The 129082-nt window shown below is 42.4% G+C and overlaps 12 protein-coding genes across 15 annotated transcripts; 11 read left to right on the top strand and 1 right to left on the bottom strand.

The window, feature by feature from the left end:
* The first annotated feature begins 3806 nt into the window (after positions 1 to 3806).
* Positions 3807 to 6701, top strand: LOC146702942 (uncharacterized). The gene is made up of 2 exons (XM_085466010.1): positions 3807 to 3906; positions 5120 to 6701. Exon 2 carries the CDS (start codon positions 5226 to 5228, stop codon positions 6063 to 6065), a length of 840 nt encoding a protein of 279 aa, XP_085322136.1. The 5' UTR covers positions 3807 to 3906; positions 5120 to 5225; the 3' UTR covers positions 6066 to 6701.
* Positions 6702 to 20317: 13616 nt separating this feature from the next.
* LOC146702941 (uncharacterized) lies at positions 20318 to 23535 on the top strand. The gene is made up of 3 exons (XM_085466008.1): positions 20318 to 20794; positions 22008 to 22052; positions 22145 to 23535. Exons 2-3 carry the CDS (start codon positions 22013 to 22015, stop codon positions 22897 to 22899), a joined length of 795 nt encoding a protein of 264 aa, XP_085322134.1. The 5' UTR covers positions 20318 to 20794; positions 22008 to 22012; the 3' UTR covers positions 22900 to 23535.
* Positions 23536 to 33557: 10022 nt separating this feature from the next.
* On the top strand, positions 33558 to 36396 carry LOC146702940 (uncharacterized). 2 transcript variants are annotated; one of them, XM_085466006.1, is made up of 3 exons: positions 33558 to 33740; positions 34955 to 34999; positions 35092 to 36396. In XM_085466006.1, exons 2-3 carry the CDS (start codon positions 34960 to 34962, stop codon positions 35760 to 35762), a joined length of 711 nt encoding a protein of 236 aa, XP_085322132.1. In that variant the 5' UTR covers positions 33558 to 33740; positions 34955 to 34959; the 3' UTR covers positions 35763 to 36396. The 2 variants fall into 2 exon arrangements, with proteins under 2 accessions (XP_085322132.1, XP_085322133.1); XM_085466007.1 differs by lacking the exon at positions 33558 to 33740 and having other exon boundaries at positions 34860 to 34999.
* A 6168-nt stretch (positions 36397 to 42564) lies between these two features.
* LOC146702939 (uncharacterized) lies at positions 42565 to 45433 on the top strand. Its single transcript, XM_085466005.1, has 2 exons — positions 42565 to 42701; positions 43915 to 45433. Exon 2 carries the CDS (start codon positions 44021 to 44023, stop codon positions 44795 to 44797), a length of 777 nt encoding a protein of 258 aa, XP_085322131.1. The 5' UTR covers positions 42565 to 42701; positions 43915 to 44020; the 3' UTR covers positions 44798 to 45433.
* A 7435-nt stretch (positions 45434 to 52868) lies between these two features.
* LOC146702938 (uncharacterized) lies at positions 52869 to 54230 on the top strand. Its single transcript, XM_085466004.1, has 2 exons — positions 52869 to 52887; positions 52980 to 54230. Exon 2 carries the CDS (start codon positions 52992 to 52994, stop codon positions 53592 to 53594), a length of 603 nt encoding a protein of 200 aa, XP_085322130.1. The 5' UTR covers positions 52869 to 52887; positions 52980 to 52991; the 3' UTR covers positions 53595 to 54230.
* A 7419-nt stretch (positions 54231 to 61649) lies between these two features.
* On the top strand, positions 61650 to 63011 carry LOC146702937 (uncharacterized). The gene is made up of 2 exons (XM_085466003.1): positions 61650 to 61668; positions 61761 to 63011. The coding sequence occupies exon 2, from the start codon at positions 61773 to 61775 to the stop codon at positions 62373 to 62375; it is 603 nt and encodes a 200-aa protein (XP_085322129.1). The 5' UTR covers positions 61650 to 61668; positions 61761 to 61772; the 3' UTR covers positions 62376 to 63011.
* A 6778-nt stretch (positions 63012 to 69789) lies between these two features.
* On the top strand, positions 69790 to 72661 carry LOC146702936 (uncharacterized). 2 transcript variants are annotated; one of them, XM_085466002.1, is made up of 3 exons: positions 69791 to 69929; positions 71143 to 71187; positions 71280 to 72661. In XM_085466002.1, exons 2-3 carry the CDS (start codon positions 71148 to 71150, stop codon positions 72023 to 72025), a joined length of 786 nt encoding a protein of 261 aa, XP_085322128.1. In that variant the 5' UTR covers positions 69791 to 69929; positions 71143 to 71147; the 3' UTR covers positions 72026 to 72661. The 2 variants fall into 2 exon arrangements, with proteins under 2 accessions (XP_085322127.1, XP_085322128.1); XM_085466001.1 differs by having other exon boundaries at positions 69790 to 71187.
* A 5156-nt stretch (positions 72662 to 77817) lies between these two features.
* Positions 77818 to 81054, top strand: LOC146702935 (uncharacterized). The gene is made up of 2 exons (XM_085465999.1): positions 77818 to 78292; positions 79506 to 81054. The coding sequence occupies exon 2, from the start codon at positions 79612 to 79614 to the stop codon at positions 80416 to 80418; it is 807 nt and encodes a 268-aa protein (XP_085322125.1). The 5' UTR covers positions 77818 to 78292; positions 79506 to 79611; the 3' UTR covers positions 80419 to 81054.
* A 5148-nt stretch (positions 81055 to 86202) lies between these two features.
* On the top strand, positions 86203 to 89426 carry LOC146702934 (uncharacterized). Its single transcript, XM_085465998.1, has 2 exons — positions 86203 to 86689; positions 87905 to 89426. Exon 2 carries the CDS (start codon positions 88011 to 88013, stop codon positions 88788 to 88790), a length of 780 nt encoding a protein of 259 aa, XP_085322124.1. The 5' UTR covers positions 86203 to 86689; positions 87905 to 88010; the 3' UTR covers positions 88791 to 89426.
* Positions 89427 to 93412: 3986 nt separating this feature from the next.
* Positions 93413 to 121114, top strand: ift140 (intraflagellar transport 140 homolog (Chlamydomonas)). Of its 2 annotated transcripts, XM_085465996.1 has the most exons (30): positions 93413 to 93547; positions 93963 to 94126; positions 94210 to 94431; positions 95249 to 95370; positions 95454 to 95584; positions 96079 to 96254; positions 96423 to 96514; positions 96591 to 96697; positions 96821 to 96963; positions 97229 to 97432; positions 97537 to 97609; positions 97705 to 97796; positions 97914 to 98041; positions 98143 to 98260; positions 98379 to 98500; positions 98599 to 98725; positions 98805 to 98936; positions 99468 to 99700; positions 116626 to 116803; positions 117169 to 117359; positions 117471 to 117566; positions 117646 to 117778; positions 117973 to 118113; positions 118236 to 118364; positions 118514 to 118696; positions 118788 to 118991; positions 119175 to 119387; positions 119563 to 119729; positions 119875 to 120016; positions 120177 to 121114. In XM_085465996.1, the coding sequence occupies exons 2-30, from the start codon at positions 93980 to 93982 to the stop codon at positions 120354 to 120356; spliced, it is 4326 nt and encodes a 1441-aa protein (XP_085322122.1). In that variant the 5' UTR covers positions 93413 to 93547; positions 93963 to 93979; the 3' UTR covers positions 120357 to 121114. The 2 variants fall into 2 exon arrangements, with proteins under 2 accessions (XP_085322122.1, XP_085322123.1); XM_085465997.1 differs by lacking the exon at positions 94210 to 94431 and having other exon boundaries at positions 93963 to 94144.
* On the bottom strand, positions 104997 to 115604 carry tmem204 (transmembrane protein 204). The gene is made up of 3 exons (XM_085465995.1): positions 114376 to 115604; positions 112170 to 112325; positions 104997 to 106537 (listed from the first exon to the last, which is right to left on the bottom strand). Exons 1-3 carry the CDS (start codon positions 114653 to 114655, stop codon positions 106293 to 106295), a joined length of 681 nt encoding a protein of 226 aa, XP_085322121.1. The 5' UTR covers positions 114656 to 115604; the 3' UTR covers positions 104997 to 106292.
* A 468-nt stretch (positions 121115 to 121582) lies between the features above and the next one.
* ccdc78 (coiled-coil domain containing 78) lies at positions 121583 to 126588 on the top strand. Its single transcript, XM_085467223.1, has 14 exons — positions 121583 to 121875; positions 122645 to 122776; positions 122865 to 122951; positions 123050 to 123406; positions 123527 to 123577; positions 123668 to 123756; positions 124005 to 124083; positions 124228 to 124353; positions 124433 to 124629; positions 124950 to 125124; positions 125949 to 125992; positions 126098 to 126179; positions 126285 to 126385; positions 126467 to 126588. The coding sequence occupies exons 1-14, from the start codon at positions 121810 to 121812 to the stop codon at positions 126555 to 126557; spliced, it is 1677 nt and encodes a 558-aa protein (XP_085323349.1). The 5' UTR covers positions 121583 to 121809; the 3' UTR covers positions 126558 to 126588.
* Positions 126589 to 129082: the final 2494 nt, after the last annotated feature.

Genomic DNA, 129082 nt, shown 5'->3' with positions numbered 1-129082 from the left:
CTTACATAAAACATGAAAAGGCGGCGCAGCGATGCCCATCTCAGCCAGTGTATGATGGTGGGGCAAGATGGCAGCTTCCACAACATGACGCCAGCTCCTATGTATTTTTAGTAGATAAATGATACGTTTATGTATCAATTTGTTGGAAGATGTAATTACACCTTAATTATGTAATTAGAAGCAAAAATGATTTTTTTTTAATCAAATCACCTCAAAAAATTACTGTACTTACTTTCTAAATCATTCTTTACCTCTGAAAGGGGTGGCTGTGGCTCAGGAGGTGGAGCAGGTCATCTACTAATCAGATGGTTTTTGGGTCGATCCCTGGCTGCTCCAGACTGCATGCTAACTGTCCTTGGGCAAGACATTAACCCCAAGTCACTCTCTGATGCATTCATCAGAGTATGAATGTGTGTGAATGTTAGGTAGAAAGCACAGAAAAAGGGCTTCTATGAACAGGTGTGAATGAGGCAACCTGTATAGAGCGCTTTGAATGTTCAGGTAGAGTAGAAAAGCACTGTAAAAATTTCTCTGTGTTGATTTCTTTTGGACCTCAAACATTACTCACCTTGTTGCAGGTTTCTTTATTAATGCTGAAAACCCAGAATGGAAACTGACCTTACTGCTTCCTTCCTTTCCAAACTATTGCGGCTCCTCCAACCAACGGCCGCGGCAGGCTAAACATGAGGACACAGATGACGTGCAACAGTAAATGGTAAATGGCCTGTATTTGTATAGCGCTTTTCTAGTCCCTAAGGACCCCAAAGCGCTTTACACAACCTGTCATCCACCCATTCACACACACATTCACACACTGGTGATGGCAAGCTACAATGTAGCCACAGCCACCCTGGGGCGCACTGACAGAGGCGAGGCTGCCGGACACTGGCACCACCGGGCCCTCTGACCACCACCAGGCGGCAACGGGTGAAGTGTCTTGCCCAAGGACACAACGACCGAGACTGTCCAAGCCGGGGCTCGAACCGGCAACCTTCCGATTACAAGGCGAACTCCCAACTCTTGAGCCACGATCGCCCCATGAGATACACCTCTGTACTATTTGCTACTTTTATTCCACATACAACTGTCCACTGTACAAATCGGCACACGGCCTCAAACCATTAAACAAATGCACAGACTGCACAAATAACTGCACCATTTACTATGCCAAATTTCAACATTGGCCTATTGCATAACTTAGTGCAGAAGTATACATAAACCAAAAGATGCATCAAAATGATTCAAGCTGCGCTCAAGCTGCAGTCAACAGAAGGTTTCGCCTCATGCTCACCCTACCTTTCTGCTCATTAACATCAGGTGCCGTGAACAGGTGAGTGCAACCACATTTATCACACCCATTAAATCCTTTTATCTCATTGTGTTTGAATAATTGTAATTCCTTCTACTGGGATCTCAGCCAGAAGTCCATCTTTCACCTCCAGCTCATTTAAATCTCAGCTGCCAGACTTATAACAAATTCAAAGAAATAAATCATCATTCTCCTCCTCACAACCTTTTGGGTATACGATACATGGGTACAAGCCTTGTTACAGATTTGGTCACTTTTTATGAACCAAGTCACTGCCTGCATTCTGCACATCAGACACTCTTAGCTGTCCGTGCAGCCTGGCTCAATGCAAAAAGAAAACAAACCGTTTCATGTTTTAACTCTTTGAACTTTTCTTTTGAGTTTTTAACTAAGATTTTATTGTGTTCTTTAACACACTTTGTAACTGTTTTGAAAGTGCTAGGCAAATTAACTGTTAACTATTACTGTTATTATTGTTATTGACAGTCTGGAGCTTTGGCAGTATGGAAGGTGGATGCGAGAGGGAGACTTCATGGAAACCACCTTTTTCTTTCCCATCACCATATTCCTGAATGTTTCCAAATGCATAGGTTAAAAAAAACAAAACTCGTTGCTTTTTTAAAAATTCTGCAACACTCAGAAATCCTAGCAGCTGGCACCACCAATGGACGCATAGCAATGTGGAGGATGGTGGTGCAGTCGGGTAGCAGTAGACACTAAGCCCCAGTGGAAACTGCAGACACCAACAGAAATTGGAGGAAATGTCACTCAGCTACAGGTAATGTCTTGACCAGCATTAGTACATTACTTTCGTTTGGTTTAATTACACTTTTATTTTAACTGGAGATTGACAGTAACAACACTGTTTTTCTTTGAGCCAAAATTTCATTGAAGGAAATTTCAATGCAGCTTTGATGCTGGATGGAGACAGCAACGCATTTTAAAACCCTGACTTGGACTGTGGGAATCAAGTCTTTACAATACGCACACAAACACACACACACACACACACACACACACACACACACACACACACACACACACACACACACACACACACACACACACACACACACACCAGCCTGACCAATAAGAGCCAAGAGTTGCAGTGATAGGCAGGCTGAACCAGCAAATAGCCAGAAACAACTGGTCAGTGCAGCACCGCCTCAGGTACCACATACAGATTTTAACTGGCTTCTGACTTTGTGTGGTGTGGAGTATGCTAGATTTTATATAAATATGGATGAGATTAGCTGGGGATGAACAAAATCTCCTTCAGCAACTATTAAATAGCCAGAAGGGGCCAGACAGTCAATATATTAATTCAGCGTTCCTACAGAACAGACCGTAAAGCATTCCCAAAAAGTCAAAACAATTATTTTAGCAGCTGATTTCTGTACTTAAAAAAACCCCAAACAAACATTTATTATAGCTCTATTATGTAGGTAATGTAGGAGACGTGGACACAAATACACAGAGGGTTAACGAGGGAAGTGGGAGCACACGGGGAACACAGGCGACACTGATAATCATAACGAGACACAGCAGGAGTAACACAACACTGACGGGAGACTATCAAAGTAAAACAGGAAGCACACAGAGACGCAGACCAGATTGGAAGAGAACACAGACATAGCGGGCTGGGAAAACATGGAATAAAACACAAGGAGGAGAAACGAGGCATGGGGGCTGGCAGATACACAGAGGGGGCACACAGGGGGTAAAGTCACGAGGGGAAATCAAATAAGCAACATCTTAACAGAACAACCGAGGGACCCTAAAGCTGACATCAAACAACAACAATACAAGACACACAAAAAACCAGGTAGAAGTCCCAGGACCATGACATGCAGGTGGTTACATATGGTTAAAATGATTCAAATGCACTAAGTATGCATGTTTTTCATATCAATATAGTCCATAACTTGATTACTGTCTGTAGCCCACATGATTAAACACTTTAGTTACATAAAACATGTGAGTTTAGATTTTATCTACTGTATAGCCTGTATAGTAAATTGATATGTAGCCCAATAAGTATAAAATCCAGAAAGCTACACAACATGGGGCGGTTCATTTACAAACACAGTTCTAACTTGAGTTTCACACAGTTTTTATTAGAAAACAATCAAATTGTTAAATGCTTCAAGTACACAAAATGTCAGAAATCTGCACCGTCATGAACAGAAATTTAAACCTAATTTTTCGTGATTTGTTGATTAACCCTCCGAGGTCTAAATCCCACGTTGTGCACATCAACATCACAGATTTGTACAAATAAAATTTATAACAAAGACATGTTAAATATTAAGCACTGGAAACAGCTTGTTGTTTTGTTGCCATAGCGTTTTGTTTTGTCTCCATTTAAAAGATATCAAAATCTGAGCAAACAACTTGATGTCAAAAGAATCTCTGCACATTCCGCAGTCTTTGCTGTTAAAGTGACATCACAGCATTTAAACATGTTTGAATGAAAACATCAGCATATAAACACAAAACTGAAGAGACACTGCAACCGAATGAAAGCAGACCACTATTTAGTGACATTTGGACGTTTCCCTGAGGATTAACTGCTGTGTAATCTACCAAGAACTAAAGTAAGCTCAAATTTCAGTTTATAAACTCAAGATCATTTACTTAAATATATAAAGCCTGATTTCCCTGCTTGCCAGGACAGTATTTATGTACTTTACATTGTGCAAGACTAGACTATATTTTCCATCATAGAGAGGATGATGTGGATCTATTATTCAGGAAAACAAATGAAGACTTAACTATTTGTCAGCTGATGTAATATTTGACAAATGATACATAAATTAGAAAATGTTCTTAATCATATCTTAGAGTGACAGAAGCTCTTTTTAACACGATTATTTCTCAGATTATTTTGTTCATTTAGGAAAATAGAGAAGACGTAAGTTTTGTTCTCAAACAAACTATTAGAATTTCTGAGAAACTGAGCCTACGTGCACATGTACACGGCTATTTTTGAAAGCGCAGCTTTGTCTCTGCATTTGGGCCTTTCGTCCACACCTAAACAGCAGATTGAGTCACTGAAAGGTGAGATTTTTAAAAAGCACGTTTTTGTGTTCAGGTGTGGACGAGGAAAACGGACATTTACTCAGGCAATGTCAAAAGTGTGCGCCGCTGTTGAAGTCACGCTGTGGCCACGTTATTGTTTACGTGAGATCAATTTCTACAATGGCAGATGTAGACAACATACTGTGTCTGTTAATCTTAGTATCTGCAGTTTTTACACGCTTACATCAGACGTGGATTCTACATTCAACACAGACGCTCTCCCAACCCAAATCCTGACGTCGGTTTGGAAGAAATGTAATTTAAAAAAATGACATTTATGTATGCTGTATGCATTTAGTCCATTCCAAAGTTGTGAGTCTGTCTTTAGTTATTAACATTTGAAATGATGAAGGCACGTGAAAGTAACACAAAATTAGCTGCTTTTCCAGAAAAAGACAAAAACTTCTCAGAAGTACGTAAGGTTTTATGAGGTTTTCCCACCCAGGCTTCTAGACTTCTGATTGGCCAACATTTCTACACGGTTAAGATTTGGCGTGTTCTTGACAGCGTTTCACTTTGTTTTTAGTGTTTAGATGTGGAAGGAGATATTTTTTCAAAACTGCACATGTGGACTGGATTATTTTTTTTTAAACGAAAAAGGAAAATTGTCCGTTTTCAAACATAGCCGTGTACGTTTGGACGCAGCCTAAAGTCATCACAAAAAAAGCAAATTCTCTGAACATTCTGGGTTGAGGTTTAGTGATCATTGTTGTTTTGTGTTCCTTGTAGTCAAAATGAGTGCAAGTGGAGACGGACCACAAAATAACCAAAACGGTAAGCACATGTACTCAGTCTTGAAATTGATGAAAAACAGATTTTCAGCAGATAGTTATGGATGTTAATTAAAAGATTTAATGATCTTGCAGGCCAACAGGTTAACCCACGAATGTTGGCAAATGGAGATCAGGAACCTGCTAATGGCTTCCTGAACAGACTGTATCGCGCTCTCCATGAATATTGTTGCTATCTAGATGAGCTAATAGCTTCAGTACTGGCACAATATGACAATTACCTTTACGGGGACGAAGACGATGACGATGACGATGACGACGATGACGACGACGACGATGACGACGATGACGACGACGACGACGACAACGACGATGACGACGACGACGACAACGACAACGACGATGACGACAACGATGACGACAATGACGACGACGACGATGACGACGACGACGACAACGACGATGACGACAACGATGACGACAATGACGGCGGCGACGGCGACGGCAACGATGACGATGACGATGACGACGACGACGATGTTCAAAATATTCATGTGAGGGACAATAATGCCAATGGTGACAACGATGAACAGCACGGGGATGCTGTGGTTGTGATCATTTTCAATGTTGGTGGCATTGAAAATGAGGAGGCATTTGAAGGCCGCATGGATGTTCGCCAGTACATCCCAGAAGAGGACCCTCAGCCAGGTGTTTCCAGGAAGAGGTCTAGAGAGAGGGATGAAGAAGATTTAGGAGCAAACAAAAGAATGAGATGGAGCGATGATGACTCTGAAGTATTTGAAGATGCGCACGAAGAGCTTGAACACGAAACTGGAGGCTCGAGGAAGCGTTCCCGAGAGGATTTTGAGCAAGAAGAGGAATACTTGCCTGTGTGCAAACTTCAGAGGTGTTCAATTGAGTCGACCAGCAGCAATGAAGACTAAGACTACTTCGACGGGTTTTTTCAGTATCCTTTCAGTAATCTGATGGCCTACTCAGGTGATCCTGAATCCTCTATGCTGCAATAAGCTGGGCATACACTGTGCTGCGATTTTTCAGTCGCGTTATTCGGCTCCTGATCAAACTGTAGGATTGACTCGCAGGGGTGAGAAGTTTGATCAAGGCCAAACTCGGGACGATCCCCAAAACGATCGCACGACTGAAAAATCGGCTCAAAATGGGCCAAAAATCGCACAGTGTATGCCCAGCATTAGGCTGCCGGGGGATTCCCATGATGCACTGGGTGTTTCTTCTTCACCCACTATGTTTAATAGACCTCTCTGCACTGAATGGTACTTGTTATTAACCTCTGTCTCTGTTCCATGTCTTTATACTATTTTCCTTGCCCCTCCCCAACCGGTCGCAGCAGATGGCCGCCCCTCCCTGAGCCTGGTTCTGCTGGAGGTTTCTTCCTGTTAAAAGGGAGTTTTTCCTTCCCACTGTCGCCAAAGTGCTTGCTCATAGGGGGTCATATGATTGTTGGGGTTTTCTTTGTAAGTATATCTTACAATATAAAGCGCCTTCAGGTGACTGTTGCTGTCATTTGGCGCTCTTTAAATAAAATTGAATTGAAAATTAAATAGATGTCACTGTGATGATTTCTTCCCTGCATAGAAAGCTTAGACCCAAATGCAGATTCAATGCACATGGTTAAACTATTTATGAGACTTTAGAGAGGGAATGGAGAACGTGGCTCGAGCTAGGAGTGTCAGCAGACAGCAGGAACCAGAGGAAAAGCTATCGAGAGACTGAACACCTGGCTCCTGATGGGAACAATCCAACGGGAATTCTGCAACAGAGGGAGAAGAAGTTGCTGGACGGGTAAGGGAGTTTGAGGGTAGGATGAGTACGTTGGCAGAGGAGACCTAAACACAGGGAAAACAAGGTTAAACACAGGGAAGGAGCACGCCAGAACTGGAGCAGAGGGGAAGCCTAGTTACCACTGGAGATGGCAGAACAAACTGGCGAGGAGTAGCAGGCAGCGCTGGTTTAAGAAGCCCTCCTGCTGATTGTTTGCAGATGAGGCCCAGGTGAGATGCTGGAAACTCCACCTCTGAAGTGTGGACACAGTATCCCCATTCCAAGTGGAAAAGCCCCTCAGACACTTCCATGGTGCATGACAAGAAGGATGAGAAAGCATTCATGGTCCATCCATCCCTCCGTCAGCGTAATGCCTAAAAGTTTATTCAGATGTAAATGTATTACATTTTTAAATAAAGATCATCAGTGTTTTTAATGACGCTGCAGTTCATTCATGTGTCTCTATTGGACAGTGTTGTAGAAGTTACAGAAGACAGGAATCAGTTCCAGCTTGGCCTGACATTTGATCACTAGTGATGTGTGATACCACTGATTTCCTTTCCGATCCCATACCAAGTAAAATTCAGGGTGGTATCGACGATACTGCTCCGATACTTTGTACAAAAACTTTACTCTTTTATTGTATCTCAAATTATAGCGTCATAATCATTACAGGACATCAGATTACTTGTTCTTATCACTTAATAATGCAGAATTCATCATATAGAAATCAAAAACCTGAAGTTGTGCACTATGTGAACACCTTGCCTGCCTGCAGCACTAAAGGACTCCCTGAGAGACGTCTGTCTCACCCTAGCAGCACCCGTCCTTCTCCTCCTCTTCAGTTTGCCTCAACATAAGCTCGTCATATTCTGTGATATGATTTACTTTGAGGTGTTTGACAAGGTTAGTGGTGTTGCCACAACACCTCACTTTCTTGCCACATGTATCGCAAACCACGTCTGGGCTGTTTGTGGATGTAAAATACGTGCGCACATGACTCCAGTTACGCTCAGCCATTGTTGTGAGTGCGCACGCCACAGGCTGCCACACATTTATACAGCCGTATTTCACACATGACTATAAAAGGCGGAAGAGGGAGTAGTTCTTTCCAATGTAGACAATCTGAATGATAGTTTCTTTCCACTGTGTTCCTGTTAATGAAAAACTACAATTTACCCCAAAATGATTCAAATATCGATATTTTAATGTGGAAACCTTCTGTTTCCACATCTGGACTTTCTGTTGCTGCCCACGCGGGTGAAACTTTCTTTGAAGTGGCTCATTGAAGTTGTAATTGATAATCAATTCCCACACAATGAGAGAATCCAATCAATTTGTTTATCAGGGGAAAGGTGTGATTTCTTAGGACACTGGAGCCTAACATTAACTGGTTTAAAATTAGCTTATTTCCATAAGAAGAAAAACATACTGAGAAAGAGATCACCAAAATATACATGTACAAATGTGAAATAGTCATATGTAGTGTGAAAGAGCTATTTGACATCTTTAAATTCAAAGTAATGTATAAATCCACTTACATAAAACATGAAAAGGCGGCGCAGCGATGCCCATCTCAGCCAGTGTATGATGGTGGGGCAAGATGGCAGCTTCCACAACATGACGCCAGCTCCTATGTATTTTTAGTAGATAAATGATACGTTTATGTATCAATTTGTTGGAAGATGTAATTACACCTTAATTATGTAATTAGAAGCAAAAATGATTTTTTTTTAATCAAATCACCTCAAAAAATTACTGTACTTACTTTCTAAATCATTCTTTACCTCTGAAAGGGGTGGCTGTGGCTCAGGAGGTGGAGCAGGTCATCTACTAATCAGATGGTTTTTGGGTCGATCCCTGGCTGCTCCAGAGTGCATGCTAACTGTCCTTGGGCAAGACATTAACCCCAAGTCACTCTCTGATGCATTCATCAGAGTATGAATGTGTGTGAATGTTAGGTAGAAAGCACAGAAAAAGGGCTTCTATGAACAGGTGTGAATGAGGCAACCTGTATAGAGCGCTTTGAATGTTCAGGTAGAGTAGAAAAGCACTGTAAAAATTTCTCTGTGTTGATTTCTTTTGGACCTCAAACATTACTCACCTTGTTGCAGGTTTCTTTATTAATGCTGAAAACCCAGAATGGAAACTGACCTTACTGCTTCCTTCCTTTCCAAACTATTGCGGCTCCTCCAACCAACGGCCGCGGCAGGCTAAACATGAGGACACAGATGACGTGCAACAGTAAATGGTAAATGGCCTGTATTTGTATAGCGCTTTTCTAGTCCCTAAGGACCCCAAAGCGCTTTACACAACCTGTCATCCACCCATTCACACACACATTCACACACTGGTGATGGCAAGCTACAATGTAGCTGTTATGTATGAACCAAGAATTATTGTGTGCTATGCAAGCCATTGCCAGTAGGGGGCACCACGCCCAGTTATGTGTGTATGTTACTTCTGTGTGAGCCCAATAAAGAAGAAGTCAACTTGTAAACAAACTGTTGTATGTGCAGTCTGACTCGGCATAATCCTTAATAGTGTATTGACACTACAGTGGAAATATAACATAAATTGGCGACGAGTTGTGACGTCTGGAAGACTTGGCTGTCTACTGAGCATGAACTGACTGCGTGGCCGAGTTCGGACGGAAAACGGACGATCGCGTGGTGAATTAGCATCGGAGCTAGCTGCTAGCTGCTTTTCGCCGACGAGTCAAAAACGACAGTGTTGGCTGTGGACAGCGGATACATCATGGCTGGAATGATTGGACAGATGGACCCTTTTGATGATGCTGGTGAGCAATGGGCGACGTATATTGAACGTTTTGAGCATTACACCCTTGCTAATGACATTCAGCCTGAGAAACGGGTCCCGGTGCTGCTGAGTGTGATGGGTCCCAAGACGTACAGTCTGCTGCGTAATCTAGTGGCGCCAAGCAAGCCTGGGACAATGCAGTATGACAATATTGTGGGTGTTTTGCAAGCTCATTTTGCTCCCAAACCGCTGGTAATAGCTGAAAGGTTCCGGTTCCACAAGAGGAATCAGGGGGAAGAAGAAACGGTCGCACAGTATGTGGCGGTGCTGAAAAGACTGTCAGAACATTGCGAGTTTGGTGCGTATCTGGAAGATGCTCTACGAGACAGATTTGTGTGTGGATTAAAGTGTGAAACTGTGCAGAAGCGTCTTTTGACTGAGAAGGATCTCACGTTTCGCAAAGCAGTTGATTATGCTGTGTCGGCAGAGACAGCAACACGTGAAGTGCAGCAGTTGAGTGGTTCCCTTAAAGTGAATGCAGTGCTGTCACAAAGAGGTGAAAAATGCCGCCGCTGCGGGAAAATGAATCATACTGATGATGACTGCTGGTACAAAGACCGTGACTGTCACCAGTGTGGAAGGAAGGGCCACACGAAACGCATGTGCAAAGGTAGAGCCAGAAGCAGCCAAGATTGGAACAGGAAAGAGAAAGAGGGGAAACATGAGCTGAAAGGCAATGCAGTTAAAAACAGAGCAAAGGACAAAAAGAGGAGAATTCATCATGTTGCCGCTGAGGAGAGTGAAAGTGAAGGAACCAGACCCGACACTGATAGTGAGTTGGAGCTGTGTTCTTTGTCACGAAAAGAGAAATATTCACGTATCTCCCTAATGCCTGTAGTTAACGGGAAGAAAATGGAGATGGAGCTGGATACAGGGGCTGCTGTGTCTTTGATTCCATGGGAACAATATAAAAGTATGCTGAGTCAGTTGCCGCTGCAACCCACTGACATCATGCTGAAAACGTACACTGGGGAGCCGCTGGCACCAGAAGGGGTCATCAAGGTGCAAGTTGAACTGAATAAGCAGCGTGCAACTCTACCCTTGTACGTGGTAAAGGTGGATGCTCCACCACTGTTTGGTAGGGAGTGGCTGAGAGTGATTAAGCTGAACTGGAAAGACTTAAAGATGGTCCATGCCAGAGAGCAAAGCGGAAATGACAATCTGGAGGCTGTGCTAAAGAAACACTCTGCAGTTTTCTCTAAGGAGCTGGGCACAATGAAAGGAATTAAAGCCAGATTGACTCTTAGGCCTGATAGTGTCCCCAAATTCTGTCCACCACGTAACGTGCCTTATGCTCTCCGCCCTCGGGTGGAGGCAGAACTGAAACGCCTGACTGAGCTTGGGGTGATCACACCAGTGGAGCATAGTGATTGGGCTACGCCCGTGGTCCCTGTCAACAAGAAGGATGGCTCAGTGAGACTCTGTGGTGATTTCAAGGTCACTCTTAATTCGCAGCTCTGTGTGGATAAGTACCCACTTCCACGCATTGAGGACCTGTTTGCTTCTCTAGCAGGAGGTCAGCATTTCAGTAAGCTAGACTTAGAAAATGCCTACTTACAGATGGAGGTAGAAGAGGAGTCTAAGAAGCTGCTGACTATTTCGACACAAAAAGGGCTGTTCCGTTTCAATCGCTTGCCTTTTGGAGTGGCGTCTTCACCTGCATTGTTTCAGAAGGCTATGGATCAAGTGCTTCTCGGCCTACCATACACCCATTGTTATCTGGATGACATCCTCGTCAGTGGTCCAGATAAAGAGACACACCTGAGATCCCTTAAGGCAGTTTTGGGCAGGCTGGAGGACTATGGCCTGCGTCTCAAACAGGAGAAGTGCCTGTTTTTCCAAGAATCGGTGGAATACCTGGGCCACATAATTGATGCGGCAGGGTTACACAAATCACCAGAAAAGGTGCGTGCCGTTATGGAAGCTCCAGCACCAGCTGATGTCAGCCAGTTACGTTCTTTTCTGGGAATGCTCAACTATTATGGACGTTTCATACCTGATTTAGCTACAGTCCTGAAGCCGCTGAATGAGCTACTCAGTAAAGAGAAGAAATGGCAGTGGACATCAGCCTGCGAGTCAGCTTTCCAGAATGCTAAAGAACGTCTGGCCTCACCAAAAATACTCACCCACTACAATCCTGAACTGCCTCTCCATTTGGCATGTGACGCTTCACCATATGGCGTTGGAGCCGTGCTCTCACATGTCATGCCTGATGGCCAAGAACGGCCAATTGCTTATGCTTCACGAACCCTCAGCAAAGCAGAACGAAACTATGCTCAGATCGAGAGGGAGGCGTTGGCAATTGTTTTTGGAGTGCGCAAGTTTCACCAGTATCTCCATGGTAACAAGTTCACCTTGCTCACTGATCATCGCCCACTGACCTCAATTCTGAGTCCAGTAAAAGGTACACCATCAATGGCACTTGCGCGAATGCAGCGTTGGGCGCTCCTTCTGTCAGCACATAATTACACCTTACAGTATCGGAAGGGGGCACATCACGCCAATGCTGACGGTCTGTCACGTTTACCTCTGCCCCTTGCACAGAAAGAGAAACAGGGAGCAGTTGAGGTATTCTACGCATCTCAGCTGGACACATTACCAGTCAGTGTCGCCGAGATCAGACGTGACACTTTGTCTGATGTCACTTTGTCTCGTGTGCTGGAAATGGTAATAACTGGACGTTTTCCAGCAACAAAGGACACAGATCAAGAGCTGTCACCCTATCTGATGCGCAGACATGAACTCACAATACAGCAGGGATGCCTCATGTGGGGCTTGAGGGTGGTTGTGCCACCTAAGCTGCGCTCTCATGTACTGAAAGAGCTCCACACTGCACATCCAGGGATGGTGAGAATGAAGAGCTTAGCTCGCAGCTATGTTTGGTGGCCTGGCATTGATTCTCAAATTGAGCTTCAAGCTAAAGCCTGCCACTCTTGTCAGCGTGTGCAAAAAGAGCCTGGGTTAGCGCCTTTACACCCTTGGCTGTGGCCTTCCTGTCCATGGGAACGGATCCATGTGGATTTTGCGGGTCCATTTGAAAGTCACATGTACCTGGTGGTGGTAGATGCACATTCCAAGTGGCCTGAAGTGCATATTATGGATAGCACCACAGCTGGTAAAACCATACAAGTGCTACGGGGTCTCTTTAGTCGCCATGGCATTCCCCACGTCCTGGTGAGTGATAACGGACCGCAGTTCTGTTCTGAGGAATTCAGGGTGTTCCTGAAAGCTAATGGAGTCAAACACATCCGCTCTGCGCCGTACCATCCTGCCATCATAGAGAGGATGATGTGGATCTATTATTCAGGAAAACAAATGAAGACTTAACTATTTGTCAGCTGATGTAATATTTGACAAATGATACATAAATTAGAAAATGTTCTTAATCATATCTTAGAGTGACAGAAGCTCTTTTTAACACGATTATTTCTCAGATTATTTTGTTCATTTAGGAAAATAGAGAAGACGTAAGTTTTGTTCTCAAACAAACTATTAGAATTTCTGAGAAACTGAGCCTACGTGCACATGTACACGGCTATTTTTGAAAGCGCAGCTTTGTCTCTGCATTTGGGCCTTTCGTCCATTCCAAAGTTGTGAGTCTGTCTTTAGTTATTAACATTTGAAACGATGAAGGCACGTGAAAGTAACACAAAATTAGCTGCTTTTCCAGAAAAAGACAAAAACTTCTCAGAAGTACGTAAGGTTTTATGAGGTTTTCCCACCCAGGCTTCTAGACTTCTGATTGGCCAACATTTCTACACGGTTAAGATTTGGCGTGTTCTTGACAGCGTTTCACTTTGTTTTTAGTGTTTAGATGTGGAAGGAGATATTTTTTCAAAACTGCACATGTGGACTGGATTTTTTTTTTTTTTAAACGAAAAAGGAAAAACGTCCGTTTTCAAACATAGCCGTGTACGTTTGGACGCAGCCTAAAGTCATCACAAAAAAAGCAAATTCTCTGAACATTCTGGGTTGAGGTTTAGTGATCATTGTTGTTTTGTGTTCCTTGTAGTCAAAATGAGTGCAAGTGGAGACGGACCACAAAATAACCAAAACGGTAAGCACATGTACTCAGTCTTGAAATTGATGAAAAACAGATTTTCAGCAGATAGTTATGGATGTTAATTAAAAGATTTAATGATCTTGCAGGCCAACAGGTTAACCCACAAATGTTGGCAAATGGAGATCAGGAACCTGCTAATGGCTTCCTGAACGATCTGTATCTCGCTCTCAGTGATTATTGTTGCTATCTACATGAGCTAATAGCTTCAGTACTGGCACAATATGACAATTACCTTTACGGGGACGATGACGACGACGACGATGACGGCGGCGACGGCAACGATGACGATGACGACGACGACGATGTTCAAAATATTCATGTGAGGGACAATAATGCCAATGGTGACAACGATGAACAGCACGGGGATGCTGTGGTTGTGATCATTTTCAATGTTGGTGGCATTGAAAATGAGGAGGCATTTGAAGGCCGCATGGATGTTCGCCAGTACATCCCAGAAGAGGACCCTCAGCCAGGTGTTTCCAGGAAGAGGTCTAGAGAGATGGCTGAAGAAGATTTAGGACCAAACAAAAGAATGAGATGGAGCGATGATGACTCTGAAGTCTTTGAAGATGCGCACGAAGAGCTTGAACATGAAACTGGAGGCTCGAGGAAGCGTTCCCGAGAGGATTTTGAGCAAGAAGAGGAATACTTGCCTGTGTGCAAACTTCAGAGGTGTTCAATTGAGTCGACCAGCAGCAATGAAGACTAAGACTACTTCGACGGGTTTTTTCAGTATCCTTTCAGTAATCTGATGGCCTACTCAGGTGATCCTGAATCCTCTATGCTGCAATAAGCTGGGCATACACTGTGCTGCGATTTTTCAGTCGCGTTATTCGGCTCCTGATCAAACTGTAGGATTGACTCGCAGGGGTGAGAAGTTTGATCAAGGCCAAACTCGGGACGATCCCCAAAACGATCGCACGACTGAAAAATCGGCTCAAAATGGGCCAAAAATCGCACAGTGTATGCCCAGCATTAGGCTGCCGGGGGATTCCCATGATGCACTGGGTGTTTCTTCTTCACCCTCTATGTTTAATAGACCTCTCTGCACTGAATGGTACTTGTTATTAACCTCTGTCTCTGTTCCATGTCTTTATACTATTTTCCTTGCCCCTCCCCAACCGGTCGCAGCAGATGGCCGCCCCTCCCTGAGCCTGGTTCTGCTGGAGGTTTCTTCCTGTTAAAAGGGAGTTTTTCCTTCCCACTGTCGCCAAAGTGCTTGCTCATAGGGGGTCATATGATTGTTGGGGTTTTCTTTGTAAGTATATCTTACAATATAAAGCGCCTTCAGGTGACTGTTGCTGTCATTTGGCGCTCTTTAAATAAAATTGAATTGAAAATTAAATAGATGTCACTGTGATGATTTCTTCCCTGCATAGAAAGCTTAGACCCAAATGCAGATTCAATGCACATGGTTAAACTATTTATGAGACTTTAGAGAGGGAATGGAGAACGTGGCTCGAGCTAGGAGTGTCAGCAGACAGCAGGAACCAGAGGAAAAGCTATCGAGAGACTGAACACCTGGCTCCTGATGGGAACAATCCAACGGGAATTCTGCAACAGAGGGAGAAGAAGTTGCTGGACGGGTAAGGGAGTTTGAGGGTAGGATGAGTACGTTGGCAGAGGAGACCTAAACACAGGGAAAACAAGGTTAAACACAGGGAAGGAGCACGCCAGAACTGGAGCAGAGGGGAAGCCTAGTTACCCCTGGAGATGGCAGAACAAACTGGCGAGGAGTAGCAGGCAGCGCTGGTTTAAGAAGCCCTCCTGCTGATTGTTTGCAGATGAGGCCCAGGTGAGATGCTGGAAACTCCACCTCTGAAGTGTGGACACAGTATCCCCATTCCAAGTGGAAAAGCCCCTCAGACACTTCCATGGTGCATGACAAGAAGGATGAGAAAGCATTCATGGTCCATCCATCCCTCCGTCAGCGTAATGCCTAAAAGTTTATTCAGATGTAAATGTATTACATTTTTAAATAAAGATCATCAGTGTTTTTAATGACGCTGCAGTTCATTCATGTGTCTCTATTGGACAGTGTTGTAGAAGTTACAGAAGACAGGAATCAGTTCCAGCTTGGCCTGACATTTGATCACTAGTGATGTGTGATACCACTGATTTCCTTTCCGATCCCATACCAAGTAAAATTCAGGGTGGTATCGACGATACTGCTCCGATACTTTGTACAAAAACTTTACTCTTTTATTGTATCTCAAATTATAGCGTCATAATCATTACAGGACATCAGATTACTTGTTCTTATCACTTAATAATGCAGAATTCATCATATAGAAATCAAAAACCTGAAGTTGTGCACTATGTGAACACCTTGCCTGCCTGCAGCACTAAAGGACTCCCTGAGAGACGTCTGTCTCACCCTAGCAGCACCCGTCCTTCTCCTCCTCTTCAGTTTGCCTCAACATAAGCTCGTCATATTCTGTGATATGATTTACTTTGAGGTGTTTGACAAGGTTAGTGGTGTTGCCACAACACCTCACTTTCTTGCCACATGTATCGCAAACCACGTCTGGGCTGTTTGTGGATGTAAAATACGTGCGCACATGACTCCAGTTACGCTCAGCCATTGTTGTGAGTGCGCACGCCACAGGCTGCCACACATTTATACAGCCGTATTTCACACATGACTATAAAAGGCGGAAGAGGGAGTAGTTCTTTCCAATGTAGACAATCTGAATGATAGTTTCTTTCCACTGTGTTCCTGTTAATGAAAAACTACAATTTACCCCAAAATGATTCAAATATCGATATTTTAATGTGGAAACCTTCTGTTTCCACATCTGGACTTTCTGTTGCTGCCCACGCGGGTGAAACTTTCTTTGAAGTGGCTCATTGAAGTTGTAATTGATAATCAATTCCCACACAATGAGAGAATCCAATCAATTTGTTTATCAGGGGAAAGGTGTGATTTCTTAGGACACTGGAGCCTAACATTAACTGGTTTAAAATTAGCTTATTTCCATAAGAAGAAAAACATACTGAGAAAGAGATCACCAAAATATACATGTACAAATGTGAAATAGTCATATGTAGTGTGAAAGAGCTATTTGACATCTTTAAATTCAAAGTAATGTATAAATCCACTTACATAAAACATGAAAAGGCGGCGCAGCGATGCCCATCTCAGCCAGTGTATGATGGTGGGGCAAGATGGCAGCTTCCACAACATGACGCCAGCTCCTATGTATTTTTAGTAGATAAATGATACGTTTATGTATCAATTTGTTGGAAGATGTAATTACACCTTAATTATGTAATTAGAAGCAAAAATGATTTTTTTTTTTAATCAAATCACCTCAAAAAATTACTGTACTTACTTTCTAAATCATTCTTTACCTCTGAAAGGGGTGGCTGTGGCTCAGGAGGTGGAGCAGGTCATCTACTAATCAGATGGTTTTTGGGTCGATCCCTGGCTGCTCCAGACTGCATGCTAACTGTCCTTGGGCAAGACATTAACCCCAAGTCACTCTCTGATGCATTCATCAGAGTATGAATGTGTGTGAATGTTAGGTAGAAAGCACAGAAAAAGGGCTTCTATGAACAGGTGTGAATGAGGCAACCTGTATAGAGCGCTTTGAATGTTCAGGTAGAGTAGAAAAGCACTGTAAAAATTTCTCTGTGTTGATTTCTTTTGGACCTCAAACATTACTCACCTTGTTGCAGGTTTCTTTATTAATGCTGAAAACCCAGAATGGAAACTGACCTTACTGCTTCCCTCCTTTCCAAACTATTGCGGCTCCTCCAACCAACGGCCGCGGCAGGCTAGACATGAGGACACAGATGACGTGCAACAGTAAATGGTAAATGGCCTGTATTTGTATAGCGCTTTTCTAGTCCCTAAGGACCCCAAAGCGCTTTACACAACCTGTCATCCACCCATTCACACACACATTCACACACTGGTGATGGCAAGCTACAATGTAGCCACAGCCACCCTGGGGCGCACTGACAGAGGCGAGGCTGCCGGACACTGGCACCACCGGGCCCTCTGACCACCACCAGGCGGCAACGGGTGAAGTGTCTTGCCCAAGGACACAACGACCGAGACTGTCCAAGCCGGGGCTCGAACCGGCAACCTTCCGATTACAAGGCGAACTCCCAACTCTTGAGCCACGATCGCCCCATGAGATACACCTCTGTACTATTTGCTACTTTTATTCCACATACAACTGTCCACTGTACAAATCGGCACACGGCCTCAAACCATTAAACAAATGCACAGACTGCACAAATAACTGCACCATTTACTATGCCAAATTTCAACATTGGCCTATTGCATAACTTAGTGCAGAAGTATACATAAACCAAAAGATGCATCAAAATGATTCAAGCTGCGCTCAAGCTGCAGTCAACAGAAGGTTTCGCCTCATGCTCACCCTACCTTTCTGCTCATTAACATCAGGTGCCGTGAACAGGTGAGTGCAACCACATTTATCACACCCATTAAATCCTTTTATCTCATTGTGTTTGAATAATTGTAATTCCTTCTACTGGGATCTCAGCCAGAAGTCCATCTTTCACCTCCAGCTCATTTAAATCTCAGCTGCCAGACTTATAACAAATTCAAAGAAATAAATCATCATTCTCCTCCTCACAACCTTTTGGGTATACGATACATGGGTACAAGCCTTGTTACAGATTTGGTCACTTTTTATGAACCAAGTCACTGCCTGCATTCTGCACATCAGACACTCTTAGCTGTCCGTGCAGCCTGGCTCAATGCAAAAAGAAAACAAACCGTTTCGTGTTTTAACTCTTTGAACTTTTCTTTTGAGTTTTTAACTAAGATTTTATTGTGTTCTTTAACACACTTTGTAACTGTTTTGAAAGTGCTAGGCAAATTAACTGTTAACTATTACTGTTATTATTGTTATTGACAGTCTGGAGCTTTGGCAGTATGGAAGGTGGATGCGAGAGGGAGACTTCATGGAAACCACCTTTTTCTTTCCCATCACCATATTCCTGAATGTTTCCAAATGCATAGGTTAAAAAAAACCAAAACTCGTTGCTTTTTTAAAAATTCTGCAACACTCAGAAATCCTAGCAGCTGGCACCACCAATGGACGCATAGCAATGTGGAGGATGGTGGTGCAGTCGGGTAGCAGTAGACACTAAGCCCCAGTGGAAACTGCAGACACCAACAGAAATTGGAGGAAATGTCACTCAGCTACAGGTAATGTCTTGACCAGCATTAGTACATTACTTTCGTTTGGTTTAATTACACTTTTATTTTAACTGGAGATTGACAGTAACAACACTGTTTTTCTTTGAGCCAAAATTTCATTGAAGGAAATTTCAATGCAGCTTTGATGCTGGATGGAGACAGCAACGCATTTTAAAACCCTGACTTGGACTGTGGGAATCAAGTCTTTACAATACGCACACACACACACACACACACACACACACACACACACACACACACACACACACACACACACACACACACACACCAGCCTGACCAATAAGAGCCAGGAGTTGCAGTGATAGGCAGGCTGAACCAGCAAATAGCCAGAAACAACTGGTCAGTGCAGCACCGCCTCAGGTACCACATACAGATTTTAACTGGCTTCTGACTTTGTGTGGTGTGGAGTATGCTAGATTTTATATAAATATGGATGAGATTAGCTGGGGATGAACAAAATCTCCTTCAGCAACTATTAAATAGCCAGAAGGGGCCAGACAGTCAATATATTAATTCAGCGTTCCTACAGAACAGACCGTAAAGCATTCCCAAAAAGTCAAAACAATTATTTTAGCAGCTGATTTCTGTACTTAAAAAAACCCCAAACAAACATTTATTATAGCTCTATTATGTAGGTAATGTAGGAGACGTGGACACAAATACACAGAGGGTTAACGAGGGAAGTGGGAGCACACGGGGAACACAGGCGACACTGATAATCATAACGAGACACGGCAGGAGTAACACAACACTGACGGGAGACTATCAAAGTAAAACAGGAAGCACACAGAGACGCAGACCAGATTGGAAGAGAACACAGACATAGCGGGCTGGGAAAACATGGAATAAAACACAAGGAGGAGAAACGAGGCATGGGGGCTGGCAGATACACAGAGGGGGCACACAGGGGGTAAAGTCACGAGGGGAAATCAAATAAGCAACATCTTAACAGAACAACCGAGGGACCCTAAAGCTGACATCAAACAACAACAATACAAGACACACAAAAAACCAGGTAGAAGTCCCAGGACCATGACATGCAGGTGGTTACATATGGTTAAAATGATTCAAATGCACTAAGTATGCATGTTTTTCATATCAATATAGTCCATAACTTGATTACTGTCTGTAGCCCACATGATTAAACACTTTAGTTACATAAAACATGTGAGTTTAGATTTTATCTACTGTATAGCCTGTATAGTAAATTAATATGTAGCCCAATAAGTATAAAATCCAGAAAGCTACACAACATGGGGCGGTTCATTTACAAACACAGTTCTAACTTGAGTTTCACACAGTTTTTATTAGAAAACAATCAAATTGTTAAATGCTTCAAGTACACAAAATGTCAGAAATCTGCACCGTCATGAACAGAAATTTAAACCTAATTTTTCGTGATTTGTTGATTAACCCTCCGAGGTCTAAATCCCACGTTGTGCACATCAACATCACAGATTTGTACAAATAAAATTTATAACAAAGACATGTTAAATATTAAGCACTGGAAACAGCTTGTTGTTTTGTTGCCATAGCGTTTTGTTTTGTCTCCATTTAAAAGATATCAAAATCTGAGCAAACAACTTGATGTCAAAAGAATCTCTGCACATTCCGCAGTCTTTGCTGCTAAAGTGACATCACAGCATTTAAGCATGTTTGAATGAAAACATCAGCATATGAACACAAAACTGAAGAGACACTGCAACCGAATGAAAGCAGACCACTATTTAGTGACATTTGGACGTTTCCCTGAGGATTAACTGCTGTGTAATCTACCAAGAACTAAAGTAAGCTCAAATTTCAGTTTATAAACTCAAGATCATTTACTTAAATATATAAAGCCTGATTTCCCTGCTTGCCAGGACAGTATTTATGTACTTTACATTGTGCAAGACTAGACTATATTTTCCATCATAGAGAGGATGATGTGGATCTATTATTCAGGAAAACAAATGAAGACTTAACTATTTGTCAGCTGATGTAATATTTGACAAATGATACATAAATTAGAAAATGTTCTTAATCATATCTTAGAGTGACAGAAGCTCTTTTTAACACGATTATTTCTCAGATTATTTTGTTCATTTAGGAAAATAGAGAAGACGTAAGTTTTGTTCTCAAACAAACTATTAGAATTTCTGAGAAACTGAGCCTACGTGCACATGTACACGGCTATTTTTGAAAGCGCAGCTTTGTCTCTGCATTTGGGCCTTTCGTCCACACCTAAACAGCAGATTGAGTCACTGAAAGGTGAGATTTTTAAAAAGCACGTTTTTGTGTTCAGGTGTGGACGAGGAAAACGGACATTTACTCAGGCAATGTCAAAAGTGTGCGCCGCTGTTGAAGTCACGCTGTGGCCACGTTATTGTTTACGTGAGATCAATTTCTACAATGGCAGATGTAGACAACATACTGTGTCTGTTAATCTTAGTATCTGCAGTTTTTACACGCTTACATCAGACGTGGATTCTACATTCAACACAGACGCTCTCCCAACCCAAATCCTGACGTCGGTTTGGAAGAAATGTAATTTAAAAAAATGACATTTATGTATGCTGTATGCATTTAGTCCATTCCAAAGTTGTGAGTCTGTCTTTAGTTATTAACATTTGAAACGATGAAGGCACGTGAAAGTAACACAAAATTAGCTGCTTTTCCAGAAAAAGACAAAAACTTCTCAGAAGTACGTAAGGTTTTATGAGGTTTTCCCACCCAGGCTTCTAGACTTCTGATTGGCCAACATTTCTACACGGTTAAGATTTGGCGTGTTCTTGACAGCGTTTCACTTTGTTTTTAGTGTTTAGATGTGGAAGGAGATATTTTTTCAAAACTGCACATGTGGACTGGATTATTTTTTTTTAAACGAAAAAGGAAAATTGTCCGTTTTCAAACATAGCCGTGTACGTTTGGACGCAGCCTAAAGTCATCACAAAAAAAGCAAATTCTCTGAACATTCTGGGTTGAGGTTTAGTGATCATTGTTGTTTTGTGTTCCTTGTAGTCAAAATGAGTGCAAGTGGAGACGGACCACAAAATAACCAAAACGGTAAGCACATGTACTCAGTCTTGAAATTGATGAAAAACAGATTTTCAGCAGATAGTTATGGATGTTAATTAAAAGATTTAATGATCTTGCAGGCCAACAGGTTAACCCACGAATGTTGGCAAATGGAGATCAGGAACCTGCTAATGGCTTCCTGAACAGACTGTATCGCGCTCTCCATGAATATTGTTGCTATCTAGATGAGCTAATAGCTTCAGTACTGGCACAATATGACAATTACCTTTACGGGGACGAAGACGATGACGATGACGATGACGACGATGACGACGACGACGATGATGACGATGACGACGACGACGACGACAACGACGATGACGACGACGACGACAACGACAACGACAACGACGATGACGACAACGATGACGACAATGACGGCGGCGACGGCGACGGCAACGATGACGATGACGATGACGACGACGACGATGTTCAAAATATTCATGTGAGGGACAATAATGCCAATGGTGACAACGATGAACAGCACGGGGATGCTGTGGTTGTGATCATTTTCAATGTTGGTGGCATTGAAAATGAGGAGGCATTTGAAGGCCGCATGGATGTTCGCCAGTACATCCCAGAAGAGGACCCTCAGCCAGGTGTTTCCAGGAAGAGGTCTAGAGAGAGGGATGAAGAAGATTTAGGAGCAAACAAAAGAATGAGATGGAGCGATGATGACTCTGAAGTATTTGAAGATGCGCACGAAGAGCTTGAACACGAAACTGGAGGCTCGAGGAAGCGTTCCCGAGAGGATTTTGAGCAAGAAGAGGAATACTTGCCTGTGTGCAAACTTCAGAGGTGTTCAATTGAGTCGACCAGCAGCAATGAAGACTAAGACTACTTCGACGGGTTTTTTCAGTATCCTTTCAGTAATCTGATGGCCTACTCAGGTGATCCTGAATCCTCTATGCTGCAATAAGCTGGGCATACACTGTGCTGCGATTTTTCAGTCGCGTTATTCGGCTCCTGATCAAACTGTAGGATTGACTCGCAGGGGTGAGAAGTTTGATCAAGGCCAAACTCGGGACGATCCCCAAAACGATCGCACGACTGAAAAATCGGCTCAAAATGGGCCAAAAATCGCACAGTGTATGCCCAGCATTAGGCTGCCGGGGGATTCCCATGATGCACTGGGTGTTTCTTCTTCACCCACTATGTTTAATAGACCTCTCTGCACTGAATGGTACTTGTTATTAACCTCTGTCTCTGTTCCATGTCTTTATACTATTTTCCTTGCCCCTCCCCAACCGGTCGCAGCAGATGGCCGCCCCTCCCTGAGCCTGGTTCTGCTGGAGGTTTCTTCCTGTTAAAAGGGAGTTTTTCCTTCCCACTGTCGCCAAAGTGCTTGCTCATAGGGGGTCATATGATTGTTGGGGTTTTCTTTGTAAGTATATCTTACAATATAAAGCGCCTTCAGGTGACTGTTGCTGTCATTTGGCGCTCTTTAAATAAAATTGAATTGAAAATTAAATAGATGTCACTGTGATGATTTCTTCCCTGCATAGAAAGCTTAGACCCAAATGCAGATTCAATGCACATGGTTAAACTATTTATAAGACTTTGTTTAAAGAGAGGGAATGGAGAACGTGGCTCGAGCTAGGAGTGTCAGCAGACAGCAGGAACCAGAGGAAAAGCTATCGAGAGACTGAACACCTGGCTCCTGATGGGAACAATCCAACGGGAATTCTGCAACAGAGGGAGAAGAAGTTGCTGGACGGGTAAGGGAGTTTGAGGGTAGGATGAGTACGTTGGCAGAGGAGACCTAAACACAGGGAAAACAAGGTTAAACACAGGGAAGGAGCACGCCAGAACTGGAGCAGAGGGGAAGCCTAGTTACCACTGGAGATGGCAGAACAAACTGGCGAGGAGTAGCAGGCAGCGCTGGTTTAAGAAGCCCTCCTGCTGATTGTTTGCAGATGAGGCCCAGGTGAGATGCTGGAAACTCCACCTCTGAAGTGTGGACACAGTATCCCCATTCCAAGTGGAAAAGCCCCTCAGACACTTCCATGGTGCATGACAAGAAGGATGAGAAAGCATTCATGGTCCATCCATCCCTCCGTCAGCGTAATGCCTAAAAGTTTATTCAGATGTAAATGTATTACATTTTTAAATAAAGATCATCAGTGTTTTTAATGACGCTGCAGTTCATTCATGTGTCTCTATTGGACAGTGTTGTAGAAGTTACAGAAGACAGGAATCAGTTCCAGCTTGGCCTGACATTTGATCACTAGTGATGTGTGATACCACTGATTTCCTTTCCGATCCCATACCAAGTAAAATTCAGGGTGGTATCGACGATACTGCTCCGATACTTTGTACAAAAACTTTACTCTTTTATTGTATCTCAAATTATAGCGTCATAATCATTACAGGACATCAGATTACTTGTTCTTATCACTTAATAATGCAGAATTCATCATATAGAAATCAAAAACCTGAAGTTGTGCACTATGTGAACACCTTGCCTGCCTGCAGCACTAAAGGACTCCCTGAGAGACGTCTGTCTCACCCTAGCAGCACCCGTCCTTCTCCTCCTCTTCAGTTTGCCTCAACATAAGCTCGTCATATTCTGTGATATGATTTACTTTGAGGTGTTTGACAAGGTTAGTGGTGTTGCCACAACACCTCACTTTCTTGCCACATGTATCGCAAACCACGTCTGGGCTGTTTGTGGATGTAAAACATGACTCCAGTTACGCTCAGCCATTGTTGTGAGTGCGCACGCCACAGGCTGCCACACATTTATACAGCCGTATTTCACACATGACTATAAAAGGCGGAAGAGGGAGTAGTTCTTTCCAATGTAGACAATCTGAATGATAGTTTCTTTCCACTGTGTTCCTGTTAATGAAAAACTACAATTTACCCCAAAATGATTCAAATATCGATATTTTAATGTGGAAACCTTCTGTTTCCACATCTGGACTTTCTGTTGCTGCCCACGCGGGTGAAACTTTCTTTGAAGTGGCTCATTGAAGTTGTAATTGATAATCAATTCCCACACAATGAGAGAATCCAATCAATTTGTTTATCAGGGGAAAGGTGTGATTTCTTAGGACACTGGAGCCTAACATTAACTGGTTTAAAATTAGCTTATTTCCATAAGAAGAAAAACATACTGAGAAAGAGATCACCAAAATATACATGTACAAATGTGAAATAGTCATATGTAGTGTGAAAGAGCTATTTGACATCTTTAAATTCAAAGTAATGTATAAATCCACTTACATAAAACATGAAAAGGCGGCGCAGCGATGCCCATCTCAGCCAGTGTATGATGGTGGGGCAAGATGGCAGCTTCCACAACATGACGCCAGCTCCTATGTATTTTTAGTAGATAAATGATACGTTTATGTATCAATTTGTTGGAAGATGTAATTACACCTTAATTATGTAATTAGAAGCAAAAATGATTTTTTTTTAATCAAATCACCTCAAAAAATTACTGTACTTACTTTCTAAATCATTCTTTACCTCTGAAAGGGGTGGCTGTGGCTCAGGAGGTGGAGCAGGTCATCTACTAATCAGATGGTTTTTGGGTCGATCCCTGGCTGCTCCAGACTGCATGCTAACTGTCCTTGGGCAAGACATTAACCCCAAGTCACTCTCTGATGCATTCATCAGAGTATGAATGTGTGTGAATGTTAGGTAGAAAGCACAGAAAAAGGGCTTCTATGAACAGGTGTGAATGAGGCAACCTGTATAGAGCGCTTTGAATGTTCAGGTAGAGTAGAAAAGCACTGTAAAAATTTCTCTGTGTTGATTTCTTTTGGACCTCAAACATTACTCACCTTGTTGCAGGTTTCTTTATTAATGCTGAAAACCCAGAATGGAAACTGACCTTACTGCTTCCTTCCTTTCCAAACTATTGCGGCTCCTCCAACCAACGGCCGCGGCAGGCTAAACATGAGGACACAGATGACGTGCAACAGTAAATGGTAAATGGCCTGTATTTGTATAGCGCTTTTCTAGTCCCTAAGGACCCCAAAGCGCTTTACACAACCTGTCATCCACCCATTCACACACACATTCACACACTGGTGATGGCAAGCTACAATGTAGCCACAGCCACCCTGGGGCGCACTGACAGAGGCGAGGCTGCCGGACACTGGCACCACCGGGCCCTCTGACCACCACCAGGCGGCAACGGGTGAAGTGTCTTGCCCAAGGACACAACGACCGAGACTGTCCAAGCCGGGGCTCGAACCGGCAACCTTCCGATTACAAGGCGAACTCCCAACTCTTGAGCCACGATCGCCCCATGAGATACACCTCTGTACTATTTGCTACTTTTATTCCACATACAACTGTCCACTGTACAAATCGGCACACGGCCTCAAACCATTAAACAAATGCACAGACTGCACAAATAACTGCACCATTTACTATGCCAAATTTCAACATTGGCCTATTGCATAACTTAGTGCAGAAGTATACATAAACCAAAAGATGCATCAAAATGATTCAAGCTGCGCTCAAGCTGCAGTCAACAGAAGGTTTCGCCTCATGCTCACCCTACCTTTCTGCTCATTAACATCAGGTGCCGTGAACAGGTGAGTGCAACCACATTTATCACACCCATTAAATCCTTTTATCTCATTGTGTTTGAATAATTGTAATTCCTTCTACTGGGATCTCAGCCAGAAGTCCATCTTTCACCTCCAGCTCATTTAAATCTCAGCTGCCAGACTTATAACAAATTCAAAGAAATAAATCATCATTCTCCTCCTCACAACCTTTTGGGTATACGATACATGGGTACAAGCCTTGTTACAGATTTGGTCACTTTTTATGAACCAAGTCACTGCCTGCATTCTGCACATCAGACACTCTTAGCTGTCTGTGCAGCCTGGCTCAATGCAAAAAGAAAACAAACCGTTTCGTGTTTTAACTCTTTGAACTTTTCTTTTGAGTTTTTAACTAAGATTTTATTGTGTTCTTTAACACACTTTGTAACTGTTTTGAAAGTGCTAGGCAAATTAACTGTTAACTATTACTGTTATTATTGTTATTGACAGTCTGGAGCTTTGGCAGTATGGAAGGTGGATGCGAGAGGGAGACTTCATGGAAACCACCTTTTTCTTTCCCATCACCATATTCCTGAATGTTTCCAAATGCATAGGTTAAAAAAAACAAAACTCGTTGCTTTTTTAAAAATTCTGCAACACTCAGAAATCCTAGCAGCTGGCACCACCAATGGACGCATAGCAATGTGGAGGATGGTGGTGCAGTCGGGTAGCAGTAGAGGTGACACTAAGCCCCAGTGGAAACTGCAGACACCAACAGAAATTGGAGGAAATGTCACTCAGCTACAGGTAATGTCTTGACCAGCATTAGTACATTACTTTCGTTTGGTTTAATTACACTTTTATTTTAACTGGAGATTGACAGTAACAACACTGTTTTTCTTTGAGCCAAAATTTCATTGAAGGAAATTTCAATGCAGCTTTGATGCTGGATGGAGACAGCAACGCATTTTAAAACCCTGACTTGGACTGTGGGAATCAAGTCTTTACAATGCACACACACACACACACACACACACACACACACACACACACACACACACACACACACACACACACACACCAGCCTGACCAATAAGAGCCAAGAGTTGCAGTGATAGGCAGGCTGAACCAGCAAATAGCCAGAAACAACTGGTCAGTGCAGCACCGCCTCAGGTACCACATACAGATTTTAACTGGCTTCTGACTTTGTGTGGTGTGGAGTATGCTAGATTTTATATAAATATGGATGAGATTAGCTGGGGATGAACAAAATCTCCTTCAGCAACTATTAAATAGCCAGAAGGGGCCAGACAGTCAATATATTAATTCAGCGTTCCTACAGAACAGACCGTAAAGCATTCCCAAAAAGTCAAAACAATTATTTTAGCAGCTGATTTCTGTACTTAAAAAAACCCCAAACAAACATTTATTATAGCTCTATTATGTAGGTAATGTAGGAGACGTGGACACAAATACACAGAGGGTTAACGAGGGAAGTGGGAGCACACGGGGAACACAGGCGACACTGATAATCATAACGAGACACGGCAGGAGTAACACAACACTGACGGGAGACTATCAAAGTAAAACAGGAAGCACACAGAGACGCAGACCAGATTGGAAGAGAACACAGACATAGCGGGCTGGGAAAACATGGAATAAAACACAAGGAGGAGAAACGAGGCATGGGGGCTGGCAGATACACAGAGGGGGCACACAGGGGGTAAAGTCACGAGGGGAAATCAAATAAGCAACATCTTAACAGAACAACCGAGGGACCCTAAAGCTGACATCAAACAACAACAATACAAGACACACAAAAAACCAGGTAGAAGTCCCAGGACCATGACATGCAGGTGGTTACATATGGTTAAAATGATTCAAATGCACTAAGTATGCATGTTTTTCATATCAATATAGTCCATAACTTGATTACTGTCTGTAGCCCACATGATTAAACACTTTAGTTACATAAAACATGTGAGGTTAGATTTTATCTACTGTATAGCCTGTATAGTAAATTGATATGTAGCCCAATAAGTATAAAATCCAGAAAGCTACACAACATGGGGCGGTTCATTTACAAACACAGTTCTAACTTGAGTTTCACACAGTTTTTATTAGAAAACAATTAAATTGTTAAATGCTTCAAGTACACAAAATGTCAGAAATCTGCACCGTCATGAACAGAAATTTAAACCTAATTTTTCGTGATTTGTTGATTAACCCTCCGAGGTCTAAATCCCACGTTGTGCACATCAACATCACAGATTTGTACAAATAAAATTTATAACAAAGACATGTTAAATATTAAGCACTGGAAACAGCTTGTTGTTTTGTTGCCATAGCGTTTTGTATGGAACGCCAGGACTGCCATAATGAATTAATTAAATACACCATTAAATAATTAATTAAATGTGGCAATAATTAATTAAAATTGGAATTAATTAATTAAATAAATAGTTATGACACATGTAATTAATTAATTATTGACACATTTAAATAATTATTTATGTATTTCACATTTTAATTAATTATTGACACATTTAATTAATTAATTATTGACACATTTAATTAATTATTTATGTATTTCACATTTTAATTAATTATTGACACATTTAATTAATTATTGACACATTTAATTAATTATTTAATGATATATTTATTTATTTCATTTTGGCAGTCCTGACGCCTGGCTCTCGTCATGAAATAATTTTATCTGTCAGCCTCACCCATCAAACTCAGGGGGCGGGGTTAACGCTGCCCATGCAGCTTCTCTAACATTTGATTGGTTGCCGTGCAAAGTAAGTCAAAACAGGTCGATCCTAGATAATCGATTGCTTGTGTAGACTTGGGGCAGCCAGTTATCCCAGAATGCAGATCAAATCACAGGCCGTTTTTCTGTCACCAGCTACACTTTTAACAGTGTTTTAGCCGCGAATGTCGCGACGTATGTCTGGTCAGGTTGTCAACATAGAACATGTTTGCAAAAGTGCTCAGATGTTTTCAGAGATTTCACTAGCTCTGCTAACAGTTAGCATGCAGAGTGCACCGAGGGGGGTACATTAACCGGTTTGTTTACATATTCCACTCTCCGTGTTCCACATGTTGCATTCGCAGATTCTCATTTTCACCGAACGATCGTCTCTTTTCCGCCTGGTCTTGTGTCTCTGTGCTTCTGTAACATAAAGAACGAGCTGACATTTTTCTCACGAAACCAGCGATCAGCTCAGCAGACCCTCAGTTTACCTGCATGCATCCTCCTCCTCATCTGTCAGCTGTTTAACACCTGCTGCTAATTCAAGAAACACGCCTAGTTACCTGGTGATAGTCACAGTTTAACTGCACAAGATAAGTAAATATAGTATTTTCCCCGAGCGCAGAGCTGCTGGAGCTCGTTTCCTTACAGAGCACTTTATAGGCGAACAGCTTTATCAGCGGCTGATGTCCAATCACCAGCACACAGCTTTCAAACCTCAGCTGAGTTTTAGCTCTCAGTGGTTAAACGCTGGACTTCATTCACTCAGGTTCTGTCTGTCGGGTCACGTTTACTTCGCTGTTTTATTTACAACTGAGCAAATCGGTTTGGCTGAGGTTAAAGTTACGTTTCATAACTGCATAGTTTCACAGACGTTTAATGAACCACTGGCACATGTGTTAGACTGAACTATCATCTAAATATCATCTGTTTTTTAATAGTTATTCAACTGTATTCTAAGCACCAGCTGTCTGTTAGAATGTGATTTTTTTTTCTCTCTCTGTTGGCAGAGGTATAAAAATGCGCAGGAAAATCTGACGTGCATGGCAAACTTCACCGACGATATTTAGGGAGGAATAAACACACATCAAACATAAATGAACCATTTGCCTGTCTCCATAATTGAGAGCATTTTCTCTTCTTATGTCAACACTCTCTCTCTCTCTCTCTTTTTTTTTTTTTTTTTTTTGCTTTTTCGGTCATGTTATGTTTACCTGTCAAAGGCTTGTTACAAACTATGAAACACATTGTGCAGACTTCTGGATGTTAGAAGAAAACGAATACTGCTCATGAATGAGACTAAAGGCAGGAAGGTGTCCTTTAAAACTAAACATGTTAATAGGACCTCCTTGTTTATATCATAGTTTATGATATAGCACGTGTATTTCAGTAATAGCCTGCTGAGGCCACTATACGTGCTGGCCTCATATCAAATGTGAAGGCAGACTGAGTCTATGTTTGACGTTTGTTTATATCTAATCTTCCTTTTCAAACATTTAAACAGCAGCGAGTCTGCAGCTGAGGGAATACAAATTCAAATTGTCGGAACAGGTTTGCTCGTTTCTTGGATTCATTTGGTGATTTATTAAATGTATAACTGTGTGGTGGGGCGTGGTCTGCGGTGCCGTGCAGGGAGGGCGGACGCACCTGCACGGCATCCTTAATCACGCCCGCCTAGTTAAAAACACGGGGACTGAGGGGTTTGGAGGTGTTGTGGTGTGGTGAGATGTAAATAAAGATGACTCTGAACGTTGCTCCGTGGTCCCGCCGTGTCTTATTCACGCCACATTGGTGCCGAAACCCAGGAGGCAGCACGGCGGGTCCATATCGGAGCCAGGGAATGGAGGAGCTGGCCCAGAGGGTGGCCGAAATGGCGGCCGCCCAGCGGGAGCAGGCGGCGGAGGTGCGTCGCCAGCAGGAAGAGCTGCAGGACCAGTCCGAGCGGCACCTGGAAAGGATTGGGGAGCTGGCGGCGCTGCTCTGGGCCTGGGCGCCACCACCACAGGTGTGTCCCGAGGACAGTGAAGCGGTGGAGGAGCCGCGTGAGGCACCTCAGCAGCCGGAGGTGGCAGACGAGGCGCGCGGGGATCTGCGCCTGCCGGAGGAGGGGGAACAGCCAGGTGAAGGGCTGCTCCTGCCGGGAGTGGTGGATGAGCCGCTCCAACCGGAGGCGGCAGACGAGGTGCGCGAGGGTCTGCGCCGGTTGGAGAAAGAGGAGCTGCACGAGGGGCTGCTCGAGCCGGGAGTGGCGGCGGAGGGAGCAGTAGTGACGGAGGAGTCGCGCTATGGGCTGCTCCAGCAGGGAGCGACAGCGGTGACGGAGGGGCCGCGCAAGGAACTGGAGGTCCCAGTGCCAGGGGAGCTTGCTCGAGTGGAACTGGCGAGCGAGGCGGGCGCCACGCTTGAGATCGCCGTGCTCGCCAGACCGGCCTCACCACCACCAGAGGCCTGTACACGCCACACCTCTGCCCAGCCACCTGTGAGCTGGGGCTCACGCTTGTGCCGGCCGCGCCGGGTGCACCTGTCACGTGTCCGACTTCCGAACCAGCTTTGCCTGCGCCGCTGGATTCGCGGGCGGCCGCCTGAACCTCCCCGTCGCTTGGCCGGGGCCTGGGGGTGCCAGCTGTCCGGGCTGATTCCCTCTCCCACTGGCGGTGGGGGAGTAGGTTCGGCCGGATGGCTCCCCGGCCTCAATCGGGCGATGGGGGTATGTGGTGGGGCGTGGTCTGCGGTGCCGTGCAGGGAGGGCGGACGCACCTGCACGGCATCCTTAATCACGCCCGCCTAGTTAAAAACACGGGGACTGAAGGGTTTGGGGGTGTTGTGGTGTGGTGAGATGTAAATAAAGATGACTCTGAACGTTGCTCCGTGGTCCCGCCGTGTCTTATTCACGCCACAAACTGTTATTCTAATCTGCTGCTGAGTCTCTTACACTTTTCTTTATGCTGTATATTTTCACGTCTCTGGAATAGTTGGCAGTTAGATAGTCAGCTGGGAAACTTTGTGTTAACTCATGGAGCTGAGGATATCGTGGATATGCTGACCTCGCTGCGTGGTGTACAGAGCGAGGTCAGCATGATTAATATTCACAATAAAAATATTAGCCGAACATCATGAAGTCTGTATGTGTTTCATAGTGTCGAACAACCTTTGTACAGTTAAAGCCAGCAGTTACTACATGACGGAAACACCAACGTTATCTCTTTTATGTGTTTATACACAGGTCACGCTGATTACTGAACAAAAACCCAAAGATCAGATGTTAAACAGATTTATTTGCTCTCTCTCCTCCTTAAACATGTTTTTAATGTTAGTTATAATTCAGAATTGGCGACTGAAACACGTAGGACACATAAGAACATCAGGAAATAAAACACCGATAAATATAACCTCAGTAAAAGAAGTCAGCGGGGGTTACTACCGCTGTGTACCGGGGCCTGCGCTTTGTCGGTGGGATTGCTTGCGAGGCGAGCGGGTCTATCCCACGCTTTGCCGTGAGACTGGGCAGACATCTCCGAAATCATCGAAACACTTTTGCAAAGAGGCTGTATCTTGACAAACCGACCAGACACATGAAGATTAAACCACTACATTCTCGGCTAAAAAAATATTAAAACGGTATTTGGTAACACACAAACAGGGTTTTTCAAAGCTCAGTTCTGTTAGCTTCCACATGCTGTTGTGTGCTAGAAACAATGGCCACCAGGCCAAAGCAATGGTTTTGACTCGATCAGCGTTAACCCCGCCCCCTGAGTTTGATGGGTGAGGCTGACAGATAAAATTATTTCATGATGAGAGCCAGGCGTCAGGACTGCCAAAATGAAATAAATAAATATATCATTAAATAATTAATTAAATGTGTCAATAATTAATTAAATGTGTCAATAATTAATTAAATGTGTCAATAATTAATTAAAATGTGAAATACATAAATAATTAATTAAATATGTCAATAATTAATTAATTAAATGTGTCAATAATTAATTAAAACGTGAAATACATAAATAATTAATTAAATGTGTCAATAATTAATTAATTACATATATCATAACTATTTATTTAATTAATTAATTCCAATTTTAATTAATTATTGCCACATTTAATTAATTATTTAATGGTGTATTTAATTAATTCATTATGGCAGTCCTGGCGTTCCATAGTTTTGTTTTGTCTCCATTTAAAAGATATCAAAATCTGAGCAAACAACTTGATGTCAAAAGAATCTCTGCACATTCCGCAGTCTTTGCTGCTAAAGTGACATCACAGCATTTAAGCATGTTTGAATGAAAACATCAGCATATGAACACAAAACGGAAGAGACACTGCAACCGAATGAAAGCAGACCACTATTTAGTGACATTTGGACGTTTCCCTGAGGATTAACTGCTGTGTAATCTACCAAGAACTAAAGTAAGCTCAAATTTCAGTTTATAAACTCAAGATCATTTACTTAAATATATAAAGCCTGATTTCCCTGCTTGCCAGGACAGTATTTATGTACTTTACATTGTGCAAGACTAGACTATATTTTCCATCATAGAGAGGATGATGTGGATCTATTATTCAGGAAAACAAATGAAGACTTAACTATTTGTCAGCTGATGTAATATTTGACAAATGATACATAAATTAGAAAATGTTCTTAATCATATCTTAGAGTGACAGAAGCTCTTTTTAACACGATTATTTCTCAGATTATTTTGTTCATTTAGGAAAATAGAGAAGACGTAAGTTTTGTTCTCAAACAAACTATTAGAATTTCTGAGAAACTGAGCCTACGTGCACATGTACACGGCTATTTTTGAAAGCGCAGCTTTGTCTCTGCATTTGGGCCTTTCGTCCACACCTAAACAGCAGATTGAGTCACTGAAAGGTGAGATTTTTAAAAAGCACGTTTTTGTGTTCAGGTGTGGACGAGGAAAACGGACATTTACTCAGGCAATGTCAAAAGTGTGCGCCGCTGTTGAAGTCACGCTGTGGCCACGTTATTGTTTACATGAGATCAATTTCTACAATGGCAGATGTAGACAACATACTGTGTCTGTTAATCTTAGTATCTGCAGTTTTTACACGCTTACATCAGACGTGGATTCTACATTCAACACAGACGCTCTCCCAACCCAAATCCTGACGTCGGTTTGGAAGAAATGTAATTTAAAAAAATGACATTTATGTATGCTGTATGCATTTAGTCCATTCCAAAGTTGTGAGTCTGTCTTTAGTTATTAACATTTGAAACGATGAAGGCACGTGAAAGTAACACAAAATTAGCTGCTTTTCCAGAAAAAGACAAAAACTTCTCAGAAGTATGTAAGGTTTTATGAGGTTTTCCCACCCAGGCTTCTAGACTTCTGATTGGCCAACATTTCTACACGGTTAAGATTTGGCGTGTTCTTGACAGCGTTTCACTTTGTTTTTAGTGTTTAGATGTGGAAGGAGATATTTTTTCAAAACTGCACATGTGGACTGGATTTTTTTTTTTTTAAACGAAAAAGGAAAAACGTCTGTTTTCAAACATAGCCGTGTACGTTTGGACGCAGCCTAAAGTCATCACAAAAAAAGCAAATTCTCTGAACATTCTGGGTTGAGGTTTAGTGATCATTGTTGTTTTGTGTTCCTTGTAGTCAAAATGAGTGCAAGTGGAGACGGACCACAAAATAACCAAAACGGTAAGCACATGTACTCAGTCTTGAAATTGATGAAAAACAGATTTTCAGCAGATAGTTATGGATGTTAATTAAAAGATTTAATGATCTTGCAGGCCAACAGGTTAACCCACGAATGTTGGCAAATGGAGATCAGGAACCTGCTAATGGCTTCCTGAACGATCTGTATCTCGCTCTCTGTGATTGTTGTTGCTTTCTACATGAGCTAATAGCTTCAGTACTGGCACAATATGACAATTACCTTTACGGGGACGAAGACGATGACGACGACGACGATGACGACGACGACGATGACGACGACAACGACAACGACGATGACGACAACGACGATGACGACGACGACGACGACGATGACGACAACGACAACGACGATGACGACAACGACGATGACGACAACGATGACGCCGATGACGGCGGCGACGGCAACGATGACGATGACGACGACGATGTTGGTGGCATTGAAAATGAGGAGGCATTTGAAGGCCGCATGGATGTTCGCCAGTACATCCCAGAAGAGGACCCTCAGCCAGGTGTTTCCAGGAAGAGGTCTAGAGAGAGGGATGAAGAAGATTTAGGAGCAAACAAAAGAATGAGATGGAGCGATGATGACTCTGAAGTATTTGAAGATGCGCACGAAGAGCTTGAACACGAAACTGGAGGCTCGAGGAAGCGTTCCCGAGAGGATTTTGAGCAAGAAGAGGAATACTTGCCTGTGTGCAAACTTCAGAGGTGTTCAATTGAGTCGACCAGCAGCAATGAAGACTAAGACTACTTCGACGGGTTTTTTCAGTATCCTTTCAGTAATCTGATGGCCTACTCAGGTGATCCTGAATCCTCTATGCTGCAATAAGCTGGGCATACACTGTGCTGCGATTTTTCAGTCGCGTTATTCGGCTCCTGATCAAACTGTAGGATTGACTCGCAGGGGTGAGAAGTTTGATCAAGGCCAAACTCGGGACGATCCCCAAAACGATCGCACGACTGAAAAATCGGCTCAAAATGGGCCAAAAATCGCACAGTGTATGCCCAGCATTAGGCTGCCGGGGGATTCCCATGATGCACTGGGTGTTTCTTCTTCACCCACTATGTTTAATAGACCTCTGCACTGAATGGTACTTGTTATTAACCTCTGTCTCTGTTCCATGTCTTTATACTATTTTCCTTGCCCCTCCCCAACCGGTCGCAGCAGATGGCCGCCCCTCCCTGAGCCTGGTTCTGCTGGAGGTTTCTTCCTGTTAAAAGGGAGTTTTTCCTTCCCACTGTCGCCAAAGTGCTTGCTCATAGGGGGTCATATGATTGTTGGGGTTTTCTTTGTAAGTATATCTTACAATATAAAGCGCCTTCAGGTGACTGTTGCTGTCATTTGGCGCTCTTTAAATAAAATTGAATTGAAAATTAAATAGATGTCACTGTGATGATTTCTTCCCTGCATAGAAAGCTTAGACCCAAATGCAGATTCAATGCACATGGTTAAACTATTTATGAGACTTTAGAGAGGGAATGGAGAACGTGGCTCGAGCTAGGAGTGTCAGCAGACAGCAGGAACCAGAGGAAAAGCTATCGAGAGACTGAACACCTGGCTCCTGATAGGAACAATCCAACGGGAATTCTGCAACAGAGGGAGAAGAAGTTGCTGGACGGGTAAGGGAGTTTGAGGGTAGGATGAGTACGTTGGCAGAGGAGACCTAAACACAGGGAAAACAAGGTTAAACACAGGGAAGGAGCACGCCAGAACTGGAGCAGAGGGGAAGCCTAGTTACCACTGGAGATGGCAGAACAAACTGGCGAGGAGTAGCAGGCAGCGCTGGTTTAAGAAGCCCTCCTGCTGATTGTTTGCAGATGAGGCCCAGGTGAGATGCTGGAAACTCCACCTCTGAAGTGTGGACACAGTATCCCCATTCCAAGTGGAAAAGCCCCTCAGACACTTCCGTGGTGCATGACAAGAAGGATGAGAAAGCATTCATGGTCCATCCATCCCTCCGTCAGCGTAATGCCTAAAAGTTTATTCAGATGTAAATGTATTACATTTTTAAATAAAGATCATCAGTGTTTTTAATGACGCTGCAGTTCATTCATGTGTCTCTATTGGACAGTGTTGTAGAAGTTACAGAAGACAGGAATCAGTTCCAGCTTGGCCTGACATTTGATCACTAGTGATGTGTGATACCACTGATTTCCTTTCCGATCCCATACCACGTAAAATTCAGGGTGGTATCGACGATACTGCTCCGATACTTTGTACAAAAACTTTACTCTTTTATTGTATCTCAAATTATAGCGTCATAATCATTACAGGACATCAGATTACTTGTTCTTATCACTTAATAATGCAGAATTCATCATATAGAAATCAAAAACCTGAAGTTGTGCACTATGTGAACACCTTGCCTGCCTGCAGCACTAAAGGACTCCCTGAGAGACGTCTGTCTCACCCTAGCAGCACCCGTCCTTCTCCTCCTCTTCAGTTTGCCTCAACATAAGCTCGTCATATTCTGTGATATGATTTACTTTGAGGTGTTTGACAAGGTTAGTGGTGTTGCCACAACACCTCACTTTCTTGCCACATGTATCGCAAACCACGTCTGGGCTGTTTGTGGATGTAAAATACGTGCGCACATGACTCCAGTTACGCTCAGCCATTGTTGTGAGTGCGCACGCCACAGGCTGCCACACATTTATACAGCCGTATTTCACACATGACTATAAAAGGCGGAAGAGGGAGTAGTTCTTTCCAATGTAGACAATCTGAATGTGTCAGGGTCCTGGGTCTCCTGACCCAGCGTTTCAGTTCTTTGTAATTTTTGTATTATTGTACTTGTGTGAGTTTCTATGGTTTCTAGTTTCGATCCCTTGCCCTTCATGTTTCTCTATGTCCCCTCTGTTCTGTGTAAGTCTGTGTCTGCATGTTTGAGTTCCCCTCTGTGTCTCTCGGTTCTTAGAGTCCTCTGCCTTATGGTTTATGTCTTTGTTTCTTAGTTGCAGTCTCCACTGTGTCAAGTTCGCGTCTCTGTGTGATCCTTCCTGTTTTACTTTGAAGGTCCGTGACTTATGTGAATGTGTCCTGCTTTGCTTGTCTCGTCAGTTCTAATTTCCCCCAGCTGTGCTCTCCTTCTGTGTCTCATTCTCCTCGTTACTTCCCAGTGTATTTAGACCCTGTGTTTCTCTGTGTCAGTGTTGCGTCGTACCCTCAACTAGCTGTGTGTGTTTTGCCTCCGTGTTGCCAGTGGTTTGTTTCCAGTTCAGGGTTTTGTGCTTCAGTGTTTTAGTCCACCAGCGTTTTTGTTTGTCTTTTGGTGAGTTTAGTTAGTAAGAGGTTTTCCAGCATTAAAGCTGCGCTTTAAGTTGAATTTCTGTGTCTGAGTCCTGCATTTTGGATCCACCACTCCTGCTTGCCCGCCTGCCACACAGCCAACCATGACAGAATGATAGTTTCTTTCCACTGTGTTCCTGTTAATGAAAAACTACAATTTACCCCAAAATGATTCAAATATCGATATTTTAATGTGGAAACCTTCTGTTTCCACATCTGGACTTTCTGTTGCTGCCCACGCGGGTGAAACTTTCTTTGAAGTGGCTCATTGAAGTTGTAATTGATAATCAATTCCCACACAATGAGCGAATCCAATCAATTTGTTTATCAGGGGAAAGGTGTGATTTCTTAGGACACTGGAGCCTAACATTAACTGGTTTAAAATTAGCTTATTTCCATAAGAAGAAAAACATACTGAGAAAGAGATCACCAAAATATACATGTACAAATGTGAAATAGTCATATGTAGTGTGAAAGAGCTATTTGACATCTTTAAATTCAAAGTAATGTATAAATCCACTTACATAAAACATGAAAAGGCGGCGCAGCGATGCCCATCTCAGCCAGTGTATGATGGTGGGGCAAGATGGCAGCTTCCACAACATGACGCCAGCTCCTATGTATTTTTAGTAGATAAATGATACGTTTATGTATCAATTTGTTGGAAGATGTAATTACACCTTAATTATGTAATTAGAAGCAAAAATGATTTTTTTAAAAATCAAATCACCTCAAAAAATTACTGTACTTACTTTCTAAATCATTCTTTACCTCTGAAAGGGGTGGCTGTGGCTCAGGAGGTGGAGCAGGTCATCTACTAATCAGATGGTTTTTGGGTCGATCCCTGGCTGCTCCAGACTGCATGCTAACTGTCCTTGGGCAAGACATTAACCCCAAGTCACTCTCTGATGCATTCATCAGAGTATGAATGTGTGTGAATGTTAGGTAGAAAGCACAGAAAAAGGGCTTCTATGAACAGGTGTGAATGAGGCAACCTGTATAGAGCGCTTTGAATGTTCAGGTAGAGTAGAAGAGCACTGTAAAAATTTCTCTGTGTTGATTTCTTTTGGACCTCAAACATTACTCACCTTGTTGCAGGTTTCTTTATTAATGCTGAAAACCCAGAATGGAAACTGACCTTACTGCTTCCTTCCTTTCCAAACTATTGCGGCTCCTCCAACCAACGGCCGCGGCAGGCTAAACATGAGGACACAGATGACGTGCAACAGTAAATGGTAAATGGCCTGTATTTGTATAGCGCTTTTCTAGTCCCTAAGGACCCCAAAGCGCTTTACACAACCTGTCATCCACCCATTCACACACTGGTGATGGCAAGCTACAATGTAGCCACAGCCACCCTGGGGCGCACTGACAGAGGCGAGGCTGCCGGACACTGGCACCACCGGGCCCTCTGACCACCACCAGGCGGCAACGGGTGAAGTGTCTTGCCCAAGGACACAACGACCGAGACTGTCCAAGCCGGGGCTCGAACCGGCAACCTTCCGATTACAAGGCGAACTCCCAACTCTTGAGCCACGATCGCCCCATGAGATACACCTCTGTACTATTTGCTACTTTTATTCCACATACAACTGTCCACTGTACAAATCGGCACACGGCCTCAAACCATTAAACAAATGCACAGACTGCACAAATAACTGCACCATTTACTATGCCAAATTTCAACATTGGCCTATTGCATAACTTAGTGCAGAAGTATACATAAACCAAAAGATGCATCAAAATGATTCAAGCTGCGCTCAAGCTGCAGTCAACAGAAGGTTTCGCCTCATGCTCACCCTACCTTTCTGCTCATTAACATCAGGTGCCGTGAACAGGTGAGTGCAACCACATTTATCACACCCATTAAATCCTTTTATCTCATTGTGTTTGAATAATTGTAATTCCTTCTACTGGGATCTCAGCCAGAAGTCCATCTTTCACCTCCAGCTCATTTAAATCTCAGCTGCCAGACTTATAACAAATTCAAAGAAATAAATCATCATTCTCCTCCTCACAACCTTTTGGGTATACGATACATGGGTACAAGCCTTGTTACAGATTTGGTCACTTTTTATGAACCAAGTCACTGCCTGCATTCTGCACATCAGACACTCTTAGCTGTCCGTGCAGCCTGGCTCAATGCAAAAAGAAAACAAACCGTTTCGTGTTTTAACTCTTTGAACTTTTCTTTTGAGTTTTTAACTAAGATTTTATTGTGTTCTTTAACACACTTTGTAACTGTTTTGAAAGTGCTAGGCAAATTAACTGTTAACTATTACTGTTATTATTGTTATTGACAGTCTGGAGCTTTGGCAGTATGGAAGGTGGATGCGAGAGGGAGACTTCATGGAAACCACCTTTTTCTTTCCCATCACCATATTCCTGAATGTTTCCAAATGCATAGGTTAAAAAAAACAAAACTCGTTGCTTTTTTAAAAATTCTGCAACACTCAGAAATCCTAGCAGCTGGCACCACCAATGGACGCATAGCAATGTGGAGGATGGTGGTGCAGTCGGGTAGCAGTAGAGGTGACACTAAGCCCCAGTGGAAACTGCAGACACCAACAGAAATTGGAGGAAATGTCACTCAGCTACAGGTAATGTCTTGACCAGCATTAGTACATTACTTTCGTTTGGTTTAATTACACTTTTATTTTAACTGGAGATTGACAGTAACAACACTGTTTTTCTTTGAGCCAAAATTTCATTGAAGGAAATTTCAATGCAGCTTTGATGCTGGATGGAGACAGCAACGCATTTTAAAACCCTGACTTGGACTGTGGGAATCAAGTCTTTACAATACACACACACACACACACACACACACACACACACACACACACACACACACACACACACACACACACACACACCAGCCTGACCAATAAGAGCCAAGAGTTGCAGTGATAGGCAGGCTGAACCAGCAAATAGCCAGAAACAACTGGTCAGTGCAGCACCGCCTCAGGTACCACATACAGATTTTAACTGGCTTCTGACTTTGTGTGGTGTGGAGTATGCTAGATTTTATATAAATATGGATGAGATTAGCTGGGGATGAACAAAATCTCCTTCAGCAACTATTAAATAGCCAGAAGGGGCCAGACAGTCAATATATTAATTCAGCGTTCCTACAGAACAGACCGTAAAGCATTCCCAAAAAGTCAAAACAATTATTTTAGCAGCTGATTTCTGTACTTAAAAAAACCCCAAACAAACATTTATTATAGCTCTATTATGTAGGTAATGTAGGAGACGTGGACACAAATACACAGAGGGTTAACGAGGGAAGTGGGAGCACACGGGGAACACAGGCGACACTGATAATCATAACGAGACACGGCAGGAGTAACACAACACTGACGGGAGACTATCAAAGTAAAACAGGAAGCACACAGAGACGCAGACCAGATTGGAAGAGAACACAGACATAGCGGGCTGGGAAAACATGGAATAAAACACAAGGAGGAGAAACGAGGCATGGGGGCTGGCAGATACACAGAGGGGGCACACAGGGGGTAAAGTCACGAGGGGAAATCAAATAAGCAACATCTTAACAGAACAACCGAGGGACCCTAAAGCTGACATCAAACAACAACAATACAAGACACACAAAAAACCAGGTAGAAGTCCCAGGACCATGACATGCAGGTGGTTACATATGGTTAAAATGATTCAAATGCACTAAGTATGCATGTTTTTCATATCAATATAGTCCATAACTTGATTACTGTCTGTAGCCCACATGATTAAACACTTTAGTTACATAAAACATGTGAGGTTAGATTTTATCTACTGTATAGCCTGTATAGTAAATTGATATGTAGCCCAATAAGTATAAAATCCAGAAAGCTACACAACATGGGACGGTTCATTTACAAACACAGTTCTAACTTGAGTTTCACACAGTTTTTATTAGAAAACAATCAAATTGTTAAATGCTTCAAGTACACAAAATGTCAGAAATCTGCACCGTCATGAACAGAAATTTAAACCTAATTTTTCGTGATTTGTTGATTAACCCTCCGAGGTCTAAATCCCACGTTGTGCACATCAACATCACAGATTTGTACAAATAAAATTTATAACAAAGACATGTTAAATATTAAGCACTGGAAACAGCTTGTTGTTTTGTTGCCATAGCGTTTTGTTTTGTCTCCATTTAAAAGATATCAAAATCTGAGCAAACAACTTGATGTCAAAAGAATCTCTGCACATTCCGCAGTCTTTGCTGCTAAAGTGACATCACAGCATTTAAACATGTTTGAATGAAAACATCAGCATATGAACACAAAACTGAAGAGACACTGCAACCGAATGAAAGCAGACCACTATTTAGTGACATTTGGACGTTTCCCTGAGGATTAACTGCTGTGTAATCTACCAAGAACTAAAGTAAGCTCAAATTTCAGTTTATAAACTCAAGATCATTTACTTAAATATATAAAGCCTGATTTCCCTGCTTGCCAGGACAGTATTTATGTACTTTACATTGTGCAAGACTAGACTATATTTTCCATCATAGAGAGGATGATGTGGATCTATTATTCAGGAAAACAAATGAAGACTTAACTATTTGTCAGCTGATGTAATATTTGACAAATGATACATAAATTAGAAAATGTTCTTAATCATATCTTAGAGTGACAGAAGCTCTTTTTAACACGATTATTTCTCAGATTATTTTGTTCATTTAGGAAAATAGAGAAGACGTAAGTTTTGTTCTCAAACAAACTATTAGAATTTCTGAGAAACTGAGCCTACGTGCACATGTACACGGCTATTTTTGAAAGCGCAGCTTTGTCTCTGCATTTGGGCCTTTCGTCCACACCTAAACAGCAGATTGAGTCACTGAAAGGTGAGATTTTTAAAAAGCACGTTTTTGTGTTTAGGTGTGGACGAGGAAAACGGACATTTACTCAGGCAATGTCAAAAGTGTGCGCCGCTGTTGAAGTCACGCTGTGGCCACGTTATTGTTTACGTGAGATCAATTTCTACAATGGCAGATGTAGACAACATACTGTGTCTGTTAATCTTAGTATCTGCAGTTTTTACACGCTTACATCAGACGTGGATTCTACATTCAACACAGACGCTCTCCCAACCCAAATCCTGACGTCGGTTTGGAAGAAATGTAATTTAAAAAAATGACATTTATGTATGCTGTATGCATTTAGTCCATTCCAAAGTTGTGAGTCTGTCTTTAGTTATTAACATTTGAAACGATGAAGGCACGTGAAAGTAACACAAAATTAGCTGCTTTTCCAGAAAAAGACAAAAACTTCTCAGAAGTACGTAAGGTTTTATGAGGTTTTCCCACCCAGGCTTCTAGACTTCTGATTGGCCAACATTTCTACACGGTTAAGATTTGGCGTGTTCTTGACAGCGTTTCACTTTGTTTTTAGTGTTTAGATGTGGAAGGAGATATTTTTTCAAAACTGCACATGTGGACTGGATTATTATTTTTTAAACGAAAAAGGAAAATTGTCCGTTTTCAAACATAGCCGTGTACGTTTGGACGCAGCCTAAAGTCATCACAAAAAAAGCAAATTCTCTGAACATTCTGGGTTGAGGTTTAGTGATCATTGTTGTTTTGTGTTCCTTGTAGTCAAAATGAGTGCAAGTGGAGACGGACCACAAAATAACCAAAACGGTAAGCACATGTACTCAGTCTTGAAATTGATGAAAAACAGATTTTCAGCAGATAGTTATGGATGTTAATTAAAAGATTTAATGATCTTGCAGGCCAACAGGTTAACCCACGAATGTTGGCAAATGGAGATCAGGAACCTGCTAATGGCTTCCTGAACAGACTGTATCGCGCTCTCCATGAATATTGTTGCTATCTAGATGAGCTAATAGCTTCAGTACTGGCACAATATGACAATTACCTTTACGGGGACGAAGACGATGACGATGACGATGACGACGATGACGACGACGACGATGACGACGATGACGACGACGACGACAACGATGATGACGACGACGACGACAACGACAACGACGATGACGACAACGATGACGACAATGACGGCGGCGACGGCGACGGCAACGATGACGATGACGATGACGACGACGACGATGTTCAAAATATTCATGTGAGGGACAATAATGCCAATGGTGACAACGATGAACAGCACGGGGATGCTGTGGTTGTGATCATTTTCAATGTTGGTGGCATTGAAAATGAGGAGGCATTTGAAGGCCGCATGGATGTTCGCCAGTACATCCCAGAAGAGGACCCTCAGCCAGGTGTTTCCAGGAAGAGGTCTAGAGAGAGGGATGAAGAAGATTTAGGAGCAAACAAAAGAATGAGATGGAGCGATGATGACTCTGAAGTATTTGAAGATGCGCACGAAGAGCTTGAACACGAAACTGGAGGCTCGAGGAAGCGTTCCCGAGAGGATTTTGAGCAAGAAGAGGAATACTTGCCTGTGTGCAAACTTCAGAGGTGTTCAATTGAGTCGACCAGCAGCAATGAAGACTAAGACTACTTCGACGGGTTTTTTCAGTATCCTTTCAGTAATCTGATGGCCTACTCAGGTGATCCTGAATCCTCTATGCTGCAATAAGCTGGGCATACACTGTGCTGCGATTTTTCAGTCGCGTTATTCGGCTCCTGATCAAACTGTAGGATTGACTCGCAGGGGTGAGAAGTTTGATCAAGGCCAAACTCGGGACGATCCCCAAAACGATCGCACGACTGAAAAATCGGCTCAAAATGGGCCAAAAATCGCACAGTGTATGCCCAGCATTAGGCTGCCGGGGGATTCCCATGATGCACTGGGTGTTTCTTCTTCACCCACTATGTTTAATAGACCTCTCTGCACTGAATGGTACTTGTTATTAACCTCTGTCTCTGTTCCATGTCTTTATACTATTTTCCTTGCCCCTCCCCAACCGGTCGCAGCAGATGGCCGCCCCTCCCTGAGCCTGGTTCTGCTGGAGGTTTCTTCCTGTTAAAAGGGAGTTTTTCCTTCCCACTGTCGCCAAAGTGCTTGCTCATAGGGGGTCATATGATTGTTGGGGTTTTCTTTGTAAGTATATCTTACAATATAAAGCGCCTTCAGGTGACTGTTGCTGTCATTTGGCGCTCTTTAAATAAAATTGAATTGAAAATTAAATAGATGTCACTGTGATGATTTCTTCCCTGCATAGAAAGCTTAGACCCAAATGCAGATTCAATGCACATGGTTAAACTATTTATAAGACTTTGTTTAAAGAGAGGGAATGGAGAACGTGGCTCGAGCTAGGAGTGTCAGCAGACAGCAGGAACCAGAGGAAAAGCTATCGAGAGACTGAACACCTGGCTCCTGATGGGAACAATCCAACGGGAATTCTGCAACAGAGGGAGAAGAAGTTGCTGGACGGGTAAGGGAGTTTGAGGGTAGGATGAGTACGTTGGCAGAGGAGACCTAAACACAGGGAAAACAAGGTTAAACACAGGGAAGGAGCACGCCAGAACTGGAGCAGAGGGGAAGCCTAGTTACCACTGGAGATGGCAGAACAAACTGGCGAGGAGTAGCAGGCAGCGCTGGTTTAAGAAGCCCTCCTGCTGATTGTTTGCAGATGAGGCCCAGGTGAGATGCTGGAAACTCCACCTCTGAAGTGTGGACACAGTATCCCCATTCCAAGTGGAAAAGCCCCTCAGACACTTCCATGGTGCATGACAAGAAGGATGAGAAAGCATTCATGGTCCATCCATCCCTCCGTCAGCGTAATGCCTAAAAGTTTATTCAGATGTAAATGTATTACATTTTTAAATAAAGATCATCAGTGTTTTTAATGACGCTGCAGTTCATTCATGTGTCTCTATTGGACAGTGTTGTAGAAGTTACAGAAGACAGGAATCAGTTCCAGCTTGGCCTGACATTTGATCACTAGTGATGTGTGATACCACTGATTTCCTTTCCGATCCCATACCAAGTAAAATTCAGGGTGGTATCGACGATACTGCTCCGATACTTTGTACAAAAACTTTACTCTTTTATTGTATCTCAAATTATAGCGTCATAATCATTACAGGACATCAGATTACTTGTTCTTATCACTTAATAATGCAGAATTCATCATATAGAAATCAAAAACCTGAAGTTGTGCACTATGTGAACACCTTGCCTGCCTGCAGCACTAAAGGACTCCCTGAGAGACGTCTGTCTCACCCTAGCAGCACCCGTCCTTCTCCTCCTCTTCAGTTTGCCTCAACATAAGCTCGTCATATTCTGTGATATGATTTACTTTGAGGTGTTTGACAAGGTTAGTGGTGTTGCCACAACACCTCACTTTCTTGCCACATGTATCGCAAACCACGTCTGGGCTGTTTGTGGATGTAAAATACGTGCGCACATGACTCCAGTTACGCTCAGCCATTGTTGTGAGTGCGCACGCCACAGGCTGCCACACATTTATACAGCCGTATTTCACACATGACTATAAAAGGCGGAAGAGGGAGTAGTTCTTTCCAATGTAGACAATCTGAATGATAGTTTCTTTCCACTGTGTTCCTGTTAATGAAAAACTACAATTTACCCCAAAATGATTCAAATATCGATATTTTAATGTGGAAACCTTCTGTTTCCACATCTGGACTTTCTGTTGCTGCCCACGCGGGTGAAACTTTCTTTGAAGTGGCTCATTGAAGTTGTAATTGATAATCAATTCCCACACAATGTGAGAATCCAATCAATTTGTTTATCAGGGGAAAGGTGTGATTTCTTAGGACACTGGAGCCTAACATTAACTGGTTTAAAATTAGCTTATTTCCATAAGAAGAAAAACATACTGAGAAAGAGATCACCAAAATATACATGTACAAATGTGAAATAGTCATATGTAGTGTGAAAGAGCTATTTGACATCTTTAAATTCAAAGTAATGTATAAATCCACTTACATAAAACATGAAAAGGCGGCGCAGCGATGCCCATCTCAGCCAGTGTATGATGGTGGGGCAAGATGGCAGCTTCCACAACATGACGCCAGCTCCTATGTATTTTTAGTAGATAAATGATACGTTTATGTATCAATTTGTTGGAAGATGTAATTACACCTTAATTATGTAATTAGAAGCAAAAATGATTTTTTTTAATCAAATCACCTCAAAAAATTACTGTACTTACTTTCTAAATCATTCTTTACCTCTGAAAGGGGTGGCTGTGGCTCAGGAGGTGGAGCAGGTCATCTACTAATCAGATGGTTTTTGGGTCGATCCCTGGCTGCTCCAGAGTGCATGCTAACTGTCCTTGGGCAAGACATTAACCCCAAGTCACTCTCTGATGCATTCATCAGAGTATGAATGTGTGTGAATGTTAGGTAGAAAGCACAGAAAAAGGGCTTCTATGAACAGGTGTGAATGAGGCAACCTGTATAGAGCGCTTTGAATGTTCAGGTAGAGTAGAAAAGCACTGTAAAAATTTCTCTGTGTTGATTTCTTTTGGACCTCAAACATTACTCACCTTGTTGCAGGTTTCTTTATTAATGCTGAAAACCCAGAATGGAAACTGACCTTACTGCTTCCTTCCTTTCCAAACTATTGCGGCTCCTCCAACCAACGGCCGCGGCAGGCTAAACATGAGGACACAGATGACGTGCAACAGTAAATGGTAAATGGCCTGTATTTGTATAGCGCTTTTCTAGTCCCTAAGGACCCCAAAGCGCTTTACACAACCTGTCATCCACCCATTCACACACACATTCACACACTGGTGATGGCAAGCTACAATGTAGCTGTTATGTATGAACCAAGAATTATTGTGTGCTATGCAAGCCATTGCCAGTAGGGGGCACCACGCCCAGTTATGTGTGTATGTTACTTCTGTGTGAGCCCAATAAAGAAGAAGTCAACTTGTAAACAAACTGTTGTATGTGCAGTCTGACTCGGCATAATCCTTAATAGTGTATTGACACTACAGTGGAAATATAACATAAATTGGCGACGAGTTGTGACGTCTGGAAGACTTGGCTGTCTACTGAGCATGAACTGACTGCGTGGCCGAGTTCGGACGGAAAACGGACGATCGCGTGGTGAATTAGCATCGGAGCTAGCTGCTAGCTGCTTTTCGCCGACGAGTCAAAAACGACAGTGTTGGCTGTGGACAGCGGATACATCATGGCTGGAATGATTGGACAGATGGACCCTTTTGATGATGCTGGTGAGCAATGGGCGACGTATATTGAACGTTTTGAGCATTACACCCTTGCTAATGACATTCAGCCTGAGAAACGGGTCCCGGTGCTGCTGAGTGTGATGGGTCCCAAGACGTACAGTCTGCTGCGTAATCTAGTGGCGCCAAGCAAGCCTGGGACAATGCAGTATGACAATATTGTGGGTGTTTTGCAAGCTCATTTTGCTCCCAAACCGCTGGTAATAGCTGAAAGGTTCCGGTTCCACAAGAGGAATCAGGGGGAAGAAGAAACGGTCGCACAGTATGTGGCGGTGCTGAAAAGACTGTCAGAACATTGCGAGTTTGGTGCGTATCTGGAAGATGCTCTACGAGACAGATTTGTGTGTGGATTAAAGTGTGAAACTGTGCAGAAGCGTCTTTTGACTGAGAAGGATCTCACGTTTCGCAAAGCAGTTGATTATGCTGTGTCGGCAGAGACAGCAACACGTGAAGTGCAGCAGTTGAGTGGTTCCCTTAAAGTGAATGCAGTGCTGTCACAAAGAGGTGAAAAATGCCGCCGCTGCGGGAAAATGAATCATACTGATGATGACTGCTGGTACAAAGACCGTGACTGTCACCAGTGTGGAAGGAAGGGCCACACGAAACGCATGTGCAAAGGTAGAGCCAGAAGCAGCCAAGATTGGAACAGGAAAGAGAAAGAGGGGAAACATGAGCTGAAAGGCAATGCAGTTAAAAACAGAGCAAAGGACAAAAAGAGGAGAATTCATCATGTTGCCGCTGAGGAGAGTGAAAGTGAAGGAACCAGACCCGACACTGATAGTGAGTTGGAGCTGTGTTCTTTGTCACGAAAAGAGAAATATTCACGTATCTCCCTAATGCCTGTAGTTAACGGGAAGAAAATGGAGATGGAGCTGGATACAGGGGCTGCTGTGTCTTTGATTCCATGGGAACAATATAAAAGTATGCTGAGTCAGTTGCCGCTGCAACCCACTGACATCATGCTGAAAACGTACACTGGGGAGCCGCTGGCACCAGAAGGGGTCATCAAGGTGCAAGTTGAACTGAATAAGCAGCGTGCAACTCTACCCTTGTACGTGGTAAAGGTGGATGCTCCACCACTGTTTGGTAGGGAGTGGCTGAGAGTGATTAAGCTGAACTGGAAAGACTTAAAGATGGTCCATGCCAGAGAGCAAAGCGGAAATGACAATCTGGAGGCTGTGCTAAAGAAACACTCTGCAGTTTTCTCTAAGGAGCTGGGCACAATGAAAGGAATTAAAGCCAGATTGACTCTTAGGCCTGATAGTGTCCCCAAATTCTGTCCACCACGTAACGTGCCTTATGCTCTCCGCCCTCGGGTGGAGGCAGAACTGAAACGCCTGACTGAGCTTGGGGTGATCACACCAGTGGAGCATAGTGATTGGGCTACGCCCGTGGTCCCTGTCAACAAGAAGGATGGCTCAGTGAGACTCTGTGGTGATTTCAAGGTCACTCTTAATTCGCAGCTCTGTGTGGATAAGTACCCACTTCCACGCATTGAGGACCTGTTTGCTTCTCTAGCAGGAGGTCAGCATTTCAGTAAGCTAGACTTAGAAAATGCCTACTTACAGATGGAGGTAGAAGAGGAGTCTAAGAAGCTGCTGACTATTTCGACACAAAAAGGGCTGTTCCGTTTCAATCGCTTGCCTTTTGGAGTGGCGTCTTCACCTGCATTGTTTCAGAAGGCTATGGATCAAGTGCTTCTCGGCCTACCATACACCCATTGTTATCTGGATGACATCCTCGTCAGTGGTCCAGATAAAGAGACACACCTGAGATCCCTTAAGGCAGTTTTGGGCAGGCTGGAGGACTATGGCCTGCGTCTCAAACAGGAGAAGTGCCTGTTTTTCCAAGAATCGGTGGAATACCTGGGCCACATAATTGATGCGGCAGGGTTACACAAATCACCAGAAAAGGTGCGTGCCGTTATGGAAGCTCCAGCACCAGCTGATGTCAGCCAGTTACGTTCTTTTCTGGGAATGCTCAACTATTATGGACGTTTCATACCTGATTTAGCTACAGTCCTGAAGCCGCTGAATGAGCTACTCAGTAAAGAGAAGAAATGGCAGTGGACATCAGCCTGCGAGTCAGCTTTCCAGAATGCTAAAGAACGTCTGGCCTCACCAAAAATACTCACCCACTACAATCCTGAACTGCCTCTCCATTTGGCATGTGACGCTTCACCATATGGCGTTGGAGCCGTGCTCTCACATGTCATGCCTGATGGCCAAGAACGGCCAATTGCTTATGCTTCACGAACCCTCAGCAAAGCAGAACGAAACTATGCTCAGATCGAGAGGGAGGCGTTGGCAATTGTTTTTGGAGTGCGCAAGTTTCACCAGTATCTCCATGGTAACAAGTTCACCTTGCTCACTGATCATCGCCCACTGACCTCAATTCTGAGTCCAGTAAAAGGTACACCATCAATGGCACTTGCGCGAATGCAGCGTTGGGCGCTCCTTCTGTCAGCACATAATTACACCTTACAGTATCGGAAGGGGGCACATCACGCCAATGCTGACGGTCTGTCACGTTTACCTCTGCCCCTTGCACAGAAAGAGAAACAGGGAGCAGTTGAGGTATTCTACGCATCTCAGCTGGACACATTACCAGTCAGTGTCGCCGAGATCAGACGTGACACTTTGTCTGATGTCACTTTGTCTCGTGTGCTGGAAATGGTAATAACTGGACGTTTTCCAGCAACAAAGGACACAGATCAAGAGCTGTCACCCTATCTGATGCGCAGACATGAACTCACAATACAGCAGGGATGCCTCATGTGGGGCTTGAGGGTGGTTGTGCCACCTAAGCTGCGCTCTCATGTACTGAAAGAGCTCCACACTGCACATCCAGGGATGGTGAGAATGAAGAGCTTAGCTCGCAGCTATGTTTGGTGGCCTGGCATTGATTCTCAAATTGAGCTTCAAGCTAAAGCCTGCCACTCTTGTCAGCGTGTGCAAAAAGAGCCTGGGTTAGCGCCTTTACACCCTTGGCTGTGGCCTTCCTGTCCATGGGAACGGATCCATGTGGATTTTGCGGGTCCATTTGAAAGTCACATGTACCTGGTGGTGGTAGATGCACATTCCAAGTGGCCTGAAGTGCATATTATGGATAGCACCACAGCTGGTAAAACCATACAAGTGCTACGGGGTCTCTTTAGTCGCCATGGCATTCCCCACGTCCTGGTGAGTGATAACGGACCGCAGTTCTGTTCTGAGGAATTCAGGGTGTTCCTGAAAGCTAATGGAGTCAAACACATCCGCTCTGCGCCGTACCATCCTGCCATCATAGAGAGGATGATGTGGATCTATTATTCAGGAAAACAAATGAAGACTTAACTATTTGTCAGCTGATGTAATATTTGACAAATGATACATAAATTAGAAAATGTTCTTAATCATATCTTAGAGTGACAGAAGCTCTTTTTAACACGATTATTTCTCAGATTATTTTGTTCATTTAGGAAAATAGAGAAGACGTAAGTTTTGTTCTCAAACAAACTATTAGAATTTCTGAGAAACTGAGCCTACGTGCACATGTACACGGCTAATTTTGAAAGCGCAGCTTTGTCTCTGCATTTGGGCCTTTCGTCCACACCTAAACAGCAGATTGAGTCACTGAAAGGTGAGATTTTTAAAAAGCACATTTTTGTGTTTAGGTGTGGACGAGGAAAACGGACATTTACTCAGGCAATGTCAAAAGTGTGCGCCGCTGTTGAAGTCACACTGTGGCCACGTTATTGTTTATGTGAGATCAATTTCTACAATGGCAGATGTAGACAACATACTGTGTCTGTTAATCTTAGTATCTGCAGTTTTTACACGCTTACATCAGACGTGGATTCTACATTCAACACAGACGCTCTCCCAACCCAAATCCTGACGTCGGTTTGGAAGAAATGTAATTTAAAAAAATGACATTTATGTATGCTGTATGCATTTAGTCCATTCCAAAGTTGTGAGTCTGTCTTTAGTTATTAACATTTGAAACGATGAAGGCACGTGAAAGTAACACAAAATTAGCTGCTTTTCCAGAAAAAGACAAAAACTTCTCAGAAGTACGTAAGGTTTTATGAGGTTTTCCCACCCAGGCTTCTAGACTTCTGATTGGCCAACATTTCTACACGGTTAAGATTTGGCGTGTTCTTGACAGCGTTTCACTTTGTTTTTAGTGTTTAGATGTGGAAGGAGATATTTTTTCAAAACTGCACATGTGGACTGGATTTTTTTTTTTTTAAACGAAAAAGGAAAAACGTCCGTTTTCAAACATAGCCGTGTACGTTTGGACGCAGCCTAAAGTCATCACAAAAAAAGCAAATTCTCTGAACATTCTGGGTTGAGGTTTAGTGATCATTGTTGTTTTGTGTTCCTTGTAGTCAAAATGAGTGCAAGTGGAGACGGACCACAAAATAACCAAAACGGTAAGCACATGTACTCAGTCTTGAAATTGATGAAAAACAGATTTTCAGCAGATAGTTATGGATGTTAATTAAAAGATTTAATGATCTTGCAGGTTAACCCACAAATGTTGGCAAATGGAGATCAGGAACCTGCTAATGGCTTCCTGAACGATCTGTATCTCGCTCTCAGTGATTATTGTTGCTATCTACATGAGCTAATAGCTTCAGTACTGGCACAATATGACAATTACCTTTACGGGGACGATGATGACGACGACGATGACGGCGGCGACGGCAACGATGACGATGACGACGACGACGATGTTCAAAATATTCATGTGAGGGACAATAATGCCAATGGTGACAACGATGAACAGCACGGGGATGCTGTGGTTGTGATCATTTTCAATGTTGGTGGCATTGAAAATGAGGAGGCATTTGAAGGCCGCATGGATGTTCGCCAGTACATCCCAGAAGAGGACCCTCAGCCAGGTGTTTCCAGGAAGAGGTCTAGAGAGATGGCTGAAGAAGATTTAGGACCAAACAAAAGAATGAGATGGAGCGATGATGACTCTGAAGTCTTTGAAGATGCGCACGAAGAGCTTGAACATGAAACTGGAGGCTCGAGGAAGCGTTCCCGAGAGGATTTTGAGCAAGAAGAGGAATACTTGCCTGTGTGCAAACTTCAGAGGTGTTCAATTGAGTCGACCAGCAGCAATGAAGACTAAGACTACTTCGACGGGTTTTTTCAGTATCCTTTCAGTAATCTGATGGCCTACTCAGGTGATCCTGAATCCTCTATGCTGCAATAAGCTGGGCATACACTGTGCTGCGATTTTTCAGTCGCGTTATTCGGCTCCTGATCAAACTGTAGGATTGACTCGCAGGGGTGAGAAGTTTGATCAAGGCCAAACTCGGGACGATCCCCAAAACGATCGCACGACTGAAAAATCGGCTCAAAATGGGCCAAAAATCGCACAGTGTATGCCCAGCATTAGGCTGCCGGGGGATTCCCATGATGCACTGGGTGTTTCTTCTTCACCCTCTATGTTTAATAGACCTCTCTGCACTGAATGGTACTTGTTATTAACCTCTGTCTCTGTTCCATGTCTTTATACTATTTTCCTTGCCCCTCCCCAACCGGTCGCAGCAGATGGCCGCCCCTCCCTGAGCCTGGTTCTGCTGGAGGTTTCTTCCTGTTAAAAGGGAGTTTTTCCTTCCCACTGTCGCCAAAGTGCTTGCTCATAGGGGGTCATATGATTGTTGGGGTTTTCTTTGTAAGTATATCTTACAATATAAAGCGCCTTCAGGTGACTGTTGCTGTCATTTGGCGCTCTTTAAATAAAATTGAATTGAAAATTAAATAGATGTCACTGTGATGATTTCTTCCCTGCATAGAAAGCTTAGACCCAAATGCAGATTCAATGCACATGGTTAAACTATTTATGAGACTTTAGAGAGGGAATGGAGAACGTGGCTCGAGCTAGGAGTGTCAGCAGACAGCAGGAACCAGAGGAAAAGCTATCGAGAGACTGAACACCTGGCTCCTGATGGGAACAATCCAACGGGAATTCTGCAACAGAGGGAGAAGAAGTTGCTGGACGGGTAAGGGAGTTTGAGGGTAGGATGAGTACGTTGGCAGAGGAGACCTAAACACAGGGAAAACAAGGTTAAACACAGGGAAGGAGCACGCCAGAACTGGAGCAGAGGGGAAGCCTAGTTACCACTGGAGATGGCAGAACAAACTGGCGAGGAGTAGCAGGCAGCGCTGGTTTAAGAAGCCCTCCTGCTGATTGTTTGCAGATGAGGCCCAGGTGAGATGCTGGAAACTCCACCTCTGAAGTGTGGACACAGTATCCCCATTCCAAGTGGAAAAGCCCCTCAGACACTTCCATGGTGCATGACAAGAAGGATGAGAAAGCATTCATGGTCCATCCATCCCTCCGTCAGCGTAATGCCTAAAAGTTTATTCAGATGTAAATGTATTACATTTTTAAATAAAGATCATCAGTGTTTTTAATGACGCTGCAGTTCATTCATGTGTCTCTATTGGACAGTGTTGTAGAAGTTACAGAAGACAGGAATCAGTTCCAGCTTGGCCTGACATTTGATCACTAGTGATGTGTGATACCACTGATTTCCTTTCCGATCCCATACCAAGTAAAATTCAGGGTGGTATCGACGATACTGCTCCGATACTTTGTACAAAAACTTTACTCTTTTATTGTATCTCAAATTATAGCGTCATAATCATTACAGGACATCAGATTACTTGTTCTTATCACTTAATAATGCAGAATTCATCATATAGAAATCAAAAACCTGAAGTTGTGCACTATGTGAACACCTTGCCTGCCTGCAGCACTAAAGGACTCCCTGAGAGACGTCTGTCTCACCCTAGCAGCACCCGTCCTTCTCCTCCTCTTCAGTTTGCCTCAACATAAGCTCGTCATATTCTGTGATATGATTTACTTTGAGGTGTTTGACAAGGTTAGTGGTGTTGCCACAACACCTCACTTTCTTGCCACATGTATCGCAAACCACGTCTGGGCTGTTTGTGGATGTAAAACATGACTCCAGTTACGCTCAGCCATTGTTGTGAGTGCGCACGCCACAGGCTGCCACACATTTATACAGCCGTATTTCACACATGACTATAAAAGGCGGAAGAGGGAGTAGTTCTTTCCAATGTAGACAATCTGAATGATAGTTTCTTTCCACTGTGTTCCTGTTAATGAAAAACTACAATTTACCCCAAAATGATTCAAATATCGATATTTTAATGTGGAAACCTTCTGTTTCCACATCTGGACTTTCTGTTGCTGCCCACGCGGGTGAAACTTTCTTTGAAGTGGCTCATTGAAGTTGTAATTGATAATCAATTCCCACACAATGTGAGAATCCAATCAATTTGTTTATCAGGGGAAAGGTGTGATTTCTTAGGACACTGGAGCCTAACATTAACTGGTTTAAAATTAGCTTATTTCCATAAGAAGAAAAACATACTGAGAAAGAGATCACCAAAATATACATGTACAAATGTGAAATAGTCATATGTAGTGTGAAAGAGCTATTTGACATCTTTAAATTCAAAGTAATGTATAAATCCACTTACATAAAACATGAAAAGGCGGCGCAGCGATGCCCATCTCAGCCAGTGTATGATGGTGGGGCAAGATGGCAGCTTCCACAACATGACGCCAACTCCTATGTATTTTTAGTAGATAAATGATACGTTTATGTATCAATTTGTTGGAAGATGTAATTACACCTTAATTATGTAATTAGAAGCAAAAATGATTTTTTTTAATCAAATCACCTCAAAAAATTACTGTACTTACTTTCTAAATCATTCTTTACCTCTGAAAGGGGTGGCTGTGGCTCAGGAGGTGGAGCAGGTCATCTACTAATCAGATGGTTTTTGGGTCGATCCCTGGCTGCTCCAGACTGCATGCTAACTGTCCTTGGGCAAGACATTAACCCCAAGTCACTCTCTGATGCATTCATCAGAGTATGAATGTGTGTGAATGTTAGGTAGAAAGCACAGAAAAAGGGCTTCTATGAACAGGTGTGAATGAGGCAACCTGTATAGAGCGCTTTGAATGTTCAGGTAGAGTAGAAAAGCACTGTAAAAATTTCTCTGTGTTGATTTCTTTTGGACCTCAAACATTACTCACCTTGTTGCAGGTTTCTTTATTAATGCTGAAAACCCAGAATGGAAACTGACCTTACTGCTTCCTTCCTTTCCAAACTATTGCGGCTCCTCCAACCAACGGCCGCGGCAGGCTAAACATGAGGACACAGATGACGTGCAACAGTAAATGGTAAATGGCCTGTATTTGTATAGCGCTTTTCTAGTCCCTAAGGACCCCAAAGCGCTTTACACAACCTGTCATCCACCCATTCACACACACATTCACACACTGGTGATGGCAAGCTACAATGTAGCTGTTATGTATGAACCAAGAATTATTGTGTGCTATGCAAGCCATTGCCAGTAGGGGGCACCACGCCCAGTTATGTGTGTATGTTACTTCTGTGTGAGCCCAATAAAGAAGAAGTCAACTTGTAAACAAACTGTTGTATGTGCAGTCTGACTCGGCATAATCCTTAATAGTGTATTGACACTACAGTGGAAATATAACATAAATTGGCGACGAGTTGTGACGTCTGGAAGACTTGGCTGTCTACTGAGCATGAACTGACTGCGTGGCCGAGTTCGGACGGAAAACGGACGATCGCGTGGTGAATTAGCATCGGAGCTAGCTGCTAGCTGCTTTTCGCCGACGAGTCAAAAACGACAGTGTTGGCTGTGGACAGCGGATACATCATGGCTGGAATGATTGGACAGATGGACCCTTTTGATGATGCTGGTGAGCAATGGGCGACGTATATTGAACGTTTTGAGCATTACACCCTTGCTAATGACATTCAGCCTGAGAAACGGGTCCCGGTGCTGCTGAGTGTGATGGGTCCCAAGACGTACAGTCTGCTGCGTAATCTAGTGGCGCCAAGCAAGCCTGGGACAATGCAGTATGACAATATTGTGGGTGTTTTGCAAGCTCATTTTGCTCCCAAACCGCTGGTAATAGCTGAAAGGTTCCGGTTCCACAAGAGGAATCAGGGGGAAGAAGAAACGGTCGCACAGTATGTGGCGGTGCTGAAAAGACTGTCAGAACATTGCGAGTTTGGTGCGTATCTGGAAGATGCTCTACGAGACAGATTTGTGTGTGGATTAAAGTGTGAAACTGTGCAGAAGCATCTTTTGACTGAGAAGGATCTCACGTTTCGCAAAGCAGTTGATTATGCTGTGTCGGCAGAGACAGCAACACGTGAAGTGCAGCAGTTGAGTGGTTCCCTTAAAGTGAATGCAGTGCTGTCACAAAGAGGTGAAAAATGCCGCCGCTGCGGGAAAATGAATCATACTGATGATGACTGCTGGTACAAAGACCGTGACTGTCACCAGTGTGGAAGGAAGGGCCACACGAAACGCATGTGCAAAGGTAGAGCCAGAAGCAGCCAAGATTGGAACAGGAAAGAGAAAGAGGGGAAACATGAGCTGAAAGGCAATGCAGTTAAAAACAGAGCAAAGGACAAAAAGAGGAGAATTCATCATGTTGCCGCTGAGGAGAGTGAAAGTGAAGGAACCAGACCCGACACTGATAGTGAGTTGGAGCTGTGTTCTTTGTCACGAAAAGAGAAATATTCACGTATCTCCCTAATGCCTGTAGTTAACGGGAAGAAAATGGAGATGGAGCTGGATACAGGGGCTGCTGTGTCTTTGATTCCATGGGAACAATATAAAAGTATGCTGAGTCAGTTGCCGCTGCAACCCACTGACATCATGCTGAAAACGTACACTGGGGAGCCGCTGGCACCAGAAGGGGTCATCAAGGTGCAAGTTGAACTGAATAAGCAGCGTGCAACTCTACCCTTGTACGTGGTAAAGGTGGATGCTCCACCACTGTTTGGTAGGGAGTGGCTGAGAGTGATTAAGCTGAACTGGAAAGACTTAAAGATGGTCCATGCCAGAGAGCAAAGCGGAAATGACAATCTGGAGGCTGTGCTAAAGAAACACTCTGCAGTTTTCTCTAAGGAGCTGGGCACAATGAAAGGAATTAAAGCCAGATTGACTCTTAGGCCTGATAGTGTCCCCAAATTCTGTCCACCACGTAACGTGCCTTATGCTCTCCGCCCTCGGGTGGAGGCAGAACTGAAACGCCTGACTGAGCTTGGGGTGATCACACCAGTGGAGCATAGTGATTGGGCTACGCCCGTGGTCCCTGTCAACAAGAAGGATGGCTCAGTGAGACTCTGTGGTGATTTCAAGGTCACTCTTAATTCGCAGCTCTGTGTGGATAAGTACCCACTTCCACGCATTGAGGACCTGTTTGCTTCTCTAGCAGGAGGTCAGCATTTCAGTAAGCTAGACTTAGAAAATGCCTACTTACAGATGGAGGTAGAAGAGGAGTCTAAGAAGCTGCTGACTATTTCGACACAAAAAGGGCTGTTCCGTTTCAATCGCTTGCCTTTTGGAGTGGCGTCTTCACCTGCATTGTTTCAGAAGGCTATGGATCAAGTGCTTCTCGGCCTACCATACACCCATTGTTATCTGGATGACATCCTCGTCAGTGGTCCAGATAAAGAGACACACCTGAGATCCCTTAAGGCAGTTTTGGGCAGGCTGGAGGACTATGGCCTGCGTCTCAAACAGGAGAAGTGCCTGTTTTTCCAAGAATCGGTGGAATACCTGGGCCACATAATTGATGCGGCAGGGTTACACAAATCACCAGAAAAGGTGCGTGCCGTTATGGAAGCTCCAGCACCAGCTGATGTCAGCCAGTTACGTTCTTTTCTGGGAATGCTCAACTATTATGGACGTTTCATACCTGATTTAGCTACAGTCCTGAAGCCGCTGAATGAGCTACTCAGTAAAGAGAAGAAATGGCAGTGGACATCAGCCTGCGAGTCAGCTTTCCAGAATGCTAAAGAACGTCTGGCCTCACCAAAAATACTCACCCACTACAATCCTGAACTGCCTCTCCATTTGGCATGTGACGCTTCACCATATGGCGTTGGAGCCGTGCTCTCACATGTCATGCCTGATGGCCAAGAACGGCCAATTGCTTATGCTTCACGAACCCTCAGCAAAGCAGAACGAAACTATGCTCAGATCGAGAGGGAGGCGTTGGCAATTGTTTTTGGAGTGCGCAAGTTTCACCAGTATCTCCATGGTAACAAGTTCACCTTGCTCACTGATCATCGCCCACTGACCTCAATTCTGAGTCCAGTAAAAGGTACACCATCAATGGCACTTGCGCGAATGCAGCGTTGGGCGCTCCTTCTGTCAGCACATAATTACACCTTACAGTATCGGAAGGGGGCACATCACGCCAATGCTGACGGTCTGTCACGTTTACCTCTGCCCCTTGCACAGAAAGAGAAACAGGGAGCAGTTGAGGTATTCTACGCATCTCAGCTGGACACATTACCAGTCAGTGTCGCCGAGATCAGACGTGACACTTTGTCTGATGTCACTTTGTCTCGTGTGCTGGAAATGGTAATAACTGGACGTTTTCCAGCAACAAAGGACACAGATCAAGAGCTGTCACCCTATCTGATGCGCAGACATGAACTCACAATACAGCAGGGATGCCTCATGTGGGGCTTGAGGGTGGTTGTGCCACCTAAGCTGCGCTCTCATGTACTGAAAGAGCTCCACACTGCACATCCAGGGATGGTGAGAATGAAGAGCTTAGCTCGCAGCTATGTTTGGTGGCCTGGCATTGATTCTCAAATTGAGCTTCAAGCTAAAGCCTGCCACTCTTGTCAGCGTGTGCAAAAAGAGCCTGGGTTAGCGCCTTTACACCCTTGGCTGTGGCCTTCCTGTCCATGGGAACGGATCCATGTGGATTTTGCGGGTCCATTTGAAAGTCACATGTACCTGGTGGTGGTAGATGCACATTCCAAGTGGCCTGAAGTGCATATTATGGATAGCACCACAGCTGGTAAAACCATACAAGTGCTACGGGGTCTCTTTAGTCGCCATGGCATTCCCCACGTCCTGGTGAGTGATAACGGACCGCAGTTCTGTTCTGAGGAATTCAGGGTGTTCCTGAAAGCTAATGGAGTCAAACACATCCGCTCTGCGCCGTACCATCCTGCCATCATAGAGAGGATGATGTGGATCTATTATTCAGGAAAACAAATGAAGACTTAACTATTTGTCAGCTGATGTAATATTTGACAAATGATACATAAATTAGAAAATGTTCTTAATCATATCTTAGAGTGACAGAAGCTCTTTTTAACACGATTATTTCTCAGATTATTTTGTTCATTTAGGAAAATAGAGAAGACGTAAGTTTTGTTCTCAAACAAACTATTAGAATTTCTGAGAAACTGAGCCTACGTGCACATGTACACGGCTAATTTTGAAAGCGCAGCTTTGTCTCTGCATTTGGGCCTTTCGTCCACACCTAAACAGCAGATTGAGTCACTGAAAGGTGAGATTTTTAAAAAGCACATTTTTGTGTTTAGGTGTGGACGAGGAAAACGGACATTTACTCAGGCAATGTCAAAAGTGTGCGCCGCTGTTGAAGTCACACTGTGGCCACGTTATTGTTTATGTGAGATCAATTTCTACAATGGCAGATGTAGACAACATACTGTGTCTGTTAATCTTAGTATCTGCAGTTTTTACACGCTTACATCAGACGTGGATTCTACATTCAACACAGACGCTCTCCCAACCCAAATCCTGACGTCGGTTTGGAAGAAATGTAATTTAAAAAAATGACATTTATGTATGCTGTATGCATTTAGTCCATTCCAAAGTTGTGAGTCTGTCTTTAGTTATTAACATTTGAAACGATGAAGGCACGTGAAAGTAACACAAAATTAGCTGCTTTTCCAGAAAAAGACAAAAACTTCTCAGAAGTACGTAAGGTTTTATGAGGTTTTCCCACCCAGGCTTCTAGACTTCTGATTGGCCAACATTTCTACACGGTTAAGATTTGGCGTGTTCTTGACAGCGTTTCACTTTGTTTTTAGTGTTTAGATGTGGAAGGAGATATTTTTTCAAAACTGCACATGTGGACTGGATTTTTTTTTTTTTAAACGAAAAAGGAAAAACGTCCGTTTTCAAACATAGCCGTGTACGTTTGGACGCAGCCTAAAGTCATCACAAAAAAAGCAAATTCTCTGAACATTCTGGGTTGAGGTTTAGTGATCATTGTTGTTTTGTGTTCCTTGTAGTCAAAATGAGTGCAAGTGGAGACGGACCACAAAATAACCAAAACGGTAAGCACATGTACTCAGTCTTGAAATTGATGAAAAACAGATTTTCAGCAGATAGTTATGGATGTTAATTAAAAGATTTAATGATCTTGCAGGTTAACCCACAAATGTTGGCAAATGGAGATCAGGAACCTGCTAATGGCTTCCTGAACGATCTGTATCTCGCTCTCAGTGATTATTGTTGCTATCTACATGAGCTAATAGCTTCAGTACTGGCACAATATGACAATTACCTTTACGGGGACGATGATGACGACGACGATGACGGCGGCGACGGCAACGATGACGATGACGACGACGACGATGTTCAAAATATTCATGTGAGGGACAATAATGCCAATGGTGACAACGATGAACAGCACGGGGATGCTGTGGTTGTGATCATTTTCAATGTTGGTGGCATTGAAAATGAGGAGGCATTTGAAGGCCGCATGGATGTTCGCCAGTACATCCCAGAAGAGGACCCTCAGCCAGGTGTTTCCAGGAAGAGGTCTAGAGAGATGGCTGAAGAAGATTTAGGACCAAACAAAAGAATGAGATGGAGCGATGATGACTCTGAAGTCTTTGAAGATGCGCACGAAGAGCTTGAACATGAAACTGGAGGCTCGAGGAAGCGTTCCCGAGAGGATTTTGAGCAAGAAGAGGAATACTTGCCTGTGTGCAAACTTCAGAGGTGTTCAATTGAGTCGACCAGCAGCAATGAAGACTAAGACTACTTCGACGGGTTTTTTCAGTATCCTTTCAGTAATCTGATGGCCTACTCAGGTGATCCTGAATCCTCTATGCTGCAATAAGCTGGGCATACACTGTGCTGCGATTTTTCAGTCGCGTTATTCGGCTCCTGATCAAACTGTAGGATTGACTCGCAGGGGTGAGAAGTTTGATCAAGGCCAAACTCGGGACGATCCCCAAAACGATCGCACGACTGAAAAATCGGCTCAAAATGGGCCAAAAATCGCACAGTGTATGCCCAGCATTAGGCTGCCGGGGGATTCCCATGATGCACTGGGTGTTTCTTCTTCACCCTCTATGTTTAATAGACCTCTCTGCACTGAATGGTACTTGTTATTAACCTCTGTCTCTGTTCCATGTCTTTATACTATTTTCCTTGCCCCTCCCCAACCGGTCGCAGCAGATGGCCGCCCCTCCCTGAGCCTGGTTCTGCTGGAGGTTTCTTCCTGTTAAAAGGGAGTTTTTCCTTCCCACTGTCGCCAAAGTGCTTGCTCATAGGGGGTCATATGATTGTTGGGGTTTTCTTTGTAAGTATATCTTACAATATAAAGCGCCTTCAGGTGACTGTTGCTGTCATTTGGCGCTCTTTAAATAAAATTGAATTGAAAATTAAATAGATGTCACTGTGATGATTTCTTCCCTGCATAGAAAGCTTAGACCCAAATGCAGATTCAATGCACATGGTTAAACTATTTATGAGACTTTAGAGAGGGAATGGAGAACGTGGCTCGAGCTAGGAGTGTCAGCAGACAGCAGGAACCAGAGGAAAAGCTATCGAGAGACTGAACACCTGGCTCCTGATGGGAACAATCCAACGGGAATTCTGCAACAGAGGGAGAAGAAGTTGCTGGACGGGTAAGGGAGTTTGAGGGTAGGATGAGTACGTTGGCAGAGGAGACCTAAACACAGGGAAAACAAGGTTAAACACAGGGAAGGAGCACGCCAGAACTGGAGCAGAGGGGAAGCCTAGTTACCACTGGAGATGGCAGAACAAACTGGCGAGGAGTAGCAGGCAGCGCTGGTTTAAGAAGCCCTCCTGCTGATTGTTTGCAGATGAGGCCCAGGTGAGATGCTGGAAACTCCACCTCTGAAGTGTGGACACAGTATCCCCATTCCAAGTGGAAAAGCCCCTCAGACACTTCCATGGTGCATGACAAGAAGGATGAGAAAGCATTCATGGTCCATCCATCCCTCCGTCAGCGTAATGCCTAAAAGTTTATTCAGATGTAAATGTATTACATTTTTAAATAAAGATCATCAGTGTTTTTAATGACGCTGCAGTTCATTCATGTGTCTCTATTGGACAGTGTTGTAGAAGTTACAGAAGACAGGAATCAGTTCCAGCTTGGCCTGACATTTGATCACTAGTGATGTGTGATACCACTGATTTCCTTTCCGATCCCATACCAAGTAAAATTCAGGGTGGTATCGACGATACTGCTCCGATACTTTGTACAAAAACTTTACTCTTTTATTGTATCTCAAATTATAGCGTCATAATCATTACAGGACATCAGATTACTTGTTCTTATCACTTAATAATGCAGAATTCATCATATAGAAATCAAAAACCTGAAGTTGTGCACTATGTGAACACCTTGCCTGCCTGCAGCACTAAAGGACTCCCTGAGAGACGTCTGTCTCACCCTAGCAGCACCCGTCCTTCTCCTCCTCTTCAGTTTGCCTCAACATAAGCTCGTCATATTCTGTGATATGATTTACTTTGAGGTGTTTGACAAGGTTAGTGGTGTTGCCACAACACCTCACTTTCTTGCCACATGTATCGCAAACCACGTCTGGGCTGTTTGTGGATGTAAAACATGACTCCAGTTACGCTCAGCCATTGTTGTGAGTGCGCACGCCACAGGCTGCCACACATTTATACAGCCGTATTTCACACATGACTATAAAAGGCGGAAGAGGGAGTAGTTCTTTCCAATGTAGACAATCTGAATGATAGTTTCTTTCCACTGTGTTCCTGTTAATGAAAAACTACAATTTACCCCAAAATGATTCAAATATCGATATTTTAATGTGGAAACCTTCTGTTTCCACATCTGGACTTTCTGTTGCTGCCCACGCGGGTGAAACTTTCTTTGAAGTGGCTCATTGAAGTTGTAATTGATAATCAATTCCCACACAATGTGAGAATCCAATCAATTTGTTTATCAGGGGAAAGGTGTGATTTCTTAGGACACTGGAGCCTAACATTAACTGGTTTAAAATTAGCTTATTTCCATAAGAAGAAAAACATACTGAGAAAGAGATCACCAAAATATACATGTACAAATGTGAAATAGTCATATGTAGTGTGAAAGAGCTATTTGACATCTTTAAATTCAAAGTAATGTATAAATCCACTTACATAAAACATGAAAAGGCGGCGCAGCGATGCCCATCTCAGCCAGTGTATGATGGTGGGGCAAGATGGCAGCTTCCACAACATGACGCCAGCTCCTATGTATTTTTAGTAGATAAATGATACGTTTATGTATCAATTTGTTGGAAGATGTAATTACACCTTAATTATGTAATTAGAAGCAAAAATGATTTTTTTTTTTTAATCAAATCACCTCAAAAAATTACTGTACTTACTTTCTAAATCATTCTTTACCTCTGAAAGGGGTGGCTGTGGCTCAGGAGGTGGAGCAGGTCATCTACTAATCAGATGGTTTTTGGGTCGATCCCTGGCTGCTCCAGACTGCATGCTAACTGTCCTTGGGCAAGACATTAACCCCAAGTCACTCTCTGATGCATTCATCAGAGTATGAATGTGTGTGAATGTTAGGTAGAAAGCACAGAAAAAGGGCTTCTATGAACAGGTGTGAATGAGGCAACCTGTATAGAGCACTTTGAATGTTCAGGTAGAGTAGAAAAGCACTGTAAAAATTTCTCTGTGTTGATTTCTTTTGGACCTCAAACATTACTCACCTTGTTGCAGGTTTCTTTATTAATGCTGAAAACCCAGAATGGAAACTGACCTTACTGCTTCCTTCCTTTCCAAACTATTGCGGCTCCTCCAACCAACGGCCGCGGCAGGCTAAACATGAGGACACAGATGACGTGCAACAGTAAACACATGAGATACACCTCTGTACTATTTGCTACTTTTATTCCACATACAACTGTCCACTGTACAAATCGGCACACGGCCTCAAACCATTAAACAAATGCACAGACTGCACAAATAACTGCAACATTTACTATGCCAAATTTCAACATTGGCCTATTGCATAACTTAGTGCAGAAGTATACATAAACCAAAAGATGCATCAAAATGATTCAAGCTGTGCTCAAGCTGCAGTCAACAGAAGGTTTCGCCTCATGCTCACCCTACCTTTCTGCTCATTAACATCAGGTGCCGTGAACAGGTGAGTGCAACCACATTTATCACACCCATTAAATCCTTTTATCTCATTGTGTTTGAATAATTGTAATTCCTTCTACTGGGATCTCAGCCAGAAGTCCATCTTTCACCTCCAGCTCATTTAAATCTCAGCTGCCAGACTTATAACAAATTCAAAGAAATAAATCATCATTCTCCTCCTCACAACCTTTTGGGTATACGATACATGGGTACAAGCCTTACATGTTACAGATTTGGTCACTTTTTATGAACCAAGTCACTGCCTGCATTCTGCACATCAGACACTCTTAGCTGTCTGTGCAGCCTGGCTCAATGCAAAAAGAAAACAAACCGTTTCGTGTTTTAACTCTTTGAACTTTTCTTTTGAGTTTTTAACTAAGATTTTATTGTGTTCTTTAACACACTTTGTAACTGTTTTGAAAGTGCTAGGCAAATTAACTGTTAACTATTACTGTTATTATTGTTATTGACAGTCTGGAGCTTTGGCAGTATGGAAGGTGGATGCGAGAGGGAGACTTCATGGAAACCACCTTTTTCTTTCCCATCACCATATTCCTGAATGTTTCCAAATGCATAGGTTAAAAAAAACAAAACTCGTTGCTTTTTTAAAAATTCTGCAACACTCAGAAATCCTAGCAGCTGGCACCACCAATGGACGCATAGCAATGTGGAGGATGGTGGTGCAGTCGGGTAGCAGTAGAGGTGACACTAAGCCCCAGTGGAAACTGCAGACACCAACAGAAATTGGAGGAAATGTCACTCAGCTACAGGTAATGTCTTGACCAGCATTAGTACATTACTTTCGTTTGGTTTAATTACACTTTTATTTTAACTGGAGATTGACAGTAACAACACTGTTTTTCTTTGAGCCAAAATTTCATTGAAGGAAATTTCAATGCAGCTTTGATGCTGGATGGAGACAGCAACGCATTTTAAAACCCTGACTTGGACTGTGGGAATCAAGTCTTTACAATGCACACACACACACACACACACACACACACACACACACACACACACACACACACACCAGCCTGACCAATAAGGAAAGCAGCAGGACCAGACGGCATCCCAGGTCGTATCCTCAGAGACTGCGCATACCAGCTAGCTCCTGTGTTCACTGAGATATTCAACATCTCTTTATCTCAGTCGGTGATCCCCACATGCTTCAAAGAGTCCATCATTGTTCCTGTCCCGAAGAAACCCCACCCTGCTTCTCTCAATGACTATCGCCCTGTAGCCCTCACCTCAGTAGTGATGAAGTGCTTTGAACGCCTGGTCAGAGACTTCATCATTTCTTCACTACCAGACACACTGGACCCACTACAGTTCGCTTACCGTCCAAATCGTTCCACAGACGATGCCATCTCTCATCTCCTCCACACATCACTCACTCACTTGGACACTAGAAGGGGGAATTATGTTAAAATGCTCTTCATAGACTACAGCTCTGCATTTAACACCATAATTCCCTCCACACTCACCACCAAGCTGGAGCATCTGGGACTCAGCTCATCTATCTGTCAGTGGATCTCCAACTTCCTAACTGGCAGACCACAGGCAGTAAGGATGGGCGGACATGTCTCAGCCTCCACCACTCTCAGCACTGGAGCCCCCCAGGGGTGTGTTCTGAGCCCCCTGCTGTACTCTTTGTACACATATGACTGTGTGGCCACTACCAGCTCCACCACCATCATCAAGTTTGCTGACGACACCATCGTGGTGGGCCTGATCTCTGATAACAACGAGACGGCCTACCTGAAGGAGATTAGGAATCTGGAGAACTGGTGCCAGAGGAACAACCTCCTTCTAAACGTCAGTAAGACAAAGGAGCTGATAGTGGACTTCAGCACTAAGCAGGAGAGGAACTACCAGACCCCCGTCATCAACGAGTGCCCAGTGGAGAGAGTGGACAGCTTCAAATACCTCGGAGTTCACATCACGCAGGACCTGTCATGGTCCTGTCACATCAACACCGTGGTGAAAAAGGCCCGACAGCGTCTCTACCACCTCAGACGCTTGAGAGACTTCCAACTGCCCTCCAAGGTGCTCAGGAACTTTTACTCGTGCACCATAGAGAGCATCCTGGCGGGAAACATCTTAACCTGGTTCGGGAACAGCACCATGCAGGACAGACGAGCTCTAGAGAGGGTTGTGCGGTCAGCTGAGCGCACCATCCGCTCCGAGCTCCCTGACCTGCACTCAATCTACAGCAGGCGGTGCTGGACCAAGGCCAGGAAGATCGTGAAGGACCTCAGCCATCCCAACAACAGACTGTTATTGTGTTATTGTGTATATATTTATTTATATTTAGATTTCTTCATACATTGTTATATAGTTCTATATTGTGTATTTTGTTGTACAGTTATTTTATTTTCAACTTTAATTTATATATTTTATCTTATTCTTCCCAGTTAAATTTACCCTTCATTCTAATTTGTGTTGTACAGTTATTTCATTTTTAACCTTAATTTATATTCTATTCCTTCCTAGTTAAATTTACCCTTTTTAATTTTTCATATTTATTTCCTATCTTATTCATAGCCTTTTCCTTTTTTGTTTTCTTTAGGTCACGAGCAGTTGTCCAAGCATTTCACTACATATCGTACTGTGTATGACTGTGTACGTGACAAATAAAAATTTGAATTTGAATTTGAATAAGAGCCAAGAGTTGCAGTGATAGGCAGGCTGAACCAGCAAATAGCCAGAAACAACTGGTCAGTGCAGCACCGCCTCAGGTACCACATACAGATTTTAACTGGCTTCTGACTTTGTGTGGTGTGGAGTATGCTAGATTTTATATAAATATGGATGAGATTAGCTGGGGATGAACAAAATCTCCTTCAGCAACTATTAAATAGCCAGAAGGGGCCAGACAGTCAATATATTAATTCAGCGTTCCTACAGAACAGACCGTAAAGCATTCCCAAAAAGTCAAAACAATTATTTTAGCAGCTGATTTCTGTACTTAAAAAAACCCCAAACAAACATTTATTATAGCTCTATTATGTAGGTAATGTAGGAGACGTGGACACAAATACACAGAGGGTTAACGAGGGAAGTGGGAGCACACGGGGAACACAGGCGACACTGATAATCATAACGAGACACGGCAGGAGTAACACAACACTGACGGGAGACTATCAAAGTAAAACAGGAAGCACACAGAGACGCAGACCAGATTGGAAGAGAACACAGACATAGCGGGCTGGGAAAACATGGAATAAAACACAAGGAGGAGAAACGAGGCATGGGGGCTGGCAGATACACAGAGGGGGCACACAGGGGGTAAAGTCACGAGGGGAAATCAAATAAGCAACATCTTAACAGAACAACCGAGGGACCCTAAAGCTGACATCAAACAACAACAATACAAGACACACAAAAAACCAGGTAGAAGTCCCAGGACCATGACATGCAGGTGGTTACATATGGTTAAAATGATTCAAATGCACTAAGTATGCATGTTTTTCATATCAATATAGTCCATAACTTGATTACTGTCTGTAGCCCACATGATTAAACACTTTAGTTACATAAAACATGTGAGGTTAGATTTTATCTACTGTATAGCCTGTATAGTAAATTAATATGTAGCCCAATAAGTATAAAATCCAGAAAGCTACACAACATGGGACGGTTCATTTACAAACACAGTTCTAACTTGAGTTTCACACAGTTTTTATTAGAAAACAATCAAATTGTTAAATGCTTCAAGTACACAAAATGTCAGAAATCTGCACCGTCATGAACAGAAATTTAAACCTAATTTTTCGTGATTTGTTGATTAACCCTCCGAGGTCTAAATCCCACGTTGTGCACATCAACATCACAGATTTGTACAAATAAAATTTATAACAAAGACATGTTAAATATTAAGCACTGGAAACAGCTTGTTGTTTTGTTGCCATAGCGTTTTGTTTTGTCTCCATTTAAAAGATATCAAAATCTGAGCAAACAACTTGATGTCAAAAGAATCTCTGCACATTCCGCAGTCTTTGCTGCTAAAGTGACATCACAGCATTTAAACATGTTTGAATGAAAACATCAGCATATGAACACAAAACTGAAGAGACACTGCAACCGAATGAAAGCAGACCACTATTTAGTGACATTTGGACGTTTCCCTGAGGATTAACTGCTGTGCAATCTACCAAGAACTAAAGTAAGCTCAAATTTCAGTTTATAAACTCAAGATCATTTACTTAAATATATAAAGCCTGATTTCCCTGCTTGCCAGGACAGTATTTATGTACTTTACATTGTGCAAGACTAGACTATATTTTCCATCATAGAGAGGATGATGTGGATCTATTATTCAGGAAAACAAATGAAGACTTAACTATTTGTCAGCTGATGTAATATTTGACAAATGATACATAAATTAGAAAATGTTCTTAATCATATCTTAGAGTGACAGAAGCTCTTTTTAACACGATTATTTCTCAGATTATTTTGTTCATTTAGGAAAATAGAGAAGACGTAAGTTTTGTTCTCAAACAAACTATTAGAATTTCTGAGAAACTGAGCCTACGTGCACATGTACACGGCTATTTTTGAAAGCGCAGCTTTGTCTCTGCATTTGGGCCTTTCGTCCACACCTAAACAGCAGATTGAGTCACTGAAAGGTGAGATTTTTAAAAAGCACGTTTTTGTGTTCAGGTGTGGACGAGGAAAACGGACATTTACTCAGGCAATGTCAAAAGTGTGCGCCGCTGTTGAAGTCACGCTGTGGCCACGTTATTGTTTACGTGAGATCAATTTCTACAATGGCAGATGTAGACAACATACTGTGTCTGTTAATCTTAGTATCTGCAGTTTTTACACGCTTACATCAGACGTGGATTCTACATTCAACACAGACGCTCTCCCAACCCAAATCCTGACGTCGGTTTGGAAGAAATGTAATTTAAAAAAATGACATTTATGTATGCTGTATGCATTTAGTCCATTCCAAAGTTGTGAGTCTGTCTTTAGTTATTAACATTTGAAACGATGAAGGCACGTGAAAGTAACACAAAATTAGCTGCTTTTCCAGAAAAAGACAAAAACTTCTCAGAAGTACGTAAGGTTTTATGAGGTTTTCCCACCCAGGCTTCTAGACTTCTGATTGGCCAACATTTCTACACGGTTAAGATTTGGCGTGTTCTTGACAGCGTTTCACTTTGTTTTTAGTGTTTAGATGTGGAAGGAGATATTTTTTCAAAACTGCACATGTGGACTGGATTATTTTTTTTTAAACGAAAAAGGAAAATTGTCCGTTTTCAAACATAGCCGTGTACGTTTGGACGCAGCCTAAAGTCATCACAAAAAAAGCAAATTCTCTGAACATTCTGGGTTGAGGTTTAGTGATCATTGTTGTTTTGTGTTCCTTGTAGTCAAAATGAGTGCAAGTGGAGACGGACCACAAAATAACCAAAACGGTAAGCACATGTACTCAGTCTTGAAATTGATGAAAAACAGATTTTCAGCAGATAGTTATGGATGTTAATTAAAAGATTTAATGATCTTGCAGGCCAACAGGTTAACCCACGAATGTTGGCAAATGGAGATCAGGAACCTGCTAATGGCTTCCTGAACAGACTGTATCGCGCTCTCCATGAATATTGTTGCTATCTAGATGAGCTAATAGCTTCAGTACTGGCACAATATGACAATTACCTTTACGGGGACGAAGACGATGACGATGACGACGATGACGATGACGACGACGACGACGACGATGACGACGATGACGACGACGACGACGACGACAACGACGACGACGACGACAACGACAACGACGACAACGATGACGACAATGACGGCGGCGACGGCGACGGCAACGATGACGATGACGATGACGACGACGACGATGTTCAAAATATTCATGTGAGGGACAATAATGCCAATGGTGACAACGATGAACAGCACGGGGATGCTGTGGTTGTGATCATTTTCAATGTTGGTGGCATTGAAAATGAGGAGGCATTTGAAGGCCGCATGGATGTTCGCCAGTACATCCCAGAAGAGGACCCTCAGCCAGGTGTTTCCAGGAAGAGGTCTAGAGAGAGGGATGAAGAAGATTTAGGAGCAAACAAAAGAATGAGATGGAGCGATGATGACTCTGAAGTATTTGAAGATGCGCACGAAGAGCTTGAACACGAAACTGGAGGCTCGAGGAAGCGTTCCCGAGAGGATTTTGAGCAAGAAGAGGAATACTTGCCTGTGTGCAAACTTCAGAGGTGTTCAATTGAGTCGACCAGCAGCAATGAAGACTAAGACTACTTCGACGGGTTTTTTCAGTATCCTTTCAGTAATCTGATGGCCTACTCAGGTGATCCTGAATCCTCTATGCTGCAATAAGCTGGGCATACACTGTGCTGCGATTTTTCAGTCGCGTTATTCGGCTCCTGATCAAACTGTAGGATTGACTCGCAGGGGTGAGAAGTTTGATCAAGGCCAAACTCGGGACGATCCCCAAAACGATCGCACGACTGAAAAATCGGCTCAAAATGGGCCAAAAATCGCACAGTGTATGCCCAGCATTAGGCTGCCGGGGGATTCCCATGATGCACTGGGTGTTTCTTCTTCACCCACTATGTTTAATAGACCTCTCTGCACTGAATGGTACTTGTTATTAACCTCTGTCTCTGTTCCATGTCTTTATACTATTTTCCTTGCCCCTCCCCAACCGGTCGCAGCAGATGGCCGCCCCTCCCTGAGCCTGGTTCTGCTGGAGGTTTCTTCCTGTTAAAAGGGAGTTTTTCCTTCCCACTGTCGCCAAAGTGCTTGCTCATAGGGGGTCATATGATTGTTGGGGTTTTCTTTGTAAGTATATCTTACAATATAAAGCGCCTTCAGGTGACTGTTGCTGTCATTTGGCGCTCTTTAAATAAAATTGAATTGAAAATTAAATAGATGTCACTGTGATGATTTCTTCCCTGCATAGAAAGCTTAGACCCAAATGCAGATTCAATGCACATGGTTAAACTATTTATGAGACTTTAGAGAGGGAATGGAGAACGTGGCTCGAGCTAGGAGTGTCAGCAGACAGCAGGAACCAGAGGAAAAGCTATCGAGAGACTGAACACCTGGCTCCTGATGGGAACAATCCAACGGGAATTCTGCAACAGAGGGAGAAGAAGTTGCTGGACGGGTAAGGGAGTTTGAGGGTAGGATGAGTACGTTGGCAGAGGAGACCTAAACACAGGGAAAACAAGGTTAAACACAGGGAAGGAGCACGCCAGAACTGGAGCAGAGGGGAAGCCTAGTTACCACTGGAGATGGCAGAACAAACTGGCGAGGAGTAGCAGGCAGCGCTGGTTTAAGAAGCCCTCCTGCTGATTGTTTGCAGATGAGGCCCAGGTGAGATGCTGGAAACTCCACCTCTGAAGTATGGACACAGTATCCCCATTCCAAGTGGAAAAGCCCCTCAGACACTTCCATGGTGCATGACAAGAAGGATGAGAAAGCATTCATGGTCCATCCATCCGTCCGTCAGCGTAATGCCTAAAAGTTTATTCAGATGTAAATGTATTACATTTTTAAATAAAGATCATCAGTGTTTTTAATGACGCTGCATTTCATTCACGTGTCTCTATTGGACAGTGTTGTAGAAGTTACAGAAGACAGGAATCAGTTCCAGCTTGGCCTGACATTTGATCACTAGTGATGTGTGATACCACTGATTTCCTTTCCGATCCCATACCAAGTAAAATTCAGGGTGGTATCGACGATACTGCTCCGATACTTTGTACAAAAACTTTACTCTTTTATTGTATCTCAAATTATAGCGTCATAATCATTACAGGACATCAGATTACTTGTTCTTATCACTTAATAATGCAGAATTCATCATATAGAAATCAAAAACCTGAAGTTGTGCACTATGTGAACACCTTGCCTGCCTGCAGCACTAAAGGACTCCCTGAGAGACGTCTGTCTCACCCTAGCAGCACCCGTCCTTCTCCTCCTCTTCAGTTTGCCTCAACATAAGCTCGTCATATTCTGTGATATGATTTACTTTGAGGTGTTTGACAAGGTTAGTGGTGTTGCCACAACACCTCACTTTCTTGCCACATGTATCGCAAACCACGTCTGGGCTGTTTGTGGATGTAAAATACGTGCGCACATGACTCCAGTTACGCTCAGCCATTGTTGTGAGTGCGCACGCCACAGGCTGCCACACATTTATACAGCCGTATTTCACACATGACTATAAAAGGCGGAAGAGGGAGTAGTTCTTTCCAATGTAGACAATCTGAATGATAGTTTCTTTCCACTGTGTTCCTGTTAATGAAAAACTACAATTTACCCCAAAATGATTCAAATATCGATATTTTAATGTGGAAACCTTCTGTTTCCACATCTGGACTTTCTGTTGCTGCCCACGCGGGTGAAACTTTCTTTGAAGTGGCTCATTGAAGTTGTAATTGATAATCAATTCCCACACAATGTGAGAATCCAATCAATTTGTTTATCAGGGGAAAGGTGTGATTTCTTAGGACACTGGAGCCTAACATTAACTGGTTTAAAATTAGCTTATTTCCATAAGAAGAAAAACATACTGAGAAAGAGATCACCAAAATATACATGTACAAATGTGAAATAGTCATATGTAGTGTGAAAGAGCTATTTGACATCTTTAAATTCAAAGTAATGTATAAATCCACTTACATAAAACATGAAAAGGCGGCGCAGCGATGCCCATCTCAGCCAGTGTATGATGGTGGGGCAAGATGGCAGCTTCCACAACATGACGCCAGCTCCTATGTATTTTTAGTAGATAAATGATACGTTTATGTATCAATTTGTTGGAAGATGTAATTACACCTTAATTATGTAATTAGAAGCAAAAATGATTTTTTTTTAATCAAATCACCTCAAAAAATTACTGTACTTACTTTCTAAATCATTCTTTACCTCTGAAAGGGGTGGCTGTGGCTCAGGAGGTGGAGCAGGTCATCTACTAATCAGATGGTTTTTGGATCGATCCCTGGCTGCTCCAGACTGCATGCTAACTGTCCTTGGGCAAGACATTAACCCCAAGTCACTCTCTGATGCATTCATCAGAGTATGAATGTGTGTGAATGTTAGGTAGAAAGCACAGAAAAAGGGCTTCTATGAACAGGTGTGAATGAGGCAACCTGTATAGAGCGCTTTGAATGTTCAGGTAGAGTAGAAAAGCGCTGTAAAAATTTCTCTGTGTTGATTTCTTTTGGACCTCAAACATTACTCACCTTGTTGCAGGTTTCTTTATTAATGCTGAAAACCCAGAATGGAAACTGACCTTACTGCTTCCTTCCTTTCCAAACTACTGCGGCTCCTCCAACCAACGGCCGCGGCAGGCTAAACATGAGGACACAGATGACGTGCAACAGTAAATGGTAAATGGCCTGTATTTGTATAGCGCTTTTCTAGTCCATAAGGACCCCAAAGCGCTTTACACAACCTGTCATCCACCCATTCACACACACATTCACACACTGGTGATGGCAAGCTACAATGTAGCCACAGCCACCCTGGGGCGCACTGACAGAGGCGAGGCTGCCGGACACTGGCACCACCGGGCCCTCTGACCACCACCAGGCGGCAACGGGTGAAGTGTCTTGCCCAAGGACACAACGACCGAGACTGTCCAAGCCGGGGCTCGAACCGGCAACCTTCCGATTACAAGGCGAACTCCCAACTCTTGAGCCACGATCGCCCCATGAGATACACCTCTGTACTATTTGCTACTTTTATTCCACATACAACTGTCCACTGTACAAATCGGCACACGGCCTCAAACCATTAAACAAATGCACAGACTGCACAAATAACTGCACCATTTACTATGCCAAATTTCAACATTGGCCTATTGCATAACTTAGTGCAGAAGTATACATAAACCAAAAGATGCATCAAAATGATTCAAGCTGCGCTCAAGCTGCAGTCAACAGAAGGTTTCGCCTCATGCTCACCCTACCTTTCTGCTCATTAACATCAGGTGCCGTGAACAGGTGAGTGCAACCACATTTATCACACCCATTAAATCCTTTTATCTCATTGTGTTTGAATAATTGTAATTCCTTCTACTGGGATCTCAGCCAGAAGTCCATCTTTCACCTCCAGCTCATTTAAATCTCAGCTGCCAGACTTATAACAAATTCAAAGAAATAAATCATCATTCTCCTCCTCACAACCTTTTGGGTATACGATACATGGGTACAAGCCTTGTTACAGATTTGGTCACTTTTTATGAACCAAGTCACTGCCTGCATTCTGCACATCAGACACTCTTAGCTGTCCGTGCAGCCTGGCTCAATGCAAAAAGAAAACAAACCGTTTCATGTTTTAACTCTTTGAACTTTTCTTTTGAGTTTTTAACTAAGATTTTATTGTGTTCTTTAACACACTTTGTAACTGTTTTGAAAGTGCTAGGCAAATTAACTGTTAACTATTACTGTTATTATTGTTATTGACAGTCTGGAGCTTTGGCAGTATGGAAGGTGGATGCGAGAGGGAGACTTCATGGAAACCACCTTTTTCTTTCCCATCACCATATTCCTGAATGTTTCCAAATGCATAGGTTAAAAAAAACAAAACTCGTTGCTTTTTTAAAAATTCTGCAACACTCAGAAATCCTAGCAGCTGGCACCACCAATGGACGCATAGCAATGTGGAGGATGGTGGTGCAGTCGGGTAGCAGTAGAGGTGACACTAAGCCCCAGTGGAAACTGCAGACACCAACAGAAATTGGAGGAAATGTCACTCAGCTACAGGTAATGTCTTGACCAGCATTAGTACATTACTTTCGTTTGGTTTAATTACACTTTTATTTTAACTGGAGATTGACAGTAACAACACTGTTTTTCTTTGAGCCAAAATTTCATTGAAGGAAATTTCAATGCAGCTTTGATGCTGGATGGAGACAGCAACGCATTTTAAAACCCTGACTTGGACTGTGGGAATCAAGTCTTTACAATACGCACACACACACACACACACACACACACACACACACACACACACACACACACACACACCAGCCTGACCAATAAGAGCCAAGAGTTGCAGTGATAGGCAGGCTGAACCAGCAAATAGCCAGAAACAACTGGTCAGTGCAGCACCGCCTCAGGTACCACATACAGATTTTAACTGGCTTCTGACTTTGTGTGGTGTGGAGTATGCTAGATTTTATATAAATATGGATGAGATTAGCTGGGGATGAACAAAATCTCCTTCAGCAACTATTAAATAGCCAGAAGGGGCCAGACAGTCAATATATTAATTCAGCGTTCCTACAGAACAGACCGTAAAGCATTCCCAAAAAGTCAAAACAATTATTTTAGCAGCTGATTTCTGTACTTAAAAAAACCCCAAACAAACATTTATTATAGCTCTATTATGTAGGTAATGTAGGAGACGTGGACACAAATACACAGAGGGTTAACGAGGGAAGTGGGAGCACACGGGGAACACAGGCGACACTGATAATCATAACGAGACACGGCAGGAGTAACACAACACTGACGGGAGACTATCAAAGTAAAACAGGAAGCACACAGAGACGCAGACCAGATTGGAAGAGAACACAGACATAGCGGGCTGGGAAAACATGGAATAAAACACAAGGAGGAGAAACGAGGCATGGGGGCTGGCAGATACACAGAGGGGGCACACAGGGGGTAAAGTCACGAGGGGAAATCAAATAAGCAACATCTTAACAGAACAACCGAGGGACCCTAAAGCTGACATCAAACAACAACAATACAAGACACACAAAAAACCAGGTAGAAGTCCCAGGACCATGACATGCAGGTGGTTACATATGGTTAAAATGATTCAAATGCACTAAGTATGCATGTTTTTCATATCAATATAGTCCATAACTTGATTACTGTCTGTAGCCCACATGATTAAACACTTTAGTTACATAAAACATGTGAGTTTAGATTTTATCTACTGTATAGCCTGTATAGTAAATTAATATGTAGCCCAATAAGTATAAAATCCAGAAAGCTACACAACATGGGACGGTTCATTTACAAACACAGTTCTAACTTGAGTTTCACACAGTTTTTATTAGAAAACAATCAAATTGTTAAATGCTTCAAGTACACAAAATGTCAGAAATCTGCACCGTCATGAACAGAAATTTAAACCTAATTTTTCGTGATTTGTTGATTAACCCTCCGAGGTCTAAATCCCACGTTGTGCACATCAACATCACAGATTTGTACAAATAAAATTTATAACAAAGACATGTTAAATATTAAGCACTGGAAACAGCTTGTTGTTTTGTTGCCATAGCGTTTTGTTTTGTCTCCATTTAAAAGATATCAAAATCTGAGCAAACAACTTGATGTCAAAAGAATCTCTGCACATTCCGCAGTCTTTGCTGCTAAAGTGACATCACAGCATTTAAGCATGTTTGAATGAAAACATCAGCATATGAACACAAAACTGAAGAGACACTGCAACCGAATGAAAGCAGACCACTATTTAGTGACATTTGGACGTTTCCCTGAGGATTAACTGCTGTGTAATCTACCAAGAACTAAAGTAAGCTCAAATTTCAGTTTATAAACTCAAGATCATTTACTTAAATATATAAAGCCTGATTTCCCTGCTTGCCAGGACAGTATTTATGTACTTTACATTGTGCAAGACTAGACTATATTTTCCATCTTAGAGAGGATGATGTGGATCTATTATTCAGGAAAACAAATGAAGACTTAACTATTTGTCAGCTGATGTAATATTTGACAAATGATACATAAATTAGAAAATGTTCTTAATCATATCTTAGAGTGACAGAAGCTCTTTTTAACACGATTATTTCTCAGATTATTTTGTTCATTTAGGAAAATAGAGAAGACGTAAGTTTTGTTCTCAAACAAACTATTAGAATTTCTGAGAAACTGAGCCTACGTGCACATGTACACGGCTATTTTTGAAAGCGCAGCTTTGTCTCTGCATTTGGGCCTTTCGTCCACACCTAAACAGCAGATTGAGTCACTGAAAGGTGAGATTTTTAAAAAGCACGTTTTTGTGTTCAGGTGTGGACGAGGAAAACGGACATTTACTCAGGCAATGTCAAAAGTGTGCGCCGCTGTTGAAGTCACGCTGTGGCCACGTTATTGTTTACGTGAGATCAATTTCTACAATGGCAGATGTAGACAACATACTGTGTCTGTTAATCTTAGTATCTGCAGTTTTTACACGCTTACATCAGACGTGGATTCTACATTCAACACAGACGCTCTCCCAACCCAAATCCTGACGTCGGTTTGGAAGAAATGTAATTTTAAAAAATGACATTTATGTATGCTGTATGCATTTAGTCCATTCCAAAGTTGTGAGTCTGTCTTTAGTTATTAACATTTGAAACGATGAAGGCACGTGAAAGTAACACAAAATTAGCTGCTTTTCCAGAAAAAGACAAAAACTTCTCAGAAGTACGTAAGGTTTTATGAGGTTTTCCCACCCAGGCTTCTAGACTTCTGATTGGCCAACATTTCTACACGGTTAAGATTTGGCGTGTTCTTGACAGCGTTTCACTTTGTTTTTAGTGTTTAGATGTGGAAGGAGATATTTTTTCAAAACTGCACATGTGGACTGGATTATTTTTTTTTAAACGAAAAAGGAAAATTGTCCGTTTTCAAACATAGCCGTGTACGTTTGGACGCAGCCTAAAGTCATCACAAAAAAAGCAAATTCTCTGAACATTCTGGGTTGAGGTTTAGTGATCATTGTTGTTTTGTGTTCCTTGTAGTCAAAATGAGTGCAAGTGGAGACGGACCACAAAATAACCAAAACGGTAAGCACATGTACTCAGTCTTGAAATTGATGAAAAACAGATTTTCAGCAGATAGTTATGGATGTTAATTAAAAGATTTAATGATCTTGCAGGCCAACAGGTTAACCCACGAATGTTGGCAAATGGAGATCAGGAACCTGCTAATGGCTTCCTGAACAGACTGTATCGCGCTCTCCATGAATATTGTTGCTATCTAGATGAGCTAATAGCTTCAGTACTGGCACAATATGACAATTACCTTTACGGGGACGAAGACGATGACGATGACGATGACGACGATGACGATGACGATGACGACGACGACGATGACGACGATGACGACGATGACGACGACGACGACGACGACGACAACGACGATGACGACGACGACGACAACGACAACGACGATGACGACAACGATGACGACAATGACGGCGGCGACGGCGACGGCAACGATGACGATGACGACGACGACGATGTTCAAAATATTCATGTGAGGGACAATAATGCCAATGGTGACAACGATGAACAGCACGGGGATCACAATGATGTGGTTGTGATCATTTTCAATGTTGGTGGCATTGAAAATGAGGAGGCATTTGAAGGCCGCATGGATGTTCGCCAGTACATCCCAGAAGAGGACCCTCAGCCAGGTGTTTCCAGGAAGAGGTCTAGAGAGAGGGATGAAGAAGATTTAGGAGCAAACAAAAGAATGAGATGGAGCGATGATGACTCTGAAGTATTTGAAGATGCGCACGAAGAGCTTGAACACGAAACTGGAGGCTCGAGGAAGCGTTCCCGAGAGGATTTTGAGCAAGAAGAGGAATACTTGCCTGTGTGCAAACTTCAGAGGTGTTCAATTGAGTCGACCAGCAGCAATGAAGACTAAGACTACTTCGACGGGTTTTTTCAGTATCCTTTCAGTAATCTGATGGCCTACTCAGGTGATCCTGAATCCTCTATGCTGCAATAAGCTGGGCATACACTGTGCTGCGATTTTTCAGTCGCGTTATTCGGCTCCTGATCAAACTGTAGGATTGACTCGCAGGGGTGAGAAGTTTGATCAAGGCCAAACTCGGGACGATCCCCAAAACGATCGCACGACTGAAAAATCGGCTCAAAATGGGCCAAAAATCGCACAGTGTATGCCCAGCATTAGGCTGCCGGGGGATTCCCATGATGCACTGGGTGTTTCTTCTTCACCCACTATGTTTAATAGACCTCTCTGCACTGAATGGTACTTGTTATTAACCTCTGTCTCTGTTCCATGTCTTTATACTATTTTCCTTGCCCCTCCCCAACCGGTCGCAGCAGATGGCCGCCCCTTCCTGAGCCTGGTTCTGCTGGAGGTTTCTTCCTGTTAAAAGGGAGTTTTTCCTTCCCACTGTCGCCAAAGTGCTTGCTCATAGGGGGTCATATGATTGTTGGGGTTTTCTTTGTAAGTATATCTTACAATATAAAGCGCCTTCAGGTGACTGTTGCTGTCATTTGGCGCTCTTTAAATAAAATTGAATTGAAAATTAAATAGATGTCACTGTGATGATTTCTTCCCTGCATAGAAAGCTTAGACCCAAATGCAGATTCAATGCACATGGTTAAACTATTTATGAGACTTTAGAGAGGGAATGGAGAACGTGGCTCGAGCTAGGAGTGTCAGCAGACAGCAGGAACCAGAGGAAAAGCTATCGAGAGACTGAACACCTGGCTCCTGATGGGAACAATCCAACGGGAATTCTGCAACAGAGGGAGAAGAAGTTGCTGGACGGGTAAGGGAGTTTGAGGGTAGGATGAGTACGTTGGCAGAGGAGACCTAAACACAGGGAAAACAAGGTTAAACACAGGGAAGGAGCACGCCAGAACTGGAGCAGAGGGGAAGCCTAGTTACCACTGGAGATGGCAGAACAAACTGGCGAGGAGTAGCAGGCAGCGCTGGTTTAAGAAGCCTTCCTGCTGATTGTTTGCAGATGAGGCCCAGGTGAGATGCTGGAAACTCCACCTCTGAAGTGTGGACACAGTATCCCCATTCCAAGTGGAAAAGCCCCTCAGACACTTCCATGGTGCATGACAAGAAGGATGAGAAAGCATTCATGGTCCATCCATCCGTCCGTCAGCATAATGCCTAAAAGTTTATTCAGATGTAAATGTATTACATTTTTAAATAAAGATCATCAGTGTTTTTAATGACGCTGCAGTTCATTCATGTGTCTCTATTGGACAGTGTTGTAGAAGTTACAGAAGACAGGAATCAGTTCCAGCTTGGCCTGACATTTGATCACTAGTGATGTGTGATACCACTGATTTCCTTTCCGATCCCATACCAAGTAAAATTCAGGGTGGTATCGACGATACTGCTCCGATACTTTGTACAAAAACTTTACTCTTTTATTGTATCTCAAATTATAGCGTCATAATCATTACAGGACATCAGATTACTTGTTCTTATCACTTAATAATGCAGAATTCATCATATAGAAATCAAAAACCTGAAGTTGTGCACTATGTGAACACCTTGCCTGCCTGCAGCACTAAAGGACTCCCTGAGAGACGTCTGTCTCACCCTAGCAGCACCCGTCCTTCTCCTCCTCTTCAGTTTGCCTCAACATAAGCTCGTCATATTCTGTGATATGATTTACTTTGAGGTGTTTGACAAGGTTAGTGGTGTTGCCACAACACCTCACTTTCTTGCCACATGTATCGCAAACCACGTCTGGGCTGTTTGTGGATGTAAAATACGTGCGCACATGACTCCAGTTACGCTCAGCCATTGTTGTGAGTGCGCACGCCACAGGCTGCCACACATTTATACAGCCGTATTTCACACATGACTATAAAAGGCGGAAGAGGGAGTAGTTCTTTCCAATGTAGACAATCTGAATGATAGTTTCTTTCCACTGTGTTCCTGTTAATGAAAAACTACAATTTACCCCAAAATGATTCAAATATCGATATTTTAATGTGGAAACCTTCTGTTTCCACATCTGGACTTTCTGTTGCTGCCCACGCGGGTGAAACTTTCTTTGAAGTGGCTCATTGAAGTTGTAATTGATAATCAATTCCCACACAATGAGAGAATCCAATCAATTTGTTTATCAGGGGAAAGGTGTGATTTCTTAGGACACTGGAGCCTAACATTAACTGGTTTAAAATTAGCTTATTTCCATAAGAAGAAAAACATACTGAGAAAGAGATCACCAAAATATACATGTACAAATGTGAAATAGTCATATGTAGTGTGAAAGAGCTATTTGACATCTTTAAATTCAAAGTAATGTATAAATCCACTTACATAAAACATGAAAAGGCGGCGCAGCGATGCCCATCTCAGCCAGTGTATGATGGTGGGGCAAGATGGCAGCTTCCACAACATGACGCCAACTCCTATGTATTTTTAGTAGATAAATGATACGTTTATGTATCAATTTGTTGGAAGATGTAATTACACCTTAATTATGTAATTAGAAGCAAAAATGATTTTTTTTAATCAAATCACCTCAAAAAATTACTGTACTTACTTTCTAAATCATTCTTTACCTCTGAAAGGGGTGGCTGTGGCTCAGGAGGTGGAGCAGGTCATCTACTAATCAGATGGTTTTTGGGTCGATCCCTGGCTGCTCCAGACTGCATGCTAACTGTCCTTGGGCAAGACATTAACCCCAAGTCACTCTCTGATGCATTCATCAGAGTATGAATGTGTGTGAATGTTAGGTAGAAAGCACAGAAAAAGGGCTTCTATGAACAGGTGTGAATGAGGCAACCTGTATAGAGCGCTTTGAATGTTCAGGTAGAGTAGAAAAGCACTGTAAAAATTTCTCTGTGTTGATTTCTTTTGGACCTCAAACATTACTCACCTTGTTGCAGGTTTCTTTATTAATGCTGAAAACCCAGAATGGAAACTGACCTTACTGCTTCCTTCCTTTCCAAACTATTGCGGCTCCTCCAACCAACGGCCGCGGCAGGCTAAACATGAGGACACAGATGACGTGCAACAGTAAATGGTAAATGGCCTGTATTTGTATAGCGCTTTTCTAGTCCCTAAGGACCCCAAAGCGCTTTACACAACCTGTCATCCACCCATTCACACACACATTCACACACTGGTGATGGCAAGCTACAATGTAGCCACAGCCACCCTGGGGCGCACTGACAGAGGCGAGGCTGCCGGACACTGGCACCACCGGGCCCTCTGACCACCACCAGGCGGCAACGGGTGAAGTGTCTTGCCCAAGGACACAACGACCGAGACTGTCCAAGCCGGGGCTCGAACCGGCAACCTTCCGATTACAAGGCGAACTCCCAACTCTTGAGCCACGATCGCCCCATGAGATACACCTCTGTACTATTTGCTACTTTTATTCCACATACAACTGTCCACTGTACAAATCGGCACACGGCCTCAAACCATTAAACAAATGCACAGACTGCACAAATAACTGCACCATTTACTATGCCAAATTTCAACATTGGCCTATTGCATAACTTAGTGCAGAAGTATACATAAACCAAAAGATGCATCAAAATGATTCAAGCTGCGCTCAAGCTGCAGTCAACAGAAGGTTTCGCCTCATGCTCACCCTACCTTTCTGCTCATTAACATCAGGTGCCGTGAACAGGTGAGTGCAACCACATTTATCACACCCATTAAATCCTTTTATCTCATTGTGTTTGAATAATTGTAATTCCTTCTACTGGGATCTCAGCCAGAAGTCCATCTTTCACCTCCAGCTCATTTAAATCTCAGCTGCCAGACTTATAACAAATTCAAAGAAATAAATCATCATTCTCCTCCTCACAACCTTTTGGGTATACGATACATGGGTACAAGCCTTGTTACAGATTTGGTCACTTTTTATGAACCAAGTCACTGCCTGCATTCTGCACATCAGACACTCTTAGCTGTCCGTGCAGCCTGGCTCAATGCAAAAAGAAAACAAACCGTTTCGTGTTTTAACTCTTTGAACTTTTCTTTTGAGTTTTTAACTAAGATTTTATTGTGTTCTTTAACACACTTTGTAACTGTTTTGAAAGTGCTAGGCAAATTAACTGTTAACTATTACTGTTATTATTGTTATTGACAGTCTGGAGCTTTGGCAGTATGGAAGGTGGATGCGAGAGGGAGACTTCATGGAAACCACCTTTTTCTTTCCCATCACCATATTCCTGAATGTTTCCAAATGCATAGGTTAAAAAAAACAAAACTCGTTGCTTTTTTAAAAATTCTGCAACACTCAGAAATCCTAGCAGCTGGCACCACCAATGGACGCATAGCAATGTGGAGGATGGTGGTGCAGTCGGGTAGCAGTAGACACTAAGCCCCAGTGGAAACTGCAGACACCAACAGAAATTGGAGGAAATGTCACTCAGCTACAGGTAATGTCTTGACCAGCATTAGTACATTACTTTCGTTTGGTTTAATTACACTTTTATTTTAACTGGAGATTGACAGTAACAACACTGTTTTTCTTTGAGCCAAAATTTCATTGAAGGAAATTTCAATGCAGCTTTGATGCTGGATGGAGACAGCAACGCATTTTAAAACCCTGACTTGGACTGTGGGAATCAAGTCTTTACAATACGCACACACACACACACACACACACACACACACACACACACACACACACACACACACACACACACACACCAGCCTGACCAATAAGAGCCAAGAGTTGCAGTGATAGGCAGGCTGAACCAGCAAATAGCCAGAAACAACTGGTCAGTGCAGCACCGCCTCAGGTACCACATACAGATTTTAACTGGCTTCTGACTTTGTGTGGTGTGGAGTATGCTAGATTTTATATAAATATGGATGAGATTAGCTGGGGATGAACAAAATCTCCTTCAGCAACTATTAAATAGCCAGAAGGGGCCAGACAGTCAATATATTAATTCAGCGTTCCTACAGAACAGACCGTAAAGCATTCCCAAAAAGTCAAAACAATTATTTTAGCAGCTGATTTCTGTACTTAAAAAAACCCCAAACAAACATTTATTATAGCTCTATTATGTAGGTAATGTAGGAGACGTGGACACAAATACACAGAGGGTTAACGAGGGAAGTGGGAGCACACGGGGAACACAGGCGACACTGATAATCATAACGAGACACGGCAGGAGTAACACAACACTGACGGGAGACTATCAAAGTAAAACAGGAAGCACACAGAGACGCAGACCAGATTGGAAGAGAACACAGACATAGCGGGCTGGGAAAACATGGAATAAAACACAAGGAGGAGAAACGAGGCATGGGGGCTGGCAGATACACAGAGGGGGCACACAGGGGGTAAAGTCACGAGGGGAAATCAAATAAGCAACATCTTAACAGAACAACCGAGGGACCCTAAAGCTGACATCAAACAACAACAATACAAGACACACAAAAAACCAGGTAGAAGTCCCAGGACCATGACATGCAGGTGGTTACATATGGTTAAAATGATTCAAATGCACTAAGTATGCATGTTTTTCATATCAATATAGTCCATAACTTGATTACTGTCTGTAGCCCACATGATTAAACACTTTAGTTACATAAAACATGTGAGGTTAGATTTTATCTACTGTATAGCCTGTATAGTAAATTAATATGTAGCCCAATAAGTATAAAATCCAGAAAGCTACACAACATGGGATGGTTCATTTACAAACACAGTTCTAACTTGAGTTTCACACAGTTTTTATTAGAAAACAATCAAATTGTTAAATGCTTCAAGTACACAAAATGTCAGAAATCTGCACCGTCATGAACAGAAATTTAAACCTAATTTTTCGTGATTTGTTGATTAACCCTCCGAGGTCTAAATCCCACGTTGTGCACATCAACATCACAGATTTGTACAAATAAAATTTATAACAAAGACATGTTAAATATTAAGCACTGGAAACAGCTTGTTGTTTTGTTGCCATAGCGTTTTGTTTTGTCTCCATTTAAAAGATATCAAAATCTGAGCAAACAACTTGATGTCAAAAGAATCTCTGCACATTCCGCAGTCTTTGCTGCTAAAGTGACATCACAGCATTTAAGCATGTTTGAATGAAAACATCAGCATATGAACACAAAACTGAAGAGACACTGCAACCGAATGAAAGCAGACCACTATTTAGTGACATTTGGACGTTTCCCTGAGGATTAACTGCTGTGTAATCTACCAAGAACTAAAGTAAGCTCAAATTTCAGTTTATAAACTCAAGATCATTTACTTAAATATATAAAGCCTGATTTCCCTGCTTGCCAGGACAGTATTTATGTACTTTACATTGTGCAAGACTAGACTATATTTTCCATCATAGAGAGGATGATGTGGATCTATTATTCAGGAAAACAAATGAAGACTTAACTATTTGTCAGCTGATGTAATATTTGACAAATGATACATAAATTAGAAAATGTTCTTAATCATATCTTAGAGTGACAGAAGCTCTTTTTAACACGATTATTTCTCAGATTATTTTGTTCATTTAGGAAAATAGAGAAGACGTAAGTTTTGTTCTCAAACAAACTATTAGAATTTCTGAGAAACTGAGCCTACGTGCACATGTACACGGCTATTTTTGAAAGCGCAGCTTTGTCTCTGCATTTGGGCCTTTCGTCCACACCTAAACAGCAGATTGAGTCACTGAAAGGTGAGATTTTTAAAAAGCACGTTTTTGTGTTCAGGTGTGGACGAGGAAAACGGACATTTACTCAGGCAATGTCAAAAGTGTGCGCCGCTGTTGAAGTCACGCTGTGGCCACGTTATTGTTTACATGAGATCAATTTCTACAATGGCAGATGTAGACAACATACTGTGTCTGTTAATCTTAGTATCTGCAGTTTTTACACGCTTACATCAGACGTGGATTCTACATTCAACACAGACGCTCTCCCAACCCAAATCCTGACGTCGGTTTGGAAGAAATGTAATTTTAAAAAATGACATTTATGTATGCTGTATGCATTTAGTCCATTCCAAAGTTGTGAGTCTGTCTTTAGTTATTAACATTTGAAACGATGAAGGCACGTGAAAGTAACACAAAATTAGCTGCTTTTCCAGAAAAAGACAAAAACTTCTCAGAAGTACGTAAGGTTTTATGAGGTTTTCCCACCCAGGCTTCTAGACTTCTGATTGGCCAACATTTCTACACGGTTAAGATTTGGCGTGTTCTTGACAGCGTTTCACTTTGTTTTTAGTGTTTAGATGTGGAAGGAGATATTTTTTCAAAACTGCACATGTGGACTGGATTTTTATTTTTTTTAAACGAAAAAGGAAAAACGTCCGTTTTCAAACATAGCCGTGTACGTTTGGACGCAGCCTAAAGTCATCACAAAAAAAGCAAATTCTCTGAACATTCTGGGTTGAGGTTTAGTGATCATTGTTGTTTTGTGTTCCTTGTAGTCAAAATGAGTGCAAGTGGAGACGGACCACAAAATAACCAAAACGGTAAGCACATGTACTCAGTCTTGAAATTGATGAAAAACAGATTTTCAGCAGATAGTTATGGATGTTAATTAAAAGATTTAATGATCTTGCAGGCCAACAGGTTAACCCACGAATGTTGGCAAATGGAGATCAGGAACCTGCTAATGGCTTCCTGAACAGACTGTATCGCGCTCTCCATGAATATTGTTGCTATCTAGATGAGCTAATAGCTTCAGTACTGGCACAATATGACAATTACCTTTACGGGGACGAAGACGATGACGATGACGATGACGACGATGACGACGACGACGATGACGACGATGACGACGACGACGACGACGACGACGATGACGACGACGACGACAACGACAACGACGATGACGACAACGATGACGACAATGACGGCGGCGACGGCGACGGCAACGATGACGATGACGATGACGACGACGACGATGTTCAAAATATTCATGTGAGGGACAATAATGCCAATGGTGACAACGATGAACAGCACGGGGATGCTGTGGTTGTGATCATTTTCAATGTTGGTGGCATTGAAAATGAGGAGGCATTTGAAGGCCGCATGGATGTTCGCCAGTACATCCCAGAAGAGGACCCTCAGCCAGGTGTTTCCAGGAAGAGGTCTAGAGAGAGGGATGAAGAAGATTTAGGAGCAAACAAAAGAATGAGATGGAGCGATGATGACTCTGAAGTATTTGAAGATGCGCACGAAGAGCTTGAACACGAAACTGGAGGCTCGAGGAAGCGTTCCCGAGAGGATTTTGAGCAAGAAGAGGAATACTTGCCTGTGTGCAAACTTCAGAGGTGTTCAGTTGAGTCGACCAGCAGCAATGAAGACTAAGACTACTTCGACGGGTTTTTTCAGTATCCTTTCAGTAATCTGATGGCCTACTCAGGTGATCCTGAATCCTCTATGCTGCAATAAGCTGGGCATACACTGTGCTGCGATTTTTCAGTCGCGTTATTCGGCTCCTGATCAAACTGTAGGATTGACTCGCAGGGGTGAGAAGTTTGATCAAGGCCAAACTCGGGACGATCCCCAAAACGATCGCACGACTGAAAAATCGGCTCAAAATGGGCCAAAAATCGCACAGTGTATGCCCAGCATTAGGCTGCCGGGGGATTCCCATGATGCACTGGGTGTTTCTTCTTCACCCACTATGTTTAATAGACCTCTCTGCACTGAATGGTACTTGTTATTAACCTCTGTCTCTGTTCCATGTCTTTATACTATTTTCCTTGCCCCTCCCCAACCGGTCGCAGCAGATGGCCGCCCCTCCCTGAGCCTGGTTCTGCTGGAGGTTTCTTCCTGTTAAAAGGGAGTTTTTCCTTCCCACTGTCGCCAAAGTGCTTGCTCATAGGGGGTCATATGATTGTTGGGGTTTTCTTTGTAAGTATATCTTACAATATAAAGCGCCTTCAGGTGACTGTTGCTGTCATTTGGCGCTCTTTAAATAAAATTGAATTGAAAATTAAATAGATGTCACTGTGATGATTTCTTCCCTGCATAGAAAGCTTAGACCCAAATGCAGATTCAATGCACATGGTTAAACTATTTATGAGACTTTAGAGAGGGAATGGAGAACGTGGCTCGAGCTAGGAGTGTCAGCAGACAGCAGGAACCAGAGGAAAAGCTATCGAGAGACTGAACACCTGGCTCCTGATGGGAACAATCCAACGGGAATTCTGCAACAGAGGGAGAAGAAGTTGCTGGACGGGTAAGGGAGTTTGAGGGTAGGATGAGTACGTTGGCAGAGGAGACCTAAACACAGGGAAAACAAGGTTAAACACAGGGAAGGAGCACGCCAGAACTGGAGCAGAGGGGAAGCCTAGTTACCACTGGAGATGGCAGAACAAACTGGCGAGGAGTAGCAGGCAGCGCTGGTTTAAGAAGCCCTCCTGCTGATTGTTTGCAGATGAGGCCCAGGTGAGATGCTGGAAACTCCACCTCTGAAGTATGGACACAGTATCCCCATTCCAAGTGGAAAAGCCCCTCAGACACTTCCATGGTGCATGACAAGAAGGATGAGAAAGCATTCATGGTCCATCCATCCCTCCGTCAGCGTAATGCCTAAAAGTTTATTCAGATGTAAATGTATTACATTTTTAAATAAAGATCATCAGTGTTTTTAATGACGCTGCAGTTCATTCATGTGTCTCTATTGGACAGTGTTGTAGAAGTTACAGAAGACAGGAATCAGTTCCAGCTTGGCCTGACATTTGATCACTAGTGATGTGTGATACCACTGATTTCCTTTCCGATCCCATACCAAGTAAAATTCAGGGTGGTATCGACGATACTGCTCCGATACTTTGTACAAAAACTTTACTCTTTTATTGTATCTCAAATTATAGCGTCATAATCATTACAGGACATCAGATTACTTGTTCTTATCACTTAATAATGCAGAATTCATCATATAGAAATCAAAAACCTGAAGTTGTGCACTATGTGAACACCTTGCCTGCCTGCAGCACTAAAGGACTCCCTGAGAGACGTCTGTCTCACCCTAGCAGCACCCGTCCTTCTCCTCCTCTTCAGTTTGCCTCAACATAAGCTCGTCATATTCTGTGATATGATTTACTTTGAGGTGTTTGACAAGGTTAGTGGTGTTGCCACAACACCTCACTTTCTTGCCACATGTATCGCAAACCACGTCTGGGCTGTTTGTGGATGTAAAATACGTGCGCACATGACTCCAGTTACGCTCAGCCATTGTTGTGAGTGCGCACGCCACAGGCTGCCACACATTTATACAGCCGTATTTCACACATGACTATAAAAGGCGGAAGAGGGAGTAGTTCTTTCCAATGTAGACAATCTGAATGATAGTTTCTTTCCACTGTGTTCCTGTTAATGAAAAACTACAATTTACCCCAAAATGATTCAAATATCGATATTTTAATGTGGAAACCTTCTGTTTCCACATCTGGACTTTCTGTTGCTGCCCACGCGGGTGAAACTTTCTTTGAAGTGGCTCATTGAAGTTGTAATTGATAATCAATTCCCACACAATGTGAGAATCCAATCAATTTGTTTATCAGGGGAAAGGTGTGATTTCTTAGGACACTGGAGCCTAACATTAACTGGTTTAAAATTAGCTTATTTCCATAAGAAGAAAAACATACTGAGAAAGAGATCACCAAAATATACATGTACAAATGTGAAATAGTCATATGTAGTGTGAAAGAGCTATTTGACATCTTTAAATTCAAAGTAATGTATAAATCCACTTACATAAAACATGAAAAGGCGGCGCAGCGATGCCCATCTCAGCCAGTGTATGATGGTGGGGCAAGATGGCAGCTTCCACAACATGACGCCAGCTCCTATGTATTTTTAGTAGATAAATGATACGTTTATGTATCAATTTGTTGGAAGATGTAATTACACCTTAATTATGTAATTAGAAGCAAAAATGATTTTTTTTAAATCAAATCACCTCAAAAAATTACTGTACTTACTTTCTAAATCATTCTTTACCTCTGAAAGGGGTGGCTGTGGCTCAGGAGGTGGAGCAGGTCATCTACTAATCAGATGGTTTTTGGGTCGATCCCTGGCTGCTCCAGAGTGCATGCTAACTGTCCTTGGGCAAGACATTAACCCCAAGTCACTCTCTGATGCATTCATCAGAGTATGAATGTGTGTGAATGTTAGGTAGAAAGCACAGAAAAAGGGCTTCTATGAACAGGTGTGAATGAGGCAACCTGTATAGAGCGCTTTGAATGTTCAGGTAGAGTAGAAAAGCACTGTAAAAATTTCTCTGTGTTGATTTCTTTTGGACCTCAAACATTACTCACCTTGTTGCAGGTTTCTTTATTAATGCTGAAAACCCAGAATGGAAACTGACCTTACTGCTTCCTTCCTTTCCAAACTATTGCGGCTCCTCCAACCAACGGCCGCGGCAGGCTAAACATGAGGACACAGATGACGTGCAACAGTATACACATGAGATACACCTCTGTACTATTTGCTACTTTTATTCCACATACAACTGTCCACTGTACAAATCGGCACACGGCCTCAAACCATTAAACAAATGCACAGACTGCACAAATAACTGCAACATTTACTATGCCAAATTTCAACATTGGCCTATTGCATAACTTAGTGCATAAGTATACATAAACCAAAAAATGCATCAAAATGATTCAAGCTGCAGTCAACAGAAGGTCTGCTGCATCTCAGACACCATCGCGCTGGCAGAAAGGGCGCCAGAGCCAGAGCAGCGGAGAGGCGAGCTGGAACAAACCATTTTGGGAGGGGGAGAGGTTATATATCATATTGTTGCTAAAGTGTTACGTCTCAACCAAGTACTGTATGCTTTTCATATTTTTAGTAGTGTGTCACACAAACAGCTGAAGCACCTCCCGAAAATGGGCTAAAATCGCCCCTGGTTGAGATCATGTGACTGATCGGCCAGTTGAAGAATATTCCATTTCTTTGCCTTGAGAAACTCTTTGCATTTGCAGTTTGCTTTGGGGTGCTATCCATTTGCACTGTCAACTGCTGGCCGAGCAGTTTTGCAGCATTTGGCTGAATACGAGCTGAGAGCATAGCCCTGTACAGTCACATCATCAATAAACACTAGTGAACTGGTTCTATTAGCAGCAAACTCTAATCTGTCCTTGCTAATTGTTTGCACCTTGTAGTAAACCCTCTGTATTTCCATTCGTGAAGACATCTTGACTGTAGACCATGACAAATTACTTTTAGGTCTTTCAAAAAGGAGCACTATGCAAAAAATATATATTTTTTAAAATTTCTAATCAGTTAATGTAGGCTAGTACTTTTGTTAAACCCCTTGAATTAAAGTCTTCATTGTTTGATCTAAAATCCACTATGGTCGTGTGCAGAGGCAAAACTACTATAAAATGGGACATTATCCAAAAATGCAAAGGTGTAATTGTGTTTATTGTTATAATGGTTGATGCTCGTTAAACATTAACAGAGCTTCAAATTAGCACACTTGCAGGTAGTCCTTGCCAGCCAAAAGACGCTGGATGAGCTGATGGGCTGCATTAAGAAGAATATAGATAAAACCTAATAGACTATTTTGTGTGTTGAATCATGCAATGCAACTTGTAGGATCGAAGAATATTAATGTGTAGGTTGAAAATAGCATAATAGGCTACCTTTAAAACCAATGAAAGCCACCTCACTGATCAATTTAAAAAGCTTTTTAAAATATGAAATGTTTGCGAAATGACAACAGACAACAGTAAACATGCAAATGTCACACAGTTCAAGGCACTTTCGGTTTTGCAAGGTTATCTCGGCTAAACATTTTCGTAGAACTGACAATATTCATTTAGAATGAGTAAAGCCTGTGACAGCTTCATCAGAAATTAATACTCTTTGTGTCTGATTAGGCTTCTCTCAGTTTAGAATTAACTTCGACAACTGTCGGGTTTTTCCGTCGTTTCTCTTCGCTCCACCTCCTGTGCAGTCTGTAAGGTTGTCAGGGGCAACTGGGAGAGACGCTTTACGCTCACACCAGAGGCTACGCGACAACACTGGAAGTAACTGTCGATGTCTGAAGCCCTTTTCAGTCTCTACAGATAAGTTGGCGTCACTTTAGAAGAAAGTGAGCTGAGGTGGGTTTCGACAAGATGACTGACTTCGTTGAACGTTAGCGAGGGCCAGCCATAAATGCTAACTTTGACTAGCTTATCTGGCTTAGCTAATGTTAGCTGCTAGTTGAAGCTATTTTGGATTTATCGTCTTTCCAGTGATGCTGCTATCTCCTGTAATGCTACAGTATCAGCCGGTTTTGTCAAGTATTACGGTGAACTTATAGCTTCACTTAGGTCTGCATTGTTTACTGTCTGCATGTATCCATTAATGAACTAGCCATGTCAACTCCAAAAAAACTAAAACAAACACACAGCAACCTAAAGCAGAGAATGATACTTGACTCTACATTTTAGGGCTAACTTGTAATTTTTTTTCCAAAGCTTAACAAACAGAGGAATCCATCTTTTGTCTTTTGTCTCTCTTTTTTTAATATAGAGAAGTACACGGGAGATATGGCGGTCTATTTTGATCACCGCATTGAGGCTTCTGATAGCAGTGATGTACCCTTTCAGTTGACCTGGCACTCAAGTCTTCCTATATTGGCTGTGGCCTCAAGCAGTCCTGCCACCGGTGGAAAAGTAGACCTGTATCTGCAGCAGGTAACCTCGGACATAAAAGTATGTAACATTTCTCTCATATTGACACACACAAATATCGTCACACCTATCTGGTTCATGTTCAGGGGGAGTATGTGGAGAGCTGCCATGTAGTTCGTCCTCACCAGCCCACAGGGCTGCGCTGGCATCCAACAAAGCCAGTTTTAGCGGTAGGCTGGGATAATGGAGAAGTAGTGCTGCTGACACACCCCCCTGGAGATCAAACAGTCTTGCCCGGTGTACATACAACCACCATCAAACTGCTGGAGTGGAGCAGCTTTGGCAGCCGCTTGGTAACTGGTGATGAGGTGAGTTTTTTGCAATAACGTCCTGGCATATATTATTATGTAATATAATAATATATGCCAGGACGTTATTGTCTTTTACATGCTGATGTTTTCATGAATGATGGATCAGTTTTAATAAGATATAATCACTTATTTTTTCTGGGTATGCACTCACTGTAAAATGATGGACTTATTTAAAAATGGCCTGATAACCCTTTCCAGATTGATCGAAGCAACAATTGCTTCCCTGAGATTGTTACCGACATGGCGTGAACACAGACTGGAAACTACCTAACCTTTGTTTTTCAAAGTGTGTACAGCATACCTTTAGTGTCATTTTTTTACCGCAGAAGATTGTTTTGTTTTTTTTAATCTGAAGTGGACATTGAAAAAAGTCATACATCCTTTTATCTCATTGTGTTTGAATAATTGTAATTCCTTCTACTGGGATCTCAGCCAGAAGTCCATCTTTCACCTCCAGCTCATTTAAATCTCAGCTGCCAGACTTATAACAAATTCAAAGAAATAAATCATCATTCTCCTCCTCACAACCTTTTGGGTATACGATACATGGGTACAAGCCTTACATGTTACAGATTTGGTCACTTTTTATGAACCAAGTCACTGCCTGCATTCTGCACATCAGACACTCTTAGCTGTCCGTGCAGCCTGGCTCAATGCAAAAAGAAAACAAACCGTTTCGTGTTTTAACTCTTTGAACTTTTCTTTTGTGTTTTTAACTAAGATTTTATTGTGTTCTTTAACACACTTTGTAACTGTTTTGAAAGTGCTAGGCAAATTAACTGTTAACTATTACTGTTATTATTGTTATTGACAGTCTGGAGCTTTGGCAGTATGGAAGGTGGATGCGAGAGGGAGACTTCATGGAAACCACCTTGTAAAACATGAATACAAGAAACCTTTAACTTGCTGCATCTTCAGACCGTCCACACCTGGAGAGTAAGCAGCCTTCGAAGTCCCATATCAAGTGGAAGAGTATGACATTTTTTTAATCAAATACTATTTTTTGTATTTTATTATAGTGATGTGGCAATGCTAGCTCGAGCATCTGTGAGAGGAGATGAGCGTGCGCTGGACAAGTTTAGCTGGAAGGGGGCACCTCTGAAGATGGGGCCACAGGAGGGACTTGGATTCTTTATCTGCACTGCAGATGGTAGGAGTTTGTGATTCCTGTTGGAGTTTGGAAAATTAAATCATTTGTTATTTTCAATGCATTTGACCATACTTTCTTTAAGACACAATTTGTTTTTTCATTGCCTTGTATAATTTTGTCTGAGGCCAGCAGTCTTCTGCAGTCACAGCCCTCAATGTATAAAGGCTGTTTATTTTATTTGTTTGTTCTGTAAATTGCATTGATGATACTTTGCTTTATTTTTGAACAGTTACGAAGAACAGTATGAGAAAAGTATTCATGGTTTTAGAAAGTCTGATTAATCCAGCAGACTTGTTGAAAATTATATCAAAAGTGTATTTTGCCTCTGTGAAGCAGTAATCCTGTGGGAGTCTCCAGAAAGGGGAAAATACAACAAGCTATAATGCTATTGATCCAGAATCCAGTCTGATCTTTAATAAATATGAACACTTTGTGGTTTGAGCTGTCAGATATTCCACTTATTTCATCTTTAATCCCATGTCTTATGCATATAGGTAAAGTCCATAGTGTGGATGAGTATTGTAAGACGAGTGTCCTTCTCAGTGTGGAGGGCTCCATCAAGAAACTTCTCTACATTGAGAAGACAGAGGCCCTCGCAGTGATCACAGAGAACCTCATGCTGTCACAGTATGCTCTCGGACCTGAGGGTGGAGCACAGGAGATTATGAAGGTATACAGAAAGATTTTTTTAAAAATATATATTAACCAGTAATATCAACATGAATGATCAATCTCAGTTACTTTAATTATTAATATACTTGAATATGTGTGCCCTTTTTATATTCTGTGCCAGGACTAAAGATCAGTGTGGAGTAATGCGTGACTTTTTTTGTGACAGGGTAAGTTGAGCAGCAAATCCGGGCAGAATGTAGACGTTGTGTGGACAGAAGATGGCCTCCTCATCACTGCATCCGGGGAGCAGGTCATCAGGTCAGTATATACACACTGAGAAAAAAAACATGTAAATTTCAAACTTGAGTAATAATGTCCCTGTTGAATATTTTAGGCTGTGGGATCTGGAAAGAGATGACAACTATGTTTTGTCTCTTGATGAGACTCTGGGATATGAGAGGGGAGAGATGATCAACTGTGTTTCATACTGTGCAGGCAAAGGTAAAAGTTTTCACAGAATTGTAAATGAAAAGAAGCTTTTTCTTTCCCATCACCATATTCCTGAATGTTTCCAAATGCATAGGTTAAAAAAAAACTATTTTTTAAAAATTCTGCAACACTCAGAAATCCTAGCAGCTGGCACCACCAATGGACGCATAGCAATGTGGAGGATGGTGGTGCAGTCGGGTAGCAGTAGAGGTGACACTAAGCCCCAGTGGAAACTGCAGACACCAACAGAAATTGGAGGAAATGTCACTCAGCTACAGGTAATGTCTTGACCAGCATTAGTACATTACTTTCGTTCCATCCATGTTCTACCACTCCAGGTCTATCCCAGATGTCATGCCAATGAAGAGTCATCAGTTAAACTAACCAGTACAGTACTCTGAACAGATACTTTGTCTTCCTCCCACAATCCAAACATGCATGGGTTAGGGGTGTTTCGATTACATTACATAATTTTTTTAATGATTATGTCACAAACCATCTGTAGTGTTCTGTTTAGAAATTCCACTTTGATCTATCCTTCAGTGGGGCTCCAACCTGAATCTCCTGGCGGCAAACAATTCAAACACAGTTCTGATCCTCTGTGAGCATGTGATGTCAGCCCACTTCAGCCACCAGGTGGCAGCAGTGCAGCTTTCCCCAACACAGCTCAACATCACTCAGTTCCACACAGGTCTGCACTTTTCTCTGCAGTCTGACATACATGTCAGAGGGGTGTGTGTTACTAAGGTAAGGGTAGAGATGAAGGCTTTCACAAAGTATTCCTGTTGGTGACAAGCAGAAGTTTAAACTGCTGTCATGTCAACATAACTTTCTTTTTGTCACACTGTCAGGACTCAGTGACGGTCTGGAATGGCAAGCAGGTCACTGTGTATGAGCTTTCAGGGACAAGTCTGCGCAATACAGGTACAGCACTCACTGAAAAAACAGTAAACAGCGCGGTTTCCACCTTTAATTTCACCACATCTGCTTTCTCTGCCTTACGTCTTTCTAATTCCCAGGATCATTTCCTTGTGATTCGCACGTGGTGGCTGTACACGGCGAGAATCTTTACACTGTAGAACCAAACCGGGTACAAATCCGCACACCTCAGGTCTGTTTGCCTCATATATTTATATAAACACAAATATGAGACAGCTTATCAGCTGACGTTAAGTCAGAGTGGATTTTAAAGAATGTAAACATATTTGATCTTGGGTATTGCTTTCAGGGCACAGTGAAGCAGCTTTTAACCTTCTCCAAGGCAGAGGGAAACCCTGTACTACTCAATGTGCGCCAGTCCTATCTGGTGGTGGGCACAGACACGGCAAACATCAGAGTGTTCGACCTCTCCAGAAGGTTGGCATTCACGTGGATGTTATCCTGGTTAAAACAATTTAAAAAGAAGCCTCTGTGCTTTTTTTATTGAATCTTTATCAACATGTTCTTTGTCCTTATAGAGATGCCAAAGCTCACTGCAGCACCAAGAACCTAGCTGACCAGATTCCCAATCTGGGAGCACTAAGGTCAGTTAAATGTAATGCTAATGGGAGCCAAGTCAGCATCCTAATCTCTCAGGTGAGTGTACTGTGAGCACATCAAACCTTGCTTCTATTTCATATTGGAAATGTAATGTCTTTATATCAAACTGTGCATATTTAACTTAAATGAACTGTGCGAGATTATTTCCTCTCAGGTGAATGGGCGACCTGATCACAAAGTGTACTTTTATGATGTTGAGATGGACACTGTGACACACTTTGACTTCTTCACTGGCAGACCTTCTAGTGGTATCTCACAGGAAGAAGAAAGTGAAAAGTAACCAAAGTAGCTTTCGTCTGTTTTTATTGTGTTCGTGCATATTACCTTTTTCCCCCTTTGATTACATCCTGTGCTCACTCTGTTCTGTTTTCCAGGCAGCAGTGGTCGCTCAGCGGTCACTCTCCTGTGTCTCATTTTTGGGATGAGAGTGAACCTCGTCTTTTTGTCTGCGAGACTGTGCCAGTCAGCTCTGAATCCATATTAAATAGTTCCTTGGATATGGTAAAGACCACTCCTAAACACTGTAATATAGTAATAACTAAGGGGTAGTTAAAAAGTATGATGGCTTCCTTTCACTTAGGTGGATGTGTTGGTGGTGACCCTCTTCTGCACACAGGAGCATGGGCTCCTCCTGCAGGACTGCTCCCCTAGACCTCCAGGCATGCAGGCGCTCCTCGCTCTGGATGTGCCCTACTATTATTATAGCTGCAAGGTGAGGACTGAGCCTGTGTGTGTTCTCCATTTAGCTGGGGTGATCCACATATAAATCTGTTGCTTAATTTTTTTGTGTCATGTATCATGTGTCTTTTTATTTATGCTTGTCATTATTCTTATGTGCAACTCTGTGTTTGGTCCAATACACCCCCAGCTATTATTTCGGAGGGGTGATGTATTTCTGCCTGAAGTAAGTGTCTGCTCTGTACGGTTCGTTCAGAAAGCCTCAGTTTTCTTTGTTGTGCTGTGATTGTGTGTGCCTTGCGTTCCATATAAGAAAACATGAAAACTCCAGCCAGCACAAGTGCATCTGTGGAATATCTACAACTCTAATTGTGCACAGCTAAAAAAACACTTAATAAGTACGGTAGACATGTTTTGTGATCCCTCCTACTCAGTCTCTAGTGCTCATTGTTCCCCTTTGTATTTCACATTTATTTTATTTTTAAGTTCTCACTTCACAACATGCTTATTACGAGTGGGTCTGAATCATGTGGGTGCTGATCTTACTGCTACATATTTTTACCAGCCAGGTGAGAAGGATCAAGGGTTAATAGAGGTTTCGGCATCGTCATATCGAACCCAGCCAACGACAGGGACGCCCTCCCAGGTCCCTCATATGGTGTCCCGGAAAGCTCTTAGAGACTTTGTAGGTCTGGAGAACTGTGAGAAGGCCACTCGTGACGCCATGCTCAACTTCAGCTTCTACCTGACTATCGGTGACATGGATGAAGCCTTTAAGTCTATAAAGCTCATCAAGAGGTATGTTTACATCACAGATGCATGTGTCTTTCTCAGTGGTATTTGCTAATAGAGGAGGCATGGAGCATGGTATTTGCTTCTGTTTGATAACCGTCATCACATCCCCACCAATCCACTAATTGTTTCCACAGGGGCTTTAGTTCAAAGACAAAGCACACAGCACACAGGGGGTAGCATTGTTAACACAACCTTGACAGTTCTTGGAATGCTTTCCAATGCTCTGCAGTGGGAGAGCTACAACAAACTGTTGATTTTCATTTAATCTCATTTTACTCAGCACCTTTGACTGTTAAGGTCAAACTCTTACAATAGCTCTGTAACCTTTAGTGTGCTATGCTCTCTTAAAGTCTCATGAAGAAACTGTCCCTGCTTTTTCAATATTTTCAAAATTTGTCTTGCCTCTAAAAACATACAGGGTATAAAGGATGGATGTAGGTGTCTGTGTCATTACCTGTTGGTAGGTGCTGCCTGGTTATGAGCTGAGAGTTTTCATCGTCACCATTTTGGCGTTTTATAACCTTACATGACAGTTGAGAGGTGGATCTGACTGTCAAGCACACCGCACTCTCATTCGTTAACAACTTGTGATCGTCAAGTCATTGGCCAATGAGCATGCACAGGTCAATCTTTCTTTCTGACTCTAATGATAAGTATAATTTACAAAATGAGCTTAATGTTTTATTCAGTATGACCTGAGTTGCTAAAAGCAGAGTATTTATTGATGTCCACAGAAACCACGGGAGCATATCAAAATTATTTGAAAATTCTGACTCAGTAACTAAAAATTACTTTATTTATTCAGAAGTTTGAGTTACTTTTGAGATACTTAACCTGAAATTTGGCTTGAAAAAAGTTTTTTTCAATTGGGTTTCTATCGTTGGTCCTTGCTGACAATTACAATAAATAGAGGTTTAAAGTACATTAGCCTTAATTTTTCAGTCCCAGAAACGACGTCCATCATTAATACTGTTAGTCCTAAGCAATGAGAGCCTTTGTAATTAAACACCTGGCAACGAAAAGTGATGACACACCAATGATCTTTCAATTTGAAATCTCTATATGGATCCTTTAAAATAACTCACTGTACATAAATTAGATTAAAAACACAGGACATGATTAAGGGTTTTTTGTGTGTCTCTGTTGAGGGAAGGAACTCTTCAGTGTGTATATGTGTGACTGTTTCTGTTAGTGTGCGGGTGTGTTCTGAGGGGATGTACTTTTCTAAACATTAAATCTCACACACACACACACACACACACACACACACACACACACACACACACACACACACACACACACACACACACACGTTCGAGGTCCCCCTGCCAGTTTGGTCCAAAGCGAGTGCCCCTTTTCCATTCTTACAAACATTAAATCAGGTCACTAAAAGGATGTGTGTGTTAGTTCCTGCAAGTGTGTGTGCGTCTTTGAGAAATTTATGTGATATCAGCGATGATCTGATATTATCTTTAGGGGAGTACGTGATCCAGGGAACAATTCTGCTGTAGCGTTGCTTTCGCACGTACAAACATTACCCAAATGGGAAAATAGCATAAAAACAAACAAATGGGAAAACAGCTTACACCATTGGCCGGATATTCCAAACTGTTTAATAGGCATGATGACAGGTTTACTTGGTTCCTCATTGAAGGCTATTTTTACTGCTGCGCATATTTTTTTTTTGAAGATTTGTATTGTGTATGATTCCCGCATATCTCCACCCACAGAATTATGCATTTCCTGCAGTACTAACCTGTATCTTCAGGGACTTGTCTCTATGATGCAGGTCTGAATTAACAAAGGGTCTCATATTTAAATCTGACTCTAGCTCGTGAACCAGAATTCATTCAGATGTAGTAGATTTATTTTGAGGAAATATCTGGTGGAAACACTAGAGGCAATATGCCTGTTTGACATGTGTGCATTAAAAGGTGAGATCACCTGAGTCACAGCTGCATCAATGTGCACTATAAAAGGCCCTTCCTCCCTCTGATAATGAAACCCACAGTATCCACGGATGAGATATAAAACATGTAACACACTTTGAAGGTGATGTTGTCAGTATCAAAGTTCCTCCTGCCGTTAAAAGCAGTGTGTCACATCCAGGTTGGGATGTCTTACTCAGTGCACACTGTGCTGCTTCCTCTCATTCACATTGTCCTTGACTTTTAAGTGACATGCTGCTACAAGATTATCTTCCCACACTTATGCAAGCAGTCTGTTACAGTCTTTTTCTTTTGAATTTATTCTTTAGAGCCAAACTTTCCTTGGAATTAAATGACTCAAGAAGGTGTTCAGGCTGAGACTGGTGTGATACATTTGACCCTCATGACCCCCATTTAAGCCAGTTGTCACTGGAAAGAATGAGCTAATTTTAGTTGTTCTTCCCTGTGAGGTTTTCATTCTCCAAGGAACTGATATCGTCATTCAGTACTTTTTGTACCATCCTTTGATGCTTCAGGCTAGAGTCAAGTTCCTTATTATAATAGTACAACTGGAAGTTACTCTGAGACTAGGTTGTTTTGGATTTGCTGAGATATAACTGCTGGACATGGTTTCGGGGTTCAACAGCTGTGATGCAGCTGTACGCGTATAGTACTATGAGAAAGTGCCCCCCCCCTTTATCGTAGTTTTTTCTATATTTGTCACAATTACATGTTTTAGTTCATTCATTAGACAAAGATAACCTGAGTAAATATAAAATGCTGCTTTAAAATGGTGGTTTAATATTTTAAGGGACAAAAACTTTCCAAACTTACCCAATGACCTGTGAAGAGGTAATTTCCCCCTAAACCTAATAACTGTGCCACCCTTGGCAGCAAGAACTGCAATCGGGCATTTGGAGAAACTGGCAAAAAGTGCTTCACATCGCTGGGGAGGAATTTTGGCCCACTCTTTGCAAAACTATTTTTAATTCATATTGGAGGCTTTTTAACCATGAACAGCCTGTTTAAGGTCAGGCTAAAGCATCTCAATTAGATTTAAGTTTGATTAGGCCAAAACCTTCATTTTGATTTTTGTGAGCTGTTTAGAGGAGTGACGCACCAGGACTTGCTGGTGTGTTTTGGATCATTGTCCTGCTGCATTACCAGAGTGAGCTTGATTTTTGTGTGATGAACTGATGACGGACATTCTCCTTCTGGATTATCTGGTCGAGAGCATGGTACTATCGTCACACTACCACCTCCATATTTGACTATTAGTATGAGATTCTTTGTGTTAGTTTTACGTCAGCAGTCTCTTTCTTATTGTTGAATAATGAACTCTCACCTTAACCAAAGCAAGTGACCCTCGCAGTTTTTTAGATGTTGTTCTGGGTTCCTTTGTGACCTCCTGGATGAGTCGTAATTTTGGCATACCGGCCGCTACTGGGAAGGTTCACCTCTGTTTCAACTTTTCTCCATTTGTGGATAATTCAATTCAATTTTATTTTATTTATATAGCACCAAATCACAACAAAAGTCGCCTCAAGGCGCTTCATAGATACAGAGAAAAACCCAACAATCATATGACCCCCTATGAGCAAGCACTTTGGCGACAGTGGGAAGGAAAAACTCCCTTTTAACAGGAAGAAACCTCCGGCAGAACCAGGCACAGGGAGGGGCGGCCATCTGCTGCGACCGGTTGGGGTGAGAGAAGGACGACAGGATAATGGCTCTCACTGTGGTTCACTGGAGTGCAAGAGCCTTATAAAATGTCTTTGTAACCTGTTCCAGAAAGATAGATGTCAAGTACTTTGTTTCTCAGCTGTTTCCTTAGATTGTGACATGATGTGTTGCTTTTAGATTTATTAACATATTTGACTTTGTCAGACATGCTCTGTTTAAGTGATTTCTTGATCCAGCAGGCCTGGCAGTAATCAGGTCTGGGTGTGGGTAGTGAAATAGTTCATTCATGATTAACAAGGAAGGCACACAGAGCCAGGAGGGTTTGGATATTTTTTTTACCTTAATAAATGAAACCATCACTGAAATCTTTTTCTAGATTTAAAATTTGTTTGATGACCTGAAACATGTGAATGTGCAAATGAATGTGAGTGCGAATGGTTGTTTGTTTGTCCCTATGTGTTAGCCTTGCGACAGACTGGCGACCTGTCCAGGGTGTACCCCGCCTCTCGCCCTATGACAGCTGGGATAGGCTCCAGCGCCCCCCGCGACCCTGAAAAGGATAAGCGGAAGTGAATGGATGGATGGATGGACCTGAAACATGTAGGTGTCACAACTGTGCAAAAATAAAAACCCACACTTTTTCACAGCATGTTGGTCTGATGACTCAAACAAGCTCTCCTCCACACAGTCCTTATTCATAAAGTGCTTTACAACAGCGGTCCCCAACCCCCGGGCCTCGGACCGGTACTGGTCCGTGAGTCGTTTGGTACCGGGCCGCGAGAGTTGAGGCTCAGGTGTGAAATGTATGGTTTTCAGGGTTTTTATCGGTTTTCAGCGTTATTTTGTTATTGTTTTTATCGTTAACTTTTTTTCCTGGGTCTTTTCACGTGTGTTATGAATAAATCTTATTTTTTTGTGATACTGGTACTGGTTTTATTTTGTTGTATTTATCCGCGACACCTTAAAGGCCGGTCCGTGAAAATATTGTCGGGCATAAACCGGTCCGTGGCGCAAAAAAGGTTGGGGACCGCTACTTTACAAAATCAAACATTACAGCTCACTGCTGGATTTTCCCTTTTGAGTGCAGTTAGCCAAACAGCAAACAGCCACTTACTACTAAAGAGACAGTTTCTTAACATAAAACACATTTTTTCTGCCAGGAGCAGCACAAAAGTGATCCCTTAAACTGGTTTTTAGTTTTAGTGTCCTTATTTTCCTCCGAGTTATCGATTCTGTCACTAGTTAGCTAACATAAACTAATATAGGGCTATTTGCTGCAACCAACCAACCACATTCCTTACTAACAGAAGATGACGCTAAACATGTTTTTAAAACTTTGACTTTAAACACTTATTTCTTAAATCCAGCTTCACAGACAGTGTTCTATGTCAGTTTTTGAGAGCAGGGCTCAGTGATGTAAATTAGCCTTTAAATGTGTAGCGTTTCATGTCCTCTTTAAATCAAATCTGTTTTGGAAGCAGCCATCTTGGATCAAATATTGAGGAATACAGAGGAATAAAAATAAAAATCCTGTAAAGAATCAGCAGGCAAATCCAATTTAAAAAAGAAATAAAGTTTGTTGACTTTGCCCCAAAATTGTTTTTTTTTTCTCTCAACACAGTGACATGATTGGCTAATGTGTTTCACATTAAGATAATTAATCAGCTCTTTGGGAGCATGGGCAGGACAACTGTCATCTTTAGTTTTTCTTCAACACATTTCTGTCCCACTTCTCCTCTTAATGTAATTTCTGGTTAAATGTTATGAGAAGACAACTGCTGATAAAGAATTTCCAGTTGATAAATGGTTAAAGTCACTAGAAAAATGGTAATTCATTAAAATAAACTTTTAATGAATGAGCCTTTGTCATGATGTTGGGCACCAAGCAGCAAAGACAACAACCACTGCTTGATTATACTTACCAATAAATTTATTGAATTTACATGATATACATGGTATATTATTATTTTAATGTGGAAGTCCCACAAATAACCTGGGTTTTTTTGCAGAAATATGATATGGTCATTACTACTACTTATGATAGCGCTATGGTATTATTTTTTATATATATTATATTAATTTAGGTATCGAGTATGTACCAAAGCAAGGAGAGAATCATAAAGGAAGCATCATGAAAAATGAACTTAACTGAACAAGTTGCAGTACATCGGCAAAATAGCTACTAACAATTGAAAAAAAACTATTCCACAATTATCCATACACATTGTTTAGTGGGTTATTTGTCTTTTATCTTTTTTAAATTTTCTTGCTTCAAAGTATTCTTGGAACATTATAATATATCCTCGTGTTCTTCTTTCATTTGTTCAAAATGCCATCTCTCACTGGCTATAAAAAAAAATTAAATATTGTCACTGATTTGGCAAAGCACGGCCCAAAAGCTAACTGAAGACTCTTCAGCTTTTATCCTGGCATGTTCCCTACATGTAACATATATAATTATTATGTGCATAACATTTTTTAATAAACTTTAAACTAGTGAACACAAATATGAGGTATTCTAGTATTATAATTTCAACATCTTTCATTTTCTCAAATTTATGATTGTGCAGGAGACCATTTCATAAATGCACCATTAATAAAATATGTCAAGTTCCAGCTTGATCTTTTCATATGAATTATGTTTTATGAAAGACAGTCCTAATCCAAATTCTTTACTTAACAGATTACTCTGGCTTGAATACATGATTGAATCATGCAGGATTTGAATTTCCCTGGAACGTTAGGGCTGCTTTATACATTAACTTTAGTTAAAAATGTGAAAACTGTGCACTAAATAGCAAAATATTTATCATATCTCTATTGTTGGAATGGGAGAAATAGAATACGATTGCAAGCGTATGTTAGTCCAGCTGTTGTGGGAGCACAGGAGCGTCGTCTTCTTTTGAGAGTCCCATTACTGTCACGTAGCTGGAGTTAAACATGAAGGGTCCTGTCACTGGCGTGTCATGTGAGATCTCCTGAGTTCAACAAGGCGACTCCACATAGTCATTGTCCAGACGTGGGTGAAAAGGTGACGCTAGTGAGGGACTGATGATTATAACTCGAGGTGCAAGGCAGTCATCACGGCGGTGTAAAATGTTCCAGATGAGCATAGCCGCAGCCATAGTGGCCAGCAGGCAAGCTGCTATGTCCATATAGCAGGAGTAGGAAAGGTGGGTGTTGGGCCCGATCTTATAGAAGGTCACAAGTCCAATAACCAGAACAAAACCTGCAACGGAGCAGAGAGAGAAAAATCAGTCAGCTGTTATTTACCAATATCAGGATCCAGTGAAATACAATTTGTGCTTTTTCTTATTTTAAATTATGAGGTGCTCTTCTATTCAAGCTGCATCTTGTTTCACACTGGAAAAACAGACAAGGTCATGTTTCATCTTGACATAATTACTGAGAGACTCAGAGTGCAAACACTGTGTTGGTGAAATGAAGCGTTTACAGGAATGCTAGCAACTCCTGTGCACATTCAAACCAGGTGATCGAGGTCAGCATGACCATGAGCTGGCAATGTTGTGTTGTACCAGATGAGACTTTTGACAATTAATTGTAAGGTTGAGACAGAGTCTCTGGGATCGTTTTAAGACATTTTAGTTACAACAGTTAATAAAATGAAACCTGCAGTGGTAGAAGAATCCCATTCTCTCAAATTTGGAAATGTATTGGTAAGTTGAAGCATTAAGATTTCCTTTCACTGGAACTGGCCAACCCAAGAAAAACAACAGTTACGATTTTTGTTTTTTACCTTTGATATTTAGAAGCCCAAGTGAAAGAGACTGCTTGGCCTAATGTACAACTGAAGTCTCTCTGTGGCTTTTAAAATCCCACATACTGACACTTAGACCCCATCACTGTAGTCACTGTATTGCTCAGGAAGGCCAGAGCTATGTGCGCAGCCTTTGATTTGGGAAATCTGTTTCCTCTGAGGAAGAACTTCAGAAATCTCAAGATTAAAGTTCTCAATAGCAGAAAAATATCAGAGCATGAATACAGGCTTGGAAAAGCCTTTGAGATGTTTTATCTCCTGCTGTCTTTGATTCACAGGAGCTTGACTGAAGCAAAGAGGAATTCCTGCTTGCATGCGAAGTTATAAAGCCTTAGTCTTTAGTTTCATGCTGTTCCTTTGATCTTTATTTGGTTGTATCAACATTTTTCACTGTCTCCATGGCCGCTGTTGTCCTACTTCTTTACAGTTAGGTACAGTGTGTCTTAAAGCAACACTTCTTGGGGTTTTCCTCATTCAATGCCTTCAAGTGTGCTCTGGAGCCATTATATAGTTCAACAATGCTACATGTCTAAAAAACCTGCCTCATCCACAGTGGTATAAATACAGGGACCAAAAATAATCACTGGAAATAGGGATGTTAGTGCATTAGGATATGAATCATTCGGTTTCCTGAAGCAGTCAGTGGCACCAATGAGGGAAGTTCATTTATATTTCTTTCTCTACCTCCACTGTAAGATGGTTGTCATTGTTTTAAATGAGGATGTGGATAATTGTGTCTGTATATCAATATGTGTCCACTACACTGTGTATGTAAGAATGTAACTGTTTGCTCATGTCTGTTCATGTTTAACCTGTCTGGCTCCTTATCCAAGAAAATGAATAATCTCCTCTCCAGCTTCCAGCCAGGGTGGGCTGTGTGAACCTCTTTTCTGGCAGGGACTTATCTCTCAAGCTTCCTTCCCCTGCTTCCTCTTTCCATCCTTCCTTCCTCGCCTCCTTGCCACACCCTGAGCTCCGAGGTTAATACATTTACTGGACATCTGACACAATGTGTCACAGAGAAAATCTTAATGAGTCTTGCTGCTATGTGACTGGTTCTTGGAAATTCCTTTGGCCCTGCATTTTCCTTTTAGCTAGTAGTGACCTACTGAAGTTGTCATGATGTCTTGCTTCTCACCAGGAATCTATTGAGCCACAGACTTTAAGACACAAATGTGACTTATTTTGGAGCCAGGTTTAAAATCAGTGAACGGATCGTACAAATTCACTAATCACCTGCTTCTTAGTGGGATGTGATCTGCAGTGTTGACATTTGTCACGTTAGAGCCGTGTCCATTCAGAAAACACATTCCAGAGTTGTCTCACGGGGTGAAAAGACCACTATTGTGCTTTCAGTCTGGACCAGCCAGTGTTGCTGAGATATGGCTCTATGCAGCTTAATATTGTTATTCCACACACTCACACTCTACTTGCAGTTGTAAAGCATTTTGGCACGTCCGAAAATGAAAACATTCCAGTGAAAGGGAGCGATGGGCAAAAATACCTCCATTCATTCAGAAGCGAGCCCCATTCAGTGACTCAGTGGGGGAGGGCTGAAATGGGAGTGGGGAATGAATGAATGGTAGAGGCCTGCATAACTATCTACACTCAGATGATTTGGTCTTCTTTGGGATTTTTCAGCCTTTATTTCCAGGAATTATGGCTCAGTCACTTCATTATTATTGAATCTGATGGTTATTTTTAGAATTGATTAATTGTTTATTTGTCCAACTGTCCAAACCTCCAAAAATGCTCCAAACTGGATGGCATTTTTATTATTCATGTTACTCTTGTGGTTTTAGGGATGGCACTGTTAGTCTGTTGTTCGTTTAGTTGGGCTACCGCTGTGGCCCAGATTAACGTGCTGTGCAAAAGTGTTGAGCCACCATCATTTCTTTATATTTTCCGATGGAAATAGGTGCAGTTATTTATTGAACCACGTACCAATATACATGGAAATGCAGTATATAAGGTAAAAACAGAATTTGCTTTCCAGATGGTATTGTATGATGGATCAAAATGGGACTTTTCTGTGTGCATTTCAAACCATGAGAGATCCTCCACCGTGTTTAGCAGATGGAAATATAAACCCATCCATCCATCCATCCATCCATCATCATTCTCTCCTGCTTATCCTTATTAGAGTTGTGGGGGGCTGGAGCCTATTCTAACGACCCAAAATTTAAATTTTGGATACATCACTCTATCAGACCTGTTTCTACTGATTTCCAGCTCAGTTCTTGTGTATTTTGGCAAAAGCCATCAATTTATTCCTTTCCCTTCCTTCCCTTCCACTGGCACCATTGAGGTGTCACTGCTGTTCATGAGGCTTCAGTAAACAGTAGATGGATCATCTGAAGGGCCAGATGCAATTCTCATGGTCCTGTTTCAGGTCTTTTCTGAAAGTTTTTCTTTTATCTGTTCAGACCATGATTTCCAGATGCTGTTCATCTGCTGTCGATGGGCCACTTCTTCTTTTGTCTTCTGTTTGTCCAGTTTTCACAAATCTTTAAAGACTCACCATGCTAAAATACGCCAAGTTTTAAACCTTTAGCACTTTGAGAATCGCCCTATTAGTGCAAAAGTATTATTTTATGCCCGTTAAACAATCAAACAAAATGGTCTGGTGCAAGGACTGAAGTAAAAATGAGTGGAAGGCAGACAATGTCTGAAGAAAAACTTCAGCTTCAGAAAGCATGGAGAACTTTTGCTGAAGACCACTTTAATAAATGACCAGAAAGCCTGGCTTGAAATAAGAGGTGGCCCAAGTTTTTTTTTCATAGTGCTTTAATACAATAAACATTGGATGTATTTTCAAGAAATTTGGTTGAGACGGCCAAGCTTAGGATGGTGTAGGATTAATGTTGCTGACTTATATCTAATGACTCTTGACTTACATGTGCAACTACCCCACCCATTAGATCAAAGTTTACTCTCATCTAGTGACACATCTATGCAGTATTCAGGAAATACACATTTTTCCCAAGTGACTGGTGGGTACTTGGAGGTTGCTGACAAGTCTTTAGGCCGGTGTGACTGGAGCTTTAGACTTCTAGTTTGTCTAAAGAACAAGCCTTGTTTGTGACCTTGAGAAACATCTTGCTGTTATCCATACAAAAAAAGGCTTAAAGAAATGTGCCTTTTTTTATTTTGAATTTATATTTCATAGGATAATATTTGGAAGTCATATCATTTTCTAATATGTGAAAACATCTGCCGAGCCTAGAACAGATAGGTCTGTTTGGTCTGGATTGATCTGTTAAAATAATGCTGTTCTGCCTTTAAGACATATTTATTGCATGTCACAGAGTTTTCACGTAGCAAATATTAGTGGATAGTTGCTTTGATACACGTGTTACGTGTATGTGGATATGGGAGTGTATTTTAAAAACATCAGAAAATAATATGAAGTGAATAATATGAAATGATGAAGAAAATAATATAAGTGTAGCAGTTGTTGAGTTTATTTTTATGTATGTAATAAACTCAAACAGAAGATTTCTATCAGCTGGAAGTAGCAAGTTAACTTCAGCTCCAGTCGTCAAAATTCGAATGTTTAGTCTGTTTTTTTCTTAGTTTTGGTAGTTTTATCTGCTGTCCATGTGTTAAAGATGTTCTCTGGAGCAATCTGTCTTTAAGAAAACAAAGGAGCTCAGTATATACAAGCGACACTTGTCATCTGATTTTTTTTTCTTGTGTCGTGTCCTATGAACGACTATGAACTGATAAACTTCTAAGGTCAAGATTACATTTTGATAATAACCTTTTTGTGTCAGAAGAGTAAAATTGGAAGATCAGATTTTTCCAGAGAGTGTTATTTTTTTTAATGTCAGGGAAGTAGGTGTGTGCTGTAAATTTCTTTTTAGAATGCCAAATCTATTATGCTGCTGCCTTTGGTAATCGTTCTTTTGTGAGATGAGCTCTTGGCCACTGAGGTGTTCCTCGTGTTGTTGTCTAATATAGGAAAATGCAGTAATACTGGGTGGGCCTCAATCCTCTCACCAAGGTCTTTAGATAAAAGCCATCAGCCCTGCTGGAATTTGTCCTGAATAGACTAAAGATAAAGAGGAGATTCTTTACTTGCAACTACTCTTAGACACTTTGTAAACAGACATAAAAGCTAGGCCAGTGTATCTAGAGTGAGGCAAGTCCCACCCTGCTGTCATGAGTACCAAAGGACATTTCTTTACCGAAGCTCACTATAAACAGACAATCACGCCACAACACACTCTTAACATACACAAGCATATATGCACATATTCCCTCCTGTCAGTGCACACACAAACACACAGTCCCCGTCGAAAACTGTCTTTCCCGTTAATTCCCCCCTCCCCTCTTTTTCCTTCTTCAGCTCAGGGGTTTGCATAACAGGTAGTTACAGACATTTCCTCGTCCTGAGCAGGGATATCCTGGCGCCCGACAGTCGCTCCCTGGCTCACTGCAGCTTTGGTCCATGGATTTTGGACTAGGACTAAATTTAAACCCACAGCAGACCCCCTTCATGCTGCTCAGAAACCAAGCAGCTGAGTGACCGCAGCGCACAACACACTTCCTCAGCAGGGGCACCGGGACAAGTCAATACTAGGGGACACTTAATGTCGATAGTAGAGGATGGATGGATGGATGGAGGGATCGACAATGGATAGATGCTAGTTAATTCCAATTGCAGTTAATCCTGAGGATAGTACAGGTTCTATCTTCCTCTCGTTTTCGAAATTTTGACTGAATTGATGGAGAGTCTTATCAAGTCAGATTTTGTTTCCGCTATTGTGACCACTTTTCATTTAAATATGGATGAGTATCCACATTTAGTAAAAATATGGTCTATGATGCATTATTTTTTTTTAAATTAGGGTTTACTTTTTCTTAGGTAGACCTAAAGGATGAGATTTGCTAGTGTCTTAAGTTTTTCACAGTAACTTCCTGCAGCATTTGAGGCTTAGAAGTCGATCTTCAGTATTGGAAAGTTGCCCAGTGCAGGTCCAGCTGTGATTACAGCCCAATTTTATGGCACTAAATTTTGGATTTGGTTAAATCTTTGCAAATGGCAAAACACTTAAAAAGAGGGGATGCTGGTACTTACTGGTTAGTTGGAAAAGTGCAGCGATGGCTTCTTCCCACCACTGGGATTCGTGTGAGATGAAGGGCAACTTCATCAGGCCTAGAAGGAAGATCAGCTGACCTGCAGTCAGGGCCACTGTCGCTATCAGGTTACATGCTCGCATCATGTTAAACTGCACTTGAAGGACAAGAAGAAAAAGTTGTGTCATATTTCTGGCACTGTGATGTAAAAGGGTCAAATATACACATGAAAAACTAAATGGCAATAATAGTTTTTAAAGGATAGCTTTATTATATGTCTGAATTTTTGAAGGCACCATAAAACCAATTTACTAATTTATTTAAAATGTACCCACGGTTTCTAAAAAAAAAAAAATCTTGTGCAAAAACAACACAGAACATAGAGGCCACCTCTTCTTCTGAAACACTGAAGGATTTTTGAACTGTGGAGTATAACTCATCTACTTTTGAAAGTAAATATAGGATTTCAGCTTCACAGTGGTTCAGAGCTGGTTTGTCTTGTTTCAGTTTTTGTGTGTGTGTGTGTGTGTGTGTGTGTGTGTGTGTGTGTGTGTGTGTGTGTGTGTGTGTGTGTGAATCCAGGAATGCTCAGGACTCTTTTCCTCTGGAGAACTGCAGTTATACTTGCAGAATTGTAATTACGTGCAGAATGTGGTTTGGCATTGTCTTGCTGAAAAAGACAAAACCTTCCCAGAAGCAAACGCTGCCCTGATGGCAGCATACGCAAGTATCCAGACATTCTGCACTTTGCCAGTGCCTTGTGTACTACTCCATCCCTATACCATCACAGATGCTTTGGAACTGAGCTGGATGGATCTTGTCTATAGCCTGCTGGACAGACTGTCCATGACTCTATCTATCTCATATAAGATCATTCCCAGAAAAGGCAGCTGTGTTTCTCAGTCTTGTTTATACATATTAATATATTTTTTGTGTGTTTGTTTTACTGGTTGATGTGACTCAGGGGATACAGCTGATCATTCCCTGATCTGAAGGTAAATAAACCTGTTCTTAGATAGTGCTTTTCTACTCTATTTGAGCACTAAAAGTGCTTTGTACAGCATGTCTCATTCACCCATTCACACAGTACCTTTTTCTTCATCTAACTGCTTTCTATCTAAGATTTACACACACACGCACACTGTGATCACGCCAAGGATAGCAAAGCATCCATACTTATGAACCATCATCCTTTCAATTAGTAGATGACCTGCTCTACCTCCTGAGCCACAACAACCCCTGAAACATCCATCTACAGATTTCCCTTGAAGACATTCATGTATTCATACAGTCCAGTAGATACATTAAGTGGTCAGTTAGAGTGTAAAACCTCTACATGAATACCAGTTCATGTTCAATTTATGTTTGCGTGTTAGAGCTTGAACTTTTATTTGTGGATGCAAAAACTGTGTTCACTTTGATTTTAGAAGTATGTAGATTTCTCCAGATTATCTGAGTCTTTTATTTATGGCAGTTTATACCGCAGATGATGAAATCATGCAAGGATAAAACTCCTATATTGGCTGAGATTTTCTGAAATTGTCAAGGTTTCTATGTTATGTTATGTTTTTTGAAGTTTTGTGGGGGGAGGAGTTCTGTTCTTTTGTGACCTATATTCCAGTTTTTTTGTTTTTTTTGGAAACAGGGTTATAAAATACACTTCCAGCACAGGAGCATTGACACGATTACTATTTTTTCATGAATGGTAAGTCACTTCTGCCATTAGTTGGCAGCGCTGCCCAGTGACCAGTAAAGCTGGCCAATGGATTTCCAGCATTTCCCAGACTTGTTCTTGAATGACAGTTTGGAGCTTATTATTAGAAGCATATAAATCCATTGTAGCATTGACTTTGACTGAAAAATGTAGCTGTTTTATGGAGTACATGCTACAGATTTTTGGATGGTTGAATACATTGGATAAACTTGGAAGTTAGGAGCTTGGATTTAATTCATGGATGTCAATTTTACCCCAACAGTGAAATTCTTCAGAGGTGTGTTTTCATATGAAAACGAACAAAACTGACTACTATATAAAACTCTGCAGTACAGCGATATCTGCAGCATTAAGTGTATTTCTTTTATTTATAAGGATGTACCAATGTATCAGTCAGCAAGTTTAACAAGACAAAGGTTAGACACTTTTTTTAAAGCAGACATAAGCATGCTGTGATGTCGAATGTAAAATCTAAAGTAAAGTTAAAACTTACATTTGACAGTGCTACGGGATTCTTGGTAGCCTGCATACTCAGAGCCCCAACCAATGCTTTCACATTGCTTCTGTGTGCCTTGCCCCCTTCTGTCAGCCTGGAGGTCGTCACGGCCCCTCTCCCCGCCGTTGGGGCACATCTTCCATAGTCCCACACTGCGCTTTCGGCCGTCCTCCAGAGCCTGCAGAACCCAGCTGGGTGTGACGGCTGCCACATTATTTAGGACCAGGGACAGCAGGGCTACGGCCACCGCTGCTACCACCAGCCTCTGCAAGGCCATGTGATGCCCGGCACCTGCCACCTCTCCCCCTCCGTCGTGCCCCTGCTCCGAGTCCTGTTCGAGCTCAGTGGGCTGCCAGCTCCCTCGCCTCTCCTCTGGGCCAGGAGCACTAGCAGTGCTCTGGGCCCCCTGGCTACTCTCCACCTCCTCCACCACCACCTTCTTCTTTCAGCTATTAGCTAGTGTCGTCCCAGCTCACCCAGATCACCTCTGGGTGATTTGGCAAGAGTTTTGTTTTAGGGCTTAGCTAAAGGACATCTCCATTCATCCTCATTCAGGAGTCGGTTGTCGTTGCAGCAGATCCTCAGCCCTCCTCCTCAGACAGCAGTGTGGGTACGTCGGGATTGATCCAACTGGCACCTAGGTCCATTCCACTGGCTCCGGCTGACTGCAGCTTGACTCTTGGATCTCAGTCCTTGCTTGTACTTTTATCTTCTGCTTTTCCACCCTCCAGTGCTCTGTTTAATGCACTTTTCAGACTTCTGGGTTTGCAGTTGGTTTATTTAGGTGTGCAGTAGATCGACTTTCCTTTTCTTCTTCTCAGAAATGCCACATTTCTTCCAGAAAAGTACAGATGACAAAAGTAGATTCTTCGGAGAGCGTTGCTAGGAGCTGACTCGTAGGTGGCTTTGCTTTGACTACCCAAGACTGTCTCTCAACTTGAAGAGCCCCTGCTGCCTGCCTGGAACAAGAAGTCCTCTAGCCCACCCCCTTTTGCCTCCTTCTATCTTTCCCCCCTCTCACTCTCTCTTTTTCTCTGTTGCTCACTCGCGCACACACGGTTTCTCTGCAAATGTTTGCGGTCAGAGTTGAAATGCAGGGGAGTTGCAGTTCATCATAATCCGAGGAATCACTTAGCAGCTGTAGCAAGCACTGAACAAACAGCTCCCTCCTTCATGATCACTTTAAATATGAGCCTGTGTTTGTGCCAGTGCGTTCATGTGACAGAATGTCCAAAAGACCCCCTCTTAGACGTCACTGTTCGGTATATTCTTTTGTCTGGAGACCAGGGGGCGTTTGCTAAAGTCTCCACTCTCATGTACAACAAACATAGTGACTGCCACAGTCGGCCAGCAACAGGATGTGTTTCCTGAGAGGAAAAGAGGATGGGAAGAGAGGCCAAATGTAGACCTGTTTCTTCTCTTGTCTTTCCTTTTCTGGCTCTCTAAATCTGGCCACTCAGAGTAATGTGAACATGATTTTTTACTCAACATTTTTAAATAACCCAGATTTTTCCCTCCCTCTGTTTTGTTTTCTATTACCATAAACAGTAAGACTTTGGCTGCCACCTATTACTATTGCTTTTTTTCACTTTGTCTCACTTCTTATAGCAAGGCCCCTAAAGATTTGGGGTATTTCCTGTTGCCTAACTTTAATAAACAGCCCACATCTGTATCAGCTAAAGCAAGGAGGAGGGAGGGGATGGAAATAGAGACCAGATGGCTGTGGAATCTTATATTTGGAATTGAAACTGAACTGGGGGATGGGGTGTGTGTAAAAGACTTGATTTACGTCAGAGAAAAGGAAAAAAGAAAAGGAAAGATAAAGAATGACCTCTGTTTTGAGTTTAAAATCCTCTTCTCCATCTTAAAATGTAATAATTTCTAGGTTATGCTTTTATCAGTAAACAGGATTGTTTGATGGACATTCATTATCATTGTTTGATATTGGAATGATACTACACCACTAAAAGTCTGACCCTAGTGACATAAAAGCATTTAAAGCCTTAAGTCAGGTTTGTCCCCATATTCACATGCATTCAGTCTAACTATCAAATATAAGCTTAAATGGAACCAGACATAAGTGGAAAATATTAAATACCTACCAACTTTTAATTTTTTTCTATGTATATATTTACTTATTTGTGTATGTGTGTATAACTGATCTTACTGTTGAATACTAAAATGCCAAGGCAGTGAGCCACACACACATCATCCTTGCAAACAAGCCATTTCTCCTTTCTCTTGTAGTAAAGCGGTGTGGGAAAACATGGCACGGATGTGTGTGAAAACCCGCCGGCTGGATGTGGCACGCGTGTGCCTTGGGAATATGGGAAATGCCAGGGCAGCAAAAGCACTAAAGGAGGCGGAGGCTGAGCCTGAACCAGAAACCCAAGTTGCGATGTTGGCCATTCAGCTGGGCATGCTGGTGAGATATTAAAGAATCTTTTTATTTTCGCCCCAGACTATAAGAAAGAATTGCAAAAAGGGTTATTCCTCTGTATTTGGGTTCAGGTTGCAACTTAATGTGAAAACTCCATAAGAGAAAAGATTACATTTCATTTAAAAAGACAAGATAACTTTAAAAAAAGGAACTTGAGTTTATAAAATCATTCTAGAAGATAATTTTAGTCATTTTTAAAACAAAAAAACCTGCGATCCAGCTCACAGAAATGCCACATGCTTTGGCTACAAATAACACATCCTTCCTTTAAGTTGTACCACGCACAGACTAAGGGACTTTCCGGGCCAAAAGCATTTATCTTTCCATCATCTTTTCCTGTCTTCCAACAGGAGGATGCAGAAAATTTGTACAAAAGCTGTCAGCGCTACGACCTGCTGAACAATTTCTATCAGGCTTCTGGTAAATGGCAGCAGGCTTTGGAGACAGCTGAAGTTCATGATCGCATCCACCTGCGCGCCACGTACTACAGTTATGCCAAATACCTGGAATCCATGGGCGACAAGACACTGGCCCTCACTTAGTAAGGAAAACAAAAGCTTATTTATTATTTGGTCAGTAATGTAGTTGTGTGTGTCAGAACAACTATACAATAGGAACAAAGTGTGACTGATTGTTATCCTTTTTGTTACAGCTATGAGAAATCAGACACACACAGAGTTGAAGTGCCCAGAATGCTCCAGGACGACACGTCATCTCTAGAGATTTATGTTAACAAAATGAAAGACAAGTAAGTCCCGGCTCTCCCTTTATGGTTAAAAACATCTGAAATGCTTTTAAACACCAGGCCTTCCATATGTATAACTCAGGAGCATCTATAAGTGGTGGGCCCAGTACCTGGAGAGCCAGGCAGACCTGGATTCTGCACTGCATTTCTACGAGTGTGCTCAGGATTATCTTTCCCTCGTTCGAATCTTCTGCTACAGGGGGGACATTCAGAAGGTGACTCAGTTTTTAAACTTGTAATTTTAAAGAATTTGATCTTGAAGAGTTGAGTTTACTGATTTATATATAGTGTCTTGTGTACTTAGGAAACATGTATAGGCTTGTACCACTGTAAGCCACTGTAAACAGTATTGTTATTCTGACTAATTTACATTCTTCTTTTATATGATAACATTTTTGAAATTTCCTAGGCGTCAGAGATAGCCAACAATATGGGAGACAGAGCAGCTTCTTACCACCTGGCCAGGCATTACGAGGGACATGATATTAAACAAGCTGTTCACTTCTACACACGAGCCCAGGCCTACAATAATGCTATACGACTTTGTAAAGTAAGGGTTTTTCAGCAGCCTCAGTTAGAAATATATATCTATATATAAAGCAAGACTTTTTTTTCTTTTTTTTGTTTGCTTTCTTTTTTCCCATCGTTGTTTTCTTGTGATTCTCTGATCAGGAGAACGGCCTGGATGACCAGCTGATGAACCTGGCCCTGCTCAGTAACCCAGAGGACATGATGGAGGCTGCGTGTTACTACGAGGAGAAAGGCTCCCATTTGGATCGTGCTGTTGCGCTTTACCACAAGGTGTGTTTTTTTTTCCTTTCCAGTGAATGGATTGATGCATTATAAATCGTTCCACAAGGGGGGGTGGTGGTATTGTTAAATACATTTAAAGTAAGCAATGTGAAGTAGATTTTCAACTGTGGCTATATTTATTCATTTCTTTCTTATAGGCTGGCTATGTGTCCAGAGCTCTAGAGCTGGCCTTTGCCACCGAGCAGTTTGGTGCTCTTGAGATGATCGCAGAGGATCTCAATGAGAGCTCAGACCCAGCCCTCCTGGCTCGCTGCTCTGACTTCTTCAGCACACATTCCAAGTATGAGAAGTCAGTGGAGTTACTGGTAGCAGCCAAGAAGGTACCGCTGCGACACAGCATCACCTGTCTGCTCGTAAATCCATTCATATGTGCTAACTCCTGCTTTTGTGTCTCCACATTTGTGTACCCAGTACCACCAAGCCCTGGAACTGTGCGTGACGCAGAACCTAACGATCACAGAGGATTTGGCCGAGAGAATGACTGTACCTGATTCGAAGGATATGTCCGAAGAGGCCCGCAAGGAGCTGCTGGAGAGGATCGCTGACTGTTGCATGCGGCAGGGCAATTACCATCTGGCCACTAAGAAATACACACAGGCTGGCAACAAACTCAAGGTAATTATCAGATGTGCTATACACTCATTAGGAATTCTGTGCATAGGATGTATCTTGCCTGATACATATGCAACACCTAATGTGTCTCCTTGAGGGAAAAAAAAAGTATGCGTCATGCTGTTACACTGGAAATGAAATAATTGTGACTCTAAAAACTTAAATTATTTTGTTTCTTCTTAACAGGCAATGAGGGCGCTCCTGAAGTCAGGCGACACAGAGAAAATTGTTTTCTTTGCCAATGTTAGTCGTCAGAAAGAGCTTTTCATCTTGGCCGCCAACTATCTCCAATCTCTAGACTGGCGTAAAGATCCAGATATCTTAAAAACAATTATTGGTTTCTACACTAAAGGCAGGGCACCGGACCTGCTTGCTGGCTTCTATGAAGCTTGTGCTCAGGTGAGCAAAATATCAGTTCATTTGGCCGGTTTGTTTTGACGTTTATATTGAATTATATAATTGGAACAAAAAAAACAAAAAAGCTTGCCTCAGTATCAGAGCACATCAAGCAAAATACAATTTATAGATAAATCTTGATGATTCAATAAAAAGTTATTTTGTTATCATTTAAAAGGTGGAGATTGATGATTACCAGAACTATGAAAAGGCTCTGGATGCTCTGACTGAGGCATCAAAGTGTCTCTCAAAAGCAAAGGACGCTTCAAGCGGACAACAGGAAGTGCGACTGGCTGATCTGCAGCACAAGATCACCTTAATCAGGAAGTTTGTCCACATACGCAGGTACGAATATGAACTCATTTTCATTATTTCAGTTTTACCGTAAGTTTTAGTTTTCATCATAGAACGGGTCGTTTTTGATGGATGTTTCGTTATTGCGCGGGTCAACCTGTCTGCGAAGCTTTGAGCTCATCACATTTGTCTACAGTTTGTACATCGAGGATGCCAGCGAGGCGGTGCAGCTGTGTGAAACCCTGCTGGAGGAGCCAGAGCTGGACCCTGCTGTGAGGATTGGAGATGTGTTTGGTTTCCTTATCGAGCACCACTGTCAGCAAGGCAACTTCCAATTGGTGACTGTCTTCTTTTTCTAGATTTTTCAATAGGTCAGATTACACTAATCACATTAATGTAGGGCTGTAATGATTCATCATGTAACTCAATTTAAAAAAACAAATCCTTGGTGCTACTTTCTAAATTTTTCTATTTGTGTCCTTTGTAATTCTTTTCCAGGCCAATCGTAAACTGGAGCAGCTCCAAAAGCTGTTGCCATCCCAGAATGTTAGCTACTACATCAGCCAGGCCAGCCTAGTGGCCCTGCAGAAAGAGCTTGGTATACCTATGGATCGCAGTGACAAGATACACATCTCAAAGGAGGAAGATGAAGTGGAGGAGGATTTAAACATGTTTTAACCCAGTAAAACTATATCAAATATATCTGCACTTTTTCAGACCGGAAATAACTGTGGAGTTAGTTTTGTCCGAAACAACTTACATGGGAGATATGAGGGTTGCCAAAGTCACATTATGTGGACTGAGCACAGCATCTGTTTGCATTCAAAGGCACTCGACTATCAGATATTGAATGAGTACTGTGGAAAACACGAAAACTAAAACGTTTGTGTGTGTGTGAGCTGCAAAACATCAAAAACCTACACAAGATACTGCAATATGGAGTTAATGTATATGACAAACTTGGCCGAGGTTGCAACATTCTCCAAAATGCTGAATATAATGAACATTGAACCTCTATCCTCTGCAAAGGGAAATCATGTAATGCAGCTGTTTTATTCTTAAATTTAAATCCTAGGTTTAACCTTTTTCCAGCAGCTTTTGTGAACGCAGAACGCCTTTGAGCTAAACTTGGCTCTGAATGATGTTATAGATTTATCTCTGTGGCTTTATGAACGACTGTTTTTACAGGGATTGATTTATTCCTCATGTCTGACTGTGGTTTACACACATTTGGTACAATTTATTTTCATATTCAGCTGATGTATTAAATGTAAATATCTTCTCAGTGTCTTGACTCATCTCTGTAAAGCCTTTTGGAGCTATTTTTGATAACACGAGGCCACGTCTAGCAGTACCATAGACTGTGAATTAATTGCATTGTTCTTATACATTGTAAAGTTCCCATTAAAACATCAAATAAAATGAGATGGAAATCATAGTTTTTGTTTTAGCTAGATATGCAAAAAAGCTCACTGCACACTGACTGAGGTGTAAAGCTGTTTTTTGTGTTGCAAGTGCTGCTGGAGTTCTAACCTTTTCAGACTTTTTTAAGTATCAAGGTGTAGCAGAAACCTCGACTGTGCTTCTACTTTTTTTCAATTATCATGATCACCTTTTGTGTATGAGAGATAAGATTGTTATGTTTGGCTGAGTTAGCATAACCCCCTGTCATTAGTTATGATGTAATATAATGAGCGTATGGTACTATCTTGGGTTGTTAAGCTAGATTGTTGAAGTATTATAGAAGAGCAGCTATTCCAACTGTGTGCTCAAGAGGGCGCCGTTGTCCATAGAATTGTACCGTAGTTCTTTGATAAGGGACTGAATTAATACAGTATAAAGGATAAATAGAAACAGCGGAGTCGCTTATAAAACTGTTACTGTTACCCGTACTTCATGTTTTACCAAGCTAACTTTAGATACTAACAGGTTAGCAGGCTAAGAGCGGTCAAATATGCACCAGAATACATTTACTGTGACATGTGGTGGTGATAATACACATTTATTCACGATTGGTATTAAGTGAAATCTGAAGAAAGAGTTTCCACACATGAGTTTTGTTTGTGTTGTGGAGTCATGGAGAGGTTGTTGATGGATACAAGCAACAGCTGACAGTGGAGGGGAAGAAAAGATGGACTGCCAGGACCAAAATTCAAATCAGCTTCAGGAACGAGTTCAAGCTCTGACAGGAGAAAATGTGAGTAAGACCTTTCCCATTTGTCTTCTTACTAAGTATTCTCGCTTTTGGCAAGGTAGCTTTACCAAAAAGGGTGAAATGATCACACAGCAGCAAAACTGGAGGCCTTGAGACTAGTGCTTTTTATGTTTGCTTTCTTCCAAAGAAATTAACAGTTTCGAAGTTTTATAATGGGTTCATTTTAATGGACAAAGAAGAAAAAACAACCTAGAAAAAAATAACTGATTAGATAAAGTTCTAAATGTATTTGCATGTTATTGAGTGAGATACCTGATCTCCTTTAACCCAGCCACAACTGGCTGTGTGCCCATGTGGTGCACAGCCAACCAACCAATTGATCAATTAATGATACTCCTGATCGTAACTGTTATATTTATAGAGCACACCTGTCCACAGAATTCTAACCTTTCCAAAGAACGTCAGGGACAGGATTTTACACCTGCACAAGGCTGGAATGAGCTACAAGACCATCAGCAAAGAAGCTTGGTGTGAAGGTGACAACTGCTTGTGGGATCTTGTAAGGGTCCCTATGCACATGTGTAGGCAAACTTATCTGTTTGATTCAGAGAAGTCTTGGCAGAAAAGTTGTGTGGTCAGATGAAACCAAAATTGACCCGTCATGTTTGGAGGGAGGGAAATGCTGAGTATAACTTAAAGGACACCGTCCCCACAGTCGAGCACAGAGAGGTGGAGGCATGATACTTTGGCGCTGTTTTTCAGGGGATCAAAGAATTATTTCCCCCTCTGTATAAAATGTGTGCGTGTATAGTTGCAGTGGCGTGGCAAATACGAGCGTGTCCTCACCAAAGTGGGCTACCTGGAGACCAGACTGAGCCACCTGGCCAGCTCCAACACAGACCTGTCCTGCAGGCTGGTCCAGAGTGAAGAGGAAAGACTGAAGGTGCGTTAAACAAACATGAGTCATAATTTAATTGTGAGTGTATACTACAGAACTAACCTTTTTATTTTCTCTCCCAATGTCTGTTTAGATCTATAAGGAGCTTGTAGAGGAGAAACTTAAGGCTAATAAGATAAGAGAACAGTATGAAGAAGAGACATTTGAGCTGAAAACCAAGGTGAGGGTTTTTCTACAAATCCTTCCACAACAAGACTGCTGGCAGGATCATCCTGAATCACCTTTTCTACACTTTTTTTTCCTTCTCACTCTGGTTAGGTACTTAACCAAGAAGGTGTGATAACAGAGCTGGAAATAGAGCGAGACAGGTTGCTCAGGGAACTGCAGTCCACTGAGACATGCCTGAAAGGGAAAGAGACTAGTGGCCAGGACTTGACTGAGGAATATGCCACACTAAAGAAGAACTACCAGATTCTGGCTGAGGTCCACGATAAAGAATTAGCCAAGAGTGGAGCGCTCACAGCAGAGCTGCTGGTGCTGGCCCAGGCCCAGGACGCCCTCCGCAGGCAGCTGGAGGAGCAGCATCAATGTGTGAAGACCAGCACCGAAGGTCTTCATGGGGAGCTAGACAGGGTGCGGGCTTTGATCACCCGCATGTCACATGACACAGTCAAGGTGAGGCAGTAAATATCGAGCTCCACCATAAGGAGCAACTTTAAGTTGTTAGAATTAGAATACAGATTCTCATGTTTTGTTATGTTGTTCATTTGAAATGCTTGTATGTTGTATTGACAGCCTGAGGAACAAGCAGAGATGGAGAAGGAGCAAAAAAGCATGCAGAAAACTGTGAGTCCTTAAGTTTCAAAATAGTAACCGTCGAAGTTTATAAGTCTCTGACTGCCTCCCTCAGCTTTTTCATTCATCTTCCTCACGTAGCTGCTTGAAAACCAAGATGAGATCAAAGACAAGCTGGAGGAAATGAAGAGCCGCTACAAGGAGCAGCAGAAGAAACTGGAGGAGAAAGTGTGCGAGTGTTTGTCATTTACTTGTGCAAAAGCTCAATGAAAATAAAAGATCATTATCTTTGCATTTCCAGTCAGGATGTAGTGCGTCCCAGTGTTTGCCCCACATGCATCTGCTTTGTGGTTGCCTCTTTGATTTTTTTCTGCTAAGCTGTGGCTTTACTTGCTCTGTGCATGTGTGATGTGGTCTCTTTGCTTCTTCTCTGTGGATTTGTGCTCTCTTGTGGTCGTGGCCTGTGTTTGGTCACCAGGGTGGCGATGGGTAAAGAGCACCAGCAGATCCACAGAGCGATGCACGTTAGCCAGCAGAAAGTCTCTGAGCAGAGTGCGGTGAGCATTCCTGGTTATTACCACTGTTTATATGCTGATTTGTAATGCTGTGATAACTTTGTATATCCATCCCTTGCTCTGTTTAAACTTTAAACTTTATAGGTGGGGGGTAATGATGTTCTGTATGTGCTGTTTCCTTTGAAGGCCCTGATGTGCTCTCAGAGACAATTAAAGGAGGCAGAGGAGGAGAACTCCAAGCTGCAGCTGCAGGTGAAAGAGCTGATTGAGGAATATCGCACAAGGCTCGTGTGCTACTTACAGGACATAGCTGTGAGTAACGGCACACACAAAGCAGGTTTGATAGTAAGACGTGGCAGTATTGATAAGACCTCTGCTCTGTGTAATCCAGGACTACATCGATGGGCTTGAAGAAAGTAAAAGGCCGTCAGAGCCGAGTAAGATGAGAGGATTCATCGACAGCATGCTGCAGGATGTTCGTTTATCCTACAGGGCGAGGGAGGAGCAGCTCGCCACTGCTGCTCGCTCGTATAAGAAGAGACTACAGAGGATCACCCAAACTCATCATGCCCTCCTGATTGCATACAGGTGATGCTTTCTTTGTTTCATTCCTATTTGTTTAGACGTGATTGTTTATGAGCTGCAGTTTAACAATGGTCTGATCCATTTACTAAAATTTATTGTAGTGTGTATGAAAACGTTCCCATAATTAGAGACAGCATGTAGGACATGCTAAATCTTGCACATAGAGCATAATATAACACGACTACTTTGGATTATTTTGTTGCAAAGTTATTCTAACCCGGCAATGTCCGATCTTTGTTTGAAGTCTGTGGGCGGGGCTGAACTCAAGCACTGCCATCAGCGGTGTAATAATACCTGGTTTGTTCCTACATGATGGTCTTTAGGCTTCAGAGGGAGCAGATCTTGGCCAAACCAGAGAATGGTCTTGATCCCGGACCTCCAGAAGCCCACTTCAACTTGGAGCCAACTGAACTGAAAGATGCAATGGAGAAGGAGCTCCAACAACTGCACCAGGACAAAGCAAGGCTGGAAGGTCAGCTGCAGGCGGCCTGGGAGCAGGTAGCACAAAGCAAAAGTCTGCTTTGAAGTGGAATGATTTGCTTTTGTTTTGTCTCGTGAGTGCTTATTTTCGGTCTGTAGGGAGTCGTCTTTGTTTCCATACTTCCCGTATTAAGAGACTTTCTTTTGTTGGGAGTGGTGATACTGAAAATATTGACTTTAAAGTTTGTACTGCTGTTTCACTGCTGCAGAGGTGGATTCGGATCATGTAACAGCACTCATATATAAAAGTCGCTGCTCTGAATCAGTTTTTTTTCTGACTTGGTGCCATGCAGAGCCGATTTTACTTAAATACGCTTTCAGAAAAAATAACTATTTGAGAACATGAGTGTAAATCAGAGAAATACTCACTGACTTCTCTAAAATGAGAAGTTTAGACTTGTTTCCAGTTTAAGGAAAGATTACACTTACTGACACCTTTATTATTGTTCAACTACTTGTTAACACAAAAATCAATTAGCCAATCATAGGGCAGCAATTTAATGCATTTAAGTATAGAGTCATAGTCAAGACAAGAAGTTTAAACTCAGGATAAACTTAAAAACGATGGGCTGCACCAGCAGAAGACCACAGTGAGCAAAGAACAGGAAACTGGGGCTGCAATTCACATAAGATCCCCGAAAACTGGACAACAGAAAAACATTTCCTGGTTTGAGAAGTCTTGAGCCTGTCTCTGAACCTTGCATAAAAACAAGGTGAAAGCATGGATCCATTCTGCCTTGTATCAGCTGTTCAGACTGGTAGTGGTGGTATAATGGTGTGAGGGATATATTTTCATACAGAGAGGATCATTCCTGATCTTAAGCCTGACTTTTCCGTTTTAGGTGGCTACGTTCAAAATACCCATGCAAAATATAAACCGTCAGCAGTGAGTGTCACTGTTTTTTTTTCTTGCTCTTATTTTTATCAGATAACAAATGTGGTCAGCTGTGCATTTTGTCAAATAAATGTTTGAAAAATGTGACTTTACCAGGCTGGACAAACCGGAGCAGCGATTCGAAGAATCCTGTGGTGACATAAGAAAACAGCTGAAGGAGCCCACTGACTCCACACCGGTAAACAAATCACTATTTTCAGCTTTTTATACTGTCTGATTACATACTTAATATGAAACAAAATGCTAATAAAAGGTTATTTGAAGATTTCATTCCTTCAAACAGGTGTCCTTTGAGAAGGAGCGTGCCCTTCTCATGACCAGAGTGACAGTTGCAGAGGCTCAGGTGCTGGAGTTGCAGGACTATATTGAAAAGCACCTGAGCAGGTCAGGAAGTAGCTTGATGTGTAGGTTATAAAACGTCGGCTCTCAGACGCATGCTACATTGGTCTTGACTACTGATTGCAGGTATGAACAAGAGATCGCACATCTGCGCGGATTACACGGGACAGTAGAGGAGGCGGGGCGTTCCCAAAGCGCCAAATCAGCTCAATGCTAAGGAAACAAGTAATAAAATTAAAACATCAAAATAAAATTAAATATATAACATTATGAATTTGTAAAATTCTCTTTTTTTTCTCAGATCTCAATATACTCAGTATAAGTGTATTTAAATAGCTCATTTTAAGCATTTAAACCTGTCCCATCAGTAGGTGGTGCTGCGAGCACTGATGGTCCCCGCTATGAAAGCGCCCGTCCTCTCAAAGAATCTGGCCTTGAGAAAAAAATGCCTGGAATGTTTGTAGAGCTTATGTCAATTTCACGAGCTCGGGAGAAGAAAGCGTTGTGACAATGAGGGGTCACCGTGGTGAGAATAATGTCATTACATGTTACCCAGACACATGCACGCCTGTGAATGCTTTCCCCTCAATACAGCGTTGAGAACTGTCAGGCAGACAAGCCAGGCTTTTTCCAGAATGAGGGTTCATATTTATAACCTCAGTGATGGTGTGAATGGGCAGCTATTCCCTTTAAATCCCTTTAACAGTGAAAGGGTCTGCTTTTCTTTTCTTGTGAGATTGGTGGCTGGGTGTCCTGCCACAGTTCACAGGCAGAACTTTAAAATTATAAAAGTCTCTTTAGCGTTTTTTTGAAATAAGAAAAAAAAACAATGTCAAACTTTACGTTGAAAAATTTTTTTTTTTAATGTTCATGCTACCGTACTGTAGAGGAAATGATGAGAAAAGAAGAGATTGAAGGAGTCATACGCATGTCACCCCAATTCCCATTTCTGGGGGCATGCCAGCCATGGGAGAGAAAGAGGGGGGGCAGGGGTGTGAAAGTTTGAGAGGAATGGGAAGTGGGATTTTGTTAGTAATGTATTACACTCCCAGGGCCCTGGGAAAAGGGGTAGGGGGTGTTCAGCTTTGGGTCTGTGCCAACATAGTCACTGTGCCAAAACGCTGGGCGCTGGAGACCACTCCTCTCTATCTGTGGGAGAGCCGTCTGTGGGAAAATCAAATCCAGGTTTGCCGCTTGGCCACCGGTCGTAATGCGTAAGCGCGGATACCTCCGCAAACTTGCACAAAATTAATTTGCTCTTAGTAAATAAATAAAGAGCACGCAGTGGAGATTGTAACATAGCAAGTGCAGAGTGCTCTGCTGCACCACAGCTGGTCCCCGAGGCAATGTGCCAGGACCCCCCCCTTAAGATGGGAAATTTTGACTCCATAGTATGTGAGCTGCCATTTATCTGCTGCCACATATGTGACCGCTATTATGAAGTAAAATCTGGCCATAACCGTTATTAGATTAGATTTAGATTGTAGACATCTAAATGGAAAATTTCATTCATGGGAACTAACAAGTAAAATATGGCAAAGGCTTTGATTAAATAGTATAAATGAGTGTCACAAGAAGGATTGGTTGGTAGTTATTTTAATGTAACAGCTGCATTAAACCACACAGAAATCCCGTTAATGGCTTAGTGAAGAGTCTGGCTGACAGTAAAATACAGAAAAAAATGTTAATGACTTTTTTCCAGTTGAAGTGGAGGCAAAGTGCCTGCTTCCTGCAAAACCTCCAAAAATACGAGCAGTTAGACAAACTGTAAACTAAACACAAATGAGTTTATGTGAATCCGGTGCTCAGTTGATGAGAAAGCTCTTTGTGAGGTTAATATGAGCTCATGGGGAGAAGCAATCATTCAAATGAATCCACCATCAGTGTGATGGGCCTTTTGTCTTTTCAGTTATAGTGATATTTCTCTTAGAAGGATTATAAAAACTTCTATTTATAGCAATTTTCAGACCCTTAAAAAGAAGTGAGCAACAGAGTCATTTTCTTATTGATATAACACAAATGTGTACGAGCGTGCAACCCGAGGAGTCACCCCCTGGTGGCCATTGGAAACAATGTTGTTTGAAGGCAATTGTACTTTGGGTTCCTTTTTAGACGTGGGTGCCAGTCCAAGGCTGCTGCCTGCAGAGGCTATGAAAGGCCCCAGTCGCCCACGAAAGCAGTCAGTGACCATCTGGCAACCACCGGTCGCGAGGGAAAAAATGTATTCCTCGACTGGCTGGCAAGTGACTGATGGAAGTTGATGCCAGTCGCTGTGAAATTGATTGCTAAGGCCTCTGTCACACTGTGCTAGAGACCAGTCTGTGACCCCCTGGAAACAACAGGTTGCTAAGGAAAAATGTACAAGTGGTTGGTGAAAAGTTCCTGAAGGTTTCACAAGGTGAAACTGGTAGAGAGTTATATGGTGCTTTGTTTGCTAGCAGACTGGAAGATGGCACTTTTGCCTCACAGCAAGAAGGTCTTGGGTTTGAATCCACCCTCTGGTCGGGGCCTTTCTCTGTGGGTGGAGTTTGCATGTTCTCTCTTCCTCTCACAGTCCAATGACATGCAGTTAGTGGGGTTAGTAGGTTAAGTGTTTGGTGTAAGGTGTAGGGGTTAGGTGACTTGTCCAGCGTGTGCCCTGCCTCTTGCCTCATGGTAGCTGGGATAGGCTCCAGCCCCCTCACAACCCTGAACTGGATAAGTAGAAGTGGATGGATGGACTGCTAGCATCTGCCAGCAAAC

Source organism: Copadichromis virginalis, linkage group LG8 (assembly GCF_057382275.1).
Source record: "Copadichromis virginalis isolate Kocher_CV1m ecotype Utaka linkage group LG8, C_Virginalis_male_GT1.1, whole genome shotgun sequence".
In the NCBI taxonomy this organism is placed as follows: Eukaryota; Metazoa; Chordata; class Actinopteri; order Cichliformes; family Cichlidae; genus Copadichromis; species Copadichromis virginalis.
Note: the sequence above shows the minus strand (reverse complement) of the source record. Positions and strands in the feature narration are given on the sequence as shown.

Coding starts and splice junctions, on each gene's coding strand:
- LOC146702937 (XM_085466003.1), top strand. CDS start 61,773: ATGTTGGCAAATGGAGATCAGGAACCTGCTAATGGCTTCCTGAACGAT.
- ccdc78 (XM_085467223.1), top strand. CDS start 121,810: ATGGACTGCCAGGACCAAAATTCAAATCAGCTTCAGGAACGAGTTCAA. Junction 123,407..123,526: donor TGTCACATGACACAGTCAAG/GTGAGGCAGTAA, acceptor TTGTATTGACAG/CCTGAGGAACAAGCAGAGAT. Junction 124,084..124,227: donor AAGTCTCTGAGCAGAGTGCG/GTGAGCATTCCT, acceptor TTTCCTTTGAAG/GCCCTGATGTGCTCTCAGAG.
- ift140 (XM_085465996.1), top strand. CDS start 93,980: ATGGCGGTCTATTTTGATCACCGCATTGAGGCTTCTGATAGCAGTGAT. Junction 95,371..95,453: donor AGACCGTCCACACCTGGAGA/GTAAGCAGCCTT, acceptor ATTTTATTATAG/TGATGTGGCAATGCTAGCTC. Junction 117,779..117,972: donor ACAGGGGGGACATTCAGAAG/GTGACTCAGTTT, acceptor GAAATTTCCTAG/GCGTCAGAGATAGCCAACAA.
- LOC146702938 (XM_085466004.1), top strand. CDS start 52,992: ATGTTGGCAAATGGAGATCAGGAACCTGCTAATGGCTTCCTGAACGAT.
- LOC146702940 (XM_085466006.1), top strand. CDS start 34,960: ATGAGTGCAAGTGGAGACGGACCACAAAATAACCAAAACG. Junction 35,000..35,091: donor ACCACAAAATAACCAAAACG/GTAAGCACATGT, acceptor ATGATCTTGCAG/GCCAACAGGTTAACCCACGA.
- LOC146702941 (XM_085466008.1), top strand. CDS start 22,013: ATGAGTGCAAGTGGAGACGGACCACAAAATAACCAAAACG. Junction 22,053..22,144: donor ACCACAAAATAACCAAAACG/GTAAGCACATGT, acceptor ATGATCTTGCAG/GCCAACAGGTTAACCCACGA.
- tmem204 (XM_085465995.1), bottom strand. CDS start 114,655: ATGGCCTTGCAGAGGCTGGTGGTAGCAGCGGTGGCCGTAGCCCTGCTG. Junction 112,326..114,375: donor ATCCCGTAGCACTGTCAAAT/GTAAGTTTTAAC, acceptor TTGTCCTTCAAG/TGCAGTTTAACATGATGCGA. Junction 106,538..112,169: donor TGCACTTTTCCAACTAACCA/GTAAGTACCAGC, acceptor GCTCCGTTGCAG/GTTTTGTTCTGGTTATTGGA.
- LOC146702939 (XM_085466005.1), top strand. CDS start 44,021: ATGTTAATTAAAAGATTTAATGATCTTGCAGGCCAACAGGTTAACCCA.
- LOC146702935 (XM_085465999.1), top strand. CDS start 79,612: ATGTTAATTAAAAGATTTAATGATCTTGCAGGCCAACAGGTTAACCCA.
- LOC146702942 (XM_085466010.1), top strand. CDS start 5,226: ATGTTAATTAAAAGATTTAATGATCTTGCAGGCCAACAGGTTAACCCA.
- LOC146702934 (XM_085465998.1), top strand. CDS start 88,011: ATGTTAATTAAAAGATTTAATGATCTTGCAGGCCAACAGGTTAACCCA.
- LOC146702936 (XM_085466001.1), top strand. CDS start 71,148: ATGAGTGCAAGTGGAGACGGACCACAAAATAACCAAAACG. Junction 71,188..71,279: donor ACCACAAAATAACCAAAACG/GTAAGCACATGT, acceptor ATGATCTTGCAG/GCCAACAGGTTAACCCACGA.